Here is a 144,179-nt window from a genome sequence, read left to right as displayed (position 1 = left end):
CTCCTGATGTTTCTCCTACACAACCTCTGAGGATGCCTGCCATAGATGTGGGCGAAACGTCAGGAGAGAATGCTTCTGGAACATGGCCATACTGCCCGGAAAACATACAACAACCCAATGTTGTTTTTCCAGTAGAGTCTCACTTGTCCAAGCTAAACGGGCCGGCAGAAGCTTGGATAAGCGAATATCTTGGATAATAAGGAGGGATTAAGGAAAAGCCTATTAAACATCAAATTAGGTTATGATTTCACAAATTAAGCACCAAAACATCATGTTAGACAACACATTTGACAGAAAAAGTAATTCAATACGCAGTAATGTTATGTTGTAATTACTGTATTTACGAATTTAGCACCAAAATATCATGATATATTGAAAACATTGACTACAAAAATGGCTTGGATTATCCAGAAGCTTGGATAAGTGAATGTTGGATAAGTGAGACTCTACTGTAATGCCAAATGAAACGTTGTTTTTGTGTTCTCGAAGGCTTTCATGGCCGAGATCACAGGGCTGTTGTATGTTTTCCGAGCTTTATGGCCATGTTCCAGAAGTATTCTCTCCTGACATTTCTCTTACACAACCTCTGAGGATGCCTGCCATAGATGTGGGCGAAACGTCAGGAGAGAATGCTTCTGGAACATGGCCATACTGCCCGGAAAACATACAACAACACAATGTTGTTTTTCCATTAAAGTCTCACTTGTCCAAGCTAAACGGGCCGGCAGAAGCTTGGATAAGCGAATATCTTGGATTATAAGGAGGAATTAAGGAAAAGCCTATTAAACATCAAATTAGGTTATGATTTCACAAATTAAGCACCAAAACATCATGTTATACAACACATTTGACAGAAAAAGTAATTCAATACACAGTAATGTTATGTTGTAATTACTGTATTTACGAATTTAGCACCAAAATATCACGATATATTGAAAACATTAACTACAAAAATGGCTTGGATTATCCAGAGGCTTGGATAAGCGAGGCTTGGATTAGTGAGACTCTACTGTATTTGCAAGAAAGAGTTCAACTCCCCCAGAATCCAGACAATTGTTATCAGTTTTGTCAAGGAACTGTCCATGCAATGCTTTGTTGTGCTGCATTAGTTTGTAGTGCGGATTTCTTGTACTGATTCGTTGTCTGCTGTGCTTTGAGGAATTTCTGATTTTTGACTTCAAATTATTATTATTATTATTATTATTATTATTATTATTATTATTATTATTATTTTATTATGACACAGCAAACAAGATAGATATGCTGGACTTCATATCACAAAACCCAGTATTTTACAGGTGGAAATGGGGGGTCACCCCATGAACCTTGCACCCACACCTAAGGATTAAAGAAACACAAAAGTATTAAAAACATCGGATTCTAGACGGTCAGGGTTGGCTTCAAAATTCACCAAAAAACCTAGCATGACTTGGGTGGTGTGTCACTTCGAGAAAAACCCCATAATCTCACAATATATATATAGTTTAAATAACAAAAATATATAATTGTAATATATACCTGTATTTAATAAATCAAAAACTATTGACTACCATTATTTCCATGTACAACAATCTATGGTACCTCTTGCAGTTTCCACGCTGATTTCTCTCGGTTGTAGTTTCAATGTAGTCATGAATATAATAATAATAATATAATAGTAATAATATAATAATATACTACAATAATAATAGAATAATAATATAATGATTATATATATAAATATATATATATACACATACTATCTGTGCCCGGCCACGCGTTGCTGTGGCGAAGTATGGTGGTATGGGAAATAAAGTATTGAGGAACTGGTGGTAGTTATGGTAAAGGGTAAAGGTGTGGAGTCCAGATAATCCAGTTAAAGCAGATAATATAAGATTATATGGGTTATAATATGTGGAAGGGCCTTTAGTCTACACTGCCATATAATCTAGTTAAAATCAGATAATCTGTATTTTATAGGCAGTGTAGAAGAGGCCTAAGTGAGGCCTAACTCTGCCTGTCCCCTGGGCTGAGTGGGTTGCTAGGAGACCAAGTGGGCGGAGCTTAGCCTTCTAACTGGCAGCAATTGGAATAAAAACAATTATTCCTCTCCCTCTAATTAGGACTTTATTTTTCTTTTCTTTTTGTTGTATCAACCTAGAGGCATGGATGATGGGTTGTGTTGTCAATTTTCGAGGTTGTGGGGTGTTTAGTTTTGTTGTTTTGGCAGTCGCCAGGATTCCATCACTCTTTTATATATATATATATATATATATATATATATATATATATATATATAGGATATATATATGTAATACGCATAATTCCCATGGAGTAAACAACAAAACCACTGGAGCAAATCACACCAAATTTGGCCACAAAAGACATTAGTCATCCAATCAATCTGCATGCGGCAGCGTGTCAGCAAAAATGGCTAGGCGTGTCAGTGCTGACACGCGTGTCACTGTTCTAGAACATGGCCATACAGCCCGGAAAACATACAACAACCCAGCCAAAGGATGTTTACAAATTTCTCCGGGCACCTGATTTTTTGGAGGATGCTCCAAAGAGTGAAGCTGGTGGAGAAGGAAGCGTTTTTCACTTTATATTGGAAGTCCTGGAACCACCAGGGAATCGGTAAGGAATTCTTTCAAGTTGGAAGCCGGGCTTGTTTGCTTTATCGAATGGCTTGCAAAGCTGGACTGGCCAGTGTCTGGGTCAGAGGTAAAAGAGTTGATTCGGAGATTATCCTCAGGAATGAGGAAGCGTCAGTAAACCGTCTCCTTGTCTCCTTGTCGGTCTCCCTTATCCACACATTTATTCCAAGAATAAGAAAGAAACCCTGCGGCTTCTCCTGCTTCCCCCTTCGCCAGGGAGAGAGACCACATTCGTCCGACCTGCAAATAATAATCAGATTCCGCAAAAGTTAAATCCGCACATATGGAGTTCGGTTTTAAATGTTGCCTTTTCATACAAGTTAACTTGATTGCATATGTCGCCCTTGACTTGTGGCAATTTATTTATTTATCATGTCGGAAGCGAATTGAGGCCTTAATTTAAGCCTTTGTTCTGATGGCTTGTTCCTGGCCTGCAAGAATTCGGCCTTCTGTCTCCTTCCTTCTTCAGGGTCCCATTCGTGAGCCATCGCCAGGTCTTCTCGTTATCAACCTTTCCTTCAATTTATCAACCTTTCCTTCAATTTATCAACCTTTCCTTCAATTTATCAACCTTTCCTTCAATTTTGTCAAGGAACTGTCCATGCAATGCTTTGTTGTGGCGCACTAGTTTGTAGTGCGGATTTCTTGTACTGATTCGTTGTCTGCTGTGCTTTGAGGAGTTTCTGATTTTTGACTTCAAATTATTATTAGTACAGTAGAGTCTCACTTATCCAACGTAAACAGGCCAACAGAACATTGGATAAGCAAATATGTTGGATAATAAGGCGGGATTAAGGAAAAGCCTATTAAACATCAAATTAGTTTATGGTTTTATAAATTAAGCACCAAAACATCATGTTAGACAACAAATTTGACAGAACAAGTAGTTCAATATGCAGTAATGTTATGTTGTGATTACTGTATTTACGAATTTAGCACCAAAATATCACAATGTATTGAAAACATTGACTACAAAAATGCGTTGGATAATCCAGAACGTTGGATAACCGAGTGTTGGATAAGTGAGACTCTACTGTATTATTTTATTATGACACAGCAAACAAGATAGACATGCTGGATTTCATATCACAAAATCACAAGTCGAACACTTCCCAAGTGTTTAGGACTGTGTGATGTATTATTATTATTATTATTATTATTATTATTATTATTTTATTATTATGACACAGCAAACAAGATCGATATGCTGGATTTCGTTTCACAAAACCACAAGTCGAACACTTCCCAAGCGTTTACGACCGTGTGATGTATTTTAACGACTCTGAACAAAGGATTCCCCCAGGCCAGGATGTGAGGCTGGAAAGGCCATTCAATGCTAATCAAAGTGATAAATTAAAACATTCACACAGGCTTCCAACAGACAAGAGTTCTTTCTTTCTTCCACCCTGGACATTATTGCACACACACACATACACACACATATATATATCTCACTTGTCTAGTTTCCAATATATCTCTCAACCTCTGAGGATGCCTGCCTCAGATGTGGGCGAAATGTCAGGAGAGAGTGCTTCTGGAAAACGCACAACGACCCTGTGATCCCGGCCACGAATGCCTTCGACAACACAGACCTCACAACCCCTGAGGATGCCTGCCACAGATGTGGGCGAAACGTCAGGAGAGAGTGCTTCTGGAACATGGCTAGACAGCCCGGAAAACTTACAACGACCTTGTGACCCCGGCCATGAAAGCCTTCGACAACACAGACGCTCTCAACCTCTCTGAGGATGCCTGCCACAGGTGTGGGCGAAACGTCAGGAGAGAGTGCTTCTGGAACATGGCTAGACAGACCAGAAAACTTACAACGATCCCGTGATCCCGGCCATGAAAGCCTTTGACAACACTAATAATAGTGATGAAACTGCAGTAATTGGATGAGGCAGTTTAATAGAATGATTCAATTACAGAAGAGTCTCACTTATCCAACACTCGCTTATCCAACGTTCTGGTTATCCAATGCATTTTTGTAGTCAATGTTTTCAATACATCGTGATATTTTGGTGCTAAATTCGTAAATACAGTTTTTACTACATAGCATTACTGCGCATTGAACTACCTTTTCTGTCAAATTTGTTGTCTAACACGATGTTTTGGTGCTTCATTTGTAAAATCATAACCTAATTTGATGTTTAATAGGCTTTTCCTTAATCCCTCCTTATTATCCAACATATTCGCTTATCCAACATTCTGCTGGCCCGTTTATGTTGGATAAATGAGACTCTACTATATACTTAAAAACAATATTTGGCTCAAAATTACAGACAAAATGTTCTGCATGTAGAAAAATGACTTTTTACTCTTTCAAATTTATCTTCAATTTTCTCAAATTCACTATGAATTGTTCATTGTTCACTTTTTTCCCCTTATTCTTTCACTCCTTTTTAATGTATAGTGAAAATCATTAAAAAAAAAAAAAAACCTCTGAAGATGCCTGCCACAGGTGTGGGCGAAACGTCAGCCTTCGATAACACATCAATGAAACTGCTTTACATGAATGAGGCAGTTGAATTGAATGATTCAATGGATTAGGTCAGGGGTCCCCAAACTAAGGCCCAGGGGCCGGATGCGGCCCTCCAAGGTCATTTACCTGGCCCCCGCCCTCAGTTTTATAATATAATATTTTTATATCATTTTAAATAATATAATATATTGTATATACATATAATATTGATAATAATGTTATAATGTTATACAATATAATACTAATAATAATGCCATATAATAATATTAATTATATGTTATATGTTATATATTACATATAATATTACAGTATAGTGGTATAGTTCAATATAGTAATATATAATGCTAATATTGTGCTATGCTAATAATATAATATATTGTATGTACATACAGCTGCTCTGAGTCCCCTTCGGGGTGAGAAGGGCGGGATATAAATGTAATAAATAAATGTAGTAAATGAATAAATAAATAATTTTAGACTTAAAAGATAAAGGTAAAGGTTTTCCCTGATGTTAAGTCCAGTTGTGTCCAACTCTGGGGGTTGGTGCTCATCTCCATTTCTAAGCTGAAGAGCCGGAGTTGTCCATAGACACCTCCAAGGTCACGTGGCTGGCATGACTGCATGGAATGCCATTATTTTCCCGCCAGAGCGGTACCTATTGATCTACTCACATTTGCATGTTTCTGAACTGCTAGGTTGACAGAAGCTGGAGCTAACAGCGGGCGCTCACTCTGCTCCCCAGGTTTGAACCTGGGACTTTTCGGCCCGCAAGTTCAGCAGCTCTGTGCTTTAACACACTGAGCCACCGGAGGCTCCAATTTTAGACTTAGGCTCACCCAAAGTCTGAAATGACACAACAACAATCCTAATTAACAACAGCAACAATCCCAGTTACCTTGACTATCTCATTGGCCAGAAGCAGGTCCACACTTCCCATTGAAATCCTGATAGGTTTATGTTGGTTAAGATTGTTTTCATTTTTAAATATTGTATTGTTCTTTCATTGTTGTTGCTGTTTTGCACTACAAATAAGACATGTGCACTGTGCATAGGAACTTGTTTTGGTTTTTTTTTTCCAAATGATAATTCGGCCCCTCCACAGTCTGAAGCAGGAGTCCCCAAACTTTTTAAGCAGCGGGCCGGTCCACAATCCTTCCGACTGTGGAGGGGCCGAATTATCATTTGAAAAAAAAAATACAAACAAATCCCTATGCACACTGCACACATGTCTTATTTGTAGTGCAACAACAACAACAACAATGAAAGAACAATACAATATTTAAAAATGAAAACAATTTTAACCAACACAAACCTATTAGGATTTCAATGGAAAGTGTGGGCCTGCTACTGGCCAATGAGATAGTCAAGTTAATTAGGGTTGTTGTTGTTGTTTTGTGCCTTCAAGTCATGTCAGACTTTGGCCGAGCCTAAGTCTAAAATTAATTATTTATTTACTGCATTTATTTACTACATTTATATCCCACCCTTCTCACCCCGAAGGGGACTCAGAGCAGCTGTATGTACATACAATATATTATAACACAATATTAGCATTATATGTTACTATATTGAACTATACCACTATACTATTATATAATACTAGCTTTGCCCGGCCACGCGTTGCTGTGGCTTATGGGAATCCTTTGTTGGCCAGGTGCAATAGCAGTGAATAGCCTTGCAGTCTCAAAGCCTGGCTGTTTTCTGGAGGAGCTGGAGCTTTTTGTTGTATGAACGAAGAGGCATGGATGAGAGGTTGTGCTGCCAAGTTTAGTGTTTCTGAGATGTGTAGTTTTGTTGTTTTGTCCTAGGCCGAAATTTCATTACCCTTTTATATATATAGATGTAATATATAACATATAATTAATATTATTATATGGTATTACTATTAGTATTATCTATATATATAAAAGAGTGATAGCATCATGGCGACCCACAAAACAACAAAACTACAGGCCCCCCAACCTCGAAATTTGACAACACAACCCATCATCCTTGCCTCTAGGTTGATACAACAAAAAGCAAAGAAAAATAAAGTCCTAATTAGAGGGAGAGAAATAATTGTTTTTATCCAATTGCTTCCACTTAGAAGGCTCTAAGCTCTGCCCACTTGGTCTCCTAGCAACCCACTCAGCCCAGTGTTAATAAAAGAATAAAAAAATAAAATAAATACAAATAATACAATAAAAACACTAAAAAATTAATACAATAAAATACTATAATAAAATAACTAAAAATAATACAAAAAATAATAAAATATAATAAATAAAAAAGATAAGTTACAATAAAATTAATTAAAAAATACAAATAACGTCAAATAAAAATTCCACAACAACTTTTAACCAATACCACCACCACTTTGCCACAGCAATGCATGGCCGGGCACAGCTAGTATTGTATAACATAAGATTATTATCTATATTATATGTATATACAATATATTATATTATTAAAACTGATATAAAATATTATATTATAAAACTGAGGGCGGGGGCCAGGTAAATGACCTTGGAGGGCCGCATCCGGCCCCCGGGCCTTAGTTTGGCGACCCCTGGTCTGAAGGATCGTGGACCGGCCCTCTGCTTTCAAAGTTTGAGGACCCCTGGATTAGGTTGGTAAGAAGAAGAAAAAAAGCGTGGCGGCGCCTTTAAGGAGATCTAGGGGGGCGTGGCCGGAGGGGGGCGTGGCCAAGGCGAGCCCCCGCCGCTTAAAGGGCCCGCAGCGCGTCTGGCTCTGGCAGAACGGGCAAGGCAGCGGAGGCGCAGGACGTGGGAAGTCCTCGCGTGTTTGCGGGACACGCGTGGCGCTGCGTGGGACTGCGATCGAACTGCAGAACCTTTGGGGGGAAAAGGAGCCTGGTGATGCAGCTTCAGCCTTCTCCCTCGCCTTGATCCCTCTCTCTGTCTGTCTCTTTGACCCACGATGTACACGATCACGAGGGGGCCGAGCAAGCTGGTCACCCAGAGGAGGACAGGTAAGGGTCAGGGCAAGGGGGTCAAGGTCGTGGGAGGGGGCGTGGCGATTCCACACGTGACACTTCCACGCGTGACACTTCCACGCGTGGGGCTTCTCCCTGGTTTCCTTTTTCATCCCTTCTTGATCCCCAATATAAACACACACACCTCTCCAAAAAAAAGAAAACTGCCCCAAAACGAATATTCTCAATATTATTAATAATAATATTAAATTTATTATTATTATTATTGTGTTGTCGAAGGCTTTCATGGCCGGGATCACAGGGTTGTTGTATGTCTTTCGGGCTGTGTGGCCATGTTCCAGAAGCATTCTCTCCTGACGTTTCGCCCACATCTATGGCAGGCATCCTCAGAGGCTGTGAGGTATACCTCACAACCTCTGAGGATGCCTGCCATAGATGTGGGCGAAACGTCAGGAGAGAATGCTTCTGGAACATGGCCACACAGCCCGAAAGACATACAACAACCCATTATTATTATTATTATTATTATTAATTATCATTACAGTAGAGTCTCACTTATCCAACGTAAACGGGCCGGCATAACGTTGGATAAGCGAATATGTTGGATAATAAGGACGGATTAAGGAAAAGCCTATTAAACATCAAATTAGGTTATGATTTTACAAATTAAGCACCAAAACATCATGTTATACAACAAATTTGGCAGAAAAAGTAGTTCAATATGCAGTAATGCTACGTAGTAATTACTGTATTTACGAATTTCGTACCAAAATATCATGATATATTGAAAACATTGACTACAAAAATGCGTTGGATAATCCAGAAGGTTGGATAAGCGAAAGTTGGATAAGTGAGACTCTACTGTACTAGCTGTGCCCGGCCACGCGTTGCTGTGGCAAAGTGGTGGTGGTATTGGTTAAAAGTTGTTGTGGAATTTTTATTTGACATTATTTGTATTTTTTAAATTAATTTTATTGTAACTTATCTTTTTTATTTATTATATTTTATTATTTTGTTGTATTATTTTTAGTTATTTTGTTATAGTATTTTATTGTATTAATTTTTTAGTGTTTTTAATTATTTTAGTGTTTTTATTATTTTTATTGTATTATTTGTATTTATTTTATTTTTTATTCTTTTATTAACACTGGGCTGAGTGGGTTGCTAGGAGACCAAGTGGGCGGAGCTTAGCCTTCTAAACTGGCAGCAATTGGATAAAAACAATTATTGCTCTCCCTCTAAGTAGGACTTTCTTTTTGTTTTCTTTTTGTTGTATCAACCTAGAGCCGTGGATGATGGGTTGTGTTGTCAAATTTCGAGGTTGGGGGGCCTGTAGTTTTGTTGTTTTGTCCGCTGCCCTGATGCCATCACTTTTATATATATATAATATATAATATAATATGTTATTTATACATATATATATATATATATATATATATATATATATATATATATGGCATGTTATATATATAATATATAATATGTTATATAATATACAATATATATAATACACAATATAATATGTTATATATATATATTTATATGGCATGTTATATATATACAGTAGAGTCTCACTTATCCAAGCCTCACTTATCCAACGTTCTGGATTATCCAACACATTTTTGTAGTCAATGTTTTCAATACAGTAGAGTCTCACTAATCCAAGCCTCGCTTATCCAAGCCTGTGGATAATCCAAGCCATTTTTGTAGTCAATGTTTCCAATATATCGTGATATTTTGGTGCTAAATTCGTAAATACAGTAATTACTACATAGCATTACTGCCTATTGAACTACTTTTTCTGTCAAATTTGTTGTATAACATGAAGTTTTGGTGCTTAATTTGTAAAATCATAACCTAATTTGATGTTTAATAGGCTTTTCCTTGATCAGTCCTTATAATCCAAGATATTCGCTTATCCAAGCTTCTGCCGGCCCGTTTAGCTTGGATTAGTGAGACTCTACTGTATATATAATATATATAATAATGTTATAATGTATTATAATATAACACTGCTAATAATAATATATAATAATATAATATATTGTATATATATATGTGTGTGTGTGTGTGTGTAATAGATAATGTTATAATGCAATACAATATAATACTACTCCTAATAATATATCTATATATATAAAAGAGTAATGGCATCACGGCACAAAAGTAAACACCCCACAACCTCGAAAATTGACATCACAACCCCTCATCCATGCCTCTAGGTTGATACAACAAAAAGAAAAGAAAAATAAAGTCCTAATTAGAGGGAGAGGAATAATTGTTTTTATCCAGTTGCTGCCAGTTAGAAGGCTAAGCTCCTCCAACTTGGTCTCCTAGCAACCCAATAAGAAATAATAATAAACACTAAAAAATAATTAAAAACACTAAAAAATTAATACAATAAAATACTATAATAACAGAAAATAACTAAAAATAATACAAGAAAATAATAAAATATAATAAATAAAAAGATAACTTACAATAAAATTAATTAAAAATACAAATAACGTCTAATAAAAATTCCACAACAATTTTTAACCAATACCACCACTACTTTGCCACAGCAATGCATGGCCGGGCACAGCTAGTGTGTGTGTGTGTGTGTGTATGTGTGTGTGTGTATGTATGTGTGTATATATATATATATATATATATATATATATATATATATATATGGCATGTTATATATAATATATATAATATGTTATATAATATACAATATATATAAGACACAATATAATATGTTATATATATATATATATATATATTTATATGGCATGTTATATATATAATATATAATATGTTATATAATATACAATATATATAATACACAATATAATATGTTATATATATATATATATATTTATATGGCATGTTATATATATAATATATAATATGTTATATAATATACAATAATATATAATGATATAATATATTGTATATACATATAATATTGATAATAATATACTACTACTACTACTACCACTACTACTAATAATATAATATGATGTAATAATAATGTAATAATAATATAATATAATGTATTGTGTATATATAAAATATTGATAATGTTATACTGCAATACAATATAATACTAATATAATACATAATAATATAATGTATTGTATATACGTATAATATTGATAATAATGTTATAATGCAATACAATATAATACTCCTCCTCCTAATAATATATAATATAATGTATTATGTATACATATAATATTGATAATAATGTTATAATGCAATACCATATACTACTCCTAATAATGTATAATAATATAATGTATTGTATATACGTATAATATTGATAATAATGTTATAATACAATCCAATATAATACTACTACTCCTAATAATATATAAAATAATGTATTATGTATACATATAATATTGATAATAATGTTATAATGCAATACAATATACTACTACTAATAATGTATAATAATATAATGTATTGTGTATACCGTACATATAATATTGATAATAATGTTATAATGGAATAATATAATGTATTATGTATACATATAATATTGGTAATAATGCTATTATGCAATACAATATAATACTACTAACAATAATAATATATAAAAATATAATGTATTGTGTATGCCGTACATATAATATTGATAATAATGTTATAATGGAATATAATATAATACTACTACTACTAATAATATATAATAATATAATGTATTGTGTGTGTGTGTGTGTGTGTGTGTATATATATATATATATATATATATATATATATATGTTATAATACAATTCAATATAATACTGCTACTACTAATAATATATAATATTATATATTGTATATACATATACTATTGATAATAATGTTATAATACAATCCAATATAATACTACTACTCCTAATAATATATAATATAATGTATTATGTATACATATAATATTGATAATAATGTTATAATGCAATACAATATACTACATCTAATAATGTATAATAATATAATGTATTGTATATACATATAATATTGATAATAATGTCATAATGTAATCCAATATAACACTCCTAATAATAATATATAATAATGAGCTGCTGAACTTGCATACTGAAAGTGCATACAAAATAGCATTTTAACACATTTAAATGTTAAAACACGTCATCAGTGTCACTTATATCTATATTATAAATATGCTGTATAAATATAATTACATTATCAATATTATATATTATAATCCAGAATGTTGGATAAGTGAGACTCTACTGTAGCTATAATGTATTTAGATTATAAATATATGTACATTAGATATAATTATAGTATAAATATATGTATACAGCTATATTACATTTATATTATAACTATGGGATATAGATATTTAATTACATTATCAATTTCAGATATATGTATATGTATGTATTATTTTAGAATATTATGTGTGTGTGTATGTGAGCTGTAGTTATTTATATTACAAATATAATGTGTCCATAAGATTTAATTATAGTATAAATATTATGCATATATATATATATATATATATATATATATATATATATATATATATCACAAACATGGGCAAACTTCAGGCCTCCAGGTGTTTTGGACTTACTATATAATAATTATAGAATAATAATAATAATAATAATTTTTTATATTATACTATTTTTACCAGCTGTTAGGAATGGTGGGAGTATAATTCCAAAACACCTGAATGGTTGAAGTTTTCCCATGCCTGCATATTACTATATTATTATTATTATATTATATTTGCAATATAAATATAACGTATTATTATAGTTATACTATACTATTATTACCAGCTGTTAAGAATTGAAGTCCAAAACACCTGGACGGTTGAAGTTTGTCCATGCCTGCTTTACATTATTATTATTATTATTATTATTACTATTATTATTATTACTATTATTATTATATACTATTATTACCAGCTGTTAGGAATGGTGGGAGTTGAAGTCCAAAAGACCTGGAGGGTTGAAGTTTGCCAATGCCTGCATTACATTACTATATTATTATTATTATATTATATTTGCAATATAAATATGATGTATTATTATTATGTTATTAATATATTATACTATTATTGCTAGCTGTTAGGAATTGAAGTCCAAAACACCTGGATGGTTGAAGTTTATACCTGCATTACATTTCTATATCATCATCATCATCATCATCATTATATATTATATTTGCAATATAAATATAATGTATTATCATTATTATACTGTTATATTATACTATTATTACCAGCTGTTAGGAATTGAAGTCCAAAACACATGGAGGGTTGAAGTTTATGCCTGCATTACATTACTATATTATTATTATTATTATTTTACAATAATTATATTATTACGATTATATTATACAGTTATTCCTGGCTGTTAGGAATGGTGGGAGCTGAAGTCCAAAACACCGGGAGGGTTGAAGTTTATGCCTGCATTACATTACTATATTATTATTATTATTATTATTATTATTATTATTATTAATATTAATATTAATATTATCATATTATTATTATTATTATTATTATTATTTTATGACATAGCAAACAAGATAGATATGCTGGATTTCGTATCACAAAATCACAAGTCGAGGACTTCCCAAGCGTTTAGGACTGTGTGATGTATTTTCGGATGATGCGCACAGATCCCAGTAGGGTGGCCTTTTGCAGTTGGCAAATAATAATAATAATAATAATAATAATAATAATAATAATAATAATAATAATACTATTATTACCGGCTGCTAGGAAATGTGATAGGTGAATTCCAAAACACCAGGAGGGCTGAAGTTTGCCCATGCCTGCATTACTTTACTATATTATTATTATTATCATTATTATTATTTCATATCATTATTATTATATTATATTATTTTATTACAGTAGAGTCTCACTAATCCAAGCCTCGCTTATCCAAGCCATTTTTGTAGTCAGTGTTTTCAATATATCGTGATATTTTGGTGCTAAATTCGTAACTACAGTAATTACTACATATCATTACTGCGTATTGAATTACTTTTTCTGTCAAATTTGTTGTAATACATGATGTTTTGGTGTTTAATTTGTGAAATCATAACCTAATTTGATGTTTAATAGGCTTTTCCTTAATCCCTCCTTATTATCCAAGATATTCGCTTATCCAACATTCTGCCGGCCCCTTTTATGTTGGATAAGTGAGACTCTATTGTACTATTATTACTGGTTGCTAGGAAATGTGAGAGGTGAATTCCAAAACACCAGGAGGGCTGAAGTTTGCCCATGCCTGCATTACTTTACTATATTATTATTATTATTATTATTATTATTATTATTATTATTATTATTATTTCATATCATCATCATCATCATCATCATCATATTATTATTATTATTATTATTATTATTATTATTATTATTATTATTATTATTATTATTATTATTCTATTATTACTGGTTGCTAGGAAATGTGAGAGATGAATTCCAAAACACCAGGAGGGCTGAAGTTTGCCCATGCCTGCATTACTTTACTATATTATTATTATTATTATTATTATTATTTCATATCATCATCATCATCATCATCATATTATTATTATTATTATTATTATTATTATTATTATTATTATTATTATTATACTATTATTACTGGTTGCTAGGAAATGTGAGAGATGAATTCCAAAACACCAGGAGGGATGAAGTTTGCCCATGCCTGCATTACTTTACTATATTATTATTATTATTATTATTATTATTATTATTATTATTATTATTTCGTATCATCATCATCATCATCATCATCTTATTATTATTATTATTATTATTATTATTATTATTATTATTATACTATTATTACTGGTTGCTAGGAAATGTGAGAGATGAATTCCAAAACACCAGGAGGGCTGAAGTTTGCCCATGCCTGCATTACTTTACTTTACTATATTATTATTATTATTATTATTATTATTATTATTTCATATCATCATCATCATCATCATATTATTATTATTATTATTATTATTATTATTATTATTATTATTATTATAATACTATTATTACTGGTTGCTAGGAAATGTGAGAGATGAATTCCAAAACACCAGGAGGGCTGATGTTTGCCCATGCCTGCATTACTTTACTATATTATTATTATTATTATTATTATTATTATTATTATTATTATTATTTCATATCATCATCATCATCATCATCATCATCATATTATTATTATTATTATTATTATTATTATTATACTATTATTACTGGTTGCTAAGAAATGTGAGAGATGAATTCCAAAACACCAAGAGGGCTGAAGTTTGCCCATGCCTGCATTACTTTACTATATTATTATTATTATTATTATTATTATTATTATTATTATTATTATTATTATTATTATTTCATATCATCATCATCATCATCATCATCATATTATTATTATTATTATTATTATTATTATTATTATTATTATTATTATTATACTATTATTACTGGTTGCTAGGAAATGTGAGAGATGAATTCCAAAACACCAGGAGGGCTGAAGTTTGCCCATGCCTGCATTACTTTACTATATTATTATTATTATTATTATTATTATTTCATATCATCATCATCATCATCATCATCATCATATTATTATTATTATTATTATTATTATTATTATTATTATTATTATTATTATTATTATACTATTATTACTGGTTGCTAGGAAATGTGAGAGATGAATTCCAAAACACCAGGAGGGATGAAGTTTGCCCATGCCTGCATTACTTTACTATATTATTATTATTATTATTATTATTATTATTATTATTATTATTATTATTATTTCGTATCATCATCATCATCATCATCATCTTATTATTATTATTATTATTATTATTATTATTATTATTATACTATTATTACTGGTTGCTAGGAAATGTGAGAGATGAATTCCAAAACACCAGGAGGGCTGAAGTTTGCCCATGCCTGCATTACTTTACTTTACTATATTATTATTATTATTATTATTATTATTATTATTATTATTATTATTATTTCATATCATCATCATCATCATCATATTATTATTATTATTATTATTATTATTATAATACTATTATTACTGGTTGCTAGGAAATGTGAGAGATGAATTCCAAAACACCAGGAGGGCTGATGTTTGCCCATGCCTGCATTACTTTACTATATTATTATTATTATTATTATTATTATTATTATTATTATTATTATTATTTCATATCATCATCATCATCATCATCATCATATTATTATTATTATTATTATTATTATTATTATTATTATTATTATTATTATTCTATTATTACTGGTTGCTAGGAAATGTGAGAGATGAATTCCAAAACACCAGGAGGGCTGAAGTTTGCCCATGCCTGCATTACTTTACTATATTATTATTATTATTATTATTATTATTATTTCATATCATCATCATCATCATCATCATCATCATATTATTATTATTATTATTATTATTATTATTATTATTATTATTATTATTATTATTATATTATTATTACTGGTTGCTAGGAAATGTGAGAGATGAATTCCAAAACACCAGGAGGGATGAAGTTTGCCCATGCCTGCATTACTTTACTATATTATTATTATTATTATTATTATTATTATTATTATTATTATTATTATTATTATTTCGTATCATCATCATCATCATCATCATCTTATTATTATTATTATTATTATTATTATTATTATTATTATACTATTATTACTGGTTGCTAGGAAATGTGAGAGATGAATTCCAAAACACCAGGAGGGCTGAAGTTTGCCCATGCCTGCATTACTTTACTTTACTATATTATTATTATTATTATTATTATTATTATTATTATTATTATTTCATATCATCATCATCATCATCTTATTATTATTATTATTATTATTATTATTATTATTCTATTATTATTACTGGCCGTTTGGCAAGGCCTGGAGCCTTCATTTATATGCTCTACCATACTACAAGTCCTAGGACCCCATAGGACACTCTAAGTGGAACCAAACCGCGTTTATTCTGCAGTGTAGACGCAGTGTAGCTAACGAAAGGCTTTCCCACGCAGGACCCACGCAGCAAGTGGAGAACAAAGCCTCGGAGCTGAAATGCCGCCGCCGGGCCCAGCGGCAGCAGGAGGAGAAGCCGCACGAAAGGTGAGTCCCTTTTCCTTAAAGTGGGGACACTTTCTTGCGTGGGTGAGTGGGTGGGCTTAGACCAGGGGTCCCCAAACTAAGGCCCGGGGGCCAGATGCGGCCCATCGAAGCCATTTATCCGGCCCCCACGGCACAAGGGCAGAAGGGGGTTGGGCTAAATGACCCAAGAGGTCTCTTCTTCTCTTACAACCATTATTATTATTATTATTATTATTATTATTATTATTATTATTATTATTATTATTATGACACAGCAAACAAGACAGATATGCTGGATTTCATATCACAAAATCACAAGTCAAACACTTCCCAAGTGTCGAGGACTGTGTGATGTATTTTTGGATGATGCACGCAGATCCCAGTCGGGTGGCCTTTTGCAGTTGGCAGATCGTAATTTTGTCAATGTCTATTGTTTCCAAATGCCGGCTGAGATCTTTTGGCACAGCACCCAGTGTGCCCATCACCACCGGGACCACCTGCACTGGTTTCTGCCAGAGTCTTTGAAGTTCAGTCTTGAGGTCCTGATAGCGGCTGAGTTTTTCCTGTTGTTTTTCGTCAATGCGACTGTCACCTGGGATGGCGACATCCATGATCCAAACCTTTTTCTTTTCAACAACTGTGATGTCTGGTGTGTTGTGTTCCAGAACTTTGTCAGTCTGGATTCGGAAGTCCCACAGTATCTTTGCATGTTCATTTTCCAATACTTTTGCAGGTTTGTGATCCCACCAGTTCTTTGCTGCTGGGAGGTGGTACTTGAGGCATAAATTATTATTATTATTATTATTATTATTATTATTATTATTATTATTATTATTATAAACACAACAAGATGAGTACACAGCAGATACTCTGCTGGCTGTTGAATTGGATCACACGTCGGACACATCATTATTATTATTATTATTATTATTATTATTATTATTATTATTATTTGAAACACAAGATGAATCCGCAGCAGACACTCTGCTGGCTGTTGTATTGGATCACACGTCGAACACTTCCCAAGTGTCTAGGACTGTGTTATGCATCGGCGAATAATGTGCGCAGGTCCAAGTAAGGTGGCCTTCTGCAGCTGGCAGATGGTAATTTTGTCAGCGCCGATTGTGTTTAAGTGCAGGCCAAGGTCTTTAGGCACTGCACCCAGTGTGCCGATCACCACTGGGACCACCTTGCCTGGCTTGTGCCAGAGTCTTTGTAATTCGATCTTTAAATCCTCATATCGTGTCAACTTTTCCAGTTGTTTCTCCTCAATCCTGCTGTCACCTGGGATTGCAACATCGACAATCCATACTTTGTTTTTTAACACAATTGTGAGGTCAGGAGTATTGTGTTCCAAAACCCTGTATTATTATTATCATTACTACTACTACTACTACTACTATTATTATTAACATTGAGGCTGGGTGGCCATCTGTCAGGGGTGCTTTGCTTGTGCTTTTGGTGCACAAAGGCAGAAGGGGGTTTGACTAAATGGCCCAAGGGGTCTCTTCCAACCCTCTTTTTTATTATTGACACAACGACGTTGTATGACACAGGAAACAAGATAGATATGCTGGGTTTTGTTTCACAAAATCACAAGTCGGACACTTCCCAAGTGTCTAGGACTGTGTGATGTATTTTCGGATGATGCGTGCAGATCCCAGCAGGGTGGCCTTTTGCAGTTGGCAGATCGTAATTTTGTCAATGTCTGTTGTTTCCAAATGCCGGCTGAGATCTTTTGGCACGGCACCCAGTGTGCCCATCACCACTGGGACCACCTGCACTGGTTTCTGCCAGAGTCTTTGAAGTTCAATCTTGAGGTCCTGAGAGCGGCTGAGTTTTTCCTGTTGTTTTTCGTCAATGCAACTGTCACCTGGGATGGCGACATCAATGATCCAAACCTTTTTCTTCTCCACAACTGTGATGTCTGGTGTGTTGTGTTCCAGAACTTTGTCAGTCTGGATTCGGAAGTCCCACAGTATCTTTGCGTGCTCATTTTCCAATACTTTTGCAGGTTTGTGATCCCACCAGTTCTTTACTGCTGGGAGGTGGTACTTGAGGCATAAGTTCCAATGGATCATTTGGGCCACACATTTGTGCCTCTGTTTGTAGTCAGTCTGTGCGATTTTCTTACAGCAGCTGAGGATATGATCCATGGTTTCGTCAGCTTCCTTGCACAGTCTGCATTTTGGGTCATCAGCTGATTTTTTGATCTTGGCCTGAATGGCCTTTGTCCTGATGTCTTGCTCCTGGGCTGCAAGGATCAGGCCTTGTGTCTCCTTCTTCAGGGTCCCATTCGTGAGCCAGAGCCAGGTCTTCTATTATTATTATTATTATTATTATTATTATTATTATTATTATTATTAATGGCCTTTGTCCTGATGTCTTGCTCCTGGGCTGCAAGGATCAGGCCTTCTGTCTCCTTCTTCAGGGTCCCATTCGTGAGCCAGAGCCAGGTCTTCTATTATTATTATTATTATTATTATTATTATTATTATTATTATTATTAATGGCCTTTGTCCTGATGTCTTGCTCCTGGGCTGCAAGGATCAGGCCTTCTGTCTCCTTCTTCAGGGTCCCATTCGTGAGCCAGAGCCAGGTCTTCTATTATTATTATTATTATTATTATTATTATTATTATTATTATTATTATTAATGGCCTTTGTCCTGATGTCTTGCTCCTGGGCTGCAAGGATCAGGCCTTCTGTCTCCTTCTTCAGGGTCCCATTCGTGAGCCAGAGCCAGGTCTTCTATTATTATTATTATTATTATTATTATTATTTGCCTTTGTCCTGATGTCTTGCTCCTGGGCTGCAAGGATCAGGCCTTCTGTCTCCTTCTTCAGGGTCCCATTCGTGAGCCAGAGCCAGGTCTTCTATTATTATTATTATTATTATTATTATTATTATTATTTGCCTTTGTCCTGATGTCTTGCTCCTGGGCTGCAAGGATCAGGCCTTCTGTCTCCTTCTTCAGGGTCCCATTCGTGAGCCAGAGCCAGGTCTTCTCCTTATCAGCTTTTCCTTCAATTTTGTCAAGGAACTTTCCATGCAATGTTTTGTTGTGCCAGCTGTCAGCTCTAGTTTGTAGTGCGGTTTTCTTGTACTGGTTTTTTGTCTGCTGTGTTTTGAGGAGTTTCTGATTTTTGACTTCAATCAATTATTCAAATCAATTATTATTATTATTATTATTATTATTATTATTATTATTATTATTATTATTATTATTATTATTATTATTATGTCAGCGCCGATTGTGTTTAAGTGCCGTGACCTTGTGGGAAGGTGACCTCCAAGGACAGGCAGGGAAGGCGTGGCTGCCTCCTGGGAGGAAGGGGAGGGGGAGGGGGAGGGCCCCCACGTGGTGCAAGGGGGCGGGGCCCACGCAGACACGAGTGGGTGTCTCGGATAAACGCACCCCTTCCTCTCCTTTCGTCTCCCTTCCCGGGGATTTTCTATCGGCCAATTTTGTCCCAGAAAAGGCGGGGCCGAGCATGAAGGGGCGTGGCCAGGACACGCGTGGGCGTGGGGAGAAAACCCACCAAGAAGCGCCTTGCTGAGAATTTAAAGGACCCAACAACTTCCTATTGACACTGGCACTTGCTTGCAATCTGGCTGTGGCTGGGAGATTCCTTGTAATAGCTTGGCTGTGTTTTATTGACTATTTTTAAACTGTGTTGTCGAAGGCTTTCATGGCCAGGATCACAGGGTTGTTGTATGTCTTTCGGGCTGTGTGGCCATGTTCCAGAAGCATTCTCTCCTGACGTTTCGCCCACATCTATGGCAGGCATCCTCAGAGGTTGTGAGGTATATATGGCCATGTTCCAGAAGTATTCTCTCCTGACGTTTCGCCCACATCTATGGCAGGCATCCTCAGAGGTTGTGAGGTATATATGGCCATGTTCCAGAAGCATTCTCTCCTGACGTTTCGCCCACATCTATGGCAGGCATCCTCAGAGATTGTGAGGTATATATGGCCATGTTCCAGAAGTATTCTCTCCTGACGTTTCGCCCACATCTATGGCAGGCATCCTCAGAGGTTGTGAGGTATATATGGCCATGTTCCAGAAGCATTCTCTCCTGACGTTTCGCCCACATCTATGGCCGGCATCCTCAGAGGTTGTGAGGTATATATGGCCATGTTCCAGAAGTATTCTCTCCTGACGTTTCGCCCACATCTATGGCAGGCATCCTCAGAGGTTGTGAGGTATATATGGCCATGTTCCAGAAGTATTCTCTCCTGACGTTTCGCCCACATCTATGGCAGGCATCCTCAGAGGTTGTGAGGTATATATGGCCATGTTCCAGAAGTATTCTCTCCTGACGTTTCGCCCACATCTATGGCAGGCATCCTCAGAGGTTGTGAGGTATATATGGCCATGTTCCAGAAGCATTCTCTCCTGACGTTTCGCCCACATCTATGGCAGGCATCCTCAGAGGTTGTGAGGTATATATGGCCATGTTCCAGAAGTATTCTCTCCTGACGTTTCGCCCACATCTATGGCAGGCATCCTCAGAGGTTGTGAGGTATATATGGCCATGTTCCAGAAGTATTCTCTCCTGACGTTTCGCCCACATCTATGGCAGGCATCCTCAGAGGTTGTGAGGTATATATGGCCATGTTCCAGAAGTATTCTCTCCTGACGTTTCGCCCACATCTATGGCAGGCATCCTCAGAGGTTGTGAGGTATATATGGCCATGTTCCAGAAGTATTCTCTCCTGACGTTTCGCCCACATCTATGGCAGGCATCCTCAGAGGTTGTGAGGTATTGTGAGGTACCTCACAACCTCTGAGGATGCCTGCCATAGATGTGGGCGAAACGTCAGGAGAGAATGCTTCTGGAACATGGCCACACAGCCCGAAAGACATACAACAACCCTATTTTTAAACTGGGATTTATTTATTTTGCAATGTGTTATTTTATTTATTGGGGTTCACAACTTTTAAGTTCACTTTATTAAAGTCCATGACCAGCTCATAAGAAGAGGGACCCAGTCCCACACAAAAACATCACATCTAAAGGGTCAGGAAATTTGGAACTTTTTTGAAACTTTGAAACTTTTTGAAACTTTGATAACAACAACAACAACAAGACATGTACTTTGGCAATAACTTTGAAACTTTGAAGCTTTTTGAAACTAACTTTGAAACTATCCTTGAAACTTTGAAACTAAGCTTGAAACTTTGAAACTTCAAAACTTCAGAACTTCACAGATTCAAAACTTCACAAATTCAAAACTTCAAAGCTTCAAAACTTCAAAGCTTCAAAACTTCAAAGCTTCAAAACTTCAAAAATTCAAAACTTCACAAATTCAAAACTTCACAAATTCAAAACTTAAAAAGTCAAAATTTCACAAATTCAAAACTTTTTAAAAATTCAAAACTTTAAAAATTCAAAACTTTAAAAATTCATAACTTTAAAAATTCAAAACTTCACAAATATAAAACTTCACAAATATAAAACTTCACAAATATAAAACTTAAAAAAGTCAAAACTTCACAAATTCAAAACTTCACAAATTCAAAACTTCACAAATATAAAACTTAAAAAAGTCAAAACTTCACAAATTCGAAACTTCACAAATTCAAAACTTTGAAAATTCAAAATTTTAAAAATTCAAAACTTTAAAAATTCAAAACTTAAAAAAGTTGAAACTTCACAAATTCGAAACTTCAAAACTTCACAAATCCAAAACTTCACAAATCCAAAACTTTAAAAATTCAAAACTTTAAAAATTCAAAACTTTAAAAATTCAAAACTTTAAAAATTCAAAACTCATTTGGTTGCTGTGAGTATTCCGGGCAGTGTGGCCATCGTCCAGAAGCATTCTCTCCTGACGTTTCGCCCACATCTATGGCAGGCATCCTCAGAGGTGGTGAGGTCTGGTGGAAACGAGACAAGTGGGGTTTATATATCTGTAAAATAATCTCCAGGGTGGGAGAAAGAACTCTTGTCTGCTTGTGGCAAGTGTGAATGTAAATAATAATAATAATAATAATAATAATAATAATAATAATAATAATAATAATAATAATAATAATAATACATCACACAGTCCTAGACACTTGGGAAGTGTTTGACTTGTGATTTTGTGATACGAAATCCAGCATGTCTATCTTGTTTGCTGTGTCATCATAAAATAATAATAATAATAATATGCTAATGATATAATATATTATGTGTGAATACAATTTATAAGCCGCTCTGAGTCCTCTCCTGGGTGAGAGAGGGCGGGGTATAAATATAGTAAATAAATAAAATAAAATAAATAAAGCTGAACAAGGACTTGTCTAAAAAGGATTGGAGATAAAAGTTATGAGACTGTATGGGGATGGAATAATGAAGAGTTTGCCAAACAAGGCTGGCATTTGAAAGACAAATGTTGATTTTAAAGTTGTCGCAAGAGGAATTCTGTGAATAATATTCCAAACAAAATGACGTGACAATGGGCAGTTTTATGTGTTGTCGAAGGCTTTCATGGCCAGGATCACAGGGTTGTTGTGTGTCTTTCGGGCTGTGTGGCCATGTTCCAGAAGCATTCTCTCCTGACGTTTCGCCCACATCTATGGCAGGCATCCTCAGAGGTTGTGAGGCAGTTTTCTTCCCTTGCCATTGACTCCCTTCAAATGCCATTGACTTCCCTTAAAAGTGCCGGAAAATTTGCCGCTTCCCATCGTAGCCCAGATCTGCATTTTGCCAACTGAGTGAGAAGGCACTGCTTGGTTGTTTTGTAACTCTCCCCTCCGGTTGTCCCGTCACATGGCTCGGTTGCACAATCCAAGACATGTCAATCAGGAGCCACATGCTCAGCAATAGAGCATGAATTAATTCCTGGCCCAGAGAAACTATGGCTCCTGATCTATGGGAGCGAATGAGCCAGTGCAGATGCCACAAAAAAGAAAGGAAGCACCCCGAAAGTGGGCTCATAACATGATGCAGTGAAATTTGAAAAAGTGTGTGTTCCTGTTTAATTATGTAGTACCTTCGTCTTCTTCGTTGGAGCCCCCGGTGGTACAGCGAGTTAAACCGCTGAGCTATAATATAATATAATATAATATAATATAATATAATATAATATAATATAATATAATATAATATAATATAATATAATATTATATATATATCTATATATATAAAAGAGTGATGGCATCACGGCGACCCACAACACAACAAAACTACAGGCCCCCCAACCTCGAAATTTGACAACACAACCCATCATCCACGCCTCTAGGTTGATACAACAAAAATAAAATAAAAATAAAATCCTAATTAGAGAGAGAGAGGAATAGTTGCTTTTATCCAATTGCTGCCAGTTAGAAGGCTAAGCTCCTCCAACTTGGTCTCCTAGCAACTCAATAAAAATAATAAAAAACAACACAACCCATCATCCACGCCTCTAGGTTGATACAACAAAAATTAAATAAAAATAAAATCCTAATTAGAGAGAGAGAGGAATAATTGCTTTTATCCAATTGCTGCCAGTTAGAAGGCTAAGCTCCTCCAACTTGGTCTCCTAGCAACCCAATAAAAAATAATAAAAAACACTAAAATTTAATACAATAAAATACTATAATAACAGAAAATAACTAAAAATAATACAAGAAAATAATAAAATATAATAAATAAAAATATAACTTACAATAAAATTAATTAAAAATTGCAAATAACGTCAAATAAAAATGTCACAACAATTTTTAACCAATACCACCACCACTTTGCCACAGTAACGCGTGGCCAGGCACAGCTAGTATAATATTTTATTTATATATATATATATATATATATATATATATATATATATATGTCATGGAATCAGGGCACCAGACAAAACAACATAACTACAGGCCCCTCAACCTACAAATTTGACAACACAACCCATCATCCACACCTCTAGGTTGATACAACAAAAAGAAAAGAAAAATAAAGTCCTAATTAGAGGGAGAGCAATAATTGTTTTTATCCAATTGCTGCCAGTTTAGAGGGCTAATCTCTGCCCACTTGGTCTCCTAGCAACCAACTCAGCCAAGGGACAGCCAGGGTTCAGTTAGGGGACAGGCAGACTTAGGCCTCACTTAGGCCTCTTCCCCACTGCCTATAAAATACAGATTATCTGATTTTAACTGGATTAGATGGCAGTGTAGACTCAAGGCCCTTCCACACAGCTATATAACCCATTTATAATCTTATATTATCTGCTTTGAACTGGATTATCTTGACTCCACACTGCCATATAATCCACTTCAGTGTGCATTTTATCCAGCTGTGAAGAAGGGCCCTCATATAATCCAGTTCTAAGCAGATAATATAAAATTATCAATATACAGTAGAGTCTCACTTATCCAGCATAAACAGGCCGGCAGGAGAAGTGAATATGTTGGATAATAAGAAGGGATTCAGGAAAAGCCGATTTAATATCAAATTAGATTATGATTTTACAAATTAAGCACCAAAACATAATATTATACAACAAATTTGACAGAAAAAGTAGTTCCATGCACAGTAATGCTATGTCATAACTACAGTAGAGTCTCACTTATCCAACGTTCTGGATTATCCAACACATTTTTGTAGTCAATGTTTTCAATACATCGTGATATTTTGGTGCTAAATTCATAAATACAGTAATTACTACATAGCATTACTGCGTATTGAACTACTTTTTCTGCCAAATTTGTTGTCTTACATGATGTTTTGGTGCTTAATTTGTGAAATCATAACCTAATTTGATGTTTAATAGGCTTTTCCTTAATCCCTCCTTATTATCCAAGATATTCACTTATCCAACATTCTGCCGGCCTGTTTATGTTGAATAAGTGAGACTCTACTGTATATATAAATGTAATATATGTTTGTAGGGCTGAGTAAATAACAAAACCACTGAACCAAATCACACCAAACTTGGCCACAAAAGACATAGTCATCCAATCTATGTCTTTCAAACAAAAAAACTTAGAAAAATAAAGTCCAAATTATGGCTGCTGGTTGGAAGGGTATTCCAGCTCACTAAACAAGGATTCCCATAAGAAGAAAAGGCCAGGCTTTGAGACTGCAAGGCTATTCACTGCTATTCCACCTGGCCAACAAAGGATTCCCATAAGCCACAGCAATGCGTGGCTGGGCACAGCTAAATGCAATGTACGTTTGTAGGACTGAATAAACAACAAAACCACTGAACCAAATCACACCAAATTTGGCCACAAAAGACATAGTCATCCAAGGGATGTCCTTCACTCCTCCTCCGCAAATGGATTGGCCTAGATATAAAACAGCCAGGCTTTGAAGCTGCAAGGCTATTCATTGCAATCCAACCAGAACAACAAAGGATTAACCTTGGTAGAAGGCCGGCCAGGCTTTGAAGCAGCGATACTATTCTGTACTATTGAAGCTGGCCAACTAAAGAGTCCCCTAGGTAGCAAGCAGCCAGGCTTTGAAGCAGCGAGGCTATTCAATGCAATTCAACCAGAGCAACGAAGGATTAACCTTGGTAGAAGGCGGCCAGGCTTTGAAGCAGCGATACTACTCTGTACTATTGAAGCTGGCCAACTAAAGAGTCCCCTAGGTAGCAAGCAGCCAGGCTTTGAAGCAGCGAGGCTATTCAATGCAATTCAACCAGAGCAACGAAGGATTAACCTTGGTAGAAGGCGGCCAGGCTTTGAAGCAGCGATACTATTCTGTACTATTGAAGCTGGCCAACTAAAGAGTCCCCTAGGTAGCAAGCAGCCAGGCTTTGAAGCAGCGAGGCTATTCAATGCAATTTAACCAGAGCAACGAAGGATTAACCTTGGTAGAAGGCAGCCAGGCTTTGAAGCAGCGATACTACTCTGTACTATTGAAGCTGGCCAACTAAAGAGTCCCGTAGGTAGCAAGCAGCCAGGCTTTGAAGCAGCGAGGCTATTCAATGCAATCCAACCAGAGCAAAAAAGGATTAACCTTGGTAGAAGGCAGCCAGGCTTTGAAGCAGCGATACTATTCTGTACTATTGAAGCTGGCCAACTAAAGAGTCCCCTAGGTAGCAAGCAGCCAGGCTTTGAAGCAGCGAGGCTATTCAATGCAATTCAACCAGAGCAACGAAGGATTAACCTGGGTAGAAGGCGGCCAGGCTTTGAAGCAGCGATACTACTCTGTACTATTGAAGCTGGCCAACTAAAGAGTCCCGTAGGTAGCAAGCAGCCAGGCTTTGAAGCAGCGAGGCTATTCAATGCAATTCAACCAGAGCAACGAAGGATTAACCTTGGTAGAAGGCGGCCAGGCTTTGAAGCAGCGATACTATTCTGTACTATTGAAGCTGGCCAACTAAAGAGTCCCCTAGGTAGCAAGCAGCCAGGCTTTGAAGCAGCGAGGCTATTCAATGCAATTTAACCAGAGCAACGAAGGATTAACCTTGGTAGAAGGCAGCCAGGCTTTGAAGCAGCGATACTACTCTGTACTATTGAAGCTGGCCAACTAAAGAGTCCCCTAGGTAGCAAGCAGCCAGGCTTTGAAGCAGCGAGGCTATTCAATGCAATTTAACCAGAGCAACGAAGGATTAACCTTGGTAGAAGGCAGCCAGGCTTTGAAGCAGCGATACTACTCTGTACTATTGAAGCTGGCCAACTAAAGAGTCCCCTAGGTAGCAAGCAGCCAGGCTTTGAAGCAGCGAGGCTATTCAATGCAATTTAACCAGAGCAACGAAGGATTAACCTTGGTAGAAGGCAGCCAGGCTTTGAAGCAGCGATACTACTCTGTACTATTGAAGCTGGCCAACTAAAGAGTCCCGTAGGTAGCAAGCAGCCAGGCTTTGAAGCAGCGAGGCTATTCAATGCAATCCAACCAGAGCAAAAAAGGATTAACCTTGGTAGAAGGCAGCCAGGCTTTGAAGCAGCGATACTATTCTGTACTATTGAAGCTGGCCAACTAAAGAGTCCCCTAGGTAGCAAGCAGCCAGGCTTTGAAGCAGCGAGGCTATTCAATGCAATTCAACCAGAGCAACGAAGGATTAACCTGGGTAGAAGGCGGCCAGGCTTTGAAGCAGCGATACTACTCTGTACTATTGAAGCTGGCCAACTAAAGAGTCCCGTAGGTAGCAAGCAGCCAGGCTTTGAAGCAGCGAGGCTATTCAATGCAATTCAACCAGAGCAACGAAGGATTAACCTTGGTAGAAGGCGGCCAGGCTTTGAAGCAGCGATACTATTCTGTACTATTGAAGCTGGCCAACTAAAGAGTCCCCTAGGTAGCAAGCAGCCAGGCTTTGAAGCAGCGAGGCTATTCAATGCAATTCAACCAGAGCAACGAAGGATTAACCTTGGTAGAAGGCAGCCAGGCTTTGAAGCAGCGATACTATTTTGTACTATTGAAGCTGGCCAACTAAAGAGTCCCCTAGGTAGCAAGCAGCCAGGCTTTGAAGCAGCGAGGCTATTCAATGCAATTCAACCAGAGCAACAAAGGATTAACCTTGGTAGAAGGCGGCCAGGCTTTGAAGCAGCGATACTACTCTGTACTATTGAAGCTGGCCAACTAAAGAGTCCCGTAGGTAGCAAGCAGCCAGGCTTTGAAGCAGCGAGGCTATTCAATGCAATTCCAGCAGCCCAAAAAACCATTTTGCTGGAACGCAAGTATTTATTTATTTATTTCTTTACAGCATTTATATTCCAGTGCCCAGGCTTCCAAGCAGCAAGCCTATTCCATTGCATTCTAACTCACCAAACAAGGATTCCCATAAGAAGAGAACGGCCAGGCTTTGCGGCTGCAAGGCTATTCACTGCTATTCCACCAGGCTAACAAAGGATTCCCATAAGCCACAGCAACGCATGGCCGGGCGCAACTGGACATTAAGTCAGGGGAAAACCTTTACATTTACCTATAATGTTAGACTGCAGCTCCCATCATCCCCAATCCAATGGTTGTAGGCTTTGTGGAGGTCTTAAAATAGAGGTCAGAATTATGTCTTTCGGGATAGTTTTGGAATTTTATTTCTTTCTTTCTTGGCAGCCCGGCTCCCAAGATCGTGTTCAGCAGAATAAATGGCAAAAAGCCTGCGCTCACCATCCAGCCCACGTCCAACGTAGAAGAAAGCTACACCGTGGCTCACGAAGAAAACGTTCGCTTTGTATATGAAGGTAAGAAGGACCCCGAGGATTTAGGATCCTCTGCTTGGTTTTGACCAAACTCCATAAGAAGTAGCACCATGTAACATACTGTATATCAGAGGTCCTCAAACTTTTTAAGCCGAGGGCCGGTCCACAATCCTTCAGACTGTGGAGGGGCCGGATTATCATTTGAAAAAAAAATACAAACAAATTCTGATGCACACTGTACATGTCTTATTTGTAGTGCAAAACAACAACAACAAAAGAACAATACAATATTTAAAAATGAAAACAATAGTAAACAACATAAACCTATCAAGATTTCAATGGGAAATGTGGGCCTGCTTCTGGCCAATGAGATAGTCAAGTTAATTAGGATTGTTGTTGTTGTTGTTGTTGTTGTGTGCCTTCAAGTCATTTCAGACTTTGGGCGAGCCCAAGTCTAAAATTATTTATTTATTCATTTACTACATTTATTTATTACATTTATATCCTGCCCTTCTCACCTTCTCACTCCAGATCAACTGTATGTACATACAATATATTATATTATTAGCATATCACAATATTAGCATTATATATTACTATATTGAACTATACCACTATACTGTAATATTACAGTAGAGTCTCACTTATCCAACATAAACGGGCCAGCAGAATGTTGGATAAACGAATATGTTGGATAATAAGGAGGCATTAAGGAAAAACCTATTAAACATCAAATTAGGTTATGATTTTACAAATGAAGCACCAAAACATCATGTTAGACAACAAATTTGGTAGAAAAAGTAGTTCAATACGCAGTAATGCTATGTAGTAATTACTGTATTTACGAATTTAGCACCAAAATATCACGATATATTGAAAACATTGACTACAAAAATGCGTTGGATAATCCAGAACGTTGGATAAGCAAGTGTTGGATAAGTGAGACTCTACTGTATATGTAATATATAACATATAATTAATATTATTATATGGTATTATTATTAGTATTATATTGTATAACATAATATTATTATCAATATTATATGTATATACAATATATTATATTATTAAAACTGATATAAAAATATTCTATTATAAATGAGGGCGGGGGCCAGGTAAATGACCTTGGAGGGCCGCATCCGGCCCCCGGGCCTTAGTTTGGGGACCCCTGCTGTATATACTCAAGGATAAGCCGACCCAAATATAAGCTGAGGCACCTAATTTTATCACAAAAACTTGCATATAAGCCGAGAGTGGGCAATGAAGCCGCTACTGGTAAATTTCAAAATAAAAATAGATACCAATAAAATTACATTAATTCCGGGATCAGTAGATAAAATGTTTTTTGAATAAAACTATAATGTAAGATAAGAGTGTGCAACTCTGATTAAATCATTATTCTAACCGCCTTCAATGTCAATGTGCTTACCTATCCTTCCAGTAATAATAGTTAAATATTAAATGTAATAATAATAATTGAGTAAAATAATAAATGTAATAGTAACTTATAATTGAGTAAAATAATAAATATAATAAGAGTAAAATAATATATGTAATAGTAATAATAGAGTAAAATAATAAATGTAATAATTATACTAGAGTAAAATAATAAATGTAATAATAACTAATAATAGAGTAAAATAATATATGTAATAACTATACTAGAGTTAAATAATAAATGTAATAGTAACTAATAATAGAGTAAAATAATACATGTAATAACTATACTAGAATAAAATAATATATGTAATAATTATACTAGAGTAAAATAATACATGTAATAATTATACTAGCTTAAATTAATAAGCGTAATAGTAACTAATAATAGAGTAAAATAATAAATGTAATAATTATACTAGAGTAAAATAATAAATGTAATAGTAACTAATAATAGAGTAAAATAATACATGTAATAATTATACTAGCTTAAATTAATAAACGTAATAGTAACTAATAATAGAGTAAAATAATACATGTAATAACTATACTAGAGTAAAATAATACGTGTAATAATTATACTAGAGTAAAATAATGAATGTAATAGTAACTAATAATAGAGTAAAATAATACATGTAATAATTATACTAGAATAAAATAATAAATGCAATAGTAACTAATAATAGAGTAAAATAATACATGTAATAACTATACTAGAGTAAAATAATACGTGTAATAATTATACTAGAGTAAAATAATAAATGTAATAGTAACTAATAATAGAGTAAAATAATATATGTAATAATTATACTAGAGTAAAATAATGAATGTAATAGTAATAATAGAGTAAAATAATACATGTAATAATTATACTAGAGTAAAATAATGAATGTAATAATAGCAATAATAGGATAAATAATAAATGTACCGTATATACTCGAGTATAAGCCAACCTGAATATAAGCTGACCAGGATCCTCACTCGAGTATAAACCGAGGGGGGCTTTTTCAGCTCTAAAGAAGGGCTGAGAAACCGGCTTATACTCGAGTAAATACGGTAATTTGGAAGTATTACTGGCTTGAAAGTGTTATTCCTGTTTAATTGTGTGCTCCTTACTTTGAAAGTCACTGTTATATTCTATAAACTTTGTTTTTGTGGCACCAATTATGATGCCATATGATGGTTGAGACTCGATGATGGAAAAATGATTGTAAAATGTGCTATAGCTGGATGTCCTGCAAAAACAAAGTTTGGGTCGTTTCATAAACTTTCTCCATGTTTTTAGGATATAACCAACTAGCTGTGCCCGGCTACGCATTGCTGTGGCATAGTCTGGTGGTTAGGGATCCTTTTGGTTAGGAAGCAGCCTGGCTTTGAAGCTGCAAGGCTGTTCAGTGCTATTCAAGGTGGCCAGCGGAGGATCCCCCTGGTTAGGAAGCAGCCTGGCTTTGAAGCTGCAAGGCTGTTCGGTGCTATTCAAGTGGCCAATGGAGGATCCCTCTGGTTAGGAAGCAGCCTGGCTTTGAAGCTGCAAGGCTGTTCAGTGCTATTCAAGGTGGCCAGCGGAGGATCCCCCTGGTTAGGAAGCAGCCTGGCTTTGAACCTGCAAGGCTGTTCAGTGCTATTCAAGGTGGCCAGCGGAGGATCCCCCTGGTTAGGAAGCAGCCTGGCTTTGAAGCTGCAAGGCTGTTCGGTGCTATTCAAGTGGCCAATGGAGGATCCCTCTGGTTAGGAAGCAGCCTGGCTTTGAAGCTGCATGGCTGTTCTATTATTTTTAAAAGTGGTGTTAGGCTCCACACACAGCTATGAGGTCCTCTGGATAATGTCATTGTTTCAGTTCCTGGGGCACCTCTGCGCATGCGCAAGAAATGGGGGGGGGGTGTTTCTGTTATTTGGACTTTATTTTTCTAGGTTTTTTTATTGAAAGACATAGATTGGATGACTATGTCTTTTGTGGCCAAATTTGGTGTGATTTGGTTCAGTGGTTTTGTTGTTTACTCCATGGAAAAAACACACATTACATTTTTATATATACTAGCTGTGCCCGGCCACGTGTTGCTGTGGCAAAATATGGTGGTATGGGAAATAAAGTATTGAGGAATTGGTGGTAGTTAAGGTAAAGGGTAAATGTTTTTTCCTGACATTAAGTCCAGTTGTGTCCAACTGTACACTGAAGTGGATTATATCGCAGTGTGGAGTCAAGATAATCCAGTTCAAAGCAGATAATATAAGATTATAAATATAGCTGTGTGGAAGGGCCTTGAGTCTACACTGCCATATAATCCAGTTAAAATCAGATAATGTGTATGTTATAGGCAGTGTGGAAGAGGCCTGAGTGAGGCCTAACTCTGCCTGTCCCCTGGGCTGAGTGGGTTGCTAGGAGACCAAGTGGGCGGAGCTTAGCCTTCTAACTGGCAGCAATTGGATAAAAACTATTATTCTTCTCCCTCTAATTAGGACTTTATTTTTCTTTTCTTTATGTGGTATGAACGTAGAGGCATGGATTAGGGGTTGTGCTGTCAGTTTTCGAGGTTGTGGGGTGTTTAGTTTTGTTGTTTTGTCCTAGGCCGAAATTTCATTACCCTTTTATATATATAGATTAGGAAATGACATTTATAACTCAGGAACAAAATAGTGTAATATATAATAAGGAATTTTTAGGAATTGTGGGAGTTGACATCCAAAAGACTTGGAGGAAGGGCCGAAGTTGGCCCGTGCCTGCAAATATTTGCGCCACTCACAAATACTCTATCGATTATCCACCCTCCTTTTTTCCCCTCCATCCAGCCTGGCAACAGGTAGAACAACAGCTGGATGGCAGCCAGCGAGGAGACAGCAGCCCCGGCCCAGTGCAATACGCAGAAAAGGCTCCCAGCCCTGAACTGAAAGGTAAGGAAGCCCCCCGCATGGGAACAGCATTCCAGATTCCCCCAGGCAGGAAGCAGCCATTCTTTGAAGCTGCAAGGCTATTCAGTGCTAATCAAGGTGGCCAATAGCAACATTGACACTTGCCTCAGCAGACAAGAGATCTTTCTCCCACCCTGGACATCATTCCACGGATATATAAACTCCACTTGCCTAATTTCCAACAGACCTCACCATCTCTGAGGATGCCTGCCATAGATGTGGGTGAAACGTCAGGAGAAAATGCTTCTGGAACATAGCCAGACAGTTACTTAATGTACTGTTTAAATGGGGAATGTGTTATTTTCTAGTCAACCCAAGGAGGGGTGTCATGGGTTGCAAAGATACTATATGTGTTAACTGGAAAATCAAATGCATAAAGCTAATTGGCTGAGTTTGCAAGGACCTGGGAATCGGTTTGCAACTGTTGCTGTCTTGCTGCTGGAGAACCACTTTGGTTTAGGTTTCCTTGAGTCACTAATAAGATTTCAAGGCATAATAAAGGTTATGTCATGGTATGCAAAGATACTACATGTGTGTTAACTGGAAAATCAAATGCATGAAGCTAATTGGCTGAGTTTGCAAGAACCTGGGAATTGGTTTCAAACTGTTGCTGTCTTGCTGCTGGAGAACCACTTTGGTTTAGGTTTCCTTGAGTCACTAATAAGATTTCAAGGCACAATAAAGGTTATGTCATGGTATGCAAAGATACTACATGTGTGTTAACTGGAAAATCAAATGCATGAAGCTAATTGGCTGAGTTTGCAAGAACCTGGGAATTGGTTTCAAACTGTTGCTATCCTGCTGCTGGAGAACCACTTTGGTTTAGGTTTCCTTGAGTCACTAATAAGATTTCAAGGCACAATAAAGGTTATGTCATGGTATGCAAAGATACTACATGTCTTAACTGAAAAATCAAGTGCATGAAGCTAATTGGCTGAGTTTACAAGGACCTGGGAATTGGTTTTGTAACTGTTGCTATCCTGCTGCTGGAGAACCAGTTTGAACAGGTTTCTGTGTATGTGTGAGTCTACTGAGTACTGGCTAGAAGGAAGATGGCTCTGTACTCAGAGAGGCCAGACTATCATCTACAATCCACAACACCCTTGTTATACTGCTTTGTATCTTACACATCCAACTTTGCAAACATGTTTTAATTCCATGCCTTCCTGACTTCATATTTCCTTTCTCTTTCCCAGGTTTTGTGCCTATAGACTTGGAAGACTGGTGGGCGCAGCAATTCCTGGCCAAAATTGAGAACGGCTCCTAGCGAAGGGTCACGGAGAGGCGGAAACAAAGGGGGAAACAAAACAAATGATTTTTCAATCTAAGAAAACGCACACCTGTTCAGGTGAAGAGGAAGGAGAGAGGAACGGGACCGCGGCCGTCCCCAGGCTTGCATTCGCGGAGGCGCCCTGCTTCTTATTCCTTCCGCGGGAAGCGCCGGGACCTGAGCAAGGAAGACTCCCCTGGGTGGTCTCCTCCGAAAGAACGGCACGGAAAAAGGGAAGCGGGAAGGGGCTGGCGACCCCCATCCTTCCCTCACTTGGACCCGGAGCCCATCGCAGTGGCCCGGAAGGTCAGGACCAGCCTTCGACAATAAACGTACCCAGTGCTGCCAATAAAACAAATTGTGCCTCTGGTTGAGTGTTGGGAATCTGACCAAGGCTGCATCTTATGTGTGCCCATGTTCTCCAGCAGCAGGATAGGAACAGTTACAAACCAAATTCCAGGTCCTTGCAAACTCAGCCAATCGCCTCCATGCATTTGATTTTCCAGTACACCCACATATAATACCTTTGCATACCATGACACAAGGGACAGTCAGAGTGGGCTCCCCAGGTTTTCACACAGTATTTTTGCAGGCACAAACAGGAACCCACTCCCTTTACGTGGCCCTCAGGTGAAGATCAGCAACAAACAAGGCCTCAGAAATAGTCAGGCCTCCTCTGAGTATAGAGCTATCTTTTTTCCAGCCAGTAGTTAGAAGACTCACACATACATAGAGAGAAACCTGTTCAAACCGGTTCTCCAGCAGTAGGATAGGAACAGTTGCAAAACCAATTCCCAGGCCCTTGCAAACTTAACCAATTGGCTCCATGCATTTGATTTTCCAGTTAACACTTATGTAGTATCTTTGCATACCATGATACAAGGAACAGTAACAGCGGGCTCCCCAGGTTAGCAGTGTTTTTGCAGACACAAACAGGAACCCACTCCCTTTACATGGCCCTCCAGTGAAGATCAACAACAAACAAGGCCTCAGAAATAGTCAGGCCTCCTCTGAGTATAGAGCCATCTTCTTTCCAGCCAGTACATAGAGAGAAACGTGTTCAAACTGGTTCTCCAGCAGCAGGTTAGGAACAGTTACAAAACCAATTCCCAGGCCCTTGCAAACTTCGCCAATTGACTCCATGCATTTGATTTTCCAGTTAACACACATGTAGTTTCTTTGCATACCATGACACAGTGGACTCACACACACACAGAGAAACCTGTTCAAACCAGTTCTCCAGCAGCAGGATAGGAACAGTTACAAAACCAATTCCCAGGTCCTTGCAAACTCAGCCAATCGACTTCATGCATTTGATTTTCCAGTTAACACACATATAGTTTCTTTGCATACCATGACACAAGGGACTCACACACACAGAGAGAAACCTGTTCAAACCAGTTCTCCAGCAGCAGGATAGGAACAGTTACAAAACCAATTATCAGGTCCTTGTAAACTCAGCCAATCGGCTCCATGCATTTGATTTTCCAGTTAACATACATGTAGTTTCTTTGCATACCATGACACAGGTTCGCACAGTGTTTTTGCAGACACAAATAGGAACCCACTCCCTTTACGTGGCCCTCCAGGTCGTTTTGGATCATGACTCCCATCGTCCCCAAACCTGTAGATGATTCGGACATGGGAGGCAAATGGGGTGCCAGGCTTCTTTTTGCACCACTTTGCCAGTCTCCACATTTTCTTGCTGAGAGATGTTATTCAGCCATAGTGGAGCTGAGCTTTTGTCTCCATGTTGCTAAGCTTCGGGAAACATGCAGTGCCTTTTCTGCATTTTCTGCTGTCTGGAAGAACTCCAGATTTCGGCCAAGGGCTTATTCACAACCTTCTTGCTCTTCAGCGCTGTGCTGTCCCAAAATAATACAGGGTGTCTGAAAAAGAACTCCCCGGTTTTACCTTGCAATAAAAACAAATCATGTAACTGGAGGTTATGGCAACATAACTACATCTATGATAGACGTTAAGTACAGCCTTATGAGACCATCTAGATGGCTTCTGGAAGTCACTTTCCTTACCTATGGTCTTATGAAACCATCTAGATGGTCTTTGGAGGTCTCTTTACTTACCTATGGTCTTATGAGATCGTCTAGATGGTCTTTGGAGGTCTCTTTGCTTTCCTATGGTCCTATGAGACTGTCTAGATGGTCTTTGGAGGTCTCTTTTCTTTCCTATGGCCTTATGAGACCATCTGGATGGTCTTTGGAGGTCTCTTTACTTACCTATGGTCCTATGAGACTGTCTAGATGGTCTTTGGAGGTCTCTTTCCTTACCTATGGTCTTATGAAACCATCTAGATGGTCTTTGGAGGTCTCTTTACTTACCTATGGTCCTATGAGACTGTCTAGATGGTCTTTGGAGGTCTCTTTCCTTACCTATGGTCTTATGAAACCATCTAGATGGTCTTTGGAGGTCTCTTTACTTACCTATGGTCCTATGAGACTGTCTAGATGGTCTTTGGAGGTCTCTTTCCTTACCTATGGTCTTATGAGATCGTCTAGATGGCCTTTGGAGGTCTCTTTTCTTTCCTATGGCCTTATGAGACCATCTAGATCAGGGGTCCCCAAACTTTTTAAACAGGGGGCCAGTTCATGATCCTTCAGACTGTTGGAGGGCCGGACTATAGTTGGCCACCAAGCAATAAATAATAATAATAATAATAATAATAATAATAATAATAATAATAATAATAATAAAAGAGGGTTGGAAGAGACCATTTGGGCTATTGAGTCTAATCCCCTTCTGCCTTTGTTCACCAAAAGCACAAGCAAAGCACCCTTGACAGATGGCCACCCAGCCTCAATGTTAATAATAATAATAATCATAATAAAGAGGGTTGGAAGAGACCCCTTGGGCCTTTTGGTCCAACCCTCTTCTGCCTTTGTGCACCAAAAGGCACAAGCAAAGCACCCCTGACAGATGGCCACCCAGCCTCAATGATGATAATAATAATAATAAGAATAAGAATAATGGTTGTAAGAGAAGAAGAGACCCCTTAGGTCATTTAGTCCAACCCCCTTCTGCCCTTGTGCCGTGGGGGCCGGATAAATGGCTTCGATGGGCCGCATCCAGCCCCCGGGCCTTAGTTTGGGGACCCCTGATCTAGATGGTCTTTGGAGGTCTCTTTTCTTTCCTATGGCCTTATGAGACCATCTAGATGGTCTTTGGAGGTCTCTTTACTTACCTATGGTTTTATGAGACCATCTAGATCAAGGGTCCCCAAACTTTTTTAACAGGGGGCTGGTTCACGATCCTTCGGACCGTTGGAGGGCCGGAGTATAGTTGGCCACCGAGCAATAATAATAATAATAATATTAATAATAATAATAATTTCAGCATATCTATCTTGTTTGCTGTGTCATACAATAAAATAACAACCACAACAACAACAACAACAACAATAAAAAAGAGGGTTGGAAGAGACCCTTTGGGCCATTGAGTCCAATCCCCTTCTGCCTTTGTGCATCAAAAGCACTAGCAAAGCACCCCTGACAGATGGCCACCCAGCCTCAATGTTAATAATAATAATGTGATTTTGTGATACGAAATCCAGCATATCTACCTTGTTTGCTGTGTCATAAAATATAACAATAATAATAATAATAATAATAAGTTATAAGAGAAGAAGAGACCCCTTAGGTCACTTAGTCTAACCCCCTTCTACCCTTGTGCCATGGGGGCTGGATAAATGGCTTCGATGGGCCGCATCCGGTCCCCGGGCCTTAGTTTGGGGACCCCTGATCTAGATGGTCTTTGGAGGTCTCTTTCCTTATCTATGGTCTTATGAAACCATCTAGATGGTCTTCGGAGGTCTCTTTCCTTATCTATGGTCTTATGAAACCATCTAGATGGTCTTCGGAGGTCTCTTTCCTTATCTATGGTCTTATGAAACCATCTAGATGGTCTTTGGAGGTCTCTTTCCTTATCTATGGTCTTATGAAACCATCTAGATGGTCTTCGGAGGTCTCTTTACTTACCTATGGTCTTCTGAGACCATCTAGATGGTCTTCGGAGGTCTCTTTCCTTATCTATGGTCTTATGAAACCATCTAGATGGTCTTTGGAGGTCTCTTTCCTTATCTATGGTCTTATGAAACCATCTAGATGGTCTTTGGAGGTCTCTTTCCTTATCTATGGTCTTATGAAACCATCTAGATGGTCTTCGGAGGTCTCTTTACTTACCTATGGTCTTCTGAGACCATCTAGATGGTCTTCGGAGGTCTCTTTACTTACCTATGGTCTTCTGAGACCATCTAGATGGTCTTTGGAGGTCTCTTTCCTTATCTATGGTCTTATGAAACCATCTAGATGGTCTTTGGAGGTCTCTTTCCTTATCTATGGTCTTATGAAACCATCTAGATGGTCTTCGGAGGTCTCTTTACTTACCTATGGTCTTCTGAGACCATCTAGATGGTCTTCGGAGGTCTCTTTACTTACCTATGGTCTTCTGAGACCATCTAGATGGTCTTTGGAGGTCTCTTTCCTTATCTATGGTCTTATGAAACCATCTAGATGGTCTTTGGAGGTCTCTTTCCTTATCTATGGTCTTATGAAACCATCTAGATGGTCTTCGGAGGTCTCTTTACTTACCTATGGTCTTCTGAGACCATCTAGATGGTCTTCGGAGGTCTCTTTACTTACCTATGGTCTTCTGAGACCATCTAGATGGTCTTTGTAGGTCTCTTTACTTACCTATGATCTTATGAGATTATCTAGATAGTCTTTGGAGGTCTCTTTACTTACCTATGGTCTTCTGAGACCATCTAGATGGTCTTTGGAGGTCTCTTTCCTTATCTATGGTCTTATGAAACCATCTAGATGGTCTTTGGAGGTCTCTTTCCTTATCTATGGTCTTATGAAACCATCTAGATGGTCTTCGGAGGTCTCTTTACTTACCTATGGTCTTCTGAGACCATCTAGATGGTCTTCGGAGGTCTCTTTACTTACCTATGGTCTTCTGAGACCATCTAGATGGTCTTTGGAGGTCTCTTTCCTTATCTATGGTCTTATGAAACCATCTAGATGGTCTTTGGAGGTCTCTTTCCTTATCTATGGTCTTATGAAACCATCTAGATGGTCTTCGGAGGTCTCTTTACTTACCTATGGTCTTCTGAGACCATCTAGATGGTCTTCGGAGGTCTCTTTACTTACCTATGGTCTTCTGAGACCATCTAGATGGTCTTTGTAGGTCTCTTTACTTACCTATGATCTTATGAGATTATCTAGATAGTCTTTGGAGGTCTCTTTACTTACCTATGGTCTTATGAGACCTTCTAGATGGTCTTCGGAGGTCCTTTTGCTTACCTATGGTGTTATGAGATCGTCTAGAATAAACATTTCAGCTTGGGTCGCAAAGAAGTGGCAAGTGTATATAACACAATTTACTTGGTGCAATAAAAATCCTTGGTACACAAAGGCCACGGAAAGAAGAAGAGTCACCGCTTTGAAAATTCAATTTATTTTTTCGAGATGGGGCGGAATGTAACCACAACAGCCAATGCAGTACATGAGCCACCAAAGAGTGGACGGGCGCACCAACGTATTGGTCTCAGACACGGACGAGCCCTTGGCCCGCAGCCTGCGTTATCCTAGTCTTTCAAAACACACAAACACAAACCTCTTCCCCATAAAACAGGAACAAAACTTGGAAGTGAAATACGGGGCAGAAATCACACAGGGGCTTGTAGATTACAAGACCTTTGCAAAGACGAGCGTTTTGCTTCTGCTCATCGAATGAAAAGAGTCGCTACATAATCCTGTCTGGGGCAAAGTGTTGGTGCAGAGAAATGTCCGAACACACACAGGATCCATACATACAAACATACACAGAGATACACTCAGACTGTGCAAAACAGCAGTGGTTTGTGCAAGAGGACGGTATGTGGTATAAGCAAAGGAACAAAAAGTACAAACATAATAATAATGCCAACCATTTACACATTTGGGACACTCCAAGCAGTACGGACCAGGGATGGACCAAAGGCCTCTCCAGATGTCATTGGACTGCAAATCCCATCAGCCCTTGCCAGCACAGCTGGATGCTGGGAGTTGCAGTTTGCCACCAGGGCTAGCACCTTGTTGATGACATGGGCAAATCGTGGTTGTATCCAGCCGACAATGGTTCTACGTGCAGTGTGATGGCACACGTCCGTTGCACATCAACCTTCACTTAATGTACAAATACTACTCATACAAACACGTAGCATCCATTCCAGGGGTTGTTCAGTGGAAACGTAATGCAAGAGCAGAAATCCACATGATGTTTGAAGCCGTGAAGGATCTGGACCACGGTCTCTATCCTGGACATAAAACATTGCACCTGAGAGCAGATGCATGGGAGGGAAGGGTCCATCGAAGCCTCACTTTCTGCATTAACAGGGTATTAAGAAATCCCTGGAAGTTTAAAAATCACTGATAGCAATAGACGGGTAAGGAAATGAGCTTGGCAACTCCTCCCCCACCAAACTCTGCCACTTGCGTCCTCAACGCAGTGTTTTGGCGACGATGCGCAGCTGCGGAAAGAGGGGACCGGCTGGTTGAGGACACAAGCGGCAGAGTTTGGTGGGGAAGGAGTTGCCAAGCTCATTCATCGCTATGATGAATGCCTAGCATAGTCGCCATTCAAATCTAGGCACTTATCATAGTGATGAATGAGTTTGGCAACTCCTTCCCCACCAAACTCTGCCACTTGCGTCCTCAACGCAGCATTTTGGCGACGATGCACAGCTTCAGGAAGGGGTGACCGGCTGGTTGAGGACACAAGCGGCAGAGTTTGGTGGGGAAGGAGTTGCCAAGCTCATTCATCACTATGGTAAGTGCCTAGATTTGAATGGCGACTATGTTGAGAAGTGGTATTTGGGTGTGGCAAAACGCTGTGTTGCCGGCTGGTTGAGGACGCAAGTGGCAGAGTTTTGTGGGGAAGGAGTTGCCAAGCTCATTCATCACTATGGTAAGTGCCTAGATTTGAATGGCGACTATGTTGAGAAGTGGTATTTGGGTGTGGTTTTCAACTGCATATGGTAAATGTTTTCTCCTATACTTCGTTCATTTTTAATTCCAAAACGCAATCTATTTTCTGGATAACCCTCGTATATAAAAATGCAATATTCGTTTGTAGGACTGAGTAAACAACAAAACCAATGAGCCAAATCACGCCAAATTTGGCCACAAAAGACATAGTCATCCAATCTATGTCTTTCAAACAATAAAAACCTGGAAAATAAAGTCCAAATTAGAGAACGAGGAAGAGCTGTTTTCAACCCTGGTTGCTGGTCAGAAGGGTAGGCGCTACCCCCTTTAGGCCCTGCCCACTTTGTCTCCTAGCAACCTCCTCAGCCACAATGGCACCAGGGTACAGCCAGGGTTCAGGCTTTTGAGGCTGCAAGGCTATTCACTGCTATTCCACCTGGCCAACAAAGCATTCCCATAAGCCACAGCAACACGTAGTCGGGCACAGCTAGTCCTTTTAAAAATATATAGTAAAGCAAAGGATGGAGGAAAAAGCTCCCTCCCGCCATAGGATGTGCGTCAAATGAAACGCTGCAAGAGGTGGAGCCATGAATTGCAACTGGCCGTTGTCTCCGAAAAGAGGCCATTTTTCGGGCTGGGATTTCCACCAAGGGCTAAGTAGGCTTCTATGGATGGAAAGGGCTAACAAGGCAATGTCACTGCTTTGAAACAATGTGCAAGGTTTCCAGGTCAGCAGGACATGAGGGAAGTCAGACCCCAAAATGAGAGAGTTTTGTTTCAAGGAGAACCTTCTGATAAACCTCTCCAAATAAATTAATGGAATGCGGTCCCGACTCAACTGGACGGAATGTGACGATCGCAACAGACACAGCTGGGAAAGGAAGACAAAGCAAAAAGTTGATGGAAGGAACAGCCATTAATTAATGTTCTCTATAGAAATGATCAAAAGCAAAGATGGCCAGGACCTAACAGAAGCTGAAGAGATCAAGAAAAGGTGGCGAGAATTAGAAGATGGTGAGTGAATTAGAATCAGACATCCTGAGGAGTGAGGTTGAATGGGCCTTAAGATGCATTGCTAATAACAAGGCAGTAGGAGACACTGGGATCCCAGCTGAAGAGAAAAAGCTGAAGAGACCAAGAGAAGGTGGCAAGACAATACAGAAGATCTGTATAGGAAGGATAATAATATAGCTTTGACGGTGTGGTGAGTGAATTAGAAGCAGATATCCTGAGGAGTGAGGATGAATGGGCCTTAAGAAGCATTGCTAATAACAAGGCAGTAGGAAACGACGGGATCCCAACTGAAGAGAAAAAGCTGAAGAGATCAAGAGAAGGTGGCAAGACTATACAGAAGATCTGTATAGGAAGGATAATAATATAGAGGATAGCTTTGACGGTGTGGTGAGTGAATTAGAACCAGACATCCTGAGGAATGAGGTTAAATGGGCCTTAAGAAGCATTGCTAATAAGGCAGCAGGAGATGACGGGATCTCAGCTGAAGAGATCAAGAGAAGGTTGCAAGACTATACAGAAGATCTGTATAGGAAGGATAATAATATAGAGGATAGTTTTGACGGTGTGGTGAGTGAATTAGAACCAAACATCCTGAGGAGTGAGGTTAAATGGGCCTTAAGAAGCATTGCTAATAAGGCAGCAGGAGACGCCGGGATCGCAGCTGAAGAGAAGGTGACAAGACTATACAGAAGAGCTGTATAGGAAGGATAATAATATAGACGATAGCTTTGACGATGTTGTGAGTGAATTCGAACAAGACATTCTGAGGAGTGAGGTTAAATGGGCCTTAAGAAGCATTGCTAATAACAAGGCAGCAGGAGATGACGGAGCCGCAAGAAGACCCAACCAGGAAATAATGCCTGGCTCCTCACTGGAGGGAAGGACTTGAAGAAGAACCATTAGGAGGTGCATAGTTGGGTTACTTCTAAGAATGCAAGCAGACGAAAGCAGTGGTCCGTTTTATGGAGGTTGAAAATAGCCTTGGGGAGCAATGGCCCTGGATGAGTGACCATGGGTTTGTTTATCTTCCGATGAAAGGCGTCATCACTCCCAAGGGCAGCCACATTCATCACAATTCAATGATAACATGAAGCATCCTCCTCGCCCTTTTCTGGTCTTGAATCTACTCCTCCGTGCATTTCCTTAGTATACTCACTGATCATTTTAGAACCAAAAAAGGTTGCAAATTGACAGATTGGAGCAACCCATAACTCAGCAGCAAGCCAATGCTCTGAGATCCTAGTAAGCCTCAGAGGTGCACAACTTCAGCATGTTATTCCTATTAAAATAGGCCAAACGTCTCCTAAATTTCAATGCCTTCCTTCCTTAAAAACACATCAAACAAGACAGACAGAAATGCCCTTTTGATGGACAGATGTCCCCGCTGGAGCCACGTATTAGATGCACAGCCGACACAGAGGAAAACCCTATTGGTTTAGGGAGTCTCCTCTAAGTATTTGGGGACTCAAAACGGCGCGACACACCATCCACAGGAAAAGTTCTTGTCTTTTCTTTCTGGAAACTCAGCCTATATATTTGGCTTTTGCAGAAAGCTGCTCAGGTTTGACCCTGAAAACTTTTTGCAGCGCAATGCTAACCGTGAAAGATGGATATTCTAATTCTGTAGAGAATCACCACTTTCTGTTAAACAATGAATCGATTATTCTACCGCAACAACTACTTTTATATACTTAGTGACCGAACCAGGAATATTTCATGGAGCTTGGGTACGTCGTTGTTGAGAAATTGTGGAGTTAATTCATCTGTGGAGGGATATGGATCGCCTTCCCTTTGTAGAGCATGGATTTCTCTTTATCAAGGTGCTTAACAAGCTTCGTTCTCCCGCTTACAACTCCCATCGTTCCCAGTATGCTGCTTGGCGGCTGTGGGTGAGCCACGAATTGTGGGAGTTGAAGTCCAAAACACCTGGAGGAAGGGCCCAAGTTGGCCCATGCATGCTCTAAGCTATGAGGGTTGAATGAAAAGTAATGCCTCCACCTTCGTAACTCAACAGATGGCAGTCCTGGTCTGCGGCAGGTACTGGTTTGTTCAGCAGACTCTCCTCTACAGTCCCATTTGGTGGGAAGCCTTAGCATTGAACGGTTGTGTTGTTAAAGAGCGAAGTATGGAACCCTGTGCAGACGGAGAAGCCTTAGCATTGGACAGTTGTGTTGTTAAAGTACAAAGTAGGGAACCCTGCGCAGACGGGGAAGCCTTAGCATTGAACGGCTGTGTTGTTAAAGAGCGAAGTATGGAACCCTGCGCAGACGGGGAAGCCTTAGCACTGAACGGTTGTGTTGTTAAAGGGCGAAGTATGGAACCCTGCGTAGACGGAGAAGCCTTAGCATTGAACGGTTGTGTTGTTAAAGGGCAAAGTATGGAACCCTGCGCAGACGGGGAAGCCTTAGCATGGAACGGTTGTGTTGTTAAAGTGTGAAGTATGGAACCCTGCGCAGACGGGGAAGCCTTAGCATGGAACGGTTGTGTTGTTAAAGTGTGAAGTATGGAACCCTGTGCAGACGGTCGGTCAATGCGACTTAAGCAACGTGCAGTCATTGAATTCTTGACGGCAGAAGGTGTCACCCCAAAGGAGATTCATCCGAGAATGCCAGCTGTTTATGGGGATTGTGTTGATGTGAGTCCTGTGTGTCGTTGGGCGAGTAAGTTTCAAGATGTTGAGGTGGGAACATTTGGCTTGCGTGGACATCCTGTGACAGCAACCACCGAGTTTCACAAGCAAAAGGTTGACAGATTGATTCAAGACGACCGCCGTATCACTCAGAGAGAAATTTCAAGCATAATTGGCATTTCCCAAGAACGTGTGGGTCACATTATTGCTTTGCTTGGCTATCAGAAGATCTGTGCACAATGGGTCTTGCGAGACGCTGGTTGAGGAAACAGAGTGTCGACTTCTTCCGTGATGCCTTCAGAAAACATGGCAGAAATGTATCCAATTGTCTGGTAATGATGTGGAAAAGTGAATAGTGGTCGTTAAAGAGCACATTCTAAGGATTGTGTTATCAAAGGCTTTCATGGCCGGGATCACAGGGTTGTTGTGTGTTTTCTGGGCTGTACGTCCATGTTCCAGAAGTATTATCTCCTGACGTTTCGCCCACATCTATGGCAGGCATCCTCAGAGGTTGTGAGGTAATTCTAAGGATTATTTCTGCATTTGATTTATTAAAATATTCCCATCCAAAACGAAGCAACGAAGGTGGAGGCATTACTTTTCATTCAACCCTCGTATAAACAACACCCTTCGAACCAGTAGTTTGACAACACAGTAGCTCTTAAACTTTGTTCTTTTTTTTTGGAGGGACTTATACCGTCTGGGAATCAGAGGTGCTGAACTTCAAAGTTTTTGCGAGAGCGAAGTTCGAGAAGCCTGGGCAGCTATTTTGGAATGGCAACTCGAGTGAACTAAATGAAGAGGGAAATGGACGTAGAAATACGCAGATGCAGAGAATGTTCCCTCTGAAATGCCAATTCCGCCTCTCCCCATAGCAAGAGGCATCTGTCATGATCTCCAATCTTTGACATTTCCGGTCAGCTGACAAAGAACAGATGCCAGCCATAAAACGGGCCAGCCATAAAACCTCAATCACCCTCTGGTATGTGAGAGCCCCTATATAAATGGGCCAAAGAGAAGGTTCTGGTATTCTGTACAAATTGTCAGGTTCTCTTCTCCCAGTTGTGCTGTGGGTCAGTCTTCCACCAGAAAAAGCACCAAGACACACGCTGGTAGATTTCAACAGGTCATGATCTCCAATCTTTGACATCTGTATATGTAGTGTATATTATCTTTTATTGTATTGTTTAATGTGTTATGATTTGTTGTTCTATTTATATTCTGTGATATTGTATTATTCTGGGCATGGCCCCATGTAAGCCGCCCCGAGTCCCCGTTGGGAAGATGGTGGCGGGGTATAAATAAAGTTTATTATTATTATTATTATCTCTGGTCGGCTGACAAAGAACAGATGCCAGCCATAAAACGGGCCAGCCATAAAACCTCAATTACCCTCTGGTATGTGAGAGCCCCTATATAAATGGGCCAAAGAGAAGGTTCCGGTATTCTGTACAATAAAACCTGTTGGAATCTACCAGCGTGTGTCTTCGTGCTTTTTCTGGTGGAAGACTGACCCACAGCACAACTGAGAGAAGGGAACCTAATAATCCATAAAACCTCAATTACCCTCTGGTATGTGAGAGCCCCTATATAAATGGGCCTAAGAGAAGGTTCCGGTATTCTGTACAAAAAAACCTGTTGGAATCTACCAGCGTGTGTCTTGGTGCTTTTTCTGGTTGAAGACTGACTCACAGCACAACTGAGAGAAGGGAACCTAATAATCCATAAAACCTCAATTACCCTCTGGTATGTGAGAGCCCCTATATAAATGGGCCTAAGAGAAGGTTCCGGTATTCTGTACAAAAAAACCTGTTGGAATCTACCAGCGTGTGTCTTGGTGCTTTTTCTGGTGGAAGACTGACCCACAGCACAACTGAGAGAAGGGAACCTAATAATCCATAAAACCTCAATTACCCTCTGGTATGTGAGAGCCCCTATATAAATGGGCCTAAGAGAAAGTTCTGGTATTCTGTGCAGTAAAACCTGTTGGAATCTACCAGTGTGTGTCTTGGTGCTTTTTCTGGTGGAAGACTGACCCACAGCACAACTGGGAGAAGAGAACCCGACAGCATCCCTAGCCCAACGTCCAATGCCCTGGAAGCAATGCAACCCAGAATGGGAGACGTGGTTGGTTCCGCACCCTCTTGGTCCTCTCCCTTGTTTCCTTGGAAGTGAACAGTGGACGGCAGCATTCATTCACACGGATATGCCACAGGGATTTTGCACATACAGACGCGAGTCGCAGCCGTACGGATGTGTGCGTTGCCAGCGCCCCGTACAAGGAGCATGCGAAGACCAATGACACCGACACCGATCCGGCGGACGCAAAGGACGCTGTGAAAACGGAGCGAAAGATGTCGGATGCCTCGAGAAGGACATTCCTCCTTGCACATGCGAACAGGCACATCCTTGCGCCATGGCCCTCGGATGCATGGTTGAAGACGTCGTTGAGATATAAATTACTGTCTCTATGTATACTATATATATAGGCAGCGGGTTCCAACCGCTGAGTCAGTGGCGAGAGAGAGAAGCCCTTGCGCCCGGCTCATTTCCCTCGATCCTCTGTGTAGTGCTGGAAGCGCGTGAAGCTCATGAAGACTTGCTCCAAGGAGATTTGGCTGACGGAGTAATCTTCCACGCAGTACTTCTCTTTGGCTTTTTCCAGGGCTCCAAACACCTGGGAGGAAGGAGAGGAGAAGAAGAGGCCAGGCTTTAGCACAGCAGGTTACAATACATTACCAGCTACAAGAAATTTTGCCAGTCGAAAGGTTTGTAGTTTGAAGCAGGATAGAGTGCCCGACCTTCAGCCCAGCTCACCGCCCAGCTAGCAGATTGAAAACAGCTGCGAGGAGATAAATACCGTATATACTAGGCATGTCCGATCGATGAAAAAAATGTATCAATTCTCGTTTCTAAAGTAGGGGACGCTGGCACTTCGATATAGAAAGTATTTCCGATTTTTTCACCCAAAAATTTCAGATATTTCCGAAAATTCGTAATGATTCTAAATGTTTCTAAAATGGCGGACACGCATGTGCAATCGCCAAAAAAAAAAGGAACCGGGGGGGGGGACTTTTACAGGGCTCTCCCGCCCTCATTTCTTGAGCGATCCTCATCAACCCTAGCCCCCACCTTTGCGTCCATCGTGGAAGCTTCTGATTGGCCGGGGAGCGGCAGCCAAGTTAGGCTGTGCTAAGCTCCCATTCTAGGTAGGTTGCAGAAACAAATTTAAAAAAAAATATTTTTAAAAGTATATTAAAAAAAAATTGGGGGGGGGGGGGGAATTAACAAAACATTAAGAGACAATTAGAGAATGGGCCAACAATGGTTCGAATTACATTGCTGGTTGCGCTGTGAGAATGTCTCGGAATGCGTATCAAAAAGCAAGAACAATCCGAAATAATTCCGATATACGATTCAAAATGATTTTTTGGACATGTCTACTATATACTTGAGCATAAGCCTACTCGAATATAAGCCGAGGCACCTAATTTTACCACAAAAAACTGGGATAACTTATTGACTCGAGTATAAGCCGAGGGTGGGAAATGCAGCAGCTATGGGTAAATTTCAAAATGAAAATAGATACCAATAAAATGTCATTAATCGAGGCATCAGTAGTTTAAATGTTTTTGAATATTTACCATATTTCAAAGAAAAACAATAAACTAGCTCTATAAGTGGAAAAGTAGGGGCAGCAAAAAAAATATGGTATCACAACACACCAGACATCACAGTTGTGGAAAAGAAAAAGGTTTGGATCATTGATGTTGCCATCCCAGGTGACAGTCGCATTGACAAAAAACAACAAGAAAAACTCAGCCGCTATCAGGACCTCAAGATTGAACTTCAAAGACTCTGGCAGAAACTAATGCAGGTGGTCCCGGTGGTGATGGGCACACTGGGTGCCGTGCCAAAAGATCTCAGCCGGCATTTGGAAACAATAGGCATTGACAAAATTACGATCTGGCAACTGCAAAAGGCCACCCGACTGGGATCTGTGCGCATCATCCGAAAATACATCACACAGTCCTCGACACTTGGGAAGTGTTTGACTTGTGATTTTGTGATATGAAATCCAGCATATCTATCTTGTTTGCTGTGTCATAATAAAATAATAACAACAACAACAACAACAACTTCATTTGGATCCCACCCTATCTCCCCATGGAGACTCAGGCCAGCTTCCAACGTAGTAACAAGCAAACATTCAATGCTTATATAAACAATGCAGAGCTAGATATAGATCTATAATTATAGATACTAATTTCACATATGCATTTTCCCCTGAAATGTTTGCAAATCCCCCTGTGTGTGTGTGTGTGCATTTCCCCTACAATATTTGCAAGCCCTATATATATATTCATATCTATCTAGATATGTCTATATATATTTGTGTGTTCATTTCCCCCCTGTAATATTTGCAAGCCCTATATATAGGTAGGTAGGAATATTTTCATATCTATCCAGACATCTCTCTTTATATAGATATTTGCAGAGACTTGCAAACATATGAGGGTAAATTCATATATAAAAATAATGTATATGTATGGCTACAGATACACAGGTACATGGATCTATATGTATAAAAGATTTGCAAAGACCTGCAAACATATGAGGGGAAAATTCATATATAAAATTAATGTATATAGATAGATACACATATAAAGGTACATAGAGATGGCAAAAGCTTGCACGGGGTTAATGCCTATATATCCGTAGGAGAGTTTAACAAATATTTCAGGGGAAAATGCTTTCATAAGATTAATGAATATATATTTTTCTTCTTCCTGACTTGCAAGAGTGTTTCTCTTTTCAAAACATTCCCTTGATTAAGAGCAAGGGAGGCTTTGCAAAAGAAAACACACTGATAAGGGAGGAGAAGAGAGAAACAGATCACATATTGCAAGCAATAGCTTGCAGGCTCTGTTGACCCGATTATAAGCCGAGGGAGGCTTTTTCAGCTCATAAATAAGGGCTGAAAAATTCAGCTTATCTTCGAGTATATACAGTAAGTTGTTGTATGTCTTTCGGGCTGTGTGGCCATGTTCCAGAAGCATTCTCTCCTGACGTTTCGCCCACATCTATGGCAGGCATCCTCAGAGGTTGTGAGGTATGGAGAAAACTAAGCAAAGAGGTTAATATATATCTGTGGAAAGTCTAGGGTGAGAGAGGTCAGTGTGAATGTTGTGTAGTTAATCACTTTAATTAGCATTGAAAAGCTTATCTGCTGTCTTCTTCCTGCCTCTGGGGCATCCTTTGTTTAGAGTCGTTAACTGCCCTTGGTTGATTCATGTCTGGAAATCCTCTGTTTTCAGAGTATTGCTTTTTATTTACTGTTCTGATTTTTGAGTTTTTTTAATACTGGTAGCCAGATTTTGTTCATTTTCATGGTTTCTTCCTTTCTGTTGAAGTTGTCCACATGCTTGTGGATATACAGTAAGTATTGCTTCACCCTTCTCTTCTTCAGAACGACACCCCGTTACCCACATCCATAGCTCTCCGCTTTTGCTCACGCTTCCTTGCAGGGCTTACCTGTGCCCAACTGAGGTTCTTATTGGTGAGGTGATAATGCACCATGCCTTGGTGCTCGTGTTTTAGGACGCTCCCTGGAAGAGGAGAAAAAAAGGGTTTCTCAGTGATGTGAAAACATTTCCCCGAAAGCAGCTAAAGATACCTGAACCTGTCTCAGTCTGGGCCTACCTGAGATTCACCCAGTTCTACAAACCATTCCTGCAAGAACTGAAGACTTTTGCATAAACTATTTGTTGGTGGATCAGAATCCAATGGCAACAGTTAAAGCGGACGGCTTCTGTGCCGCAACGCTCACTTGTCGGCAAAAAATGTCACCATATACGTAAGGGAAGTTTCACCTGTACAGTAGAGTCTCACTTATCCAAGATAAACGGGCCGGCAGAACATTGGATAAGCAAAAATGTTGGATAATAAAGGAGGGATTAAGAAAAAAGCCTATTAAACATAAAATTACATTATGATTTTACAAATTAAGCCCCAAAACATCATGTTTTACAACAAATTGACAGAAAAAGCAGTTCAATACACAGTAATGTTATGTAGTAATTACTGTATTTACGAATTTAGCACCAAAACATGGCAACATTGACTACAAAAACAATGACTACTAAAAGGCAGACTGCCTTGGATAATACAGAACCTTGGATAAGTGAAGGTTGGATAAGTGAGACTCTACTGTATTTAATAATATGTATGTGTGTGTGTATATATATATTTATATCTATATACACACACACACATGTATGCATGTATGTATATCTGGAGCCCGCGGTGGTGCAGCAGATTAAACCACTGAGCTGCTGAACTTGCTGGCTGAAAGGTTGGTGGTTCGAATCTGGAGAGTGGGGTGAGTTCCCATGGTTAGCCCTAGCTCCTGCCAACCTAGCAGTTCGAAAACATGCAAATGTGAGTAGATGAATAGGTACAGCATAGGTAACAGTGCTCCATGCAGTCATGCCGGCCACATGACCTGGAGATGTCTATGGACAATCCCGGCTCTTCAGTTTAGAAATGGAGATGAGCACCAACCCCCAGAGTTGGACATGACTGGACTTCACGTCAGGGGAAAACCTTTACCTATATATATATATATATATACACACACACACACATATATTTATACACACACACACACGCACAGAGATTGGATGCATCTATTTTATTTTTTCTGTAGGCTTGAAATATAAGCCTTCTTGATTCTCAAGAAAACCAGCAAGTTCCTAAACTCCTTCTTATATTGTCTCTCCATCCTCAGGCTATTGTAGCTTGTATTAGGGCTATCACATATTTTAGCATTTCTATCCATTTATTATTGCCTTCCTTTGCCTCTAAAGTGAGAGACATGATCCTGGCTTTATCCCACTTTAATTTCCCACTATTATTTCTTCCATTACATTTCTGATTTTACTGTAATAGTGAAATGGCAGACAAAGGTTTGAGGTAATGAGACAAAGAGAGTTCCAGTTGCTGTAGAAAAAGACGTTTATTCTCAGTGGCCAGAGAGAATAAGCAATAGGAAGGACCCTCCTGTCTCAAGGAAAAAAGGGTACAGAACAAAGAAACACAAGCCTTTTTATACCATTTTTGCCTTCATCTACCTACATCATTTAGGCATTATCCATCACCAATTAGTGTCAAAAAAAGTCTTACTTTGCACTTTACTAAAAGCTACTTTTGCATTTTCCTAAAATATAGGCTACTTTCAAGACCTCTGACCCTCCATTAGGCCTTATCTAAGGAATTCCTATCTAGGCTCTCAGGGACCCCATTAACTGAGGAATTTCCCCTTATCTTAGCTCTTCAGGGAGTCATTAGCACTCTTACATGGTGCCGGTTACTTTAAGCTTATTTTGACAACCCAAAAGCCTTAATTTGTCTTTTGTCCATTAGCATGGAGCTTTATCTATTCTTGTTGATACTTGACATATGTTTCTGGCACTTAGAGTGAACTTTGGTCTCTGCTATGGGGAGACGGTTATTTGCTAGGCAGAGTGTATTTTGGGACTATATGCACACAATCTGCTTGTGATTATATATTTTCTTATTCCTATTTCTAATATGATTACATTTAATATATAGTTTCCAATACAAGTATTATATTTTCCCAATACACCTTCATCAATAGTTCTGAACTTTTCTGCAATCCCACCACATATGAGAGAATGAACCTATCCCCCCACAATTATGCCAATATTTGCTGGAAATATTCCCTATTATATATGCTAATTGAAGGTGGGTATTATTCTATACCATTTGGAGATTATTTTCCGTTGAGTTTCTTTGATCCTCCGACACGAATTACTAACCTGACTTCAGCTGCTTTGCATACTTCTAGAAAGCAGCAGGAGCAGACACCCCCTCGTATAGAATGTTTGCCTTGGCTTTTCTTCCACACAACGTACCTGGGAAGGTTTTCTCCACAAACGTTTTGAAGGCCTGCAGGTTGTCTTCCTCGTCGCTGTGGGTTTTGGCCAGGAGCGTGTACCCACTGCCAAATTTGCTCTTGAGGTGCTGGGGGCTGCCCAGGCACTTGAACTGCCCATTGACCATGATGGCCAGCCGGGTGCACAGGGCCTCGCACTCCTCCATGCTGCGGAACAAAACACAAGGCCACACCTGTCATGGTTTGCAAAGGCACTGTGCTGCGTGTGTTAACTGAAAAACAAAGTGTATGAAGCCGATTGGCTAAGCCTGCAAAGATCTGGGGACTGATTTGATACTGTTTCTGTTCTGCTGCTGCAGAATCAGTTTGGTCATGTTTGTTAGTGTTTTTGTTGTTATAGTGTGAAATGTTCGATCAATTGTTGCTGTTGGAATGTGTCTATGTGTTCCGGCAAGCATTCCAGCAGTCCAGGAGTTAATTACATGCCAGCCCTGACTGATTGCCCGGAGGGCCAATAGTTCAAGACTTCCGTTTCAACTACATGGACGGAACATTCGTCATGAACTGTGGAATGCAGGGAGGTGCTTGCTTGCACTGGTAACAGACTCAGCAAGCCGAGCCGAGGAAGCATGTGTCCAGAGAGTGATGGTATTTAGTGTTGTAAATAACTTGTAAAATAAAGCCTTTAGAACCGCTGGGATCAGCAGATAATTAACGACTGAGGTGTCATTTGTCGGGGCCACTTTTGCCGCAACCTGTGTGTTCTGACTGATGAGAAGAAGGTGAGACCTGACTCATCAATCGGTCAGAGTTGACGATTCCCTGACAATGTTTTCAGTGCTGACTTGAGTACTGCTGGTGAAGAGAGCAGTGTACTCAGAGAGGCCTTGCTATTTTGAGGCCTGTTTCCTGCTGAGAAAAGGAGGAGAAGAACCAGGACTGCAGATTTGTGGACTGAGAAAGGACTATAAGTGATCAGAGGGATCACTGTAAATACTATTGTTTTTTGATCTCTTGGAATCGGAAAAGTTCCGGTATTTTTGTTCTGCTAACCTGAGTGACACGTTATTGTTCTGTGGGTGATTCTGGATCGTGGGCAGATGTAAGAGCTTCCATTTATCATCAACAATCCGTAACACTTCCTACTCTGAGATTCCCTGGCTCTCTCTTTGAAGAAGCCACTCGCTTTTCGGGATATAACCAAATGACGCAGGAGAGCTTCACTTCTCTGTTTGTTTGGTCTGAGTAGCAGGAGAACAAAGCCCACCTGTGAGAGGTGATGATGATGGACTTGCCGCACTCCCGCGTCCTGGCCACCGCGTCCCACAGCAGTCGCCTGGCCACAGGGTCCATCCCGGTGGAAGGCTCATCCAGGAAGATGACGGGCGGGCCGCCAATCAGCGCGATGCCAGCACTCAGCTTCCGTTTGTTGCCCCCGCTGCGGAGACAAACGTGGCAGCTTTGAGAACGGCCGTAGGGCTGGAACGGAGCTCCAAAGTGCTCCAGGTTCAAGGGGCTTTTCATGCAAGAGTCATCATCATGTAAGGCTGGGGAGACTTATTTATTTATTGCGCTTTTATTACCCCTGGGGGAACTCAAGTAAATCTGGGACACCAAAACGGATCACGGTTCACCCAGATTGCACAAGCCTAGTACATAGTAATGGCAATGCAGCGGCTCAAGGCCTGGGAACTGGGGTTTGTCCAACAGTTGCTCACCTGTATGTCCGGACAAGCTTGTTTGCGTGGGGCTCCAGCAGCAACCCTCGGAGCATGTTCTCCACGCAGTTGCCGATGTAGCGCTCCGGGATGCCCCGCAGCCGGGCATACATGCTCAGGGTCTCTCTCCCGGTCATGTGGTCCAAGAGGGCATCGAACTGCGGGCAGTAGCCAATGCGCCGCTGGGCCTGCAGACAACCGACAGGTCAAGGAAAGAGCAGACAAGCCCACCAGCCGAACCCTGGTTCCATCAAAGCAAAACACTCTTTCTGCAGCCTACCTTGGCTGTAAATTACTCAATGCTAGCCAGGTGATTAAATCCTTAATGCTTGCTGCTTGGTGGTTCTGATCCTTATTAATATTAATCTATATATATATAAAAGGGTAATGAAATTTCGGCCTAGGACAAAACAACAAAACTACACATCCCAGAAACACTAAACTTGGCAGTACAACCCCTCATCCATGCCTCTACGTTTATACAACAAAAAGAAAAAAAAGTCCTAATTAGAGGGAGAGGAATAATTCTTTTTATCCAATTGCTGCCAGTTAGAAGGCTAAGCTCCGCCCACTTGGTCTCCTAGCAACTCACTCAGCCCAGGGGACAGGCAGAGTTAGGCCTCACTTAGGCCTCTTCCACACTGCCTATAAAATACAGATTATCAGATTTGAACTGGATTATATGGCAGTGTAGACTCAAGGACCTTCCACACAGGAAGGACTTAATGGACTTAATGTCAGGGGGAAACCCTTACCCTTTACCTTAACTACCACCAATTCCTCAATACAGTAGAGTCTCACTTATCCAAGCTAAACAGGCCGGCAGAAGCTTGGATAAGCAAATATGTTGGATAATAAGGAGGGATTAAGGAAAAGCCTATTAAACATCAAATTAGGTTATGATTTTACAAATTAAGCACCAAAACATTATGTTATACAACAAATTTGATAGAAAAAGTAGTTCAATACGCAGTAATGTTATGTTGTAATTACTGTGTTTACGAATTTAGCACCAAAATATCACGATATATTGAAAACATTGACTACAAAAATGCATTGGATAATTCAGAATGTTGGATAACCGAGGCTTGGATAAGTGAGACTCTACTGTATTATCAATATTATATGTATGTATATGAAAACATTGACTACAAAAATGGTTTGGATTATCCAGAGGCTTGGATAAGCGAGGCTTGGATAAGTGAGACTCTACTGTATATATTTTTGTTATTTAAACTATACATATTGTGAAATTATGTTTTTTTTCTCTCGAAGTGACACACCACCCGAGTCATGCTAGATTTTTTGGTGAATTTTGACACACCAAGCGCAAAAGGTTGCCCATCATTGTTCTAAGAATTTGCTCAAAATAATTTCTTTCCATTGATGTTGCATTTTATTTCCCAAGTCAGATTATTGTCTGTTGGAATGCTCCACACACCGCTGTTTGTTACCAATCTAGATTACATTTCTGGTTTGTCCGGCTTGTATGAAAAATTACTTATGGTCACTTTAGAAATGATAGGATGCTACAAAACACGGAGAGTGTTCCTTACCTTTTTGATGTTGGCCAGGATGCTGTGCCCGTCCACGTAGGCGTCTCCGGCCGTGATGCTCTCGTCCCCGGTCAGCATCTTGAAGGTGGTGGTCTTGCCGGCCCCGTTGAAGCCCAGCAGGCCAAAGCACTCGCCCTTGTTGACGGCCAGGGAGATCCGGTCCACCGCCAGGCACAGGTCCCTGCTGCTGTACACCTGGAACGAAGGGACAACCGCTGCGTTAGGGGATTGCGAGCTGACCGTGGATGCTCCAGAGCCATCGCTAAGGATGGAGCTGGCGCCGTGTTTAGAGAACACCTGTGAGTCAACGGAGGTAGGGAGTTTCAGGAAAACACCTATTTCTGTTTTATTCACAGGTTCAAATCCCAGGAGGGGAGTGAGCACCCGCTGTTAGCTCCAGCTTCTGCCAACCTAGCAGTTCGAAAACATGCCAATGTGTGTAGATCAATAGGTACCACTCCAGCGGGAAGGTAATGGTGCTCCATGCAACAACAACAACAACAACTCTTTATTGATTAGTCAATTTTGACCATATCAAAACATGTGAAACATACGAAAGGTACACACTTACCCAACAACAACAATTTATTGATTAGCCAGTTGGCCTTATCAAGGACAGACAATACAAAAACAACATACAACATACATCTGGTTCACTTAAAATAAAATACAGATATACAGGTGTCTGTCTGCTTGGTGCCAATGTAGTTTAGCTAAAGATCAGTGCATCAACTATCCTCGTCTCCCCTACACTGCATCCCAATCTGATCTATGTACTCTGATCTCCTTTTAGCAGCTTTAAACAAATACAGGGCCATTTGTCAAAGTGGGGTTATAACCGGTCAACAAAAATGAAGTTTTGGCTTCGATAACCCAGCTTGTTTTATTACCAATAAAAGGCCATAAGTATTGTTTCCTTTCTTTTTTATATAGATTACAGTCGTGCAAAATGTGGTTCAAATTTTCAACTTCAGGGCTGCCACAAATACATAATCTTTCTTCATACATACAGTAAAACCATGTATAGATACTACACATGGCCAAAAATCGTTTTGAATCGTATATCGGAATTATTTCGGATTGTTCTCGCTTTTTGATACGCATTCCAAGACATTGTCTCACAGCGCAAGCAGCAATGTAATTCGAACCATTGTTGGCCCATTCTCTAATTGTCTCTTAATGTTTCGTTAATTCCCCCCCCCCCCCCCCCAAAAAAAAATCCCCCAACAGGATCGAATCTTGTTGTAATAGGGGCATTTTACGAAAAAGTGTTCTGAGTCCTCCACTTCTGCATCTACCTCACGGCACCCACAGGTTCTCTTCGTGTAGGGGATATTCTGATGTCTACCTAGCTTAGACTTAATGTTGAGTTGCTCGCATCTAGCCCGGGTAAAGAGTTTTCTAATATATAGTGGAAGTGTAAAAAAGAGATAGGTTTCCATGCCCACGTTGCATTTAAATTTAGCCAGGTATGGAGTGGCTCTAGCTTGCACTATGATCATAAGATCATTTTGTGCAGCAGTGTCAAGGGCTCTTTGGTAAACAATTGAGCACACTTTAGCCCCAAAATTTTTTAGCTCGAGGGGGGCAAAACCTAACTTACTGACAGTGTGGATGAGTCTGCTTAGCCCTGATGACCATTCTTTGTGGTTTTCTTGCTCTAATAGGTGCTCCATGCAGTCATGCCCGTGGCCACATGACCTTGGAGGTGTCTACGGACAACACCAGCTCTTCGGTTTAGAAATGGAGAAGAGCATCAACCCCCAGAGTCGGACATGACTGGACTTGACGTCAGGGGAAACCTTTACCTGACTATTCTAAAGCCTTCGACTGTGTGGATCAGAGGTCCTCAAACTTTTTAAGCCGAGGGCCGGTCCACAATCCTTCAGACTGTTGAGGGGCTGGATTATCATTTTTTTTAAAATACAAACAAATTCTGATGCACACAGCACATGTCTTATTTGTAGTGCAAAAACAACAACAACAACAACAACAACAATGAAAGAACAATACAATATTTAAAAATAAAAATAATTTTAGCCAACATACATTTAGCAGGATTTCAATGGGAAGTGTGCTTCTGCTTCTGGCCAATGAGATAGTCAAGTTAATTAGGGTTGTTGTTGTTGTTGTTGTGTGCCTTCAAGTCATTTCAGACTTTGGGGGAGCCTAAGTCTAAAATGTATTTATTATTTATTTATTTATTTACTGCATTTATTTACTACATTTGTATCACACCCTTCTCACCCCAAAGGGGACTCAGAGTGGCTTTCAAATTATATGTACATACAATATATTATATTATATTATTAGCATAGCACAATATTAGCATTATATATTACTTTATTGAACTATACCACTATACTATAATATTATTAGTAATATTATATGTAATATAGAATATATAATTAATATTATTATATGGTATTATTATTAGTGTTATATTGTATTACATTGTAATATTATTATCAATATTATAGGTATACAATATATTATATTATAAAACTGAGGGCGGGGGCCAGGTAAATGACCTCGGAGGGCCGCATCCGGCCCCCGGGCCTTAGTTTGGGGACCCCTGGTGTGGATCATAATGAACTGTGACAAGTTCTTGGCTGCTTCCTACCAAGGGGGATCCTTTGTTGGCCAGCTTTCAGCTTCAAAGCCTGGCTGCTTCCTACCAAGGGGGATCCTTTGTTGGGAAGTGTTACCAGACTCAGATTGCTTCATGTCTAGAATTCCTCGGTTTTCTGAGGGCCACAGCCTTTCTTTTTTTGTGCGTGTGCTCAAGCACTGCATAGCAAAAAATACTGTTTATCCACAAGCATTAAGGAAAAAAATTAAATACCAGCACTTTCTCATCACTTTATTTAAGGAGCCTCCGGTGGCCTAGGGGATAAAAGCCTCGTAACTTGAAGGTTGGGTTGCTGACCTGAAGGCTGCCAGGTTCGAATCCCACCCAGGGAGATGAGCTCCCTCTATCAGCTCCAGCTCCATGCGGGGACATGAGAGAAGCCTCCCACAAGGATGGTAAAACATCAAAACATCCGGGCAAAGTCCCCTAGGCAACGTCCTTGCAGACGGCCAATTCTCTCACTCCAGAAGCAACTCCGGTTGCTCCTGACACCAAAAAAAAATTACTTTATTTTCCATAACACCAGACTACACCACAGCAACACGTGGCTGGACACGGTTAGTATAAAATAATAATATAATGTGCTACAGCAGGATATCCCACCCACCAAAACAAAGGTTTTTTTTATAGTTTAATAAACCTTTCCCATGTTTTTAATATTAGGACCAATTAGGAAGTGACATTAATAACGCAGGAACAAAAATTGTATAATATTAATAATAATAATAATAATAATAATAATAATAATAATAATAATAATAATATAAAATATAATTACATATTATATAATACTATAATATAATACAATTATAATACATATAATTATAATATGATGTAATATAATAATATAAGGTGCTAAAGCAAGATATCCCTCCTGCCAAAGCAAAGTTTGTGCAGTTGAATAAACTTTTCCCACATTTACTCTAGTCATATCTGACTCTGGGGGTTGGTGCTCATCTCCATTTTAAAGCCGAAGAGCCAGTGTTGTCCGTAGACACCTCCGTGGTCATGTCACTGGCATGACTGCATGGAGCGCATTACCTTCCCGCCGGAGGGGTACCTATTCATCTACTCACATTTGCAAGTCCGTAGACATCTCCAAGGTCATGTGGCCATGGGCATGACTGCATGGAGCACCGTTACCTTCCCGCCAGAGCAGTACTTATTGATCTACTCACATTTGCACATTTTTGAATTGCTAGGTTGGCAGAAGCTGGGGCTAACAGCGGGAGCTCACCCCACTCCCCGGATTTGAACCACCAACCTTTCGGTCAGTAAGTTCAGCAGTTCAGCAGTTTAATCCGCTGCGCCACCAGGGGCTTTATTATAATAATAGTAATAATAACTTGGACCTAATGTGCATGTGTGCTGTGATGATATGTATATGTAATAAATATAATAAGAATAGATGCATTCATAATACCTCCAAGAATAAATAAAAGTACATTAGCTAAACATAGCTTCAGGTTTAAAAGTAACACAGAAGAATTGCCCATTCACCTTGGTCAGTTCTTTGATGACAAGGGGACTATTCAAGGATGACAGCGACGCAGTTGGCGATTCTAGAACCTTTTTCCTCTCGTCAGCCACGTCCCGGTCTTCTGGCAATACGGGAACTCGATTCAGCATCATCACCTGATGCGGGAAACGCCAAGAGAAAGCAAACCATGAGTATATATATATGGAAGCGCCAAAGAATTCCAGCTAAGACGGGCAAATCATTGCAAGCAGAAAGATATGGTATGACAATTGCAACGTTGACTTATCGGTGAGTCAAGATAATGTTTCAATAAACTAATTAGAGATCAATTTGGACGATAGATTTTTAATGGGACCCAGAACCCAAAAAGACAAGGACTTGTGTGAGTATAACTAGGGATTCCATAGGGTTCCGTCCTGGGCCCGGTTCTGTTCAACATCTTTATGAATGACTGAGATGCTCTTAACACACACTCCACCACAGCAGACTCGTTTTTTTCCGTTTATTGATAAAAGCCAAATCTTAATAAAAAGCAGTAAAGAAAACAGTAATCCAATTGCAAAGGCAATCTGCAGAATACAGTTCCAAGTCTATGTAGAAGATAGTTCAAAGTCTCTAAAATAGCATATCAGTCCTAGAAAACAAAGGTAGCATGAACTCCAAAATACAATCCAAACACAGAATCTAGGCAGGAACCGAAGCAAGGATCTATTTCCATGAGCAGAGACAAGGCAGGAGTTAAGCTTCCAAAATCAACGTTTCTCAGTCTGAAATCTTTCCCTGTTTCACCCTTTTTAACCCTGCTTACAAACTAGAAAAACATTCCTCTGACCTTGGGTTCCCTTGGGTTTATTAGCGATTCTCACAGAACGTCTGGGACGAACTCTTAATCTTGTATCTAAGGAAGACTCCTCTGCCTCGCTGCCAGAGCCAACTGGACTTTGTTGATGTTCAAAATCCTGTGAAAGGTCACCCTTATCACTAACTTCAGCTTCCCTGCTAGTCTGCGGCCTTTCTAACAATTCAGAGCTTTCGACATTTCCTTGGTCAGCCTGCATTTCTGACAATTCAGACACTTCAATTTCTGACAATTCAGAGCCTTCAACATTTCCTTGGTCAGCCTGCATTTCTGACAATTCAGACACTTCAATTTCTGACAATTCAGAGCCTTCAACATTTCCTTGGTCAGCCTGCATTTCTGACAATTCAGACACTTCAATTTTTGACAATTCAGAGCCTTCAACATTTCCTTGGTCAACCTGCATTTCTGACAATTCAGAGCCTTCAACATTTCCTTGGTCAACCTGCATTTCTGACAATTCAGAGCCTTCAACATTTCCTTGGTCAGCCTGCATTTCTGACAATTCAGACACTTCAATTTTTGACAATTCAGAGCCTTCAACATTTCCTTGGTCAACCTGCATTTCTGACAATTCAGAGCCTTCAACATTTCCTTGGTCAACCTGCATTTCTGACAATTCAGAGCCTTCAACATTTCCTTGGTCAGCCTGCATTTCTGACAATTCAGACACTTCAATTTTTGACAATTCAGAGCCTTCAACATTTCCTTGGTCAACCTGCATTTCTGACAATTCAGAGCCTTCAACATTTCCTTGGTCAACCTGCATTTCTGACAATTCAGAGCCTTCAACATTTCCTTGGTCAACCTGCATTTCTGACAATTCAGAGCCTTCAACATTTCCTTGGTCAGCCTGCATTTCTGACAATTCAGCCACTTCAATTTCTGACAATTCAGAGCCTTCAACATTTCCTTGGTCAACCTGCATTTCTGACAATTCAGAGCCTTCAACATTTCCTTGGTCAGCCTGCATTTCTGACAATTCAGACACTTCAATTTCTGACAATTCAGAGCCTTCAACATTTCCTTGGTCAGCCTGCATTTCTGACAATTCAGACACTTCAATTTCTGACAATTCAAAGCCTTCAACATTTCCTTGGTCAGCCTGCATTTCTGACAATTCAGACACTTTAATTTCTGACAATTCAAAGCCTTCAACATTTCCTTGGTCAGCCTGCATTTCTGACAATTCAGACACTTCAATTTCTGACAATTCAGAGCCTTCAACATTTCCTTGGTCAGCCTGCATTTCTGACAATTCAGACACTTCAATTTTTGACAATTCAGAGCCTTCAACATTTCCTTGGTCAACCTGCATTTCTGACAATTCAGAGCCTTCAACATTTCCTTGGTCAACCTGCATTTCTGACAATTCAGAGCCTTCAACATTTCCTTGGTCAACCTGCATTTCTGACAATTCAGAGCCTTCAACATTTCCTTGGTCAACCTGCATTTCTGACAATTCAGAGCCTTCAACATTTCCTTGGTCAACCTGCATTTCTGACAATTCAGAGCCTTCAACATTTCCTTGGTCAACCTGCATTTCTGACAATTCAGAGCCTTCAACATTTCCTTGGTCAACCTGCATTTCTGACAATTCAGAGCCTTCAACATTTCCTTGGTCAGCCTGCATTTCTGACAATTCAGACACTTCAATTTCTGACCATTCAAAGCCTTCAACATTTCCTTGGTCAACCTGCTGAAACCCATTATCAGACTGAACGACAACATTTGCAGACGGAACCAGATTGAGAGGGACAGCCAATACTCCAGAAGATTGATCTATCTACTGCTCTCCATCAGGGCTGTAAATTTGCCCCGTTTTCATTAATGTGGGGATTCCTAAGCAGCTCATTCCTAGCATGCAATGTGCATATAGCCTATGAGGCCTCCCAGCAAGAAGTCTCTTTCTTGCACCCACATCCCATTGATTTACCCATTTCCGCCTCCGATGCATCCCACAAAGTAGATTCCTCAGTCTCCAAAGAAGGTTGGTCTCAATGAGAAACAGGAGGAGGAGGAAAGCGAGACCCTGCGAAGCCATAGCCGTCAGGTATTTGCCAATCCCGGGGCTCTCCCAGGCAAAGTAATTGGCTTGGTAAGTAATATCTGGAAATACAGGGCAGAAAAGAAGAGAGGAAGGATAAATATGGGTGCCCTTAACCTTCACGGACTAAGCGTGAAAAACAATGGGCATGAGCACATCATGATGTTTGCAGATGACATCGTTTTAGTCGTCCTAAATCCAACATGACCGCAGATGAAAAACATAAGAAGTCACAACCTCTGAGGATGCCTGACATAGATGTGGGCAAAACGTCAGGAGAAAGTGCTTCTGAAACATGGCCATACAGCCCGGAAAACACACAACAACTCTGTGATCCCGGCCATGAAAGCCTTCGACAACACATAACAAGTCTATTTGGATCACATTCTGGATGGAAAGCCCAAGTTAATTTTTTCAAATGTATATAGCTATAAAAAACCGTATTAAGAAGTTAATTAATTAATAGGATATTGTGTTGGAATAATAATAATAATAATAATAATAATAATAATAATAATAATAATAATAATAATAATAAATATTATTTTTCTATTTCTTACCTGCCTCTCCTCATGGCTGGTTACAGAACAATTAAAACACATAAGCACAGCAATAACACCACAAATACACATATTAGAACGTACCTATATAAAACTCATGCACCAAAACGTATCTCATATAAAATACAAAAGACATACAACACTGCCATGGTTTGCAAAGATACTACATGTATGTTAACTGGAAAATCAAAGGCATGAAGCCGATTGGCTGAGTTTGCAAGGACCTGGGAATCAGTTTGCAACTGTTGCTGTCCTGCTGCTGGAGAACCAGTTTGAATAGGTTACTCTGAGTGTGTGTGTGAGTCTTCTGAGTACTGGCTGAAAAGAAGATGGCTCGGTCAGGGTTTGCAAAGATACTATATGTGTGTTAACTGGAAAATCAAATGCATGAAGCCGATTGGCTGAGTTTGCAAGGACCTGGGAATCGGTTTGCAACTGTTGCTGTCCTGCTGCTGGAGAACCATTTTGAACAGGTTACTCTGAGTGTGTGTGTGAGTCTTCTGAGTACTGCCTGAAAAGAAGATGGCTTTGTCAGGGTTTGCAAAGATACTATATGTGTGTTAACTGGAAAATCAAATGCATGAAGCCGATTGGCTGAGTTTGCAAGGACCTGGGAATCGGTTTGCAACTGTTGCTGTCCTGCTGCTGGAGAACCATTTTGAACAGGTTACTCTGAGTGTGTGTGTGAGTCTTCTGAGTACTGGCTGAAAAGAAGATGGCTCGGTCAGGGTTTGCAAAGATACTATATGTGTGTTAACTGGAAAATCAAATGCATGAAGCCGATTGGCTGAGTTTGCAAGGACCTGGGAATCGGTTTGCAACTGTTGCTGTACTGCTGCTGGAAAACTGGTTTGAACAGGTTACTCTGAGTGCGTGTGTGAGTCTTCTAAGTCCTGGCTGAAAAGAAGATGGCTCGGTCAGGGTTTGCAAAGATACTATATGTGTGTTAACTGGAAAATCAAATGCATAAAGCCGATTGGCTGAGTTTGCAAGGACCTGGGAATCGGTTTGCAACTGTTGCTGTCCTGCTGCTGGAGAACCAGTTTGAGCAGCTTTCTCTCTGTGTGTGTGAGAGAGTCTACTGAGTCTACTGCCTGGAAAGAAGATGACTCTGTATTCAGAAAGGCCTGACTATTTCTGAGGCTTTGTTCACTGCTGATCTTCACTAAGAAAGGACTGCCTATGACTGCTGATTTCTGTAAGCAATCAGAGGGACTGTTGTCAATACCATTGTTCTGTTGATCTCTTGGACTTAGTAAAATTTCCTGTGTTATTACTATCAAGGTTGTGTACAGAATGCAACGGATACTCACTAAACACTTTGCAGATGACGACAGCCTCAAAGGAGGAGGTGCAGAACTGAATAAACTCGTAATTCTGATAAAATTCACTGATGCTTTGTCCCAAGCAATAGTTGGGCAGGACCAAAAATATTTTATTCAGCAGTTTGGAGAGATCCACCATCCCGAGTTCTAGAAGACAAAACAAAAGAGTCAGAACTAGATAAGACAGTAGCATTGCGCATGTTTAGCTGCCATGGTTCAATGCTATGGAATCCTGGGAGTTGTAGTTTCCGAAGATTTTTTAACCTTCTCTACTCATAGAGTACTGATGGCTCACCAAACTACAACTCCCAGGAATCCCTAGCACTGTGCCATGGTGGTTAAAGAGGTGCCAAAGTGCATTAAGTCATAAGTTAATAATTATAAGTTCACAATTATATTTAATTACCGTATATACTTGAGTATAAGCCGACCCTAATATAAGCCGAGGCTTTTTTACCACAAAAAACTGGGGAAACTTATTGACCCGAGTATAAGCCGAGGGTGGGAAATGAAGCAGCTTTTGGTAAATTTCAAAAGGAAAATAGATCCCAATGAAATTATATTGAGGCATCAGTAGGTTAAAGTAAGTAAATTTTGAATATTTACCGTATTTCAAAGAAAAACAGTAAACTAGCTCTGTAAGAGGAAAGGTAGGGTCAACAAAAACAATATGGTATTAACAATACCATAATAATAATAACTACTACTACTACTACTACTACTACAAAAACAACTTCATTTGTACCCTGTCCTATCTATCTCCCATTGGGACTCAGCCTGGCTTCCAACATAGTAACAGGCAAACATTCAATGCCTACATAAACAATGCAGAGCTAGATAAAGATCTATAATTATATACTAATTTCACATATGCATTTCCCCCTGAAACGCTTGTAAATCCTCTCTCTATATATGTGCATTTCCTCCTGCAATATATGCAAGCCCTATATATTTATGTTTATATCTATCTAGACATCTCTATGTGTGTGTGTGTGTGTGCTAAATTCGTAAATACAGTAATTACAACATAGCATTACTGCTTATTGAACTACTTTTTCTCTCAAATTTGTTGTATAACATGTTTTGGTGCTTAATTTGTAAAATCATAACCTAATTTGATGTTTAATAGGCTTTTCCTTAATCCTTATTATCCAAGATATTCGCTTATCCAAGCTTCTGCCGGCATGTTTAGCTTGGATAAGTGAGACTCTACTGTATATTCTTCTTCCTAACTTGCAAGGGCTTCTTTCCCTTTTCAAAACATTCCCTTGGTTAAAAGCGAGGGAGGCTTTGGAAAAGTAAACACTGATAAGGGAGGGTAAGAGGAGAGATAAATATATCATATATTGTAAGCAACGGCCTCCGGGCTCCACTGCCGGCTTGATCTTGACCCGATTATGTCGGCCCGTTTAGTTTGGATAAGTGAGACTCTACTGTATATATATTCTTCTTCCTGACTTACAAGGGCTTCTTTCCCTTTTCAAAACATTCCCTTGGTTAAGAGCAAGGGAGGCTTTGGAAAAGTAAACACTGTTAAGGGAGGGTAAGATGAGAGATAAATATGTCATATATTGCAAGCAACGGCCTCCGGGCTCCGCTGCTGGCTTGGCCTTGACCCGATTATAAGCCGGGGGAGGCTTTTTCAGCTCATAAAAAGGGTTGAAAAACTCGGCCTATCTTCGAGTATATATGGTAAATGAATAGCCTGGATGAGGAATTATGGTTCCTAGAATTCCTCACCTTGCTCAGGAATTATTTGACACACAGTCCATGAAAAGGGAAGTTTCGGCAGCTCACGCCTTACCTGGGATGCTCATGATGGTAACGGCCAAGAACGTGGCCGTTCCCGAGAGGATGTTGAAGATGGTGAGGCGGGTGTAGGCGGTGGAAGCGACGGAGAAGAAGAAGCTGAGGAGGTACATGAGGGGGATGATGGCCCAGCCGTAAAGGAGGAAGACCTGCATCACGTCCACGAGGTGGCTGTCCTGCGTGAAAGCCTTCACGTCAAACGCTTGGAAGATCACCTGCAGGATCAGACAGAGGAAGGCGGAGATACAACTCAGGACACTGCAAGTCATTTATACAAATGATCAGTCACTGCCAGAAGGGACAGAGAATTTCATCTATGCTGACGATCATGCTATCACTGCTCAAGCAGGGAGATTTGAAATGGTTGAAGCTTTAGGTGCTCTTACTGCCTATTACAGGGAAAACCAGCTGATTCCTAATCCTTCCAAAACACAGACGTGTGCTTTTCATCTTAAGAACAGACAAGCATCTCGAGCTCTGAGGATGACCTGGGAAGGAATCCCACTGGAGCATTGCAGCACAGCAACACACCTGGGAGTCACTCTGGACTTATAAGAAGCACTGCTTGACTATCAAACAAAAAGTGGGTGTGAGAAATAATATTTTACAAAAACTGACTGGCACAACCTGGAGATCACAACCAGACACAGTGAAGACATCTGCCCTTGCGCTTGGCTACTCTGCTGCTGAGTAGATCTAGAGGCAGGGTGGAGATAATAATAATCATTGTAACGAAGTGTGAATTTTTTAGTTTACAGATGTCATGTTTAATTGCGTTTTAAAAGGCATGTTTAACTGTGTTTTAAAAGGGTCAATATTTCAGTTACTCTGCACTCTTAAGTTGGTTGCCACGGAGAAGTAGGCGGAGGCAACTGTAGTTTTGGTGGAGAAGTGCAGTTTTGAAAAAGAAGCAGTTAGTCTGTGTTCTTTTGAGACACAGAGAAGACTGATCCTAAGTTAGGGTATTGGGGAGACTCAATTGATCATTTTGAGTCAATTTAAAATAAGTTTGGTGATTTATTTTAAGGTAGTCTGTAATCGGAGGAATTACAGTGAAGACTGATTCTCAGTTGGAGAATCAGGGAGACTCAAGTGCTTATTTGAGTAAGCTTAAAATAAGTTTGGTGGCTTATTTTAAGATAGTCTGTTTCCAGATAAGGAACAAATAGTCTGTGATTGTAATTCACATGGTGACTGCAGTTTAAAGCAGTAGGGAAAGAAGTTTGAAACACCTCAATATAGATTTGCAACTGTTAGTTCAAGTGCCTCTAAAAAGAAGTTAATGTAACCATTAAGCTTGTGCCTGAATAAACGTGTTATTGTTCTTTTTAACATCTCAGTCTCTGACATATATATTATCATCAAAAAGCAAAGAAGAAAAAGGAAGAAAAACAAAATTTTAAAAAGTCTCCTCTCTAAGTAGCCAGTGGCTACATCTTCTATAGTGGTGGCAAGAGTTGATAATCCCCTTAACATCTGGTGGCCGCATTATAAACATCCTTACATCTGGTGGCAGCTTTTAAATAAAACATCTTTAATAACTGGTGGCAGTGGATATAAAATATATAATAATAATATAAATATAATTAATTAATAGAAACTCATCCACATCGCCGCAAGCGGTAGGATCAAAAGATTTCCCCCCTGCCTAGAAGAAGCCGTTATTAAACCTCTTTGCAATCATCATAATCATAATGGATATCAGGTGGTGCAATACTGGGTAAACAGTATAGTAATGCCTCGCAAGCACAGTGGATGTGGCTCTTTATGAGATATGCCGCAATATCACAGGATGTCTATATCCTACACCACTGGAGAAATTATACTGTTTACCCAGTATTGCACTTCCTGATATCCATTATTATTATGGTTATTATTATTTCCACCCTGCCTCTAGTTTTCAGAAAGTGATCCCAAAGGCCATCTAGTCCAACCACCAGTGAGTTCAAGAATCCACTGGTAAAAAACAACAAAAGAGGCGAATTGCCTAACTTCTGTACGAGATCCTCCAAAACAGGATTAGGTAGCCTTTCTTTCCTCTGCTCATCTTAGTGTTGTTGTTTTGCAAGACGAGCAGCAATTATGTGGTCAATGTCAGAGTTATGGTTTGTGTAGTGTGAAATTTTCACTTGTGTGTGCATGCAATGTGCAATGCTTTGTATAACATTCCACTAGAGCAATAGTTAAGTGCATAGAGAAAGATTTATCGCTAGAGAGACACTGTGTAGTTTCCGCAGACGTAGCCGGACACAGGATACTGAAATGGTTCGTGCTGACCGTGCTGTGTAAATAATTGTAAATAAATATAGACTGAGACAAGAAGGTGAATGTGTCTCAATTTAACTCTCACACTGTCAGTCAATAAGGTGTTCTGAGGGATGGCACATACACAAGGAACACGGCGCACACTCACCAACATGAGCACGCATGGGGTGAGGAAGTTGATGAGGTCCCAGAGGAGAGCTGAGAGCCAGAAGTTGGCGACATAGACCCCGCTGACAAACTGGACGTGCTTGGCCTTGATGGCCCTCTCGCTGACCAGCAGGACGGCAAAGGTGCTGGACAAGGAAGCCATCCCATAGAGAAGGTTGATTGCAATGGCAAAGCCCGTCTGGCCTCTAAGGAGACAAAAAAAAGGTGGCACGATCAGCTCTGTCAAATATATATATGTCAGAGGCTTCGATGTTGGAAAAACAAGAACAAGTTTATTCAGGCATAGAGCTTAGTGGTTACAGTATTGTTTCTCACGAAGAGGTTTCCTTGTTAACAGTTACAATTCCAGGATAAGATGAATCAACTCTCTACAATATTACTTCTTTTACTTAAGGTAGTTAAACCTTACTCCTATTCCACTTTTATACCACAGTCACCCCTGTGATATGCTATCACAGACTCTCTGTTCCCTACCAGAACACAGATTATGCCAAATAAGTCACCAAACTTATTTTAAACTGACTCAAAATAACCATTTGAGTCTCCCTTGATCATCTCAACCAGGATCAATCTTCCCTGTGCCTCATCAGAGCACAGACTGACTCTCCTTTTTTAAAACTCTGCACTTCTTCAGAAAACCGGCAGTTGGCTCCGCCCACTTCTCCATGGCAACCAGCCTCTGAGTGCTAAGATGCAGTAACTGTAATTCTTACTCTTTTAAAACACAAACCCACAATTAAACATAACATATGTATACTAAAAATTCGTACTTCATTACACCAGTATTAAAAAAACTCCAAAATCAGGACAGTAAATAAGGAGCAGCACTCTGAAAACAGAAGAATTCCGGACATGAATCAATCAGGGGGCAGCTAATGACTCTGAACAAAGGATTCTCCCAGGCAAGGATGTGAGGCTGAGAAGGCCATTTAATGCTAATCAAGGTGATTAATTACAACATTCACACTGGCCTCCAACAGACAAGAGTTCTTTCCCCCCCATTCTGGACCTTCCACAAATACAGTAGAGTCTCACTTATCCAACACTCGCTTATCCAATGTTCTGGATTATACAACGCATTTTTGTAGTCAATGTTTTCAATATCTTGTGATATTTTGGTGCTAAATTCGTAAATACAGTAATTACTACATAGCATTACTGCGTATTGAACTACTTTTTCTGTCATACTTGTTGTATAACATGATGTTTTGGTGCTTAATTTGTAAAATCATAACCTAATTTGACGTTTAATAGGCTTTTCCTTAATCCCTCCTTATTATCCAACATATCCGCTTATCCAACGTTCTGCCGGCCCATTTATGTTGGATAAGTGAGACTCTACTGCACCATTATTGCATATTGAACTACTTTTTCTGCCAAATTTGTTGTCTAACATGATGTTTTGGTGATTCATTTGTAAAATCATAACCTAGGCTTTTCCTTAATCCCTCCTTATTATCCAACATATTCGCTTATCCAACGTTCTGCCGGCCCGTTTATGTTGGATAAGTGAGACTCTACTGTACTGTAAATAAATAAATAAATAAATAAATGTAGTTTGTGGCAGCCACAAAAATCAAAGTTTCTGGAGCAGAACTACCCTGTTTCCCCTAAAATAAGACATCCCCAGAAAATAAGACCTAGTAGAGGTTTTGCTGAATTGCTAAATATAAGGCCTCCCCCGAAAGTAAGACCTAGCAAAGTTTTTGTTTGGAAGCATGCAGGATCGGTAAATGTACATACCATAGACTGTTGTACATGGAAATAAAGGTAATAACAAGAAATAATAATAATAATAATAATAATAATAATAATAATATAATAACTTTATTCTTGTATCCCACCTCCATCTCCCAGAAGGGACTCAGGGCAGCTTACACAGGGATAAGCAAAACAACAACATAAATTTACATACGAACAGAAATTTAAAACAGTAATTTAAAAACAGTATAGCAATAAAATATAATATAGAAATTCTTGAAAGGATTCACAGTTTGGTTATGCTGGTTTGTGATGACAACTACTGTACAGTAGATAATAAATTTTAATTTTTTAAAAAAATTCAACCATAAATGTGAATTCTTCTTTGTGGAAAAATAAAATAAGACATCCCCTGAAAATAAGACCTAGAGCCTCTTTGGGAGCAAAAATTAGTATAAGACACAGTCTTATTTTCGGGGAAACAGGGTATGTAGTTTCAAAGTAAGGACCCGCACCATTAAACAGGAATAGCAACACTTTCAAATCAGGAGCAGAAAATTTTTCAAATTTTGTGACATCGTATAAACATTAGGGACTTACTCCATGAGCTGGTCCTTTGCTGTCTCTGTGACGTTGCGAGGCTGTGGGTAGTTGGCGACGGTGATGGAAGCGTTGGGACCAGCGAAGAGCTTCAGCAAGGCGTTGTCTGCCAGGAGCAGCGCAGCGGCGGAAGAGTGGAAGGCCTGGTTGTTGAAGAGAGCCGTGACTTGCACTTGGTCCTCGGTTTCCTCAAACGAAGCGGCCGCAAGGTAGTGCTCGTTGAAGGCCCCGCCCTCGTCCGACGCCCGGGAAATCAGGTATTCCTGCAGGTTACCTGCAACGACGCCAGCTTCATTGACATATTTCTAACTGGCTTTGCATTTCATGGGTATGGCTACAGACATTTTGCTCAGTGCACTTTGCCCAGTTCGTTTTTATTACTTTTACCTTGGTGCCCAAATCACGTTTCGCTACGGTCACCTTTTTAATTTTATTATGTTAACAAGCTGTGCCCGGCCACGCGTTGCTGTGGCAAAGTGGTGGTGGTATTGGTTAAAAATTATTGTGTAATTTTTATTTGACGTTATTTGTATTTTTTTTTATAAATTTTATTGTTAGTTATCTTTTTATTATATTTTATTAATTTCTTGTATTATTTTTAGTTATTTTCTGTTATAGTATTTTATTGTATTGATTTTTTAGTGTTTTTAATTATTTTTTAGTGTTTTTTATTATTTTTATTGGGTTGCTAGGAGACCAAGTTGGAGGAACTTAGCCTTCTAACTGGCAGCAATTGGATAAAAGCAATTATTCCTCTCCCTCTAATTAGGACTTTATTTTTCTTTTCTTTTTGTTGTATCAACCTAGAGGTGTGGATGATGGGTTGTGTTGTCAAATTTCGAGGTTGGGGGGCCTGTAGTTTTGTTGTTTTGTGGGTCGCCGTGATGCCATCACTCTTTTATATATATAGATGTGTAAATTTTTATTTTTGTGTCTGTACAGTAGAGTCTCACTTATCCAACGTAAACGGGCCGGTAGAACGCTGGATAAGCGAATATGTTGGATAATAAGGAGACATTAAGGAAAAGTCTAGTAAACATTAAATTAGGTTATGATTTTACAAATTAAGCACCAAAACATGTTATACAACAAATTTGACAGAAAAAGTAGTTCAATACACAGTAATGCTATGTAGTAATTACTGTATTTACAAATTTAGCCCCAATTATCATGATATATTGAAAACATTACACTACAAAAATGTGTTGGATAATCCAGAACGTTGGATAAGCGAGTGTTGGATAAGTGAGACTCTACTGTATTTCTTTTTTGATATGTTCTATTTTGTTTATTGTAATCATCCGGGCTTGGCCACATGTGAGCTGCCCCGAGTTGTGTATTATTATTATTATTATTATTATTATTATTATTATTATTATTATTTTATTATGACACAGCAAACAAGATAGACATGCTGGATTACATATCACAAAATCACAAGTCGAACACTTCCCAAGTGTCTAGGACTGTGTGATGTATTTTCGGATAATGCGTGCAGATCCCAGTAGGGTGGCCTTTTGCAGTTAGCAGATCGTGATTTTGTCAGTGTCTATTGTTTCCAAATGCCGGCTGAGATCTTTTGGCACGTATTATTATTATTATTATTATTATTATTATTATTATTATTATTATTATTAAATACATAAATAAATAGAGAAAATTGAATATCAATCCCAGGCTTTTGTTTCGAATTACGAGGGCAGAGTTTTGTGGGGAAGGAGTTGCAAAGCTCATTCATCACTATGGTAAGTGCCTAGATTTGAATGGCGACTATGTTGAGAAGTGGTATTTGGGTGTGGCTTTCAAGTGCATATGGCAAATGTTTTCTCCTATACTTTGTTCGTTTTTAACTCCAAAACGTAATCTACTTTCTGGATAGCCCTCTTAGATAATGATACACCAATACTGTTGTCGAAGGCTTTCATGGCCGGGATCACAGGGTTGTTGTATGTCTTTCGGGCTCACAACCTCTGAGGATGCCTGCCATAGATGTGGGCGAAACGTCAGGAGAGAATACTTCTGGAACATGGCCACACAGCCCGAAAGACATACAACAACCCTGATACACCAATACTGTTTGCCAAATTAGATGCACTGAGGAAGGCCAGCTAACTTCTAGAATTAGTGCTTCACATGGGGTTAAGCGGGGCTGCAAACTGTTTCTTACTCCATTCGATTTACACTGTTCAACATATTCCTGTTTGATTTATCTCAGTCCTTAGAGTTGGTAAATGGTCATACAGTAGAGTCTCACTTATCCAAGGTTCTGGATTATCCAAGGCATTTTTGTAGTCAATGTTTTCAATATATCGTGATATTCTCGTGCTAAATTCATAAATACAGTAATTACAACATAACATTACTGCGGATTGAACTACTTTTTCTGTCCAATTTGTTGTATAACATGATGTTTTGGTGCTTAATTTGTTAAATCATAACCTAATTTGATGTTTAATAGGCTTTTCCTCAATCCCTCCTTATTATCCAAGATATTTGCTTATCCAATGTTCTGCCGGCCCGTTTAGCTTGGATAAGTTGGGCCGGGCTATGGCGCAGCTGGCTAGTAACCAGCTGCAATAAATCACTACTGACCGATAGGTCATGAGTTCGAAGCCCGGGTCGGGTTAAGCCCCCGACCATTAAATAGCCCGGCTTGCTGTTGCCCTGAAAGACAGTTGCATCTGTCAAGTAGGGAAATTTAGGTACGCTTTATGCGGGAGGCTAATTTAACTAATTTACAACATGATAAAACTGACAGCAAAACACGAGGAAAGGAATGAGGAAGTACAGCCACTAGTGGACAGTGAAGCAACAGCTCCCCCTGTGGCTGGAATCGTGAAGCTGGAAAAAAATGTGAAATGCCTCTGTGTCTGTCTATATATGTTGTTTGTCTGTTGGCATTGAATGTTTGTCATATATGTGTTCATTGTAATCGTGAAGCTGGAAAAATGTGAAATGCCTCTGTGTCTGTCTATATATGTTGTTTGTCTGTTGGCATTGAATGTTTGTCATATATGTGTTCATTGTAATCGTGAAGCTGGAAAAATGTTAAATGCCTCTATGTCTGTCTATATATGTTGTTTGTCTGTTGGCATTGAATGTTTGTCATATATGTGTTCATTGTAATCGTGAAGCTGGAAAAATGTTAAATGCCTCTGTGTCTGTCTATATATGTTGTTTGTCTGTTGGCATTGAATGTTTGTCATATATGTGTTCATTGTAATCGTGAAGCTGGAAAAATGTTAAATGCCTCTGTGTCTGTCTATATATGTTGTTTGTCTGTTGGCATTGAATGTTTGCCGTATATGTGTGCACTGTAATCCTCCCTGAGTCCCCTTCGGGATGAGAAAGAAGGGCGGAATATAAATACTGTAAATAAATAAATAAGTGAGACTACTGTATTCCCAAGCTCCACTCACATTTCCTTATTCTTATATGCAGATGACGCTGTGCTATTGTCCTTATCTAGTATCGGCCTTAAATGCGTAATGCATTGCTTTGCCACTTACTGGGCCATACAGTGAATAATGTTTTCCGTCATGTTGCGCTTCTCTGCCCGTCATGCTACTCACCCACCACCTCCAACGGCACTTGATGCTGAGCTTCCACGGTCTCCTGATAGTGTGCCGCCAGCCTCTGGGCCAAGCTGGATCCTTGCGAGGTGGAGAAAGGCACCGTCGTTTGGCCGTACGGATTTAAGGTCAGCTTCAGCAGCGAAGAGTCCCGAGGCCCCGGGAACGTCTTGGCCACAACCAGGGCAAAGGCAGTGAAAATCAGAGGCACCAGGAACTGCGCCGCCACCATCTTCCAGTTGCGCCAACTGTACACAGCTCTCTTCATAAACATGGCGTAGAACTGCTGGCAGCAGAGGTAGAACTAGGAGCAAGCACAGCACCCGGAAATGCAGAATAAGTAAAGGAATCGCCATTAATGGAATGGGTAAATAGTAGACATGTCCAAAAAATCGTTTTGAATCGTATATCGGAATTATTTCGGATTGTTCTCGCTTTTTGATACGCATTCCGAGACATTGTCTCACAGCGCAACCAGCAATGTAATTCGAACCATTGTTGGCCCATTCTCTAATTGTCTCTTAATGTTTCGTTAATTTTTTTCCCCCCAAATTTTTTAAATTATATTTTTAAAAATATTTTTAAATTTTTTTTTGTTTCTGCAACCTACCTAGAATGGGAGCTTAGCGCAGCCTAACTTGGCTGCCGCTCCCCAGCCAATCAAACGCTTCCACGATGGACGCAAAGGTGGGGGCTAGGGTTGATGAGGATAGCTCAAGAAATGAGGGCGGGAGAGCCCTGTAAAAGTCCCCCCCCCCGGTTCCTTTTTTTGGGGCGATTGCGCATGCGCGTCCGCCATTTTAGAAACATTTAGAATCATTACGAATTTTCGGAAATATCTGAAATTTTTGGGTGAAAAAAATCGGAAATACTTTCTATATCGAAGCGCCAGCACCCCCTACTTTAGAAACGAGAATTGAAACATTTTTTTCATTGATCGGACATGCCTAGTAAATAGATGGGTAGGTAGAGGGATATGTGGTAGGTAGAGGGATATGTGGCATGTTTGGTTTTTCTGGATTTGGTTACATGATATAATATGGTTTTTGTTCCTGGGTTATAAATGACATTTCATAGTTCTCTTTTATGGCCTACCAAGCAATCCACATCCATCCCCAATTGTTTACAATTATATTTTAAAATAGCATTTGAATTTTTTATTTTTTTTACAATATGTTGTAGAGGGGTCACAAATTTTTAACTTATATTGCTTTGGGGTTGTTGATCACTTTGGGGCTCTTTAGAGAGAGATGAAGTGGGGTATAAATAAATATGACTATAACAACAGCAGCAACAATATCAACAACAGGGTTGTTGTATGTCTTTCGGGCTGTGTGGCCATGTTCCAGAAGTATTCTCTCCTGACGTTTCGCCCACATCTATGGCAGGCATCCTCAGAGGTTGTGAGGTATGGAGAAACTAAGTAAGGAAAGGAAAGAATATATATCTGTGTAGAGTCCAGGGTGTGGCAAGAGTCCTTTGTCACTGGGAAGCCAGCATTAATGTTTCAGTTAATCAGTATTAAAAAACTCTAAAATCAAAACAGTAGATGGGAACCAACACTCTGAGGGCAGAGGAGCCCCATGGATGGTTATTGACTGAACAAAGGATGCCCCAGGCAAGAGACAAAACCTTTCCAATGCTAATTAGGGTGATTAACTGAAACATTAATGCTGGCTTCCCAGTGACAAAGGACTCTTGCCACACCCTGCACTCTACACAGATATATATTCTTTCCTTTCCTGACTTAGTTTATCCATACCTCACAACCTCTGAGGATGCCTGCCATAGATGTGGGCGAAACGTCAGGAGAGAATACTTCTGGAACATGGCCACACAGCCCGAAAGACATACAACAACCCTGTGATCCCGGCCACGAAAGCCTTCGACAACACAACAACAACAACAACAACAACAACAACAAGGGGGTCGGGCTGTGGCTCAGGCTGGTTAGTAGTAGTAGTAGTAGTAGTAGTGGTAGTAGTAGTAATAATAATAATAATAATATTTTATTCTTATATCCCGCCCCCTCTCCCCAAGGGGACTCGGGGCGGCTTACAAAGGGACCATGCCCAAACAATATAAAAATACAACAGTAAAACAAATCTAAACACAGCAATACATGCATCAAGAAAAAGCATACAACAACAATTTAAAAACAATTAAAACATGTTCAATGCCAGCTGCAATAAATCACTATAAGTTTGAGGCCAGTCCATGTCGGAGTGAGCACCCGACCATTAAAATAAAAAATAGCCCTGCTCGTTGTTGACCTAAGCAACCCGAAAGATAGTTGCATCTATCAAGTAGGAAATTTAGGTACCACTTAGGTGGGCAGGCTAATTTAACTAATTTACGACACCATAAAAATCATCCAGCAGTGTTTGTTGGCTACCCCAGACTGCCCTCCAATTGTTGGTTTTCCTTTGGCCACCGTTCCCAGAGCTCACCGCGGTGTTCAGCTTGACGTTGGGGCAGTCTTCGGTGATGAGGGCCCCGCTGTCGTCGGTCATGTCCGTCATCCCGCTCAGGCTGCTGGAGTCGTCCATGGCCCAGTCGTTGCAGCGCCGCTCGTGCTGGTATTGCAGGGCCGGCAACTGGATGGCTTGGATGTCCATGCTGGAATCCACCAGCTTGCCGACCCTTCCAAGAACAGAAATGGATCCAGTTAGACCAGGCACGAGGCAACTTTGGTCCTCCCTCCAGGTGTTTTGTGTTAGTGTTTTTGTAGTTATAGTGTGAAATGTTCAATCAATTGTTGCTACTGGATTGTGTCTATGTGTTCCGGCAAGCTTTCCAGCAGCACAGGAGTTAATTACATGCCAGCCCTGATTGATTGCCTGCAGGGCCAATAGGTCAAGACTTCCATTTCAACTACATGGCGGGACATTCGTCATGAACTGTGGCATGTTGGGAGGTTCCTGCTTGCACTGATCGGCAAGCCGAGATGACGCACCATGCTTTGCCCTTGCCGAGGGAACATGTGTCTAGAGCAGGGGTCCCCAAACTAAGGCCCGGGGGCCGGATGCGGCCCATCGAAGCCATTTATCCGGCCCCCACGGCACAAGGGCAGAAGGGGGTTGGACTAAATGACCCAAGAGGTCTTTTCTTCTCTTACAACCATTATTATTATTATTATTATTATTATTATTATTATTATTATTATTATTATTAGAAACACAACAAGATGAGTCCACAGCAGACACTCTGCTGGCTGTTGAATTGGATCACACGTCGGACACTTCCCAAGTGTCTAGGGCTGTGTGATGTATCGATGAATAATGTGCACAGATCCCAGTAAGGTGGCCTTCTGCAGCTGGCAAATGGTAATTTTGTCAGCGCCAATTGTGTTTAAGTGCAGGCCAAGGCCTTTAGGCACTGCACCCAGTGTGCCGATCACCACTGAGACCACCTTGACTGGCTTGTGCCAGAGTCTTTGTCATTCGATCTTTAAATCCTCATATCGTGTCAGCTTTTCCAGTTGTTTCTCCTCAATCCTGCTGTCACCTGGGATTGCAACATCGACAATCCATACTTTGTTTTTTAACACGATTGTGAGGTCAGGAGTATTGTGTTCCAAAACCCTGTATTATTATTATTATTATTAACATTGAGGCTGGGTGGCCATCTGTCAGGGGTGCTGTGCTTGTGCTTTTGGTGCACAAAGGAGAAGGGGATTGGATTCAATGGCCCAAAGGGTCTCTTATTATTATTGTTGTTGTTGTTGTTGTTGTTGTTGTTATTATTATTATTATTATTATTACTATTATTATTATTATTACTATTATTGCTCGGTGGCCAACCATAGTCCAGCCCTCCAACAATCCGAAGGATTGTGAACTGGTCCCCTGTTTAAAAAGTTTGGGGACCCCTGGTCTAGAGAGTAATGGTGTTTAGTGTTATATATAGCTTGTAAATAAATCTTATAGAGCCGCTGGGATCAGCAGATAATTTACGACTGAGGAGTCGTTTGTCGGTGCCACTTTCGCCGTAGCCTAAGTGTTCTGACTGATGGGAAGAAGGTGAGACCTGAGTCATCAATCGGCCAGGGTGATGATATCCCCCTGACATTTTGGACTTCCCAGACATTTGGGGGTGGGGGTTTGCAGTCCAAAATACCTGGTCTGCCCATGCCTACGCTAACCTAAGGATAACCAGCAAGGCTCCAAGCTGCTTACCTGAGGAAAACCTCCTCCATGGTGGTGACGGAGGCTCCGTAACTGGCAATGCCCAGCTCTTCTCGCCGTAACTCCAGCTGTGTGAACAGCGCCTCAAACCTGGAACAGCAGGAAGTTAACAAGAAAAGGCCGTGTCATTCCAAATATAGTCCTGGCATTGTCTGTAGTTCATAATGTACGACCATTAACTTCAAAGGGTCCTGGCTCAGGAGGGAGATGTGACAGGACTTAACGCCAGGGGAAACCTTTACCTTATATTCTTCTTCCTGACTTGCAAGGGCTTCTTTCCCTTTTCAAAACATTCCCTTGGTTAAGAGCAAGGGAGGAAATATATAGGCATTTCCCCCTGTAAGCCTTTGCAGTCCCGATGTACTTTTATATTTGTATCTATCTATCTACATTAATTTTACATATGAATTTCCCCCTCATATGTTTGCAAGTCTTTGCAAATCCTATATACATATAGATAGAGATTTCCATGTAACTGTATATCTGTATCTATGCAGAGATTAACAAATAATCTTTCAGGGGAAAATGCTTTTATAAGATAATGTGTATACATTCTTCTCCCTGACTTGCAAGGGCTTCTTTCCCTTTTCAAAACACTCCCTTGGTTAGGGAGGCTTTGGAAAAGTAAACACTGATAAGGGAGGGTAAGATGAGAGATAAATATATCATATATTGCAAGTAACGGAAAAGTAAACACCGATAAAGGAGGGTAAGATGAGAGATAAACATATCATATGTTGCAAGTAACGGAAAAGTAAACACTGATAAGGGAGGGTAAGATGAGAGATAAACATATCATGTATTGCAAGTAACGGAAAAGTAAACACTGATAAAGGAGTGTAAGATGAGAGATAAACATATCATGTATTGCAAGTAACGGAAAAGTAAACACTGATAAGGGAGGGTAAGATGAGAGATAAACATATCATGTATTGCAAGTAACGGAAAAGTAAACACTGATAAGGGAGGGTAAGATGAGAGATAAATATATCATGTATTGCAAGAAATGGAAAAGTAAACACTGATAAGGGAGGGTAAGATGAGAGATAAATATATCATGTATTGCAAGTAACGGAAAAGTAAACACTGATAAGGGAGGGTAAGATGAGAGATAAATATATCATATATTGCAAGTAACGGAAAAGTAAACACTGATAAGGGAGGGTAAGATGAGAGATAAATATATCATGTATTGCAAGTAACGGAAAAATAAACACTGATAAGGGAGGGGAAGATGAGAGATAAATATATCATGTATTGCAAGTAACGGAAAAGTAAACACTGATAAAGGAGGGGAAGATGAGAGATAAATATATCATGTATTGCAAGTAACGGAAAAGTAAACACTGATAAAGGAGGGGAAGATGAGAGATAAATATATCATGTATTGCAAGTAACGGAAAAGGAAACAATGATAAAGGAGGGTAAGAGGAGAGATAAATATATCATATATTGCAAGTAACGGAAAGTAAACACTGATAAAGGAGTGTAAGATGAGAGATAAACATATCATGTATTGCAAGTAACGGAAAAGTAAACACTGATAAGGGAGGGTAAGATGAGAGATAAACATATCATGTATTGCAAGTAACGGAAAAGTAAACACTGATAAGGGAGGGTAAGATGAGAGATAAATATATCATATATTGCAAGTAACAGAAAAGTAAACACTGATAAAGGAAGGTAAGATGAGAGATAAATATATCATATATTGCAAGTAACGGAAAAGTAAACACTGATAAGGGAGGGTAAGATGAGAGATAGGGTGGAATTCTCCAGCATCTCCTTACCGGTGTGTGCTTTCTTTGGGGAGGATGAAGGAGAGCTCTGCTCCGGCATTGCTTTCCAAGGTGGCTTTGGGCACGTAGTGGTAGATGAGGCGGGAGATCTCTCCAAGGTTGCAGCACGGCTCTTTCACCATCACCATATGGTATCCTGCACCTAGGAGTCAGCAGGGTAGGAAAAGGAAGAGGGTGGGTTTTTTGGGGGGGAAATACAGAAAGCACCACAACATGAGCCCATTTAGTTCAGCACTGTTGACACTGACTGGCAGCAGTCTTCCAGAATTTCAGAAAGCTATCTCTCCCAGCCTTTCGAGGCAATGCCAACACCAAACCGTGACGTTCTATATATAAATTACTAGCTGTGCCCGGCCACGTGTTGCTGTGGCAAAGTATGGTGGGATGAGAAATAAAGTATTGAGGAATTGGTGGTAGTTAAGGTCAAGGGTAAAGGTTTTCTCCTGACATTAAGTCCAGTTGTGTCCGACTGCACACTGAAGTGGATTATATGGCAATGCGTAGTCCAGATAAACCAGTTCAAAGCAGATAATATAAGATTGTAAATGGGTTATATAGCTGTGTGGAAGGGCCTTGAGTCTACACTGTCATATAATCCAGTTCAAATCTGATAATGTGTATTTTATAGGCAGTGTGGAAGAGGCCTAAGTGAGGCCTAACTCTGCCTGTCCCCTGGGCTGCGTGGGTTGCTAGGAGACCAAGTGGGCGGAGCTTAGCCTTTTAACTGGTCAGAGTGATTTATTGCAGCAGGCTGCTCACCAGCCTGCGCCACAGCCCGGCCCACCATGGTTTCCTCCATTCTGTTGAAGTTGTCCACATGCTTGTGAATTTCAATGGCTTCTCTGTGTCGTCTGACATGAAAGTTGTTGGGAGTGGTCGAGCATTTCTGTCTTCTCAAAGGAGTTCCAGACATGGGAACCAGGGGCAGCTAACGACTCTGAACAAAGGACGCCCCCAGGCAGGGAGAAGCCAGGAGATGAAACAATTCGATGCTAATCAAGGTGATTAACGACAACATTCACACTGGCCTCCACTGACAAGAGTTCTTACTTCCACAGGTATATAAACCTTCCTTGCTTAGTTTCTCCATATACCTCACAACCTCTGAAGATGCCTGCCATAGATGTGGGCAAAACATCTGGAGAGAATAGTTCTAGAACATGGCCAGAAAACATACAACAACCCCGATATAAATGATCTCAGAGAGAAGATTCACGGTACCGTATTTATGCTTGAGGAAGAGCGACGACCCGCAGCACTGGAGCTCCCCCTTGGCCATGATGGCAATGCGGTCTCCCAGAAGATCTGCCTCGTCCATGAAGTGCGTGGTGAGCAGGATGGTGCGGCTGCTCCGCTGCTGTTGCAAGAGGTCCCACGTGGCTCGGCGAGACACGGGGTCCATGCCAGAGGTGGGCTCGTCCAGCATCACCACCTGTTTATATCGTCAAAAACAGTTACCTTAAGAATGAAGTTAAAACAACCCATCTGGACTGGTGAGACTCCAGCAGGTCTGAACTGAATGTCAGGTTCTCTCTAAACAGCCCAATAATAGATAACCAAACATCGCTACATAGGAGACCCTTTCCCTTTTCGATTGTGTGCCAGAACTACGAGGAGTGCAGGATCTGATCAACTTAATAAAGAGGGATGGTGGGCATGAACGTTGAATGTATATTAATGTAGCAGCTCTTGAATATTTTATTCAAAGACCCTAAAAATCCCTTACCTAGATGACCCTTACTCAAAGGTCTTGTTTTTCCATGAGAGTGTCGACAGGACATGTTCTGCCTGACATTTGCTCTTTGCTCACAATATAAGGTCATGCAAACTGCAGTAATGATTTGGCTGCTGGATGATGCATGCGTGGGATGAACTATGAACATGTCACCTGAGGATAGTGCATACGTGGAGCAAACTATGGACACTTCACCTGATGTGATGAGTAAGGAGTTATATAAGTTTCAAGGCAACTACGCATGTCCAAAAGGATTATAATAGTCAGCAAATTCCATTGTCAGTTAGCTTTCAGCGCATGCTTCTGTAAAATTGTATAAATTGGAAAGCCACTACAGGCAAGGGGTGGCATTGCGTTTTCTGGGCATTAGCTAACATTGTCACCTGTTCTTGGCCAAAAGTAAACTATCTTGAAGACAACTTCTGCTGTCAGTCTGCTTTCTTCACCCGTGTCCAAACGAAATTCCACAACAATATGAGTGAAGAAAGATGTTGAGCATGAATGTTGAATGTATGTGACTGAAGAAGGTGTTGGTGTTATTGTGTTGTGAGTGTGAAATGTTGAATCAAGTGTTTTGCTGTTGGGGTTTTGCAACTGTGAATTCTGGCATGCTTTCCAGCAGCACAGGGGTTAATGGCAGTCCAGCTTGATTGATAGCCTGCCTAGCCAATAGGTCAAGCCTTCCGGTCTCAGAAGTGCAGACAGGACGTTCGTCATTCTGCTATGGAATGTGGGAGTTGCTGGCAGAAGAGCTTTTGCTCCGCAAAGAGAGGGGACATGCTTTGCCTTGCTTAGGGAAGCATGGGTCCTATGAGCGATGGACTTTGTAGTTGTATATAATTGTATATAATAAAGCCTTAGAACCGCTGCGATTAGCTGAAAAATGACTGTGGTGTCTTTGCCGGTGCTGCTTGTAGCCAGATGCTTAAGTCGTCTGACGGAAGATGGACTGGTGAGAGGCCTGGCTCATCAATAAATCAGGGTGGTTCGGAGCTAATTTAACCCCGTGTCAGAAGGATGGTGAGTATGAATGTTGAATGTATGTGAGTGAAGAAAGATGTTGAGTATGAATGTTGAATGTATGCAAGTGAAGAAGGATGTTGAGCATGAACGTTGAATGTATATGAGTGAAGAAGGATGGTGAGTATGAATGTTGAATGTATGCAAGTAAAGAAGGATGTTGAGTATGAATGTTGAATGTATGCAAGTAAAGAAGGATGTTGAGTATGAACGCTGAATGCATGCGAGTTAAGAAGGATGTTGAGCATGAACGTTGAATGTATGTCAGTGAAGAAGGATGGTGAGTATGAATGTTGAATGTATGTCAGTGAAGAAAGATGGTGAGTATGAATGTTGAATGTATGTGAGTGAAGAAAGATGTTGGGTATGAACGTTGAATGTATGTGAGTGAAGAAAGATGGTGAGTATGAATGTTGAATGTATGTGAGTGAAGAAGAATGGTGAGTATGAACATTGAATGTAAGTGAGTAAAGAAGGATGTTGAGTATGAACGTTGAATGTAAGTGAAGAAGGATGGTGAGTATGAACGCTGAATGCATGCAAGTGAAGAAAAATGTTGAGTATGAATGTTGAATGTATGTGAGTGATGAAAGATAGTGAGTATGAGCGTTAAATGTATGTGAGTGAAGAAGGATGGCGAGTATGAACATTGAATGTATGAGAGTTAAGAAAGATAGTGAGTATGAACGTTGAATGTACGCAAGTGAGGAAAGATGGTGAGTAGCAACACAAGCTAGTGGATTTTGGGAGTTGTAGTTCGGTAAAGGATCCTTTCCCGACTGGTTCCTACCCAAATGTACAACTCCCAGCTCCATCTTTGCATCATGGCAGGACCTGCATGGAAATGGCCCTCAGTCATCAATGTATCGGTCAACCCAACCTGCAATCCCGAATGACCAAGAGAGCTCCAAACACAGACAGACTTGCCTTGGAGTCCCCAATGAGCGCAATGCCAATGGAGAGCTTCCGCTTCATCCCTCCAGACAGAGCCTTCGACAGGCAGTAGCGTTTCTCCTCCAAGCAGAGGATGTGCAGGATGCGACTGATCTCCTCCGGGCATTTCTCTACAGGGAATCCTTTCAACTGGAAAGTTCAAAAAGAGGAAAACGGTCTATTCCATTTCTTGCTAGATTCCTCCTTTTTCTGCAGTAGAGCTACAGAGACTAGAGGCCTGGTCATTGTCTGGTAATCTTGGGCCCAGGCAATCCAAAACAGGCTTCCTGTATTCATATAACCCCAGTCCCAGAGACAACAGAAGCTTTTGGTCAACCTAAGTTTCACAAGAAAGAAGACTGAGACTGCTCATGAGCATCAGCTTATAAACCATCGCTTTGCATCAGAGGCAGAAGACGTTCAAAGACTCCATAGAGATGACTGCAACCAGCAAAATCTCCTTTCATAATGTATTGTTCTAAGCTATCTTATGATAGACCCTTAGGCCCAGGCAATCCAAAACAGGCTTCCTGTATTCATATACCCCCAGTCCCAGAGACAACAGAAGCTTTTGGTCAACCCAAGATTCACAAGAAAGAAGATTGAGACTGCTTATGAACACCAGCTTATAAGCCATCGCTTTGCATCGGAGGCAGAAGACTTTCAAAGACTCCAGAGAGATGACTGCAACCAGCAAAATCTTCTTTCGTAATGTATTGTTCTAAGCTATCTTATGATAGACCCGGATGGGTTTAAGCCTTTATTCATCTTGTTTTCAGTAAACTCATTTTGGTTGTCTTTTCGCCTTGCCTAAAGCGCCTGTGTGTGTTAAGGGTCTTGATCTTAACACCCTTCTTTTTGAGGGTGTAAATCAAAATGCTATCTCATGACCCTGATAGGCTGCAACTAAAAGAGATGCCACAATGGTCAAGATCGATTACCCCGGAATAGAAGCGCAGGTGTTCTTCCACTGTCATTTGATCAAAAAGGACATCATGTTGTGGGCAAAGGCCGAGGCTTTTCCGGATCAGAATCATGTCCTGAGAAATCTCATAGCCATTGATGTACGCCTGGCCACTCGTTGGAGGATACAGCCCTGGATAGCAACAATCGTCAAAAAGGAAAAGATATGCGTGGTCAGAATAAACACCCACTTGCGCCCGCTATATCTAGTAGGCATGTCCGATCGATGAAAAAAATGTTTCAATTCTCGTTTCTAAAGTAGGGGGCGCTGGCGCTTCGATATAGAAAGTATTTCTGATTTTTTCACCTAAAAATTTCAGATATTTCTGAAAATTCGTAATGATTCTAAATGTTTCTAAAATGGCGGACGCGCATGCGCAATTGCCAAAAAAAAAAAAAAAGGAACCTGGGGGGGGGGACTTTTACAGGGTTCTCCCACCCTCATTTCTTGAGCTATCCTCATCAACCCTAGCCCCCACCTTTGCGTCCATCGTGGAAGCTTCTGATTGGCCGAGGAGCGGCAGCCATGTTAGGCTGCACTAAGCTCCCATTCTAGGTAGGTTGCAGAAACAAATTTTTTTAAAAAAAATATTTTAAAAATATATTTTAAAAAATTTGGGGGAGGGGGGAATTAACGAAACATTAAGAGACAATTAGAGAATGGGCCAACAATGGTTCGAATTACATTGCTGGTTGCGCTGTGAGACAATGTCTCGGAATGCGTATCAAAAAGCGAGAACAATCCGAAATAATTCCGATATACGATTCAAAACGATTTTTTGGACATGTCTAATATCTAGTCATGAGCACATGTATGCTACTGGGTTGATATAAAAGATGTCACTGCTATAATATGTCGCTTCTGAAAATTCAATTGTGTAGAATGGTCCTATTAGCAAACTACAAGCGGTGGGGATTGGAAATGTGTTGAAATGTCAAAGTCAATGTGCAGATCCAGCCTCACCAGTCAGCATGGAGAGAGTGGTGGTCTTCCCAGCGCCGTTGTGGCCCAAAAGTACCGTGATCTGTCCCTCGTACATGTTCAGGGTCAGGTCCCGGACGGCCTCCTTGGCCTTCCCTCCCACCTTGAAGACCTGCAAGCAAGAATGAAGGACAGAGATATTCAGAAGCGCTTCCGAGAGTGTTTGAACAAAAGCAATACAGCTGCATCAGGGCCATGGAAAAGCCTTCACCACAACCGAAAACAAAGCGCCAATCGCCTTTAGGTCTCCCAATACCTTACTGGTTCGACTGGCAAAAGCCGGGAGGAACGCACCTTGGATAGATGTTTGATTTTGATGCCGGAGACCAGGTCGGAAGGCTCCTCCTCAATGTACTGGCTTTTCAGGGCCTTCTCCGGGTCTTCTTCTTCTTCTTTCTCCTTCCCCAAAACTGTCTGAGGACTCCCACACCAATACGAAGGCTAAAAAAAGATACATATATAAAAATCTAATGTGCATAATTAGGACCGAGTTAACAACACAACCATTGGGCCAAATCACACCAAATTTGGCCACAATACTCATCACTTTCCAAGGAGTGACCTGGCAGCTTCAAAGCCTGGCTGCTTCATACCTTGGGGACTCCATTGTTACCCAACTTGAATACCACTGAATAGCCTTGCAGCTTCAAAGCCTGGCTGCTTCATACCTTGGGGACTCCATTGTTGGCCAACTTGAATACCACTGAATAGCCTTGCAGCTTCAAAGCCTGGCTGCTTCATACCTAGGGGACTCCATTGTTACCCAACTTGAATACTACTGAATAGCCTTGCAGCTTCAAAGCCTGGCTGCTTCATACCTTGGGGAATCCATTGTTACCCAACTTGAATACCACTGAATAGCCTTGCAGCTTCAAAGCCTGGCTGCTTCATACCTAGGGGACTCCATTGTTACCCAACTTGAATACCACTGAATAGCCTTGCAGCTTCAAAGCCTGGCTGCTTCATACCTAGGGGACTCCATTGTTACCCAACTTGAATACCACTGAATAGCCTTGCAGCTTCAAAGCCTGGCTGCTTCATACCTAGGGGACTCCATTGTTACCCAACTTGAATACCACTGAATAGCCTTGCAGCTTCAAAGCCTGGCTGCTTCATACCTAGGGGACTCCATTGTTACCCAACTTGAATACCACTGAATAGCCTTGCAGCTTCAAAGCCTGGCTGCTTCATACCTAGGGGACTCCATTGTTACCCAACTTGAATACCACTGAATAGCCTTGCAGCTTCAAAGCCTGGCTGCTTCATACCTAGGGGACTCCATTGTTACCCAACTTGAATACTACTGAATAGCCTTGCAGCTTCAAAGCCTGGCTGCTTCATACCTAGGGGACTCCATTGTTACCCAACTTGAATACCACTGAATAGCCTTGCAGCTTCAAAGCCTGGCTGCTTCATACCTAGGGGACTCCATTGTTACCCAACTTGAATACCACTGAATAGCCTTGCAGCTTCAAAGCCGGGCTGCTTCATACCTAGGGGACTCCATTGTTACCCAACTTGAATACCACTGAATAGCCTTGCAGCTTCAAAGCCTGGCTGCTTCATACCTAGGGGACTCCATTGTTACCCAACTTGAATACCACTGAATAGCCTTGCAGCTTCAAAGCCTGGCTGCTTCATACCTAGGGGACTCCATTGTTACCCAACTTGAATACCACTGAATAGCCTTGCAGCTTCAAAGCCGGGCTGCTTCATACCTAGGGGACTCCATTGTTACCCAACTTGAATACCACTGAATAGCCTTGCAGCTTCAAAGCCTGGCTGCTTCATACCTAGGGGACTCCATTGTTACCCAACTTGAATACCACTGAATAGCCTTGCAGCTTCAAAGCCTGGCTGCTTCATACCTAGGGGACTCCATTGTTACCCAACTTGAATACCACTGAATAGCCTTGCAGCTTCAAAGCCGGGCTGCTTCATACCTAGGGGACTCCATTGTTACCCAACTTGAATACCACTGAATAGCCTTGCAGCTTCAAAGCCTGGCTGCTTCATACCTAGGGGACTCCATTGTTACCCAACTTGAATACCACTGAATAGCCTTGCAGCTTCAAAGCCTGGCTGCTTCATACCTAGGGGACTCCATTGTTACCCAACTTGAATACCACTGAATAGCCTTGCAGCTTCAAAGCCGGGCTGCTTCATACCTAGGGGACTCCATTGTTACCCAACTTGAATACCACTGAATAGCCTTGCAGCTTCAAAGCCTGGCTGCTTCATACCTAGGGGACTCCATTGTTACCCAACTTGAATACCACTGAATAGCCTTGCAGCTTCAAAGCCGGGCTGCTTCATACCTAGGGGACTCCATTGTTACCCAACTTGAATACCACTGAATAGCCTTGCAGCTTCAAAGCCTGGCTGCTTCATACCTAGGGGACTCCATTGTTACCCAACTTGAATACTACTGAATAGCCTTGCAGCTTCAAAGCCTGGCTGCTTCATACCTAGGGGACTCCATTGTTACCCAACTTGAATACCACTGAATAGCCTTGCAGCTTCAAAGCCTGGCTGCTTCATACCTAGGGGACTCCATTGTTACCCAACTTGAATACCACTGAATAGCCTTGCAGCTTCAAAGCCTGGCTGCTTCATACCTAGGGGACTCCATTGTTACCCAACTTGAATACCACTGAATAGCCTTGCAGCTTCAAAGCCGGGCTGCTTCATACCTAGGGGACTCCATTGTTACCCAACTTGAATACCACTGAATAGCCTTGCAGCTTCAAAGCCTGGCTGCTTCATACCTAGGGGACTCCATTGTTACCCAACTTGAATACCACTGAATAGCCTTGCAGCTTCAAAGCCTGGCTGCTTCATACCTAGGGGACTCCATTGTTACCCAACTTGAATACCACTGAATAGCCTTGCAGCTTCAAAGCCTGGCTGCTTCATACCTAGGGGACTCCATTGTTACCCAACTTGAATACTACTGAATAGCCTTGCAGCTTCAAAGCCTGGCTGCTTCATACCTAGGGGACTCCATTGTTACCCAACTTGAATACCACTGAATAGCCTTGCAGCTTCAAAGCCTGGCTGCTTCATACCTAGGGGACTCCATTGTTACCCAACTTGAATACCACTGAATAGCCTTGCAGCTTCAAAGCCTGGCTGCTTCATACCTAGGGGACTCCATTGTTACCCAACTTGAATACCACTGAATAGCCTTGCAGCTTCAAAGCCTGGCTGCTTCATACCTAGGGGACTCCATTGTTACCCAACTTGAATACCACTGAATAGCCTTGCAGCTTCAAAGCCTGGCTGCTTCATACCTAGGGGACTCCATTGTTACCCAACTTGAATACCACTGAATAGCCTTGCAGCTTCAAAGCCTGGCTGCTTCATACCTAGGGGACTCCATTGTTACCCAACTTGAATACCACTGAATAGCCTTGCAGCTTCAAAGCCTGGCTGCTTCATACCTAGGGGACTCCATTGTTACCCAACTTGAATACCACTGAATAGCCTTGCAGCTTCAAAGCCTGGCTGCTTCATACCTAGGGGACTCCATTGTTACCCAACTTGAATACCACTGAATAGCCTTGCAGCTTCAAAGCCTGGCTGCTTCATACCTAGGGGACTCCATTGTTACCCAACTTGAATACCACTGAATAGCCTTGCAGCTTCAAAGCCTGGCTGCTTCATACCTAGGGGACTCCATTGTTACCCAACTTGAATACCACTGAATAGCCTTGCAGCTTCAAAGCCGGGCTGCTTCATACCTAGGGGACTCCATTGTTGGCCACCTTGAATGCCACAAAGAAAACCCCACTAAGGACTACACCACAGCAACACGTGGCCGGGCACAACTCATTCACACTCAATTTCATCCTAACATTTTGCACTCTTCCCTGCCTATGAAACAGCTAGCTAGTGGTTATCAGGAGCACAGCTTCTTAAACTGTAAATCCCAAATGGAGTTCCTTTCGCTATGATCTGGAGCAACTTCTGCTGTTATATGTTCATTCATAACGTTTTTATGACGCAGGAGGCAAAACTTTTTGACCCATCGTCGTGTGTGTGTATCTGTATCTGTAACTTGACAGTATAAAAGTAAATCTCCTTCTGAGCAAGCAATTAGTTTTTATTTAAAAATAAGTTAAACGTGGCGCAATCAAGCAACGTAAAGCACTTCCAATTCTTGATCTTAGATTTCAAACTCTTGATTTTAGCACTATTGAATTCTGTTATGGGATGCATACTGATTAAGCGTTTTAAAGCGTTTTAAAGTTTACATGTGTTGAGGTCCCATAACTCACCGTGACGAAGAAATACCAGGGCTGCGGGATGCCATACTCTCCCGGGAAAACGGCTTCCACGTACCAGGCCACCAAGCCGTACAACACTGAGTCAAAGAGGAGCATCCCCAGAACGTGAGCAAAAGTGAAGTTGTCGTCCACGCTGACCGGCTTCATAAGGTCCCTCCACTGCACGCCGGTCCCTAAGAGGGAAAAAGGACAAGCCATCACGGTCAGCAAAGCCATTGGCTTGAGACTGTCCAGTCCGCACTAGATCAAGACATACACTACAAGTATGGAACCCAGTGCAGACGGGGAAGCCTTAGCATTGAACGGTTGTGTTGTTAAAGTGTGTAGCATGGAACCCTGCGCAGACGGGGAAGCCTTAGCATTGAACGGTTGTGTTGTTAAAGTGCGAAGTATGGAACCCTGCGCAGACGGGGAAGCCTTAGCATTGAACGGTTGTGTTGTTAAAGTGTGAAGTATGGAACCCTGCGCAGACAGGGAAGCCTTAGCATTGAACGGTTGTGTTGTTAAAGTGCGAAGTATGGAACCCTGCGCAGACAGGGAAGCCTTAGCATTGAACGGTTGTATTGTTAAAGAGCGAAGTATGGAACCCTGCGCAGACAGGGAAGCCTTAGCATTGGATGGTTGTGTTGTTAAAGAGCGAAGTATGGAACCCTGTGCAGACAGGGAAGCCTTAGCATTGGACGGTTGTGTTGTTAAAGGGCGAAGTATGGAACCCTGTGCAGACGGGGAAGCCTTAGCATTGGACGGTTGTGTTGTTAAACGGCGAAGTATGGAACCCTGTGCAGACGGGGAAGCCTTAGCATTGAACGGTTGTGTTGTTAAAGTGTGAAGTATGGAACCCTGCACAGACGGGGAAGCCTTAGCATTGAACGGTTGTGTTGTTAAAGTGTGAAGTATGGAACCCTGCACAGACGGGGAAGCCTTAGCATTGAACGGTTGTGTTGTTAAAGTGCGAAGTATGGAACCCTGCAAAGACGGGGAAGCCTTAGCATTGGACGGTTGTGTTGTTAAAGTGCGAAGTATGGAACCCTGCGCAGACGGGGAAGCCTTAGCATTGAATGGTTGTGTTGTTAAAGGGCGAAGTATGGAACCCTGCGCAGACGGGGAAGCCTTAGCATTGAGCGGTTGTGTTGTTAAAGTGCGAAGTATGGAACCCTGCGCAGACGGGGAAGCCTTAGCATTGAATGGTTGTGTTGTTAAAGGGCGAAGTATGGAACCCTGCGCAGACGGGGAAGCCTTAGCATTGGACGGTTCTGTTGTTAAAGTGCGAAGTATGGAACCCTGCGCAGACGGGGAAGCTTTAGCATTGGACGGTTGTGTTGTTAAAGTGCGAAGTATGGAACCCTGCGCAGATGGGGAAGCCTTAGCATTGGACTGTTGTGTTGTTAAAGTGCGAAGTATGGAACCCTGCGCAGATGGGGAAGCCTTAGCATTGGACGGTTCTGTTGTTAAAGGGCGAAGTATGGAACCCTGCGCAGACGGGGAAGCCTTAGCATTGGACGGTTGTGTTGTTAAAGTGCGAAGTATGGAACCCTGCGCAGATGGGGAAGCCTTAGCATTGGACTGTTGTGTTGTTAAAGTGCGAAGTATGGAACCCTGCGCAGATGGGGAAGCCTTAGCATTGGACGGTTGTGTTGTTAAAGGGCGAAGTATGGAACCCTGCGCAGATGGGGAAGCCTTAGCATTGGACTGTTGTGTTGTTAAAGGGCGAAGTATGGAACCCTGCGCAGACGGGGAAGCCTTAGCATTGGACGGTTGTGTTGTTAAAGGGCGAAGTATGGAACCCTGCGCAGATGGGGAAGCCTTAGCATTGGACTGTTGTGTTGTTAAAGGGCGAAGTATGGAACCCTGCGCAGACGGGGAAGCCTTAGCATTGGACGGTTGTGTTGTTAAAGGGCGAAGTATGGAACCCTGCGCAGATGGGGAAGCCTTAGCATTGGACTGTTGTGTTGTTAAAGTGCGAAGTATGGAACCCTGCGCAGATGGGGAAGCCTTAGCATTGGACGGTTGTGTTGTTAAAGGGCGAAGTATGGAACCCTGCGCAGACGGGGAAGCCTTAGCATTGGACGGTTGTGTTGTTAAAGTGCGAAGTATGGAACCCTGCGCAGACGGGGAAGCCTTAGCATTGGACGGTTGTGTTGTTAAAGGGCGAAGTATGGAACCCTGCGCAGATGGGGAAGCCTTAGCATTGGACTGTTGTGTTTTTAAAGTGCGAAGTATGGAACCCTGCGCAGACAGGGAAGCCTTAGCATTGAACAGTTGTGTTGTTAAAGTGCGAAGTATGGAACCCTGTGCAGATGGGGAAGCCTTAGCATTGGACGGTTGTGTTGTTAAAGGGCGAAGTATGGAACCCTGCGCAGATGGGGAAGCCTTAGCATTGGACGGTTGTGTTGTTAAAGGGCGAAGTATGGAACCCTGTGCAGACGGGGAAGCCTTAGCATTGAACGGTTGTGTTGTTAAAGTGCGAAGTATGGAACCCTGCGCAGACGGGGAAGCCTTAGCATTGAACAGTTGTGTTGTTAAAGTGCGTAGTATGCAACCGTGTGCAGACGGGGAAGCCTTAGCATTGGATGGTTTTTGATCAACCATGGTTTTATGATAGAACCAGTGAGGACATGGTATTGACCACCTAGGAACAAAAAACGTGTCTTAATGGAATTGTCGTCTCCGCTCACCTTTCCCTTCAAACATGCCAATCAGCTGGGCTCCCATGGCCATGGCGACATTGGAGATGAGGCAGGAAGACAGCTTCTGGCTGTGGCTCATGAGGTCGTAACGCGGGGAGATGAAGAAGTAAGGAATGTAGGAGAAGAAGTAGAGGAACCCACCCGCAGCCGCCGCCACGTTGGCTACGAGTACAAGGATAGCGCCGGAGAGAAGAGAAAGACAATGGACAGGCATTACAAAAACACGCATGTCTTACAAACACCTACAAACAGCGGTCTCCAAATGAGGTACCAAGGGTTTAGCTGACAAGTACCCACTAATGGAATAATAACAATGTATTAGATATCATTAAACATTGTATTATGTACAATACATGAATATATATGTCAGATAAGTGGTTACAAATCACAAACTGTTGCAATCACAGTAGGATGAATGATAGTTGCATTCACAATGTAGTAAACTTTCTTGTTTACTTTCTTTTTTCATATATAGTTTTTATTATGAGGTTTATAAGCAACTTGCACATTTCTTGTTACAATAAGAATTCTCATTCTCTCCATATACAGTAGAGTCTCACTTATCCAACATAAACAGGCCGGCAGAATGTTGGATAAGCAAATATCTTGGATAATAAGGAGAGATTAAGGAGAAGCCTATTAAACATCAAATTAGGTTATGATTTTACAAATTAAGCACCAAAACATCATGTTAGACAACAAATTTGACAGAAAAAGTAGTTCAATACGCAGTAATGCTATGTAGAAATTACTGTATTTACGAATTTAGCACCAAAATATCACGATGTATTGAAAACATTGACTACAAAAATAACGTTGGATAAGCGAGTGTTGGATAAGTGAGACTCTACTTTAATAAAATACACATATGAGGTCAGGGTATTGTGGGGGGGGGGGGGGAAGACAGGTTAAATAACATCGACATAAAGGGTGACATTGACATAAAAAGTGACTGACAATATTGAAACATCCAAAAAAGAAAAGAAATACAGTAGAGTCTCACTTATACAAGCCTTGCTTATCCAAGCCTCTGGATAATCCAAGCCATTTTTGTAGTCAATGTTTTCAATATATCCTTATATTTTGGTGCTAAATTCGCAAATACAGTAATTACAACATAACATTACTGCATATTGAACTACGTTTTCTATCAAATTTGTTGTATAACATGATGTTTTGGTGCTTAATTTGTAAAATCATAACCTAATTTGATGTTTAATAGGCTTTTCCTTAATCCCTCCTTATTATCCAAGATATTCGCTTATCCAAGCTTCTGCCAGCCCGTTTAGCTTGGATAAGTGAGACTCTACTGTACTAACAACTACAACTTATGGTTTACACGTATACAGTTGCTTTAATATCCTTGTTACTTCCAGAGCTCTGGATGTGGTCCTTTTGTTTTGTTTTTCCGGTCTTTTAGTTTTGTAGTTACACCTATTTAATTATCTTAGCTTTATATTATTATCCTATAGAATAATTCTTAATCCAACTTATTCAAAAGTTCATTTTCTCTTTTTGCAAGTATTCGATCATAGGTTTCCAATCTGTTTTGTTGTCTGGTGCTCTATCCTGTGCTAATTTTTGTGTTAACATGTCCATATTCATCACGTCAATTATTTTATTGAGCCATTTCACCATACTAGGTATATCTTCTGATTTCCATAGTTGTGCCAGCACTATTCTTGCAGCTGTGGTGAGATAAAATATTCGTCTGTCTGTGTTTGTATCTATCTGTTTGTCAATAATCTATATATATAAAAGAGTGATGGAATCAGGGCAGCGGACAAAACAACAAAACTACAGGCCCCCCAACCTCGAAATCTGACAACACAACCCATCATCCACGGCTCTAGGTTGATACAACAAAAAGAAAAGAAAAATAAAGTTCTAATTAGAGGGAGAGAAATAATTGTTTTTATCCAATTGCTGCTAGTTAGAAGGCTAAGCTCCGCCCACTTGGTCTCCTAGCAACCTACTCAGCCCAGGGGACAGGCAGAGTTAGGCTTCACTTAGGCCTCTTCCACAGATTATCTCATTTGCACTGGATTATATGGCAGTGTAGACTCAAGGCTCTTCCACACAGGTATATAACCCATTTAGAATCTTATATTATTGCTTTGAACTGAATTATCTTGACTCCACACTGCCCTATAATCCACTTCAGTGTGCATTTTATACAGCTGTGAAGAAGGGGCCTCATATAATCCAGTTCTAAGCAGATAATATAAGATTATCAATATACAGTAGAGTCTCACCATACTTTGCCACAGCAACGCGTGGCCGGGCATAGCTAGTCCCTAATAAAAAACTTTCTGGTTTAAATTCAATTTTTTTTGTAAAATTTTTGTCATCATTTTATGTATTTCTTGCCAAAAATTCGTTATCTTCTTACACTCCCACCACATATGTAGAAAGGTGCCTTATTTATTTTCTCGACTCTTCATAAAGGATGAGTAGACAACTGATCCATAACCGGTTTCTGTACACTTGGGCCCGGTTCGTTTTGACAATTTTTTCTTTGGTTTTTAGATTATGTCAAGTGGATATTACTGTTTTGATGTTTAATGTGCTCAACTGTATTTTGTATTTCAAGGATTGTAATTTATTTGGGCTTGACTCCATGTAAGCCGCAAAGAGCATCAGCAACCGCTTCCTAAACTGCTTTTGTCACTCTCAAAAGGCAAAACCACCAGACAAAAAAAAAAAAACCAACAACACAACTTTCAAAGAGTTGAACTTTGGACTTTGTAGCAATAGAGCTGTAAAAGGATACCATGGCGGAATCCCTATGATCATGTGAGCCAGCGCGATTTCGTCGGGTAAACATGTTTGGCTGTTGTTTTGAATCAGGAATAACGTGGTTTCAGCAAGATTTTGCAACGACTGCACCTTTATGGAGGCTGTAGGTCGATCTCCCGTGGAGGAACGGGAAAGAAAATGTGTCGGATTTGCAATTCCTTGCAAGAAAAAATACTCCGCTCCACATCTACGCAGACCAGCAAAGGGATATAAACACTTTTTGCACCCTTTTCTGTTGCATGTGTAAGAGAAAAATGCCACAAAACCATGTGCATGTTTACACTATGTGCCAAAATGATTTAATTAACAGAAAAAAATACAAGTAGAAATATCCATATTAGAATAATATAAACAAAACTAGCTGTGTCCGGCCACGTGTTGCTGTGGCGTGGTCTGGTGGTTAGGATCCCTCTGGTTAGGAAGCAGCCTGGCTTTGAAGCTGCAAAGCTGTTCAGTGCTATTCAAGGTGGCCAACGGAGGATCCTTCTAGTTAGAAAGCAGCCTGGCTTTGAAGCTGCAAAGCTGTTCAGTGGTATTCAAGGTGGCCAATGGAGGATCCCTCTGGTTAGGAAGCAGCCTGGCTTTGAAGCTGCAAAGCTGTTCAGTGGTATTCAAGGTGGCCAATGGAGGATCCCTCTGGTTAGGAAGCAGCCTGGCTTTGAAGCTGCAAGGCTGTTCAGTGCTATTCAAGGTGGCCAACGGAGGATCCTTCTAGTTAGAAAGCAGCCTGGCTTTGAAGCTGCAAGGCTGTTCAGTGCTATTCAAGGTGGCCAACGGAGGATCCTTCTAGTTAGAAAGCAGCCTGGCTTTGAAGCTGCAAGGCTGTTCAGTGCTATTCAAGGTGGCCAATGGAGGATCTCTCTGGTTAGGAAGCAGCCTGGCTTTGAAGCTGCAAAGCTGTTCAGTGCTATTCAAGGTAGCCAACGGAGGATCCTTCTGGTTAGGAAGCAGCCTGGCTTTGAAGCTGCAAGGCTGTTCAGTGCTATTCAAGGTGGCCAACGGAGGATCCTTCTGGTTAGGAAGCAGCCTGGCTTTGAAGCTGCAAGGCTGTTCAGTGCTATTCAAGGTGGCCAACGGAGGATCTCTCTGGTTAGGAAGCAGCCTGGCTTTGAAGCTGCAAAGCTGTTCAGTGCTATTCAAGGTAGCCAACGGAGGATCCTTCTGGTTAGGAAGCAGCCTGGCTTTGAAGCTGCAAGGCTGTTCAGTGCTATTCAAGGTGGATAACGGAGGATCTCTCTGGTTAGGAAGCAGCCTGGCTTTGCTGCAAGGCTGTTCAGTGCTATTCAAGGTGGCCAACGGAGGATCCTTCTAGTTAGAAAGCAGCCTGGCTTTGAAGCTGCAAGGCTGTTCAGTGCTATTCAAGGTGGCCAACGGAGGATCCTTCTAGTTAGAAAGCAGCCTGGCTTTGAAGCTGCAAGGCTGTTCAGTGCTATTCAAGGTGGCCAATGGAGGATCCTTCTGGTTAGGAAGCAGCCTGGCTTTGAAGCTGCAAGGCTGTTCAGTGCTATTCAAGGTGGCCAATGGAAGATCCTTCTGGTTAGGAAGCAGCTTGGCTTTGAAGCTGCAAGGCTGTTCAGTGCTATCCGAGGTGGCCAACGGAGGATCCTTCTAGTTAGAAAGCAGCCTGGCTTTGAAGCTGCAAGGCTGTTCAGTGCTATTCAAGGTGGCCAATGGAGGATCCTTCTGGTTAGGAAGCAGCCTGGCTTTGAAGCTGCAAGGCTGTTCAGTGCTATTCAAGGTAGCCAACGGAGGATCCTTCTGGTTAGGAAGCAGCCTGGCTTTGAAGCTGCAAGGCTGTTCAGTGCTATTCAAGGTGGCCAATGGAGGATCCTTCTGGTTAGGAAGCAGCCTGGCTTTGAAGCTGCAAGGCTGTTCAGTGCTATTCAAGGTGGCCAATGGAAGATCCTTCTGGTTAGGAAGCAGCCTGGCTTTGAAGCTGCAAGGCTGTTCAGCGGTATTCAAGCTGGTAAGCAATTGGGGGTTTTCAGCTTCAAAGCCTGGCTGCTTCCTCCCTGGGGGAATCTTTTGTTGGGAGGTGTTAGCTGGCCCTGATTGTTTCCTGTCTGGAATTGCTTTGTTTTCAGAGTGTTGTTCTTTATTTATTGTGCTGATTTTAGAATTTTTTAAATACTTGGAACCAGATTGTGTTCATTTTCATGGTTCACAGCAACACAATAATAATAATAATATTACAGTAGAGTCTCACTTATCGAACATTCTGGATTATCCAACGCATTTTTGAAGTCAATGTTTTCAATATGTGCTTTGAGGTGGATTATCTTGAGTCTGAGACTACTCACTATTCAACCTGGCCAACCAAGGATTCCACAAGGTAGAAAGTGTCTTTATACAGTAGAGTCTCACTTATCCAAGCCTCGCTTATCCAAGCCTCTGGATAATCCAAGCCATTTTTGTAGTCCATGTTTTCAATATATCGTGATATTTTGGTGCTAAATGCGTAAATACAGTAATTACAACATAACATTACTGCGTATTGAACTACTTTTCCTGTCAGATTGGTTGTATAACATGATGTTTTGGTGCTTCATTTGTAAAATCATAACCTAATTTGATGTTTAATAGGCTTTTCCTTAATCCCTCCTTATTATCCAAGATATTCGCTTATCCAAGCTTCTGCCGGCCCATTTAGCTTGGATAAGTGAGACTCTACTGTACATTGGTTTCTGGAGACCACAAACCAATGGGCATTTGTCATACTTTTTACCTTGCTTTCAAGGCTTCCCATAAGCAAATGGTTGGACCCCATGGGAAGGGTATGCTAGACAATGCAAATCATTCGCCTTTTGGTCTCCAAGACCACTCACCTTTGGAGAAGAAGGTGCTGACCATGAAGCTAAAGGCGATGGATGAGACCGAGAAGACTGTCAGGAAGGTGAAGACCAGGGTTGGGTCGCTGTTTGTCAGCACCGCTCCTTGCTCGCTCACCTGCCAAAAAGATTCAGTAATTCATTGATTCAACCTGTGCTCGCTACCTATCTGCAAAATGCAGAAATGCAGAAGAAAGACCGAGAATAACAAGCAAGACATACAAATGCCCGGCTCTTTTTCCAAGCTAGGCATGCTTAAAGTACTGTATATACTCAAGTATAAGCCTAGTTTTTCAGCCCTTTTTTTTTTTAGACTGAAAAAGCCCCCCTCGGCTTATACTCGGTTGAGGGTCTTGGTTGGCTTATATTTGGGTCAGCTTATACTCGAGAATATATGGTACATTTATTATTTTTCTCTATTATTATTGGTATTATTACATTTATTATTTTTCTCTATTATTTTTCTCTATTGTCAGGGCTGGGTTGTGGCGCAGGCTGGAGAGCAGCTGCAATCAATCACTGCAATGAATCACTCTGACCAGGAGGTCATAAGTTTGAGGCCCGGCTCGGAGCCTATGTTTGTTTGTCTTTGTTCTATGTTGAAAGGCATTGAATGTTTGCCTATATGTGTAATGTGATCCGCCCTGAGTCCCCTTCGGGGTGAGAAGGGCGGAATATAAATGCTGTAAATAAATAAATAAATAAATAATATTATCAGGGCCGGGTTGTGGCGCAGCTGGCTAGTAACCAGCTGCAATAAATCACTACTGACCGAGAGGTCATGAGTTCAAAGCCCAGGTCGGGTTAAGCCCCCGACTATTCAATAGCCCGGCTTGCTGTTGACCTATGCAGCCCCGAAAAGACAGTTGCATCTGTCAAGTAGGGAAATTTAGGTACGCTTTATGCGGGAGGCTAATTTAACTAATTTACAACACCATAAAAACTGCCAGCAAAACATGACGAAAGGAATGAGGAAGTACAGCCACTAGTGGACAGTGAAGCAACAGCTCCCCCTGTGGCCGGAATCGTGAAGCTGGAAAAAAAATGTTAAATGCCTCTATGTCTGTCTATATATGTTGTTTGTCTGTTGGCATTGAATGTTTGCCATATATGTGTTCATTGTAATCCGCCCTGAGTGAGAAAGGCGGAATATAAATACTGTAAATAAATATATAAATAAATATTGTTGCTACTATTACATTTATTTTACTCTATTTTTATTATTAATAATACATTTATTATTTCACTCTGATATTATTATTATTACATTTATTATTTTAATCTAGTTATTATTACATGTATTATTTTCCTGTATTTATTATTATTATTACATGTATTATTTTACTCTATTATTAATAGAAGGATACATAAGCACATTTACATTGAAGAAGATGAGAATAATGATTTGATCAGAGTTGGACAGTCTTGTCTTAAATTTGAGCTTTATGTAAATATTCAAAAACATTTAACCTACTGATGCCTCAATTAATGTAATTTTCTCGGTATCTATTTTTATTTCTGAAATTTGCCACTCTCGGTTTATACTTGAGTCAATGTTTTCCCAGTTTTTTGTGGTAAAATTAGATGCCTCGGCTGATATTTGGGTCGGCTTATACTTGAGTATATACGGTATATGGCAATGAAAGTTCAGTGCATTTCATTTTGCATTATATGAGACTGGATCTACACTGCCATATAAAATCCAGATTTTTTTTTCCATGTCAGGAGCAATTCGAGAAACAAGTTGCTTATGGTACAAGAGAATTGGCTATCTGCACGGATGTTGCCCAGGGGATGTTGCCAGGATATTTTACCATCCTGTCGGAGGCTTCTCTCATATCTCTGCATGGTAAGCTAGAGCTGACAGATGAAAGCTCTCCACATTCGAACTGCCGACCTTTCAGTCATTAGTCCTGCTGGTGTCTACAGACATGCAAATGTGAGTAGATCAATAGGTACTGCTCCGGCGGGAAGGTAACGGCACTCCATGCAGTCATGCCAATGGCCACATGACCTGGAGGTGTCTACGGACAACGCCGGCTCTTTGGCTTAGAAATGGAGATGAGCACCAACCCCCAGAGTCGGTCACAACTAGACTTAACATCAGGGGAAAACCTTTACCTTATTATTATTTTATTATGACACAGCAAACAAGATAGATATGCTGGATTTCATATCACAAAATCACAAGTCGAACACTTCCCAAGTGTCTAGGACTGTGTGATGTATTTTCAGATGATGCGTGCAGATCCCAGTCGGGTGGCCTTTTGCAGTTGGCAGATCGTAATTTTGTCAATGTCTATTGTTTCCAAATGCCGGAAATATTATTATTATTATTATATATTATTATTATTATTATTTTATTATGACACAGCAAACAAGATAGACATGCTGGATTTCAAGATCGAAAAATCAGCTGATGACCCAAAATGCTGACTGTGTGAGGAAACTGACAAAACCATTGATCATATCCTCAGCTGCCGTAAGAAAATCGCACAGACAGACTACAAACAGAGGCACAACTATGTGGCCCAAATGATCCATTGGAACTTCTGCCTCAAGTACCACCTCCCAGCAGCAAAGAACTGGTGGGATCACAAACCTGCAAAAGTATTGGAAAATGAGCACGCAAAGATACTGTGGGACTTCCGAATCCAGACTGACAAAGTTCTGGAACACAACACACCAGACATCACAGTTGTGGAAAAGAAAAAGGTTTGGATCATTGATGTCGCCATCCCAGGTGAAAAACAACAGGAAAAACTCAGCCGCTATCAGGACCTCAAGATTGAACTTCAGAGACTCTGGCAGAAACCAGTGCAGGTGGTCCCGGTGGTGATGGGCGCATTGGGTTCCGTGCCAAAAGATCTCAGCCAGCATTTGGAAACAACAGGATTGACAAAATTACGATCTGCCAACTGCAAAAGGCCACCCTACTGGGATCTGCAGCAGCATCCGAAAATACATCACACAGTCCTAGACACTTGGGAAGTGTTCGACTTGTGATTTTGTGATATGAAATTATTATTATTATTATTATTATTATTATTATTATTATTATTATTTCTAAGATCCACTGGAAGAGGCTCACCTTGACACAGAAGAGCACAGTGACGAAGAAGACGGACACCAAGAGGAAGAGGAAGAACATGAGGAACCATGCCGTCCAATGCAGCCAGTTGCTGAGGCCCATCATGCGCATGTACTCCTGCAGGCAAAGAAGTTCAATGTGACACCATAAAAACGTAAGTAGAAGGTTCATTTCCATATATTATATTATTACTATTATATTATTATTATAATATTCATTATTCATGACTACATTGAAACTAGAATAGAGAGAAATCAGCGTGAAAACTGCAAGAGGTACCATAGATTGTTGTACATGGAAATAATGGTAGTAAATAGTTTTTGATTTATTAAATACAGTTATATATTACAACTAGCTGTGCCCGGCCATGCGTTCCTGTGGCAATGTGGTGGTGGTATTGGTTAAAAATTGTTGTGTAATTTTTATTTGACTTTTTTGTATTTTTTTATTAATTTTATTGTAAGTTATCTTTTTAAATATTATATTTTATTATTTTCTTGTATTATTTTTAGTTATTTTCTGTTATTATAGTATTTTATTGTATTAATTTTTTAGTGTTTTTATTATTTTTTATTGGGTTGCTAGGAGACCAAGTTGGAGGAGCTTAGCCTTCTAACTGGCAGCAATTGGATAATTCCTCTCTCTCTAATTAGGACTTTATTTTTGTTTTCTTTTTGTTGTATCAACCTAGAGGCGTGGATGATGGGTTGTGTTGTCAAATTTCGAAGTTGGGGGGCCTGTAGGTTTGTTGTTTTGTGGGTCGCCGTGATGCCATTACTCATTTATATATATAGATTATGTATTTTTGTTATTTAAACTATATATATTGTGAAATTATGGTTTTTTTTCTCGAAGTGACACACCGCCCAAGTCATGCTAGGTGTTTCGGTGAATTTTGACACACCAAGTGCAAAAGGTTGCCCGTCATTGGGTTAGAATGATATACACCGGAGTTGGTGGGAACTCTTCAGAACTGTCTTTCTATTGCCAATGGTAAGATGGAAACAAAGCTGTATCCAAGGATTTGCCTTTGTGAGCGTGCTTTTATTCCGAGATCTTCAGGTTCTGACAGTTGGGGGGCTTGAGTGTTCTGCCCTGGGAAAGTCTCAAAATGGCACAGGCTGCCAACAACGCTTTTTTTAAACAAACTAAACAGAATGAGAAGCACCTGGAAGATGACTGCTGTTTTTTTGAAAATCTGGAATCTATATATTAGGCATGTCCGATCGATGAAAAAAATGTTTCAATTCTCGTTTCTGAAGTAGGGGGCGCCGGCGCTTCGATATGGAAAGTATTTCCGATTTTTTCACCCAAAAATTTCGGATACAGTAGAGTCTCACTTATCCAACACTCGCTTATCCAACGTTCTGGATTATCCAACACATTTTTGTAGTCAATGTTTTCAATACATCGTGATATTTTGGTGCTAAATTCGTAAATACAGTAATTACTACATAGCATTACTGCGTATTGAACTACTTTTTTTGTCAAATTTGTTGTATAACATGATGTTTTGGTGCTTAATTTGTAAAATCATAACCTAATTTGATGTGTAATAGGCTTTTCCTTAATCCCTCCTTATTATCCAACATATTCACTTATCCAACATTCTGTCGGCCCGTTTACGTTGGATAAGTGAGACTCTACTGTATTTCCAAAAATTCATAATGATTCTAAATGTTTCTAAAATGGCGGACGCACATGCGCAATTGCTACACACCGGGCTTGTATGGCAATCTTCCATGTGGACGCATAGGACGTTAGCCTCCACCTTTGCGTCCATCGTGGAAGCTTCTGATTGGCCAGGGAGCGGCAGCCATGTTAGGCTGCACTAAGCTCCCATTCAGAAACAAAAAAAAATTAAATATTTTTAAAAATATATTAAAAAAATGGTGGGGAAAAAAATTAATGAAACATTAAGAGACAATTAGAGAATGGGCCAACGATGGTTCGAATTACATTGCTGGTTGCACTGTGAGACAATGTCTCGGAATGCATATCAAAAAGCGAGAACAATCCGAAATAATTCCGATATACGATTCAAAACGATTTTTTGGACATGTCTACTATATATATAATTAAAGTAAGTCTTTCTAAGTATGTGGGTATGTATGTGTGCCACTTTCACAGGACACTGTGACCGCCAGAAATAATGGACCTGGCCCAAACTTGGCACACATAACCCCCCATGACGTACTTAAAGGCCTGGTGTGGTTTGTGGGAAGGTGTACCATGGATGATGGGATTTGCAGTACTTTCAATCGCTTCAGATCCCACAGACCACTGCGACGCCCACCAGTGATGGAACTTCACCAAACTTGGCACACAGAACCCCCGTGACCCTCTTTATGTCCTGGTGCAGATTGTGGGAGGACAGACCAAGGATTATGGGACTTGCAGTACCTTCACTCACTTCTTGAGAACACTGTAAGTGCCACGAATGACACAACTGAACCAAACTTGGCACACATATCCCAAATGACACACTTTATATGCTGCAGCACCTTGGGGGAGGATGGACCAAGGATTATGGGATTTTGAGTACCCTCACCCAATTCACCTCCCACAGACCACTGTGATACCCATGAATGACAAAACTGTACCAAACTTGACACACAGGTGCAATGTGACTCACTTTACATCCTGGTGTGGTTTGCGGGACCAATGGACCAGGGATGATGGGATTTGCAGTACCCTCACCCGATTCACCTCCCACAGACCGCTATGATGCCCATGATAGACGAAACTGTACCAAACTTGACACACAGCTGCAATGTAGGCCACTTTATGCCCTCCTGTGGTTTGAGAGAACAACGGACCAGAGATGATGGGAATTACAGTACTTCACTCACTTCCTCAGACCACTGACATTGGATCTAGGGTACACTTTGAACAAAGGCAAATAGTGCTTTTCTCAAATGACCCAGGCACTGCCGGGTTCCCAAACTAGTATATATATAGTTAAAGACTGCATTCAATTGATATTGACCTTTTTCGAAGCTTTCAGAAGAAGTCACTTCCTCTGCTTAAGGAAAAAACCAGAATTATAGCAAGAAGCTTGGCTGGACAAAGGAATACCAAAACAGCTTTTGGGGTATCCCTTGTCCACATGAAAAAATGCTGCAAAAATCCACTGACTATGAACCAAGCTGCACGCAGTTCGGAAAGGGTGAATTTAACAGGCAACCACATGAGGTATGACAAACTGGCCTTTTTATGTTACCTTGAGCTTCTTCTCCTTTTCATGCACCACGGCGCGAACAATGTTGAGCGAGGTGTAAGTGAAACTCAGCATCAGCAGCAGCGGGAGCTGGTTCTGGATGGCCAGGAGGAAGACGTCGTTGACGTACGGCGGGTACGGAAAGCGCTGCACCACCACCGTCACCCTGCTCAGGAGATCAGCGTCCGAAGCGTTCGCGTGGTACTCGATGATCGCCTTGTCCACCGCGTGCTGGACCGCCAGGAAGCCTTCCCGGTAGTAGCCTGTGGAGTCAAGACAGGCATGTCAGGTGTTGGAGTATGGTTGTATTTGTATGAAATGTAAATCAAGTGTTTACTGCTGATGAGCTAGAGTGTGTTTTTTCAGTAATGAAATAGTTAACAGCAGGCTAGTTTTGACTGACAGCCTGTTGTGATTGCTATGACCTATGAGACTTGATTTCCTGCCTTTGAAGGTTGGAACTTCCTCCGGACTGAGGAATGTGTCTTATCTTATTGTGGAGTTCGGCTTGAGCATTCGCTGAAGATGGACTATGAATGCTATGCTCTGAAGCCGAGAAATGCAAACTGTAAATAGACATGTAAATAAAGTTAATCAACAGTTGGACTTCGTCTGCTGGAGTGTTTGTTTGACCAGTGCTGTTTCTCAGCATGGGAATACAGTCTGGAGAAGGAGGTGAGACCGGGATGATGAATTTTGGAATCCACTCTGCACCCCATCATCCCCTGACATCAGGAACCCAGGGACCACAATGGCACAAAGGGCAAGATAGTAACCAAGCACAACTGTGCTGGTATGGCTGTACCAGAAGCTCCAACTTTATTATTTATTATTATTTATTAGCGACATTATATCCCGCCCTTCTCACCCCAAGGACTCAGGGTGGTTTACAAGTATATATACGTACAATATATTATATTATACGACTATATTGCAATATTATTAGTAATATTGCATGTAAATAAATATACAATTATAATAGTGAATTATAATTATTATTACATTGTATTACATCATCATATTATTAATATTACATGTATATACAATATATTATAATATTAGTATAGTATATAATCTATATATATAAAAGAGTGATGGAATCCTGGTGACCGCCAAAACAACAAAACTAAACACCCCACAACCTCGAAAATTGACAACACAACCCATCATCCACGCCTCTAGGTTGATACAACAAAAAGAAAAGAAAAATAAAGTTCTAAGTAGAGGGAGAGGAATAATTGTTTTTATCCAATTGCTGCCAGTTCAAAGGCTAAGCTCCGCCCACTTGGTCTCCTAGCAACCCACTCACCCAGGGGACAGGCAGAGTTAGGCCTCACTTAGGCCTCTTCCACACTGCCTATAAAATACAAAATTATCAGATTTTAACTGGATTAGATGGCAGTGTAGACTCAAGGCCCTTCCACACAGGTATATTACCCATTTATAATCTTATATTATCTGCTTTAACTGGATTATCTGGACTCCACACCTTTACCCATTACCTTAACTACCACCAATTCCTCAATACTTTATTTCCCATACCACCATACTTCACCACAGCAACGCATGGCCGGGCACAGCTAGTATTATTATATATTATTATATCGTTAAATTGATAGAGGAGATATGGTGGAAAGATGTCTTCCTGGCATATATATATATATATACACATAAAAATTATACAGTGCAATATAAATCAGTTAAAAATTATTAACTTACATCAGTATTCATAAAACACATTATAAAATACAGATAGGTGTGTTCAGTTCAAAAAACTGGGTGTGTATATACATACACACACACACACACACACACACACATATATATATGTATATATTTAATTAATATATTATCATACAAACAGAATGATGAAAGATTTCAACAGAGAACAAGTCACAAGAACAAGAAACCTTTCTGGAACATTCCACATTCCGACTCTTTTATCTTTAGTGGTTGATGTTGCATCGTTACTCATTTCTTCTGCTTTTCTCTGTTTTATTGTATTTTAAGATATTTAAATTGTTTATTTTATTTGATTGATGTTATTATTGTTTGTGTTTTGATATTTGTTGTAATTGTTTTATTCTGTTTTGCTTTGGGCATCGCCCCATGTTAGCCGCCCTGAGTCCCTTTGGGGAGATGGTGGCGGGATAGAAATAAAGTTTTTATTATTATTATGACACAGTCCCTTCTGGGAGATGGAGGTGGGATACAAGAATAAAGTTATTATTATATTATTATTATTATTATTATTATTATTATTATTATTATTATTATTTCTTGATACTACCTTTATTTCCATGTACAACAATCTATGGTATGTACATTTACCGATCCTGCATGCTTCCAAACAAAAACTTTACTAGGTCTTACTTTCGAGGGAGGCCTTATATTTAGCAATTCAGCAAAATCTCTACTAGGTCTTATTTTCTGCGGATGTCTTATTTTCAGGGAAACAGGGTAGTTGAGGCTGTTATTCTGAAACAACAGGAGAACTAAGAGTTCCCCATCTATGGTCTACCTGCAGTCCTCCGGGTGCTTTGGAGTTCAGCTCCCCAAATCCCTGATCATTAGCCAAGCTGGCAATGGGGGCTTCTGGGAGTTGGAGCCCCAAACACCTGGAGGTATAGGCCTGGCCCAGGAGCTCAAATAGTTTGGCCCAAATAATATCAGAACACCCTGAAGTCTGAGAAGAACAGGACGACCCCTTTGTCCATGTGCAACCTACCTGGCGTCCCTCCGTCATCGGACTTGGCTTCTCTCGGACCTGGCAACTGGAACAGTGGGAAGAGGTAGCTGGTGTGCCAGTCCCGGTCCAGGTTGGGGTTCAAACCCGTCTGCTCGCTCTGAGGAGCATTCCTCGGGCTGTACTTGAAGCGCAAGTGGTAACTAATCTGCAAGGCAAATCACGACAAGCACCGTAGTTACCGAAAAGAATGTCCCCTTCCTAAACATTTTGACAAAAGGACTAAAATTGGCCTAGGTGCAACGGAGTGAGCCAAGCCGAGAAGAGGTCCTATTTTTTATTTATTAATGTTTTCTCATTAGTACACAACTATTACAACTGGGTTTTTGTTGTATTTTGCCTCAATGTATGTTGCAATCAGACTAAATAAATTAACGCAACACAGGGAAGCTGCCTGTGAGGGTTTGTAAAAGAGGCACCATGATGTAGTGAGTTAACTGGAAAGGGCATGTGTCGACAGCTGATTGGCTGAGCCAGCCAGGAGCCAGAATTCTGATTGGCTGCTGTCTCTAGCTTGGTGCTGAGGCAATAGTTTTAACTGCCACTTTCATCTCGGAGAGAGAAGAGAGCAGCTGACTGAAAATGATCACTCTATTAGGAGAGAAGATATCAATAAAATAAAATAACGCAACACAAGGAAAGACGCCTGTGAGGGTTTGTAAAAGAGGCACCATGATGTGGTGAGTTAACTGGAAAGGGCATGTGTCGACAGCTGATTGGCTGAGCCAGCCAGGAGCTAGAATTCTGATTGGCTGCTGTCTCTAGCTTGGTGCTGAGGCAATAGTTTTAACTGCCACTTTCATCTCGGAGAGAGAAGAGAGCAGCTGACTGAAAATGATCACTCTATTAGGAGAGAAGATATCAATAAAATAAAATAACGCAACACAAGGAAAGACGCCTGTGAGGGTTTGTAAAAGAGGCACCATGATGTGGTGAGTTAACTGGAAAGGGCATGTGTCGACAGCTGATTGGCTGAGCCAGCCAGGAGCTAGAATTCTGATTGGCTGCTGTCTCTAGCTTGGTGCTGAGGCAATAGTTTTAACTGCCACTTTCATCTCGGAGAGAGAAGAGAGCAGCTGACTGAAAATGATCACTCTATTAGGAGAGAAGATATCAATAAAATAAAATAACGCAACACAAGGAAAGACGCCTGTGAGGGTTTGTAAAAGAGGCACCATGATGTGGTGAGTTGACTGGAAAGGGCATGTGTCGACAGCTGATTGGCTGAGCCAGCCAGGAGCCAGAATTCTGATTGGCTGCTGTCTCTAGCTTGGTGCTGAGGCAATAGTTTTAACTGCCACTTTCATCTCGGAGAGGGAAGAGAGCAGCTGACTCAAAATGATCACTCTATTAGGAGAGAAGATATCAATAAAATAAAATAACGCAACACAGGGAAGCTGCCTGTGAGGATTTGTAAAAGAGGCACCATGATGTGGTGAGTTAACTGGAAAGGGCATGTGTCGACAGCTGATTGGCTGAGCCAGCCAGGAGCTAGAATTCTGATTGGCTGCTGTCTCTAGCTTGGTGCTGAGGCAATAGTTTTAACTGCCACTTTCATCTCGGAGAGGGAAGAGAGCAGCTGAATCAAAATGATCACTCTATTAGGAGAGAAGATATCAATAAAATAAAATAACGCAACACAGGGGAAGCCGCTTGCCTCCTCTCCAGCTCCTGCTGGTTCCAGTTAAAATTATTGCTAGTCACTGTGTACACATGGATAGATTAGAAACAGCATTTCGATGCACCTGAATGGAAGTTGCAAATCACTCTGTACAACAGTGGTTCTCAACCTGTGGGTCCCCAGGTGTTTGGGCCTACAATTCCCAGAAATCCTAGCCAGTTGACCAGCTGTTAGGATTTCTGGGAGTTGAAGGCCCAAATATCTGGGGACCCACAGGTTGAGAACCATTGTTGTAAAGGAAAATGTTCTGACTTGGGTATCCATGGCTAGTTGCAACCCGTTGCCAGGATGCCTTGGCCAAGGTGGCTCTTCCAGGTGCAGATTTGCACAACACAACCACGCTGTCTCCATTCTTCGGCTTGAGAATCGGGGAGGTGCTTACCTGGAGAGGCAAGGCTTCCTGGCTGTGAGCAAAGCAGTTCTCGAAAACAATCCCAGCCAACACATTGCCGGAATGGTTGTCAAATCGGATGTAGTCTTCAAAATCTTTTTCAGATAGGAAGCCTCGGGCTGCGAGGGGGAAAAAACAAGGGCATCATGAGAACTAAAGAGCGTCTCATCCACACAGAGAATGTCCTAATGCAAACTCTGCTGGGTCACAACCCAGGGGACACCTAGAGCTATGGCTATTTCGAACTCCATGGCTTTGCATTGTTTGGGGGCTGTGCGGTGGTGGTGGGTGGTGTTTTTTTTGTGGTGTGTGCTGGGGAAGGCATTTAATTTCATTGCGCATTGTACGAGGGTTGAATGAACAGTTCCATTTGGTGGGAAGCCTTATCATTGAACGGTTGTGTTGTTAAAGTGCAAAGTATGGAACCTGTGCAGAAGGGGAATCCTTAGCATTGAACGGTTGTGTTGTTAAAGTGCAAAGTATGGAACCCTGTACAAATGCGGAAGCCTTAGCATTGAACGGTTGTGTTGTTAAAGTGTGAAGTATGGAATCCTGCGCAGACGGGGAAGCCTTAGCATTGAACGGTTGTGTTGTTAAAGTGTGAAGTATGTAACCCTGCGCAGACAGGGAAGCCTTAGCATTGGACGGTTGTGTTGTTAAAGTGCAAAGTATGGAACCCTGTACAAATGCGGAAGCCTTAGCATTGAACAGTTGTGTTGTTAAAGTGTGAAGTATGGAACCCTGCGCAGACAGGGAAGCCTTAGCATTGGACGGTTGTGTTGTTAAAGTGCAAAGTATGGAACCCTGTACAAATGCGGAAGCCTTAGCATTGGACGGTTGTGTTGTTAAAGTGCAAAGTATGGAACCCTGTACAAATGCGGAAGCCTTAGCATTGAACAGTTGTGTTGTTAAAGCGCGAAGTATGGAACCCTGTGCAGACGGTTGATCAATGCGACTTAAGCAACATGCAGTCATTGACTTTATCAACACAACCGTTCAATGCCAAGGCTTCCCACCAAATGGAACTGTAGAGGAGAGTCTACTGAACAAGCCAGGACCTGCCGCAGACCAGGACTGCCATCTGTTACGATGGTGGAGGAATTACTTTTCATTCAACCCTCATATAATGACAATAAAGTTATTCTATTCTATTTGTGTGGCGTTTAGAGAACACCAGAGGACATGTCTGCACACAAACCACTCGGCCAACCTTTGACGTCGACGCTTGCCGCCCGCAGAGCCTGCTCCACGGTCTCCGCGAGGCTCTCCACGGCCGTGTTGTTGGACGGGACGAAGGCCAGCTCCCAAGGCTTGGGGTGCCAGTGGCGGAAGAAAGCGGGCAGCGTGGCCAAGGTCTCTGCCTGGTAGAGGGTGGCGTTGGGGTGGTCGACCGAATGGACACGGTGGCGGAGGGCGATGAGGATGGCCGCAAAGAGCAGCGGCAGGCAGATCTCAATGACCGTCACCAGGATCTGGCGCTTCTGCAAAGCGAACCAGGGACACAGACATGAGGACGGACCAAGCTACAAGCAATCAAGGCAATAAGCAGCTGAGGGGGAAAACGAAAGGGTCTGAGGCTCTTAGGATTTTTTCTACTCTTGTTAGTAGATTAGTTAATATACATGTAAATATTTATTATAATTATCTATCATTCCCGTAGGACCTACACACAAGAAGAAAAGTACGAGGGTTATCCAGAAAGTAGATTACGTTTTGGAATTTAAAATGAACAAATTATAGGAGAAAACATTGACCATATGCAGTTGAAAGCCACACCCAAATACTACTTCTCAACTTAGTCGCCATTCAAATCTAGACACTTATCATAGCGATGAATGAGCTTGGAAACTCCTTCCCCACAAAACTCTGCCGCTTGTGTCCTCAACACAGCATTTTGGCGATGATGCGCAGCTGTGGGAAGGGGTGACCACCTGCGTTGAGGACGCAAGCGGCAGAGTTTGGTGGGGAAGGAGTTGCCAAGCTCATTCATCTCTATGACAAGTGCCTAGATTTGAATGGTGACTATGCTAGGCACTTATCATAGCGAGGAATGAGCATGGCAACTCCTTCCCCACCAAACTCTGCCTCTTGCGTCCTCAACCAGCCGGTCTCCCCGCAGCTGCGCATCGTCACCAAAACGCAGCGTTGAGGATGCAAGCGACAGAGTTTTGTGGGGGAGGAGTTTCCAAGCTCATTCATCCCTATGATAAGTGCCTACCTAGCATAGTCGCCATTCAAATCTAGGCATTTATCATAGGGATGAATGAGCTTGGCAACTCCTCCCCCACTAAACTCTGCCGCTTGCGTCCTCAACCAGCGGGTCACCCCTTCCCGCAGCTGCGCATCGTCGCCAAAACGCTGAGTTGAGGACGCAAGCGGCAGAGTTTTGTGGGGGAGGAGTTGCCATGCTCATTCCTCGCTATGATAAATGCCTAGATTTGAATGGCGACAATGTTGAGAAGTGGTATTTGGGTGCGGCTTTCAACTGCATTGAGGCCCCTGGTGGCACAGCGTGTTAAAGCGCTGAGCTGCTGAACTTCCGGACAAAAATATCCCAGGTTCAAATCCCGGGAGCAGAGTGAGCACCCGCTGTTAGCCCCAGCTCCTGCCAACCTAGCAGTTCGAAAACCTGCAAATGTGAGTAGATTAATGGGTACCACTCCGGCGGGAAGGTAATGGCGCTCCATGCAGTCATGCCGGCCACATGACCTTCGAGGTGTCTATGGACAACGCCAGCTCTTCGGCTTAGAAATGGAAATGAGCACCAACCCCCAGAGTCAGTCACGACTGGACTTAACGTCAGGGGAAACCTTTACCTTTACCTTTTCAACTGCATATGGTAAATGTTTTCTCCTATACTTTGTTCATTTTTAATTTGAAAGCGTAATCTACTTTCTGGATAACCCTCGTATATGTAAACTGTAATTCACTCTGAGTTCCTCCGGGGAGTTACAGCGGAATATTATTATTAATTATTATTATTATTATTATTATTATTATTATTTAAGAAGATCTGGCTCTAGCACCGGAAAGCCTAACACAACACAGCATCGTGCATTTCAGCTACTTCCGACACAGCCAAGGAAGCACGAGCTGGTTGTGTAACTGGCGTTGCTGCAAAGCATTCATAAGTCACATCCTTTTGACCTGGCACCTGTCCCTTGACAGCCCTTTGGTTTCTAGATCCATTTACATCTGACACATGCAATCAAAGGGAGACCGGGGCGGATCCATCTGGCACGGATTAGCCGACGTCCACAATCCCCTGTAAGCAGGCTTAATCTGTCGGCGGAGTCACGGCCAATGCTCCAAGCAGGACAACAACAAGCACGCCCTCGCATCCCAGTTGTATGCACAAGTCATTAAAGAACAAAATTGGGCTCTCCTTACAGGTGTTTTGGACTCCAACTCCCACCATTCCTAACAGTCTCAGGAACCCAATAACAACAACAATAACAATAATAACCTGCTTCGATTGAAGTCAAAAATCAGAAACTCCTCAAAACACAGCAGACAAGGAATCAGTACAAGAAAACCGCACTACAAACTAGAGCTGACAGCTGGCACAACAAAACATTGCATGGCAAGTTCCTTGACAAAATTGAAGGAAAAGCTGATAAGGAGAAGACCTGGCTCTGGCTCACAAATGGGACCCTGAAGAAGGAGACAAAAGGCCTGATCCTTGCAGCCCAGGAGCAAGACATCAGGACAAATGCAATTCAGGCCAAGATTGAAAAATCAGCTGATGACCCAAAATGCAGACTGTGCAAGGAAACCGACGAAACCATGGATCATGGTTGGCTGTATGCAAGAACGTTGCTCAGGGGATGTCCGGATGTTTTACCATCCTGTTGGGAGGCTTACTCTCATGTCCCCGCATGAAAAGCTGGAGCTGACAGACGGGAGCTCACCCCACTCCTCAGATTTGAACCTCCAACTTCTCAGTCAGCAGTCCTGTCGGCACAAGGGTTTAACCCATTGCACCACCAGGGGCTCCCCTGATGTAAGCAATGATAAGAGATTCTATCCAACAACATCCAGAGTTGCCCCAAGTTGGTCACACTAAGTTCTCTAACTAAATAGTTCACCATAAGCCACTTACCTGCAAGATGTAGTTCTTCCAAAGGAGAAGCCCAAACTGCCGTAGCACCACCATCCTTGCAGGATGCTGCAGAAAATAATAATATCAACCATCAGTCGAACATATAAAGAATATCCACCTGTACATAATATATGTTAAATAGGCGGTTAATGTGGTTAATGTGGTTAAACCCCTTATAGAAGAGAAACTGGTTTGTAGAAGGATACAGATATATAGCAGGTCGACATACAGTAGAGACTCACTTATCCAACATAAACGGGCTGGCAGAACGTTGGATAAGCAAATATGTTGGATAATAAAGTGGGATTAAGGAAAAGCCTATTACACACCAAATTAGGTTCTGATTTTACAAATTAAGCACCAAAACATCATGTTTAACAACAAATTTGACAGGCAAAGTAGTTCAATGCGCAGTAATGCTATGTAGTAATTACTGTATTTACGAATTTAGCACCAAAATATCATGATATATTGAAAACATTGACTACAAAAAAAGGAGACAGAAGGCCTGATCCTTGCAGCCCAGGAGCAAGACATCAGGACAAAGGCAATTCAGGCCAAGATTGAAAAATCAGCTGATGACCCAAAATGCAGACCGTGCAAGGAAACCGACGAAACCATTGATCATATCCTCAGCTGCTGTAAGAAAATTGCACAGACAGACTACAAACAGAGGCACAACTATGTGGCCCAAAGGATTCATTGGAACTTATGCCTCAAGTACCACCTCCCAGCAGCAAAGAACTGGTGGGATCACAAACCTGCAAAAGTCTTGGAAAATGAGCACGCAAAGATGCTGTGGGACTTCTGAATCCAGACTGACAAACTTCTGGAACCCAACACACCAGACATCACAGTTGTGGAAAAGAAAAAGGTTTGGATCATTGATGTTGCCATCCCAGGTGAAAAACAACAGGAAAAACTCAGCCGCTATCAGGACCTCAAGATTGAACTGCAAAGACTCTGGCAGAAACCAGTGCAGGTGGTCCTGGTGGTGATGGGCACACTGGGTGCCGTGCCAAAAGATCTCAGCCGGCATTTGGAAACAATAGACATTGACAAAATCACCATCTGCCAACTGCAAAAGGCCACCCGACTGGGATCTGCACACATCATCAGAAAATACATCACACAGTCCTAGACACTTGGGAAGTGTTCGAATTGTGGTTTTGCAAAACGAAATCCAGCATATCTATCTTGTTTGCTGTGCCATACAACGTCGTTGTGTTGATAATAATAATAATAATAATAATAATAATAATAATAATAATAATAATGTCGCCATCCCAGGTGACAGTCGCATTGATGAAAAACAACAGGAAAAACTCAGCCGCTATCAGGACCTCAAAACTGAACTTCAAAGACTCTGGCAGAAACCAGTGCAGGTGGTCCTGGTGGTGATGGGCACACTGGGTGCCGTGCCAAAAGATCTCAGCCGGCATTTGGAAACGACACTGACAAAATTACGATCTGCCAACTGCAAAAGGCCACCTGACTGGGATCTGCGCGCATCATCCGAAAATACATCACACAGTCCTAGACACTTGGGAAGTGTTCGACTTGTGATTTTGTGATACGAAATCCAGCATATCTATCTTGTTTGCTGTGTCATACAATATAATAATAATAATAATAATAATAATAATAATAATAATAATAATAATAATACATCACACAGTCCTAGACACTTGGGAAGTGTTCGACTTGTGATTTTGTGTTACAAAATCCAGCATGTCTATCTTGTTTGCTGTGTCATACAATAAAATAATAATAATAATAGTAGTAATAGTCCTAGATACTTGGGAAGTGTTCGACTTGTGATTTTGTGATACGAAATCCAGCATATCTATCTTGTTTGCTGTGTCATACAATAATAATAATAATAATAATAATAATAATAATAATAATAATAATAATAATAATAAATATAATAGTCCTAGACACTTGGGAAGTGTTCGACTTGTGATTTTGTGATATGAAATCCAGCATATCTATCTTGTTTGCTGTGTCATAATAAAATAATAATGATGATGATGATACTTTTATGTTTTTTTCGTGTCAGAAGCGAATTATAAACATGGAGTATGTTTACAATTCGCTTCTGACACGATAAAAAACATAAAGTATTATCATCACTTTTGGTGTGAGAGAATCGGCCGTCTACAACGACATTGCCCAGGGAGGCTTCTCTCATGTTCTCGTATGGGAAGCTAGGGCTGACAGACAGGAGCTCACCCTGTCTCGCGGATTCAAACAGCCAATCTTTAGGTCAGCAGTTCAGCAAGCACATTGCACCACCCACCGCAGCTAAAAACCGGGAATCCCTTGTTATCAAAGAAGAACAATCTCCTATGCGGAACATGGAAAAGCCAACGGCAGAAGTTGTTTCCAACTGCTCAACAGCCATGCGATGGGGAGTTTCGTAATGCAAATCGCTGCCTAATTGGACTTAAGGTGATGAAGAAACAACAGCGCCCGGGGCAAAGCACACAGCAAGGGTCACGTTGACATGACAAATGAAACCGGTTCTTCAGCCTTAAGCGAGGAGACCTGTTTCTGGCCCCAGGTAGTCTAGGCCTTCCCATGCAATGCAGTCCAATAATACATGCAATAATTATACCAGAGTAAAATAATACTGTGGCCCAGCTGGCTAGTAACCAGCTGCAATAAATCACTACTGACCGAGAGGCCATGAGTTCGAAGCCCGGGTCGGGTTAAGCCCCCGACCATTCAATAGCCCGGCTTGCTGTTGACCTATGCAGCCCCGAAAGACAGTTGCATCTGTCAAGTAGGGAAATTTAGGTACGCTAAATTTAATTTAGCTAATTTACAACATCATAAAACTGCCAGCAAAACACAAGGAAAGGAATGAGGAAGTACAGCCACCAGTGGACAGTGAAGCAACAGCTCCCCCTGTGGCCGGAATACCTCGCAACCTCTGAGGATGCCTGCCATAGATGTGGGCGAAACGTCAGGAGAGAATACTTCTGGAACATGGCCACACAGCCCGAAAGACATACAACAACCCTGCCTCTGTGTCTGTCTATATATGTTGTTTGTCTGTTGGTATTGAATGTTTGCCATATATGTGTTCATTGTAATCCGCCCTGAGTCTTCTTCGGGGTGAGAAAAGCGAGGAACACAAGGAAAGGAACGAGGAAGTACAGCCACCAGTGGACAGTGAAGCAACAGCTCCCCCTGTGGCCAGAATCATGAAGCTGGAAAAAAATGTTAAATGCCTCTGTGTCTGTCTATATATGTTGTCTGTTGGCATTGAATGTTTGCCATATATGTGTTCATTGTAATCCGCCCTGAGTCTTCTTTGGGGTGAAAAGCGCAAGGGACACGAAGAAAGGAATGAGGAAGTACAGGCACTAGTGGACAGTGAAGCAACAGCTCCCCCTGTGGCCGGAATCGTGAAGCTGGGAAAAAATGTGAAATGCCTCTGTGTCTGTCTATATATGTTGTTTGTCTGTTGGCATTGAATGTTTGCCATATATGTGTTCATTGTAATCTGCCCTGAGTCCCCTTCGGGGTGAGAAGGGCGAGGAACACGAGGAACGGAACGAGGAAGTACAGCCACCAGTGGACAGTGAAACAACAGCTCCCCCTGTGGCCGGAATCGTGAAGCTGGGAAAAAATGTTAAATGCCTCTGTGTCTGTCTATATATGTTGTTTGTCTGTTGGCATTGAATGTTTGCCATATATGTGTTCATTGTAATCCACCCTGAGTCCCCCTCGGGGTGAGAAGGGTGAGGAACACGAAGAAAGGAATGAGGAAGTACAGCCACCAGTGGACAGTGAAACAACAGCTCTCCCTGTGGCCGGAATCGTGAAGCTGGAAAAAAATGTTAAATGCCTCTGTGTCTGTCTATATATGTTGTTTGTCTGTTGGCATTGAATGTTTGCCATATATGTGTTCATTGTAATCCGCCCTGAGTCTTCTTCGGGGTGAGAAGGGCGAGGAACACGAGGAAAGGAATCAGGAAGTACAGCCACCAGTGGACAGTGAAACAACAGCTCTCCCTGTGGCCAGAATCGTGAAGCTGGAAAAAAATGTTAAATGCCTCTGTGTCTGTCTATATATGTTGTTTGTCTGTTGGCATTGAATGTTTGCCATATATGTGTTCATTGTAATCCACCCTGAGTCTTCTTCGGGGTGAGAAGGGCGAGGAACACGAGGAAAGGAATCAGGAAGTACAGCCACCAGTGGACAGTGAAACAACAGCTCTCCCTGTGGCCGGAATCGTGAAGCTGGAAAAAAATGTTAAATGCCTCTGTGTCTGTCTATATATGTTGTTTGTCTGTTGGCATTGAATGTTTGCCATATATGTGTTCATTGTAATCCGCCCTGAGTCTTCTTCGGGGTGAGAAGGGCGAGGAACACGAGGAAAGGAACGAGGAAGTACAGCCACCAGTGGACAGTGAAGCAACAGCTCCCCCTGTGGCCGGAATCGTGAAGCTGGGAAAAAATGTGAAATGCCTCTGTGTCTGTCTATATATGTTGTTTGTCTGTTGGCATTGAATGTTTGCCATATATGTGTTCATTGTAATCCGCCCTGAGTCTTCTTCGGGGTGAGAAAGGCGAGGAACACGAAGAAAGGAATGAGGAAGTACAGCCACCAGTGGACAGTGAAGCAACAGCTCCCCCTGTGGCCGGAATCGTGAAGCTGGAAAAAAATGTGAAATGCCTCTGTGTCTGTCTATATTTGTCTGTTGGCACTGAATGTTTGCCATATATGTGTTCATTGTAATCCGCCCTGAGTCCCCTTCAGGGTGAGAAAGAAGGGTGGAATATAAATACTGTAAATAAATAAATAAATGTAATAATAACAATAATAGGAAAAATAATAAATGTACCATATATACTCGGGTATAAGCTGACATGAATATAAGCCAACCAGGATTCTCACTTGGGTATAAGCTCCTTGACTTATCACCTGAACAAGGAAGATGGAAGTTCTAGTCCAAAACAATTTTGCGACAACACTTGGCAAGAGAATGAGACACTGACATAATTTTACTGCAGCGGTGATGCCACCTTGATGACTGTACCCAAGTCCCATTCTATTAGTCAAACAAGAAAGCCACTGTGTCTGTTTCTCTTTAGAATAAAAATGCCACAAGGCCACAAATATATGCAGAAGAGAGTGCATTCTGTTCCCGGCCGATTATTGAAGAACATTGGGTCGTGGCTGGCGTTATATTCAGAGTGGAGTCATAGGCACCAGAAGGAAAGAGGAGCCACTGCCTGTAGTATCACTCCAGATAAAGGCTTAACCGTTTTCAAACTCTATATATATACTAGCTGTGCCCGGCCACGCGTTGCTGTGGCGAAGTTTGGTGGTATGGGAAATAAAGTATTGAGGAATTGGTGGTAGTTAAGGTAAAGGGTCCCCTGGGCTGAGTGGGTTGCTAGGAGACCAAGTGAGCGGAGCTTATAGAATCATAGAATCATAGAATAGTAGAGTTGGAAGAGACCACATGGGCCATCCAGTCCAACCCCCTGCTAGGAAGCAGGAAATCGCATTCAAAGCACCCCCGACAGATGGCCATCCAGCTTAGCCTTCTAACTGGCAGCAATTGGATAAAAACAATTATTCCTCTCCCTCTAATTAGGACTTTATTTTTCTTTTCTTTTTGTTGTATCAACCTAGAGGCGTGGATGAGGGGTTGTGCTGTCAATTTTCGAGGTTGTGGGGTGTTTACTTTTGTTGTTTTGTCCGCTGCCGTGATGCCATCACTCTTATATATATATATATATATATATATATATATATATATATATATATAGGTAATGGAATCACGGCACCGGACAAAACAACTAAACTAAACGCCCCACAACCTCAAAAATTGACAGCACAACCTCTCATACACGCCTCTACGTTCATACAACAAAAAGAAAAGAAAAATTAAGTCCTAGCCACAGCAACGCGTAGCCGGGCACAACTAGTGTGTATGTATGTATGTGTGTGTGTATATATATATATATTAGAGAATGTTTGTATGTGGCAGCTTTCTGATTGGCCGCCACTTTCACAGGCCACTGTGACCGCCAGGAATCACTGACATGGAGCAAACTTGGCACGCTTAACCCCCATGATGCACTTTACGGCCTGGTGCTGTTGGTGGAACGATGGCCCATTGGTGATGGGATTTGTAGTACTTTCAATCGCTACGACTCCCACAGGCCACTGCGACGCCCACCAGTGACGGAACTGGACCAAATTTGGCCCACAGAACCCCCATGAACCCCTTTCCGTCAGAAGAGATATAGTAGTCATGGGCGATTTCAATTATCCCGATATCTGCTGGAAAACAAACTCAGCCAAGAGTACAAAGTCCAACAAATTCCTCACTTGCCTTGAAGACAATTTTATGGTCCAGAAAGTAGAAGAGGCAGCAAGGGGATCAGCAACTCTTGATCTAATCTTAACAAATGTGGAAGACCTGATCAATACAGTTGAAGTGGTTGGATCCTTAGGGGCAAGTGACCATGTGCTCCTGCAGTTTGCAATGCAAAGGATGGACCAAGTAGCTTCACTCACTTCTTCCTCTGAGAGTTGTAGTTCACCCTTAAACAGACAGCACTAAACCCAGCCGACTACGGATCTGGACCAAACTTGGCACACTGCCTCATCATGCCCAACTGAGCATATAGATTATCCTTTGCCCAGAGATCCTATGCATCCAAATAGGTGCCACAAACACACACGTGGCAGAAAGAAAACCAACGTGGGTTTCCAGAGGCCAAACCACACAATCCCGCTCTGAGCTCCAAATCTCACCCGATGCATTACACAAAGCCACTGGATCAATGAAAAGGTGATAAAACAGCATCTCGAATCAATCTTAGAAGACGAAAATGCCACAAAGACACCAATGCACAGCAGGTCTTTCCTCTCTAAAGAGATTTGATGAGGGTGTCAAATACAGAAGCAAATAGAGCTGCACACTCATGTAAGCCACAAAAGGAAGAAGAGGCTAGGTGGCCATCTGTCAGGAGGGCTTTGATGGTGTTTTTCCTGCCTCCACAGAGAAGGAGGATCCCACTGCCATGGTATTTAAAGATACTATATGTCTGTTAACTGGAAAATCAAATGCATTAAGCAGATTGGCTGAGTTTGCAAGGACCTGGGAATTGGTTTTGTAACTGTTGCTATCCTGCTGCTGGAGAACCACTTTGAACAGGTTTCTCTCTGTGTGTGTGTGAGTCTTCTGAATACTGACCAGAAAGAAGATGGGTCTGTACCCAGAGAGGCCTAAGTTTGCAAGGACCTGGGAATTGGTTTTGTAACTGTTGCTATCCTGCTGCTGGAGAACCACTTTGAACAGGTTTCTCTCTCTGTGTGTGTGAGTCTTCTGAATACTGACCAGAAAGAAGATGGGTCTGTACTCAGAGAGGCGTAAGTTTGCAAGGACCTGGGGATTGGTTTTGTAACTGTTGCTATCCTGTATTGTCGAAGGTTTTCATGGCCGGGATCACAGGGTTGTTGTATGTCTTTTGGGCTGTGTGGCCATGTTCCAGAAGTATTCTCTCCTGACGTTTCGCCCACATCTATGGCAGGCATCCTCAGAAGTTGTGAGGTATGTGAGGCAGGTGAGCATGGACGACGGTCCTTTTCCATACCTCACAACCTCTGAGGATGCCTGCCATAGATGTGGGCGAAACGTCAGGAGAGAATACTTCTGGAACATGGCCACACAGCCCGAAAGACATACAACAACCCTGTTGCTATCCTGCTGCTGAAGAACCACTTTGAACACGTTTCTCTCTCTGTGTGTGTGAGTCTTCTGAATACTGGCCGGAAAGAAGATGGGTCTGTACCCAGAGAGGCCTAAGTTTGCAAGGACCTGGGAATTGGTTTTGTAACTGTTGCTATCCTGCTGCTGGAGAACCACTTTGAACAGGTTTCTGTGTGTGTGTGTGTGCATGTGAATCTTCTGAATACTGGCCGGAAAGAAGATGGGTCTGTACCCAGAGAGGCCTAAGTTGGCAAGGACCAGGGAATTGGTTTTGTAACTATTGCTATCCTGCTGCTGGAGAACCACTTTGAACAGGTTTCTGTGTGTGTGTGTGTGTGTGAGAGAGAGAGTCTTCTGAATACTGGCCGGAAAGAAGATGGGTCTGTACCCAGAGAGGCCTAAGTTTGCAAGGGCCAGGGAACTGGTTTTGTAACTATTGCTATCCTGCTGCTGGAGAACCACTTTGAACAGGTTTCTGTGTGTGTGTGAGAGAGAGAGAGAGAGTCTTCTGAATACTGGCCGGAAAGAAGATGGGTCTGTACCCAGAGAGGCCTAAGTTTGCAAGGACTTGGGAACTGGTTTTGTAACTGTTGCTATCCTGCTGCTGGAGAACCACTTTGAGCAGGTTTCTCTCTCTCTCTCTGTGAGTCTTCTTAGTACTGGCTTTTCTTACCGCCATGATGTTTAGGAAGCATCTCTTTCCCCTGACATTTGAATCCATGGCTCCATTGTGTTATGGTCGCCAAAAGCAGCAGAAAACAATTTCAGGAAACGCATCAAGCTAGTTCATACAACGGGAGCAGGTAAGCATGGACGACGGTCCTTTTCCACTCCAATTGATCCGGAATTAGAAACGCCCGTGCAGCCAATTGATCCAGGAATAGGATGGGATCAATGCAAGACGGGCAAAAGCGGTGGGACCAGAATGAACTTGGCAGGTCTATTTGTCTCCCAAAGAAATGCAGTCTCAAGAGAGCATTAAGCCATGGAAGGTGTTCAGGTGAAGCAAGAAGTGTTTGAAAATAAGAAGCAGAACGAAACAAGAGTAAACTCTAGACGCAGACTAGAGACTGTTAACAAGATCCTTGAAATACCAGCAGTTTTGAGGAGAAAGAAAATCTCACGCCGTGTCCTAGAAATTAGTACATGTTGCACCTAACATCTCAAGGCAGGAAAGAACACTGAATCCTTTGTTTTTTAAGGACAAGTCTGCCCGGCACTTGGAAGGGACTGGAGATTTTGTAATCAAAAAGCATTGCACACGACAGGAGCAAGGTAACATCCACAAAGGGTGCTTTTCCTGTGTTTGTGCAAACGATACAATTATCAAAATTAATAATAAATCAGATATAAAAATCTGCCCAAATCGAGACGCGTGGAAGTGCAAAATGGCTGGCCATCTGTTGGGAGTGCTTTGACTGTGCTTTTCCTGCATGAAGGCAGAATGAAGGGGGTTGGACTGGATGGCCGCTGGGGTTACTCCTATTATTATTATTATTATTATTATCATTATTATTACAAAGGCTGGCCGGCCATCTGTTGGGAGTGCTTTGACTGTGCTTTTCCTGCATGAAGGCAGAATGAAGGGGGTTGGACTGGATGGCCGCTGGGGTTACTCCTATTATTATTATTATTATTATTATTATTATTATTATCATTATTATTACAAAGGCTGGCTGGCCATCTGTTGGGAGTGCTTTGGCTGTGCTTTTCCTGCATGAAGGCAGAATGAAGGGGGTTGGACTGGATGGCCGCTGGGGTTACTCCTATTATTATTATTATTATTATTATTATTATTATTATCATTATTATTACAAAGGCTGGCTGGCCATCTGTTGGGAGTGCTTTGGCTGTGCTTTTCCTGCATGAAGGCAGAATGAAGGGGGTTGGACTGGATGGCCGCTGGGGTTACTCCTATTATTATTATTATTATTATCATTATTATTACAAAGGCTGGCCGGCCATCTGTTGGGAGTGCTTTGACTGTGCTTTTCCTGCATGAAGGCAGAATGAAGGGGGTTGGACTGGATGGCCGCTGGGGTTACTCCTATTATTATTATTATTATTATCATTATTATTACAAAGGCTGGCCGGCCATCTGTTGGGAGTGCTTTGACTGTGCTTTTCCTGCATGAAGGCAGAATGAAGGGGGTTGGACTGGATGGCCGCTGGGGTTACTCCTATTATTATTATTATTATTATTATTATTATTATTATCATTATCATTATTATTACAAAGGCTGGCTGGCCATCTGTTGGGAGTGCTTTGGCTGTGCTTTTCCTGCATGAAGGCAGAATGAAGGGGGTTGGACTGGATGGCCGCTGGGGTTACTCCTATTATTATTATTATTATTATTATCATTATCATTATTATTACAAAGGCTGGCTGGCCATCTGTTGGGAGTGCTTTGGCTGTGCTTTTCCTGCATGAAGGCAGAATGAAGGGGGTTGGACTGGATGGCCGCTGGGGTTACTCCTATTATTATTATTATTATTATTATTATTATCATTATCATTATTATTACAAAGGCTGGCTGGCCATCTGTTGGGAGTGCTTTGGCTGTGCTTTTCCTGCATGAAGGCAGAATGAAGGGGGTTGGACTGGATGGCCGCTGGGGTTACTCCTATTATTATTATTATTATTATTATTATCATTATCATTATTATTACAAAGGCTGGCTGGCCATCTGTTGGGAGTGCTTTGACTGTGCTTTTCCTGCATGAAGGCAGAATGAAGGGGGTTGGACTGGATGGCCGCTGGGGTTACTCCTATTATTATTATTATTATTATTATTATTATTATTATTATTATTATTATTATCATTATTATTACAAAGGCTGGCTGGCCGTCTGTTGGGAGTGCTTTGACTGTGCTTTTCCTGCATGAAGGCAGAATGAAGGGGGTTGGACTGGATGGCCGCTGGGGTTACTCCTATTATTATTATTATTATTATTATTATTATTATTATTATTATTATTATCATTATTATTACAAAGGCTGGCTGGCCGTCTGTTGGGAGTGCTTTGACTGTGCTTTTCCTGCATGAAGGCAGAATGAAGGGGGTTGGACTGGATGGCCGCTGGGGTTACTCCTATTATTATTATTATTATTATTATTATTATTATTATTATTATTATTATTATCATTATTATTACAAAGGCTGGCTGGCCATCTGTTGGGAGTGCTTTGACTGTGCTTTTCCTGCATGAAGGCAGAATGAAGGGGGTTGGACTGGATGGCCGCTGGGGTTACTCCTATTATTATTATTATTATTATTATTATTATTATTATCATTATTATTACAAAGGCTGGCCGGCCATCTGTTGGGAGTGCTTTGACTGTGCTTTTCCTGCATGAAGGCAGAATGAAGGGGGTTGGACTGGATGGCCGCTGGGGTTACTCCTATTATTATTATTATTATTATTATTATTATTATTATTATTATTATTATCATTATTATTACAAAGGCTGGCTGGCCGTCTGTTGGGAGTGCTTTGACTGTGCTTTTCCTGCATGAAGGCAGAATGAAGGGGGTTGGACTGGATGGCCGCTGGGGTTACTCCTATTATTATTATTATTATTATTATTATTATTATTATTATTATTATCATTATTATTACAAAGGCTGGCTGGCCATCTGTTGGGAGTGCTTTGACTGTGCTTTTCCTGCATGAAGGCAGAATGAAGGGGGTTGGACTGGATGGCCGCTGGGGTTACTCCTATTATTATTATTATTATTATTATTATTATTATTATTATCATTATTATTACAAAGGCTGGCTGGCCGTCTGTTGGGAGTGCTTTGACTGTGCTTTTCCTGCATGAAGGCAGAATGAAGGGGGTTGGACTGGATGGCCGCTGGGGTTACTCCTATTATTATTATTATTATTATTATTATTATTATTATTATTATCATTATTATTACAAAGGCTGGCTGGCCATCTGTTGGGAGTGCTTTGACTGTGCTTTTCCTGCATGAAGGCAGAATGAAGGGAGTTGGACTGGATGGCCGCTGGGGTTATCCCTATTATTACAGTAGCGTCTCACTTATCCAACACTCGCTTATCCAACGTTCTGGATTATCCAACGCATTTTTGTAGTCAATGTTTTCAATACATCGTGATATTTTGGTGTTAAATTAGTAAATACAGTAATTACTATATAGCATTACTGCGTATTGAACTACTTTTTCTGTCAAATTTGTGGTAAAACATGATGTTTTGGTGCTTAATTTGTAAAATCATAACCTAATTTGAGGCATAATAGGCTTTTCCTTAAACCCTCCTTATTATCCAACATATTTGCTTATCCAACGTTCTGCCGGCCCATTTATGTTGGATAAGTGAGACTCTACTGTATATATAAACCCCACTTGCCTGGTTTCCAAGAGACCTTACAACCTCTGAGGATGCCTGCCACAGATGTGGATGAAACGTCAGGAGAGAATGCTTCTGGGACTGATTTGGGATTATTTTAATGGTTTATTTTATATTGTATGTTTTAACTGTTATTGTAAACCTTATATTTATATTTTACATTGTATGTTTTAACTGTTATTGTAAACCTTATATTTATATTTTATATTGTATGTTTCAACATTGTAAACCTTATATTTTATATTTATATTTTATATTGTGTGTTTTAACTGTTATTGCAAACCTTATATTTTATATTTATATTTTATATTGTACATTTTAACTGTTATTGTAAACCTTATATTTATATTTTATATTGTATGTTTTAACTGTTATTGTAAACCTTATATTTTACATTTATATTTTATATTGTATGTTTTAACTGTTATTGTAAACCTTATATTTTATATTTTATATTGTGTGTATTAACTGTTATTGCAAACCTTATATTTTACATTTATATTTTATATTGTATGTTTTAACTGTTATTGTAAACCTTATATTTTATATTTATATTTTATATTGTATGTTTTAACTGTTATTGTAAACCTTATATTTTATATTTATATTTGATATTGTATGTTTTAACTGTTATTGTAAACCTTATATTTTATATTTATATTTTATATTGTATGTTTTAACTGTTATTGTAAACCTTATATTTTATATTTATATTTGATATTGTATGTTTTAACTGTTATTGTAAACCTTATATTTTATATTTATATTTGATATTGTACTAGCTTTGCCCGGCCACGTGTTGCTGTGGCTTATGGGAATCCTTTGTTGGCCAGGTGGAATAGTAGTGAATAGCCTTGCAGTCTCAAAGCCTGGCCGTTTTCTGGAGTAGCTGGAGCTTTTTGTTGTATGAATGTAGAGGCATGGATGAGGAGTTGTGCTGCCAAGTTTAGTGTTTCTGGGATGTGTAGTTTTGTTGTTTTGTCCTAGGCTGAAATTTCATTACCCTTTTATATATATAGATATAGATGTTTTAACTGTTATTGTAAACCTTATATTTTATATTTATACTAGCTATGCCCGGCCACGCGTTGCTGTGGCGAAGTCTGGTGGTATGGAAAATAAAGTATTGAGGAATTGGTGGTAGTAAAGGTAAAGGGTAAAGCTTTTCCCCTGACATTAAGTCCAGTCGTGTCCGACTCTGGGGGTTGGGTACTCATCTCCATTTCTAAGCTGAAGAGCCGGCGTTGTCCGCAGACTCCTCCGGCTTCCCGCCAGAGCCGTACCTATTCATCTACTCTCATTTGCATGTTTTCGAACTTCTGAGTTGGCAGAAGCTGGGGCTTTAGATAATCTGTGGAAGAGGCCTAAGTGAAGCCTAACTCTGCCCGTCCCCTGGGCTGAGTCGGTTGCTAAGAAACCAAGTGGGCGGAGCTTAGACTTCTAACTGGCAGCAATTGGATAAAAACAATTATTCCTCTCCCTCTAATTAGGACTTTATTTTTCTTTTCTTTTTGTTGTATCAACCTAGAGGCGTGGATGATGGGTTGTGTTGTTAAATTTCGAGGTTGGGGGGCATGTAGTTTTGTTGTTTTGTCCGCTGCCCTGATGCCATCACTCTTTTATATATATAGATTGTATGTTTTAACTGTTGTTGTAAACTGTCTTGAGGCCCTGGAGAAAGGCGGCAATATAGAAATTTCCCAAATAAATAAATATCAATGTGCCGCCCACCAAGGACCCCAGTGTTTGCCATAGAGAGAAACGTCACGGAGAGAAACGTCAAGGATCTGGAGACAAATAGCACAAGTCCTTTTGGAAATTACACAACCGGGACTGCGTATTGATCTGCTCTTCAATATTGCCACTTGACATTTCGGACCCAAATGTTTCCCGAAAGGAGGATAGTTAAACACAAAGCCTCCTCTTCCCTTTCGCTTCGGACAGAAGCTCCTTTCATTCATTCTGTGGGACCGTGCCTCTTAAAATCCCCACTTCTCGAGCTCTTCAAATATTAATCGTCATCTTTTCAACCACCTCTCCGCAAGGTTCAAAACGTTTGCTCTCTTGAGCAAGCTTGAGAAGCTCTTCTCTCACTCCGCTCTCCAAACCTGGCTCTCTGACTCTGAAACCAAGTCACAAGAACCAACCCTTTCGGAACGTTCCGGTTTATATATACGAGGGTTGAATGAAAAGTAATGTGTTCTAACTACCACTATTCACTTTTCCACACCATCACCAGACAATTTGATAGATTTCTGACAGCAATGAGCAAGTTTTCTGAAGCCGTCACGGAAGAAGTCGACACTCGGTTTCCGCAACCGGCGTCTCACAGTTCTCTCAACATCTGAAAGTGATGAGGAACTGAAAAATATGGATTTTTAGACATATATTGTATGCACATTAGAAGCAGTGAAATGTAGAAAAATCAGACTCTCTCTTGTGTTAGATTTTAGGGATGCACAAGCTGACGGGACAAGCTGGGAGAAGGGGGTTCAGTTTTCTATACATTCCAGTGTGAATTGGTTCCTAGTACAGCTTGACAGGCCAAGAGTGGCCTCTTGATGGATCTCTTTTGGGATCTGTGACTTCTTTTTTAAAAAAATAATTTTTATTGAGGTTTTACAATTAGTTGTGGGGGAGGGTGAGGAAGGAGGGGATATGACTCGTGTAAGTGAGGGGAAGCATAAGAAGAAGGAAAAGGGGGGAGATATTGGGGAATAGGTGTTTGGGGAGGGGAAGGGCAATAGGTAAATAGGGAAGGGGGGGGAGAAACCCTATCCTAGGAGGGGTAGGATAGGGGAGAGGGGTACATGACTTCCAATCAGCCAGCTTCCATCTTCACAACATGTAATTTCTTCATTTCATCATTCATTGAAGATATTCTTCCAGGGGTGACCAATTTGTTTCTCTCATTGGTCTTCCTGTAGTTTTTTTGATCAAGAAGGTTAGTCTGTCCATGTTTTTAATATCCATTAATTTCTCCAGCCACAATTCTTTTGAGAGATTTTTTCCGTCCTTCCAGTTTCTTGCTATCACAAGTCTGGCGGCCGTTACCATATATGTAAATAGTCTTTCCTTATTCTTCTTCTCTTGCTCTGGAGTTGTTATCCCCCCTTCTTTAAAGTTATATAAGCCTAGTAAATAATATTCTGGTTTGCACTCGAATTCCAGTTTTAATATCTTTTTACATTCTGTGTGAATTGTTTTCCAATACTTTTTTATTATCTTACAATTCCACCACATGTGGAAATATGATCCTATTCGTTCCCTACAATGCCAGCATCTATTATCTCTATTTTTGTACATAAATCCTAATTTTTTGGGCGTCAAATACCATCTGTGTATTGTTTTCAGCCAATTTTCCTTTAGATCAGTAGAGTAGCATAATTTAATCTTTTTATTCCATATAGTGTGCCATTCGTCTATAGTTATAGATCTTCCCAGGTCCCTGGACCATTTTGTCATTGATTCTTTGACTATTTCGGATTCCGTATTCCATTCAAGCAGTTTTTTATAAAGGATTGTTATAATTTTTTTCTCCCTTTTCAGCAGATTGTCCCAAAAATTTGTAGTGGTACTGAAACCTAATTTTTTATCTTTTTTATAACATTCTTTTAATTGATGATATTGTAGCCATGTGACATTCTTATATTCTTTTTTAATATCCTCCCATTCTTTTATCGGGGGTATAGATATCCCCGCCTCAGTTTTCTTAATAATTTCCGAATACGTCGGCCATTTTTGCCAGCCGAGCAACCTACGTTGCGTTGCCTCTAACGGAGACAACCACAGTGGAGTTTTTTCGTAAAGAAATCTCTTATATTTTTGCCAGATTGCCAATAGTGCTGCTCTAACAAAGTGGTTACCAAATTGTTTATCTATTCTCGCTTTGTCGGGATCTGTGACTTCTACAGGCATTTTAGAGTGCATAGATAGACAAATGCTGATTGTGCATATTTATGCCCATGTATGTAAACATGGGAAGTGACGTACTGATGTTCTTGGTCTGAAAATGTATAAAAGGCAAGTCAACGCCTTGATCGTCACTCTGGTTTGCTTTTTGGAAGACATTCCACTTCCAGGGACTCAGCTGAATATAATAAACCGGACTTTTTGGCCTCTCAGAAGGATCTCTCTTGCGTTATCTCTCCCTTCATCTACAACAATAGCCAAGCAAAGCAATAATGTGACCCACACGTTCTTGGGAAATGCCGAATATGTTTGAAATTTCTCTCCGAGTGATCGTCCTGAATCAATCTGTCAACCTTTTGCTTGTGAAACGCGGTGGTTGCTGTCACAGGACGTCCGACTCTTTGTTTCTCACGCAAGGCAGATGTTCCCACCTCGACCTCTTTAAACTTAATTCAGGGCTCCTCCCTACTTCATGGGACCTTAAATGAATCTATTGCACTTTATCGATTTACGAATTTGTTATTCATAATGTGCACCTTGCTTATCCACTATTGCAACCTCATTGTTTTTAACTCGATGTTTTAATGCCACGTGTGTTTTTCCCCCCGGTTATTGTGTATATTTTGTTATTGGTTTTGTTATTGTTCTTTGAAGTTTCATATGTTATCATTGCTTTGTATTTGATTTTGCTGTAAGCCGCCTCGAGTACCCTTCGGGGGAGATGGAGTCGGGATATAAATAAACTTATTATTATTATTATTATTATTATTATTACTCACCCAACAATGCACAGGATTCACATCAACACAATCACCATAAACAGCTTGCATTCTCTGGTGAATCTCCTTTGGGGTGACACTTTCTGCTGTCAAGAATTCAGTGACTGCACATTGCTTAAGTCACATTGACCGACCGTCTGCGCAGGGTTCCATACTTCACACGTTAACAACACAACCGTTCAATGCTAAGGCTTCTCCGTCTGCGCAGGGTTCCATACTTCACACGTTAACAACACAACCGTTCAATGCTAAGGCTTCTCCGTCTGCGCAGGGTTCCATACTTCACACGTTAACAACACAACCGTTCAATGCTAAGGCTTCCCCATCTGCGCAGGGTTTCCTACTTCGCACTTTAACAACACAACCGTTCAATGCTAAGGCTTCCCCATCTGCGCAGGGTTCCATACTTTGCACTTTAACAACACAACCGTTCAATGCTAAGGCTTCCCCGTCTGCACAGGGTTCCATACTTCGCACTTTAACAACACAACCGTTCAAGGCTAAGGCTTCCCCATCTGCGCAGGGTTCCATACTTTGCACTTTAACAACACAACCGTTCAATGCTAAGGCTTCCCCGTCTGCACAGGGTTCCATACTTCACACTTTAACAACACAACCGTTCAATGCTAAGGATTCCCACCAATGGAACTAAATGTAGAGGAGAGTCTACTGAACAAGTCAGTACCTGCCACATATCAGTACCACCATCTGTTGAGGAGTTACGACTGGAAATGTTCAGGAAGGAAATGGCTGCCATATTCTCCGAAACCTGATTATTTATAAGGCAAATGAGGCATATTTAAAGACTGTCTAAAATGACTGTTTATTCCCTCTGTTCCCTGTGTGAATTCAGAGAGACTGCTGTATATATTGTTGCCCTGTTTGATCTTTTGAACTGAATCAAGATACTGTTACTTGTTACACAAGCCTGGGTGACGCTTCATTATACTGCAGGATATATTTTGGTTCAGAAACTTTGGTAAAGCTTCTATTCATATATATCTACAACCTATAACAAAGCTGATGAGCGGTCCTGGAAGAGCAATCGGGACACGCTCCTCTTGTCAATGCAACCCTCTAGAAACGCTTGGAGGAGGGATGCTCCAAAACGAGATGCTGGGAATTGAGGACTTTTTTGAAGCGATGGTTTCGTAACAGCCTTGTTTGAACAGGCCCTGAAGCACTCCACTCACCCACTTGGTTCCTCTCAATAAGCCCCAAAGGAGAAGGATGTGAGCCTCAAGTGGTGGCTCTCACTTCTCCAATGAGCCTGTTCACAGCCTTGGGTTGCACAATTGAGAAATACGTCAAAATCACGGGACAAGCTGTTATGAAGTACGAATTTTTGGTTTACAGATATTATGGTTAATTGTGTGTTTGTGTTTTAAAAGGGTAAGTATTACAGTTATTGCCTCTCAGCACTCAGAGGCTGGTTGCCATGGAGAAGTAGGCGGAGCCAACCACCATTTAGCTGAAGAAGTGCAGAGTTTAAAAAAAGAGTCAGTCTGTGCTCTGATGAGGCCTTTGACAACACAATTTAATCTAGTTTCTGGCAGCTACAAAAATGAAGTTTCTGGAGTAAAAGCACACATTTAAACAGGAGTAACACTTTTGAACCAGGAAGAGAACATATTTCAAGTTTGTTTTCACATAGTGTGATCTCTTCCTCTCACTTTCTTGCTGCCCACCATTGGAATCAGTCATTGCAGCTTAATCAATATGGTTATTGATCCTGGAGAAGAGGCTTCTGGATCATCAAAAGGGATGGGAGTTGCCATTCGATAGCACCTGGGGACCCAAACTGGGTATAAGTGGGTGTCCCTCTACTTTAATATTAGAAATACGAGGGCTATCCAGAAAGTAGATTACGTTTTGGAATTAAAAATGAACAAAGTATAGGAGGAAACATTTACCATATGCAGTTGAAAGCCACACCCAAATACCACTTCTCAACATAGTCGCCATTCAAATCTAGGCACTTATCACAGCGATGAATGAGCTTGGCAACTCCTTCCCTACCAAACTCTGCCATTTGCGTCCTCAACCAGCCAGCAACACAGCGTTTTGCCACACCGAAATACCACTTCTCAACATAGTCGCCATTCAAATCTAGGCACTTAACATAGCAATGAATGAGCTTGGCATCTCCTTCCCCACCAAACTCTGCCACTTGTGTCCTCAACCAGCCGGCAACACAGCGTCTTGCCACACCCAAATACCACTTCTCAACATAGTCGCCATTCAAATCTAGGCATTTATCATAGCAATGAATGAGCTTGGCAACTCCTTCCCCACCAAACTCTGCCGCTTGCGTCCTCAACCGGCCGGCAACATAGCGTTTTGCCACACCCAAATACCACTTCTCAACAAAGTCGCCATTCAAATCTAGGCACTTATCATAGCAATGGATGAGCTTGGCATCTCCTTCCCCACCAAACTCTGCCGCTTGAGTCCTCAACCAGCCGGCAACACAGCGTCTTGCCACACCCAAATACCACTTCTCAACATAGTCGCCATTCAAATCTAGGCATTTATCATAGCAATGAATGAGCTTGGCAACTCCTTCCCCACCAAACTCTGCCGCTTGCATCCTCAACCGGCCGGCAACACAGCGTTTTGCCACACCCAAATACCACTTCTCAACATAGTCGCCATTCAAATATAGGCACTTATCATAGCAATGGATGAGCTTGGCAACTCCTTCCCCACCAAACTCTGCCACTTGTGTCCTCAACCAGCCGGAAACACAGCGTCTTGCCACACCCAAATACCACTTCTCAACATAGTCGCCATTCAAATCTAGGCACTTATCATAGCAATGGATGAGCTTGGCAACTCCTTCCCCACCAAACTCTGCCACTTGCGTCCTCAACCAGCCGGAAACACAGCGTTTTGCCACACCCAAATACCACTTCACAACCTAGTCGCCATTCAAATCTAGGAACTTATTATAGCAATGAATGAGCTTGGCAACTCCTTCCCCACCAAACTCTGCCGCTTGCGTCCTCAACCAGCCGGTCACCCCTTCCCACAGCTGTGCATCATCGCCAAAACGCTGAGTTGAGGACGCAAGCGGCAAAGTTTTGTGGGGGAGGAGTTGCCAAGCTCATTCAGCACTATGATAAGTGCCTAGATTTGAATGGCGACTAGGCTGAGAAGTGGTATTTGGGTGTGACTTTCAACTGCATATGGTAAATGTTTTCTCCTATACTTTGCTCATTTTTAATTCCAAAACGTAATCTACTTCCTGGATAGCCCTCGTATATTTTAATATGTGCCTTTTACGGAAGGTTTTCACGATGGTGTGCCTTAAGGATATTGCGTCCTGCCCCGAGCTATAAGGAGCGGCAAGTAAGAAACACAATGTAGAATTCTAGTTATTACTTCATCTAGTATTATTATTGTCAATCAGAAGTTTTCATTGAATTTCTTACTGGCCGCTCCTCATAGCTCGAGGCAGGGCATTGTAAAAACATTCCATTAAAGTCACACACTAAGATATTTCTACAAGGATTACAATACACAGGACACCCACTTTTATTATTATCTATCTATCTATCTATATATATATATAATGTAATGTGTATAATTAGGATGGAGTTAACAACAAAACCACTGGGCTAAATTACACCAAATTTGGCCACAAAACTACTGTATATACTCGAGTATAAGCCTAGTTTTTCAGTCCTTTTTTATGACTAAAAAGCCCCCCTCGGCTTATACTCGGGTGAGGGTCCTGGTTGGCTTATATTTGGATCAGCTTATACTTGAGAATATATGGTACATTTATTATTTTTCTCTATTATTATTGGTATTGTTACATTTATTATTTTACTCTATTATTATTGGTATTGTTACATTTATTATTTTACTCTATTATTAATTGGTATTGTTACATTTATTATTTTACTCTATTATTATTGGTATTGTTACATTTATTATTTTTCTCTATTATTATTGGTATTGTATTTTACTCTATTTTTATTATTATTAATACATTTATTATTTCACTCTGATCTTATTCTTATTATTACATTTATTATTCTACTCTATTATTACATGTATTATTTTCCTGTATTTATTATTATTATTACATGTATTATTTCACTCTATTATTATTAAAAAGGATCCATAAGCACATTTACATTGAAGAAGATGAGAATAATGATTTGCTCAGAGTTGGACAGTCTTATCTTAAATTTGAGCTTGATGTAAATATTCAAAAACACTTAATCTACTGATGCCTCAATTAATGTAATTTTTTCTGGTTTTTTTGTTTTTTTTATTATTATTTTGTTGAACTATCTCTATTACTTATTCAATCCTTGGTTTTCATCTTGTACTTTAATCTCTCTAATCTTTCACCAATGTTTTCCTTGCTTTCACTGTATACATTACTTATATATTGCAATAAAAATCACTATTAAAAAATTTAATGAAATTTTATTGGTATCTATTTTTATTTCTGAAATTTACCACTCTCGGCTCAATGATTTCCCAGTTTTTTTTTTTGGTAAAATTAGGTGCCTCGGCTTATATTCGGGTCGGCTTATACTCGAGTATATATGGTATATAAAAATGTAATGTGTATAATTAGGATGGAGTTAACAACAAAACCACTGGGCCAAATTACACCAAATTTGGCCACAAAACTAATCACTTTCCGAGGAAAAGAATGAAAGAAAACAGAGACAAGGCCAGAAAAATCCCCTCCCAAACACTATGCGCGTAGCAAGAAGACGACAGCCAGGCTTTGAGGCTGCAAGGCTATTCACTGCTATTCCACCTGGATTCCCATATACCATAGCAACACGTGGCCGGGCACAGCTAGTCTATATATATTAAAAAATAACATGTATGTTCGTGTACGCAGAACTTGAAAAGTAGCTGGTTGATCAACTTGAAATTTTGACACAACATAGCAAACCACTATGCGTGTGCTTTAATAATGACTTTGGGGGAGGGAGAACCACGGATGATGGGATATGCAGTACTTTCAATCGCTTAACATCCTACAGACCACTGCGACTTGCACCAATGACAGATCAAGACCAAACCTGGCATACAGACCCCTTTCCATGCCCCACTTTACATCCCGATGTGGTTAGTGGAGGACAAACACGAATGATAGGATTTGCAGTACCTTCATCCAAATCAGACCACCGCGACCCCTATGAACGACGAACCTGGAATATATTTGGTAAGTAGATGCCACATTACCCACTTCACCTCCTAATACTGATAGAAGATGGACCACAAATGATGGGATTTGCAGTACTTTCACCCAAATCAGACCACTGCGACCCTTACGAACGACGAACCTGGACCACGAATGATGGGATTTGCAGTACTTTCACCCAAATCAGACCACTGCGACCCTTACGAACGAAGAACCTGGACCATATTTGGTAAGTAGACACCACATTACCCACTTCACCTCCTAATACTGATAGGAGGAAGATGGACCACGAATGATGGGATTTGCAGTACCTTCACCCAAATCAGACCACTGCGACCCCCACGAACCACGAACCTGGACCATATTTGGTAAGTAGACACCACATTACCCACTTCACATCCTAATACTGATAGGAGGAAGATGGACCACGAATGATGGGATTTGCAGTACTTTCACCCAAATCAGACCACTGCGACCCTTACGAACGAAGAACCTGGACCATATTTGGTAAGTAGACACCACATTACCCACTTCACATCCTAATACTGATAGGAGGAAGATGGACCACGGATGATGGGATTTGCAGTACCTTCACCCGATTCAGCTCCAACTTCCAACAGACTACAGAGACCCAGACAAATGACGGACCTGGACTGGCTTCTTCCTGCCTGGAGGACTCCTTTGTTGGGAGGTGTTAGCTGGTCCTGATTGTTTCCATGTCTGGAATTCCTCTGTATTCTTTATTTACTGTCCTGACAATCAAAAATGCCTTTGTTCCAACTTACATATAAATTCAACCTAAAAAGACCCTGGGCTTGCCTTCTGCCCTTGCCATCACCATCTCGTTTAATTATTATTAGATACACAACAAGATTAGTCCCTTTCGGGGTGAGAAAGGTGGGGTATAAATAGGGTAAATAAGAGTAAATAAATAAATTAGTATACAGCAAACAAGATCACTCTGCTGGTTATTGTATTGAACACTTCCCATGTGCCTAGGGCTGTGTGATGTTTTGGCAAATAATGTGTGCAGATAATAATAATAATAATAATAATAATAATAATAATAATAATAATAATAAAACTTTATTTATATACCGCTCCATTTCCTCGAGAAGACTCAAGGAGGGTGGCCTTTTGCAGCTGGTGTGCAGATAATAATAATAATAATAATAATAGTGTAATAATAATAATAGTGTTCGACTTGTGATTTTGTGATACGAAATCCAGCATATCTATCTTGTTTGCTGTGTCATAATAAAATAATAATAACAATAATTTATTTATATACTGCTCCATTTCCTCGAGAGGACTCAAGGAGGGTGGCTTTTTGCAGCTGGCATGCAGATAATAATAATAATAATAATAATAATAATAACTTTATTTATATACTGCTCCATTTCCTTGAGAGGACTCAAGGAGGGTGGCCTTTTGCAGCTGGCGTGCAGATAATAATAATAATAATAATAATAATAATAATAATAATAATAATAATAACTTTATTTATATACCGCTCCATTTCCTCGAGAGGACTCAAGGAGAGTGGCCTTTTGCAGCTGGCGTGCAGATAATGATAATAATAATAATAATACGCATCATCCAAAAATACATCACACAGTCCTAGACACTTGGGAAGTGTTCAACTTGTGATTTTGTGATACGAAATCCAGCATATCTATCTTGTTTGCTGTGTCATAATAAAATATAATAATAATAATAATTTATTTATAAACCACTCCATTTCCTCGAGAGGACCCAAGCAGGGTGCTGGCATGCTGATAATAATAATAATAATAATAATAATAATAATAATAATAATAATAATAATAATAATAATAATATATTTATATGCCATTCCATTTCCTCAAGAGGACTCAAGGAGGGTGCTGGCATGCAAATAATAATAATAATAATAATAATTTATTTATTTATATCCCGCCCCATTTCCTCGAGAGGACTCAAGGAGGGTGCTGGCATGCAGATAATAATAATAATAATAATAATAATAATAATAATAATAATAATAACAACAACAATATATTTATATGCCATTCCATTTCCTCAAGAGGACTCAAGGAGGGTGCTGGCATGCAGATAATAATAATAATAATAATAATAATAATAATAATAATAATAATAATAATAATAATATATTTATATGCCATTCCATTTCCTCAAGAGGACTCAAGGAGGGTGCTGGCATGCAGATAATAATAATAATAATAATAATAATAACAACAATATATTTATATGCCATTCTATTTCCTCAAGAGGACTCAAGGAGTGTGCTGGCATGCAGATAATAATAATAATAATAATAATAATAATAATAATAATAATAATAATAATAATAATAACAACAACAACAACATATTTATATGCCATTCCATTTCCTCAAGAGGACTCAAGGAGGGTGCTGGCATGCAAATAATAATAATAATAATAATAATACTTTATTTATATCCCGATCCATTTCCTCGAGAGGACTCGGGGTGTTTTTTCCAACATATGTACAGAAAGAGTCGGAAACATCATACAAGAAGTAAACAAATAAAGCAACATCTTCGAAACACAGAACCAAAACAATGGCATTAATAAAGGACACCGTTGCAATCCCAATCTATCAGGAGGGTAGTTGATAGAAGTAAGGAAGACAGATGTAAAATGATATAAAATAATATAATAATATTATGGTTTTTGTTTGAAACACAGTAAGTTGAGTTCTTGGCAAACAAGATTGCTATGCTGGCTTTTGCATTGGATGACATGGAGTGTTGTTATTATTATTGATGCCTTGCAAAAGGATGGGAATTAGGAGAGGTAGGGCTGGCATGGTCCAACTTAGGCCTTCCTTGGGGGGGTGTTTTGGACTTCAACTCCCATCATTCCTGGCCTCAGGCCCCTTCCTTTTCCCCCTCAGCCGCTTAAGCGGCTGAGGGGGAAAAGGAAAGGGCCTGAGGCCAGGAATGATGGGAGTTGAAGTCCAAAACAACCCCCCAAGGAAGGCCTAAGTTGGACCATGCCTTGGCTAGCATCTCAATGCAAGGCCCATTGCAAGCTCCTTCCTTCCCGGCCAATGCACCCCAATCCGCCAAGGCCTACAGAGCCCGACAAAAGAAACAAAGGGAGAATGCAGCAGAGGGCGGAGGCCAAAGGCCAGTTGGAGGCCGTGCAGCATTTCCTTACCGGCTCGCCAGCTCCTGCTCCTGCTGCGGCTGGTGAGAGGAATGAGGAGGATGATGAGGATGATGACCCTGGTGTTCCCTTCAAGCTCCTCCCCCTTCTGACGTAGCCGCCCCTCCTCCGCCCCACCTGGAGAGGCAGCTGCTGCTGCTGGGTCCTAAAACCGACCCTTTTCTGTCTCCATGGCAGGCTGGTCTCATCCAGATAGATTTCAAAGCAGAGCAGAGTAGATTGACTATGATGTATAAAGCAAAATTAAGGTATTTAAAAGTTTTCCCCTGACTCTGGGAGTTGGTGCTCATCTCCATTGCCAAGCCAAAGAGCCGGCGTTGTCCGCAGACACCTCCAAAGTCATGTGGCTGGCATGACTGCATGGAGCGCCCTTACCTTCCCTATGGATCTACTCACGTTTGCATGTTTTCGAGCTTCCACGTTGGCGGAAGCTGGGGCTAACGGCGGGAGCTCACGCCACTCCCCGGATTCGAACCGCCGACCGGAGCGGTACCTATGGATCTACTCACGTTTGCATGTTTTCGAACTTCCAGGTTGGAGGAAGCTGGGGCTAACGGCGGGAGCTCAGCCCACTCCCCGGATTCAAACCGCCGACCGGAGCGGTACTTATGGATCTACTCACGTTTGCATGTTTTCGAACTTCCAGGTTGGCGGAAGCTGGGGCTAACGGCGGGAGCTCAGCCCACTCCCCGGATTCAAACCGCCGACCGGAGCGGTACTTATGGATCTACTCACGTTTGCATGTTTTCGAACTTCCAGGTTGGCGGAAGCTGGGGCTAACGGCGGGAGCTCAGCCCACTCCCCGGATTCGAACCGCCGACCGGAGCGGTACCTATGGATCTACTCACGTTTGCATGTTTTTGAACTGCTAGGTTGGCAGAAGCTGGGGCTAACGGCGGGAGCTCAACCCACTCCCCATATTCGAACCGCCAACCAGAGCGGTACCTATGGATCTACTCACGTTTGCATGTTTTCGAACTTCCAGGTTGGCGGAAGCTGGGGCTAACGGCGGGAGCTCAGCCCACTCCCCGGATTCGAACCGCCGACCGGAGCGGTACCTATGGATCTACTCACGTTTGCATGTTTTCGAACTGCCAGGTTGGCGGAAGCTGGGGCTAACGGCGGGAGCTCAGCCCACTCCCCGGATTCGAACCGCCGACTGGAGCAGTACCTATTGATCTACTCATGGCGGATTCGAACCGCTGACCGGAGTGTTACCTATTGATCTACTCACATTCGCATGTTTTCAAACTGCCAGGTTGACAGAAGTTGGGGCTAACGGCGGGAGCTCACCCCACTCCCCGGATTCGAACCGCTGACCAGAGCGGTACCTATGGATCTACTCACGTTTGCGTGTTTTCGAACTGCCAGGTTGGCAGAAGCTGGGGCTAACTGCGGGAGCTCACTCTACTCCCTGGATTCAAACCGCCGACCGGAGCGGTACCTATTGATCTACTCACATTGGCATGTTTTCGAACTGCCAGGTTGGCGGAAGCTGGGGCTAATGGCGGGAGCTCACCACACTCCCCGGATTCGAACCGCCGACCGGAGCTGTACCTATTGATCTACTCATGTTTTCATGCTTTCAAACTTCCAGGTTGGCGGAAGGTGGGGCTAACTGCAGGAGCTCACCCCACTCCCTGGATTCGAACCGCCAACATTGGGTACCGTGCCAAAAGATCTCGGCCGGCATTTGGAAATACAGTAGAGTCTCACTTATCCAACATTTGCTTATCCAACGTTCTGGATTATCCAACGCATTTTTGTAGTCAATGTTTTCAATACATTGTGATATTTTGGTGCTAAATTCGTAAATACAGTAATTACTACATAGCATTACAGCATATTGAACTACTTTTTCTGCCAAATGTGTTGTATAACATGATGTTTTGGTGCTTAATTTGTAAAATCATAACCTAATTTGGTGTTTAATAGGCTTTTCCTTAATCTCTCCTTATTATCCAACATATTCGCTTATCCAACATTCTGCTGGCCCGTTTATGTTGGATAAGTGAGACTCTACTGTAATAGGCATTGTCAAAATCACGATCTGCCAACTGCAAAAGGCCACCCTGCTGGGATCTGCGCGCATCATCCAAAAATACATCACACAGTCCTAGACACTTGGGAAGTGTTCGACTTGTGATTTTGTGAAACGAAATACAGCATATCTATCTTGTTTGCTGTGTCATAATAAAATAATAATAATAATAATAATAATAATAATAATAATAATAATACATCACACAGTCCTAGACACTTGGGAAGTGTTCGACTTGTGATTTTGTGAAACGAAATACAGCATATCTATCTTGTTTGCTGTGTCATAATAAAATAATAATAATAATAATAATAATAATAATAATAATAATAATACATCACACAGTCCTAGACACTTGGGAAGTGTTCGACTTGTGATTTTGTGATACGAAATCCAGCATATCTATCTTGTTTGCTGTGTCATAATAAAATAATAATAATAATAATAATAATAATAATAATAATAATACATCACACAGTCCTAGACACTTGGGAAGTGTTCGACTTGTGATTTTGTGATACGAAATCCAGCATATCTATCTTGTTTGCTGTGTCATAATAAAATAATAATAATAATAATAATAATAATAATAATAATAATACATCACACAGTCCTAAGACACTTGGGAAGTGTTCGACTTGTGATTTTGTGATACGAAATCCAGCATATCTATCTTGTTTGCTGTGTCATCATAAAATAATAATAATAATAATAATAATAATAATAACAACAACAACAACAACAACAATAATAATAATAATACATCACACAGTCCTAGACACTTGGGAAGTGTTCGACTTGTGATTTTGTGATACGAAATCCAGCATATCTATCTTGTTTGCTGTGTCATCATAAAATAATAATAATAATAATAATAATAATAATACAGTCCTAGACACTTGGGAAGTGTTCGACTTGTGATTTTGTGATACGAAATCCAGCATATCTATCTTGTTTGCTGTGTCATAATAAAATAATAATAATAATAATAATAATAATAATAATAATAATAATAATACATCACACAGTCCTAGACACTTGGGAAGTGTTCGACTTGTGATTTTGTGATACGAAATCCAGCATATCTCTCTTGTTTGCTGTGTCATAATAAAATAATAATAATAATAATAATAATAATAATAATAATAATACATCACACAGTCCTAGACACTTGGGAAGTGTTCGACTTGTGATTTTGTGAAACGAAATCCAGCATATCTATCTTGTTTGCTGTGTCATAATAAAATAATAATAATAATAATAATAATAATAATAATACATCACACAGTCCTAGACACTTGGGAAGTGTTCGACTTGTGATTTTGTGATACGAAATCCAGCATATCTATCTTGTTTGCTGTGTCATACAATAATAATAATAATAAACAATTTTAGTTCTATCCCGTCCTATTTCCCCATGGGAACCCAGGGCGGTTCCTAACAAACAGCAGCAAGAATTAAGTGCCGTAAAGTGTGATCAGAAACATAAATGATCATAACTCAAAGTAAAACATATTAAGCATCAACATCAAGCATCATCCTTCATCCTTCGACTCAATCCGGAACTCGTCCTGGAAGCCAAGATGGCCAAAGCGGATTTAACAATGGAGCAATGGATTCAAATGGCAGGGAAAGGCCAAATTATCCATATTATCTGCTTTGAACTGGATGATATGGCAGTGTGGACTCAGATAATCCAGTTCAAAGCAGATCATGTAGATCATCTGATTAGATAATCAGGATTCTATGGCAGTGTAGAAGGGGCCTGAGTGTTGCCTGGAGGCTGTTTTAGCCTTTGACACAAATCCGTTGTGCCTT

At 40.9% G+C, this 144,179-nt stretch overlaps 2 protein-coding genes across 2 annotated transcripts; one reads left to right on the top strand and one right to left on the bottom strand.

Annotated features, from left to right (window-relative positions):
- Positions 1 to 7,833: 7,833 nt before the first annotated feature.
- mcrip2 (MAPK regulated corepressor interacting protein 2) lies at positions 7,834 to 35,212 on the top strand. Its single transcript, XM_062964713.1, has 5 exons — positions 7,834 to 8,089; positions 17,108 to 17,195; positions 29,144 to 29,271; positions 33,454 to 33,555; positions 34,770 to 35,212. Exons 1-5 carry the CDS (start codon positions 8,038 to 8,040, stop codon positions 34,838 to 34,840), a joined length of 441 nt encoding a protein of 146 aa, XP_062820783.1. The 5' UTR covers positions 7,834 to 8,037; the 3' UTR covers positions 34,841 to 35,212.
- A 5,087-nt stretch (positions 35,213 to 40,299) lies between these two features.
- abca3 (ATP binding cassette subfamily A member 3) lies at positions 40,300 to 140,423 on the bottom strand. Its single transcript, XM_062964712.1, has 31 exons — positions 140,312 to 140,423; positions 115,133 to 115,198; positions 112,241 to 112,511; positions 111,022 to 111,149; positions 108,941 to 109,106; positions 106,216 to 106,475; positions 102,993 to 103,109; positions 99,899 to 100,019; positions 94,263 to 94,436; positions 91,579 to 91,760; positions 87,593 to 87,739; positions 87,281 to 87,410; positions 86,295 to 86,449; positions 85,348 to 85,503; positions 82,887 to 83,097; positions 81,657 to 81,807; positions 79,858 to 79,956; positions 78,130 to 78,322; positions 75,680 to 75,983; positions 72,108 to 72,381; positions 69,787 to 69,991; positions 67,369 to 67,588; positions 65,553 to 65,711; positions 63,569 to 63,741; positions 60,794 to 60,928; positions 56,662 to 56,856; positions 55,106 to 55,293; positions 54,655 to 54,825; positions 53,407 to 53,594; positions 51,005 to 51,078; positions 40,300 to 48,146 (listed from the first exon to the last, which is right to left on the bottom strand). The coding sequence occupies exons 2-31, from the start codon at positions 115,184 to 115,186 to the stop codon at positions 48,015 to 48,017; spliced, it is 5,133 nt and encodes a 1,710-aa protein (XP_062820782.1). The 5' UTR covers positions 115,187 to 115,198; positions 140,312 to 140,423; the 3' UTR covers positions 40,300 to 48,014.
- Positions 140,424 to 144,179: the final 3,756 nt, after the last annotated feature.

This window comes from Anolis carolinensis, unplaced genomic scaffold, assembly GCF_035594765.1.
Source record: "Anolis carolinensis isolate JA03-04 unplaced genomic scaffold, rAnoCar3.1.pri scaffold_13, whole genome shotgun sequence".
NCBI lineage: Eukaryota > Metazoa > Chordata > Lepidosauria > Squamata > Dactyloidae > Anolis > Anolis carolinensis.
The sequence above is the reverse complement of the archived record's forward strand: the minus strand, read 5'-3'. Positions and strand labels throughout refer to the sequence as shown.

Coding starts and splice junctions, on each gene's coding strand:
- mcrip2 (XM_062964713.1), top strand. CDS start 8,038: ATGTACACGATCACGAGGGGGCCGAGCAAGCTGGTCACCCAGAGGAGG. Junction 17,196..29,143: donor GAGGAGAAGCCGCACGAAAG/GTGAGTCCCTTT, acceptor CTTTCTTGGCAG/CCCGGCTCCCAAGATCGTGT. Junction 29,272..33,453: donor CGTTCGCTTTGTATATGAAG/GTAAGAAGGACC, acceptor CCCTCCATCCAG/CCTGGCAACAGGTAGAACAA.
- abca3 (XM_062964712.1), bottom strand. CDS start 115,186: ATGGTGGTGCTACGGCAGTTTGGGCTTCTCCTTTGGAAGAACTACATC. Junction 109,107..111,021: donor AGGAAGCCTTGCCTCTCCAG/GTAAGCACCTCC, acceptor TTTGCCTTGCAG/ATTAGTTACCACTTGCGCTT. Junction 87,411..87,592: donor AAATCAAACATCTATCCAAG/GTGCGTTCCTCC, acceptor TCTTGCTTGCAG/GTCTTCAAGGTGGGAGGGAA.